This window comes from Notolepis coatsorum (genome assembly GCF_963971535.1).
Source record: "Notolepis coatsorum genome assembly, chromosome: 3".
NCBI classification, from domain to species: Eukaryota; Metazoa; Chordata; class Actinopteri; order Aulopiformes; family Paralepididae; genus Notolepis; species Notolepis coatsorum.
In genome coordinates, this window is record NC_140167.1 from 31060147 (window position 1) to 31194434 (window position 134288).

Sequence of the window (134288 nt, forward strand, 5' to 3'; positions counted from 1 at the left end):
CTCCAGGTTGCAATTCACATGGCTATATACCACATAACATAATGTATATACAGTATATAAATAATATTTACACGAGGACATGAAATGTACAGTAGCATACAATCAAACAGCAGGTAACATTGTATTCCCAAAAGGGATATTATAGCATTTTGGAGTGAAATTCTATTCCCATCATTATTTGACAATTTGAGAGTCAAATAATGATGGGATCTTTGCTACCTGCCTGTCTACCCTTATATCAACTAGAGGAGAGGGGTAATAGTAATAGACACTTTCAACTTTTTGCCGGACCCGGAGGGTTGGCCACAATACTGAATGTCCCTAACTGACTGACTGCACATGGTTAAAACATGCATGTGTGAGAGTCGTGTCCGGGTTCGGCTCATCTAGTCTTGCCTAGAATTGTTTTTTAAGGTTGATTGTAGAATTGATCGTCACTTGCCTCAGTCAAACGTTCTATTGTTATTGTACAAAAGGCCCTGTTTTGCCTTCATGGAACAATGACATCATGAAGCATATTTCTTTCCCAAGGAAACAGTTTGAGTTTCACAGCTCGGATTCCACTGTCCTTATCCAAATGGGTAATAAGGACGTTGGCCCACCTCCAGCTACTGCACTGAGTGAGCCGGTTGCAACCCTAGTCCCGACCAGGACAACGGCCTCCATCAGTTTCTGGAACTGCCTGCTGCTAGGCAACACAACATGGAGACAGCGGAGATATCGGATTCCAGCGCGTGCTAGTATTTTTGACTTATTGATGAGCAACAAACTCAGCGCCATTGTGATTCTACCAAATGCTGCCAAATCATGAGGCACAGTTGTTTACCCAATAGAGAGGCAAGTCATCCTACAGCAAATCAAGCAGCCTCAAGATCCCACCACCCTGTCGCGGGAACCCCAATCAATGGGGAAAGAGGAACAAATGTCTGCCTGTTTTGGTTGATTCAAAATATTGTCCCCGTCCTTCCAACGACCACATTATACATGTATAACTGATAGGGCCTACAGACCCTGCACCTTTGATTACACTGTTTACTTTATTTACTCATATTCTGATATTCAGGGTTAATTATATTGTTTACACTGTTTTCTTTACACTTTATTAGAATTGCATTGCCTATATTTATGTATTTCTACTATTACCATGCCCATACCTGTACATCCCTCCCCCTCCCCCATGCTGCTATGACTCCCGAATTTCCCCAAGGGGATTGATAAAAGATAAAAATTAAAAGCTTATCTTATCTTGTGTTATTATCTAGGAGAAAACTGGGCTGGCACTGACCCATTATAAGGACACATTCACAAACTGAAACTCTTATCACAAGACAGCAGAGTTTTGGCGTGGGGGGAATGTGGAATGCAGCTTTCAGCTGAAGGGCCCTCCAGGGGAGTCCAGAGGGCTTGTATTCGGTTCAGCGATGAGAGCTATAGTGTCCTTCACCTTTTAGCCCCGCCCCCACCTGCCCTGCACCCCTCCCCTCCCCTCCCTTCCTCACACCCCTCTTTTATTTATCCCTCAGTAATCCCCTGACCCGCACCCCCGCCTGCCCCACAGACCCCCACCCCCACCCGCATCTCGGCTCGGGTTTCTCCTCACGTTTCAGGTGGAGGAGAGGAGAAGAAGAGGAGGTGTGTGTGGGGGGGGGGTTGGAAGGAGGGGAAACTCTCCGGTGGTCACGCACCAGCGTTCGACTAAAGGAGCACCCTTCTCTCTCATCCCCTGCCGCCCGCCCCCCCTCCCCCTCGGAGTCTACTCACTCCAGGGTCATTAAGGTTTCATGTCCCCGAGGAAGAGGAGCCGCGGTACCGTAGCTACGTCACGACTCCGCAGCGTGATGGAGGAAGAGGCGGAGAGAAAGATAATGACTTTAGCATCTTGTTACCTCATGACCCTGGCTGTATACATCAGAGCGGTGCATCCAGGTACTTGTCTTGGAAAACACAGATACTTTTCCTATAGATTGCTATTGTATTTGGCCTGTATACAAACTGTCAGCAGGACACTTTCTTGTTTGATTATTTTCAGCCATGCCCCTTCAGTCTACCCTATGGTATTTCCCCATTCAGCTGCAGGATATTTCCCCAATTCCATACCGGGACATTTAATACTACACTTATGAATCTCCAGGTGACTCAGTGATGTAGTCTAGCTTTTTGCTGAGGGTACACTGTGATTATTGGGGCAGCAGTATTGGGGGCGTGACCTATTGGTGACCTAAAGCTAAGAGGTTATGACTATTCTTGGGACTTGAGAGTTTTCGGCATGACAAGACAAACGTCTTTCTCTGGTCTGCAGCCCCTTAACAATTGTGTGTATTGAGCTGTACTGTATTGTACCCATTCTGCAATCTGTTAAATAAAGTTTTCATTCATTCATTCATTCACACTTATATCTGTTTACTTTGTCCTAAAGTTGTCCTAAAGTCGTAGTTTGTGAACAAACGCTGCCTAACCCCTGTTTACTCCCCGAGTAACACAGAGAGAGAGAGAGAGAGAGAGAGAGAGAGAGAGAGAGAGAGAGAGAGAGAGAGAGAGAGAGAGGAGAGAGAGAGAGAGAGAGAGAGAGAGAGAGAGAGAGAGAGAGAGAGAGAGAGAGAGAGAGAGAGAGAGAGAGAGAGAGAGAGAGAGAGAGAGAGAGAGAGAGAAGAGTGAGAGTCTGTGGTGTAGGAGGGCAGAAACCTTGAGTTGAGTCTGGCTCTGAAACAGATAAGACAGGACAATGGACCTATTGTCATGTGATCAGGGGGGGGATGTGGTTTCCCACACAGATCAAGAGTGGGGGGTCAGTGCTGGACTGGACAATTGCGTGTGTGTGTGTGTGTGTGTGTGTGTGTGTGTGTGTGTGTGTGTGTGTGTGTGTGTGTGTATGTGTGTGTGTGTGTGTGTGTGTATGAGGTACCAACAGGTGAATTCTTCAAGTCACATATTATGGGAACCTGATGGTAGCCAGTGAAGGAGAACTAGGGGTCACTGCCTTTTCAATTATTCACTCACTCCTTGTCAATTATTTAAGTGTTTTTATTCGTCTGCTGCTCACACACCAGCCCTGTGTTTAGGGTTGGAAACACATTTCAGTGAGCTAGTCATTATGTGCCCTGTGAAAGATGTCAAAGGGTTTGGTTACAACATGGTAATACCAGTAGGCCTAAATCTACTTTTTGATAAGATTCACTGCCTGAAATTCATCAATCAATGTTTATTTCAGATGGCGGCTGGGTGGCGCAGCGGACTAATCGCTTGTCACCAACACAAAAGACACTGGTATCGAATCCGGCTGTCAGTGTTGCCTCCGGCTTGGCCGGCCGTCATACTGGCTCAATTGGCAGAGTCAGCGGCAGGGAAGCCGGTGGGGTGGTATTCTGGTCGTTGTAAACAGTGACTCCTACAGGTCGGTCAGGGCGCCTGCACAGCAAAGAAAGGATATGGTGAAGGTAGTGTGACCTCCCACGTGTTACACTTCACCAACGAGAGTCCGCGCTGGCAGGTGAAAAGATGCTGCTGGCTGTCACCTATGTGACGGAGGAAGCATCTGATAGACTTCAGGACTCCCTAGACCGACCAGTGGGGGGCACATATGAGCAACGACCAGGAAGGGGAGGGGAGAATTGGCATAACGACTAAATTGGGATGGGAGAAAATCTGAGAAAAACAGGAGGAGAAAAAGTGGATAAAAAAAAGATGATCCCAGTCTTTTTTGTGAAGGTCTTAAACGGATAGTTTGGATTTCTTTTGCACATAAAGTGGTAGAATAACCTGAGTCCCATAGTTGAAGTTCCGGAGTGTTCTGAGCGAGCCGGGTCCTTTAGGAACTTTTGGGGAAATTAGCTTATTTGCCATCTACCCTGGAGTTAGAAAAGCAGATACATACCCTTTTCTTCTCTGTGCATGCATTAGGCTTAGGGAACAGCCGCACTGTTAGCCTAGCTTAGCGTAATTCACTGGAAGTAGGTGTACCAGTGTAGCCTAGTTCCCAACAGTCACGAAATACAATGTTTTTCAAAAAACAATAGGGATTTTGAGGTGATGAAATCACTGCGCCCAGGCAGCAGTGGTTGGGCAAAACATTTTCAGAGTATATATTTGCTTAGAAAACGAAAATGTAAAAAGAAATTATTAAAAATCTCAATGTGGTAAATAGGGGAGAGTGGGGTGAGGAGTGCCAATTTTTACTTAAAGTGCCTTTAAAGCAAGGGGATTACAGTAATGCCCCCAACTAAAATATGTACACTACATATAGTGTAGTATGTTGTGCATCCCTGGGGACAATCACTTTGGATATTAAATAAACTGTTTCAGAAACATAGCTTTAGAAAAAAATTTGGTTTTGTGGCACAACTTACCCCCGGTGCGGGGTAAATTGTGACATTAGAGAGAATACACGGGGGTAAATTGTGCCATTGATAATTTTACGTAAAACGGATCATTTTAATCTCAAAGCGGTAAAAGCATCCGGCAGATCTTCATCTCCTTTCCAACCTGTTGCACCTCTTTCACTGCTCTTTCCAACTTCTCAAGAGGAGTTGAAACCCTGTCTGTCTTCCGTTTGTATATCTGCGTGGCATGATGGATTTTGGTCTAAAATTAAGAATATCACATAGTTTTAGTGATCAAATGTAAGAATACAATGTACAATAAAATACAATAAAGTAATATATATAGTTAATAATTATAAGTTGGGGCAACTTAACAAACAGAACACCTGGCACAACTTAACCCAAGCCCTTTGGCACAAATCACCCCAAGCCTACCATTTTGAAAAAAATGCATCCCCCAGCTGTTTTGAGCTAGCATCATGCTAACTGTATAGACTCATGGTGTAGCTTACTAAAGCACTAAAACATGTGTGAACTGTTTTCAAAGTTGTCTATAATTGTTAAAACACAGCAATAAAAAAACCTTGATCATACAAATTTTACTTAAAAAAAAGTTTTTTGAACTTAAATGTGCTTACCTCTCAAGCCAGGTGTCTCCCTTCTCTGCAGGTTGAGCGAAATGGATGCCTCTTCAAAAATATGTTGTCACATGACCAACTTCTTCTATGGTTTTCTAGATAACAGGGGTGGCATGACTTGCCCCTTGGCACTACTTACCACTCTCCCCTACACAGGTCACAACATGTTTACAGGAAAGTTTTGGAATTGTATTTGGAGTGTATTTTGTGACTGTTGGGAACTAGGCTACACTGGCACACCGCCACACCTACTTCCAGTGAATGACACTAAAAAGCTAGGCTAACGGTGCGGCTGTTCCCTAAGCCTAATGCATGCACAGAAAAGAAAAGGGTATGTACCTGCTTGTCTAACTCCAGGGTAGATGGAAAATAAGCTAATTTCCCAAAAGGTTGGCGTGTTCCTTTAAGGTAATATAGCTTAACGGGGAACTATCTTACTATTTCTTTCACTATTTGGGCAATTTTACACAATTCCTGTGAGTCTATGGAACACATCTGTACGTTTTTCTTTAAAAAAAATTCATTGTTTTGTATTTCTAATTAAGTACTCTAGAGCAGCATTTTCTGTACTTCCAGATTCCAAGCTGTTTTTGGCTGGGCTCTGCCCATACTCGCAATGCGCTTTGAGTGACAGTCACCCACAGTCTGCACTGGCAGATAACTTTGGGGGGAGAGAGATAGAGGGACTAATTAATTTCGCCACGGGGGCATAATCCCACGGGACAATGCATTGGTAACTTGTTTCAAATGACAATATATACCCCCGTGAATATTATTGCACGGATCGGAATACGCGCGGGAGTGTGCGCTATGATATTTTGCAACAGGTTGACATGACACGACTCGAGTGCTGATACGAGAGAGAGCGAGAGAGAGAACGAGCGAGAGACAGATAGAGAGAAAGATAGAGAGGGAAAGAGAGAGGAGAGATCGCTCTGAGAGCGGGCCAGCGCACGCGTGTTTCCCCCCACACACACGCAATCGTGAGTGTGTGTAAAATGCTCCGAGACGAGTCACACCGTATGAGAGCCTCTCTCTTCCTCTCTCTCTCTATCTGTCTGTCTGTCTGTCTCTCTCTCTCATTTTCTCTTTTTGAGGAAGTGTCAGTGACAGGGAAACCGCTTTCGCATTATTTCCACTCGCTCCGTTGTTGAGTGAATTGTTCATTGTGGGCGGTGTCTACAACCACAGAGGGGGCTGAGATATGCAGATCAGCAGCACCTACTTACGTCAGGGAGCGAGTCAATTCTGAATGGCTTGGTTCAGTGGGGGAGGTTCTTGTCTGAGCTGAACTGAAGAAACGGGAGTAGCTAGAGATTTCACATCTAGTCAGTGTTGGTACAACCCCACATTGCTAGAAAACAATGCAAACCACAGGAAAAGGCCATTTATAAGATATTGTTATTAAGGTGAGATTGCATCGTTTATGAGGTTTATATTAGGACTTTACTGACAGGTCTGAACCACAATTCAAATTACATTTAGGTGAAAGAGCTCACCCGTATGTGCCCCACATGGAAGCAGCCTCCAATTTTACATCCTTGTGACATAACAGATTTATGAGCTCTCTCTGGTAGCTTTAGGAGAGAGAGTGCTGCACGTGTTCATGGATATTAACTAAACCATCCTGAAGGAAATAGCATATCTGATTCATTAAAATGGGTGTCATTCCACTCAAAATAACAAATAACCGGCAGCATTCAATCATCTGTTTCACCTTCATGCCTTTGGGGTATTTGTTGTTTGTGATTGAGGGTAAAACCAGATTACTTTTCACTAAGTCCAGCTCAGAGTTTTTTTTTGTCTCAAAGTTGGGAGAAGAGATGGTTTGAATGGTCAGCTTAATCCACAGCGTACTCCTTAGAGGAGAGAGGCTCACTGTTGCTTCAGCCAATGGCCAGAGGGAGTATCCCCTTCAGATACTCAGATACAACGTGTTTTCCTCAGACAATTTTGAAAGTTCATATTCATTTTTAATAGGAAATGCTTGCAGTTTGCTGCTCTGCAAGTTTTTATTGCTCAAGCAATAAGCAAAGGGCAGTCTGGGTATTAACTATCTGATGACCTTTCGCTATGCTGGTGGCCTTCCTCTTTTGGTGCACTTTGGGTTGGTTTTATGCACAGTCTAATGCTCAAATAAACACCTGTGGGTTTTATGTGAGATTCCTTGCTTCTTGTTTGGACGCCACAGGCCAGGAATGTTGGCTATGGAAAGTCACAGATGCTTCCGGTTTTGAGCGATTACAGGAAAACAGGGGTTTGGTACCCATGGAAAAGGGTGACATCGGAAATGAGATGGTTGAAATGTTTTCTGGAGTGATCCTTTTTCTTTATACTATATCATAGTGTACACAGTCTCCTAACCAAAGAAAAAATAACTCATCATACATGATCACAATGTCACAATGACAGACGACCATGACTACTAGGAATGGCATATCCCAAACATTCTTGAAGTCCAGTTGTAAAGACTGTCCAGTTTAAATCATTAACAAACTCTTGTTCATTTGATTGTATTGCTATTGTTTGGGGAGGTCTTATCTCTTCAAGCCTTATACCCACTTACCTTTGTGACAATGCCATTCCAGGAGACTCCAGGAACCTGGTGCAAAGCATTTAGAGAAGGATGCAAATGAAATCAAATTACATTAGATTAGATTAGATTAGATTGAGATGTATTGTCATTATACAGCACAAGTACAGTACAATGAAAATAGGTTTGGCATCCAACCAGAGTGAGAATGTAACAGTAAAGTGCAATAGTAATATACAATGTACAGGTGGTTACAGTTTTTCACGATTGCTAAACACATTTTATGAAACTGCCCTCCCTTTTCACAAAACTCTAAACACAAAACGCTTTTATCAAGCTATATATACACAAAACCTAACATTCTCTTTTCAAAACCAAACTATCACACCAAAACAGTTGCCCATATTATGCTCAAAAGCAAACTTTGACACCAAAATCCCTCTCGAGTCCTGCAACAATTTAAACAGTACTAAGCATAATTACACACAATAACTAATTGAAAACACAATGTTCAGAGTGTGAGAATGTTCTTTTTACAGTTTCACAACTGCCAGGACACATTTTTAGAAACCTTCTCATCTGTTCTCAAAATATATGTATTGGGCATTTATAGATTTGTGTGTTTCATAGGAATAGTATGTAAATTAGGAAAATTAAGAAAATACAGTTACAGTAAGCACTATAAAAATGCAGCAGGTGAGTTCACCTGTCTTCAACCAAAATGGAAGGAGAGTGAAGTACACAAAGAATGTGCAAATATACAATACACTGGACACAAGACCATGATGCAGACTGATGAAAAAAAAAAAATTCTCCATATACCCAAATCAGTCAACATTTCAACATGGAGAATCACAACAAAACATATCCCAGTTTCCCATAAATTCTCTGGCCAGACCCAGCTAGGCAAACAGATAAGGTCTAGTCTTTTCTGTACTATATTTTCATTTCTTAAATGAGTCTGTGATTGTAACCACTGTAATTGTAACCTGTACTGGATGCTGTATGTTTGTCTGATATTTGCTGAGCTTTTACAGTGAATGCACACTACTGTAGTAGCATGCAAACTGGTACATGTTTGGTTGTGATTCTCCATGTTGACATGTTGATTGATTTGGGTAGGGGCCTATATGGAGATAATTATTTTCATCAGTCTGCAGCATTGGTCTTGTGTAGTGTTTGGTGAATTTATTGTATATTGGCACATTCTCTGTGTACTACACTTACAGTACTCTAATCACTGAGAAGTATAATTGCTAAAAGTGTTTTAGGTTACAGTAAATGCTAAAATGTGTAAACACTACAGAGGATCCATTACACACAACAATACACATAGAAATGTAAAACACAATGTGATGTTTTTCTTTACACTAATTACGTAACTCCACTATCCTTATCAACTTGAACTTTTCCCCAAGTACTATAGTGTGTACCTCTTTCACCACTGATGGATTTTTGTGACACGCACGCACGCACACACACACACACAGTATTCCGGATCCTATCTGTAGCTCATATATCCTGGTTAAAGGACTTTTTCTTTTTTTAAGCCAGGCCCCATTTTAAGGACAAGGCTACTTACTGTACATTGTATTAAGAATTGTAGTTTCATATGTCTTGTGCCATCGAAGTTGCCCAGTGAAACTAACCTGTGAAACTCAAAATTATATATATATTAAAAAAAGATATTTATGATTTGCAACCACTTCCTCAATAGAACATTATGATGAACACACATCTATCTTGTGATTACACTGTGAGCTTCCTGTTTTGGAAAAGGGCATGTATCATGGTTTTTGAAGGTTAAAATACCGGTGAGATTGTACTGGAGCCTGGTGAGAGGATGCAGCACCAGTGCTAAGTTACTCAATTGGTTAAATGATGGCTTGTAGTCAACAACATCATGCCCGACAATGTTTAAATTGGGCCTGAGTTACGTAATAAAAAAAGAGGTGAACCTGTCCTTTAAGGTCATAGACGGGATAAGGTGTTTACATGCATCTGCATACCCTGATATCACGAACATAAACATATATAGAGTATGATAGAGTTGTGCCCTTCCTGATGACTTGTCGTACAGAACTTGTAAGTCGCTTTGGATAAAAGCGTCAGTTAAATGACTAAATGTAAATGTAATGTAAATGTACTGAGAGACTGAGTGGCACTAACACAAACTGTAAAACCCCACTGTGAACAGGAAAACAGATTTGCTTGCCACAGTATCCTGTTATAACCACGTTTTATCTTTATCTCCGGCACAGTATTTTTATTTTTTTTTATCTCGATTTGGAAATCCCTTGTTTTGCTATGCAGGATCAGCTAATCCATCTGACTTTTTGTTGTTGTTGCTTTACATCACCCTGATCCAGATACAAATCTTTCAGGATTAACAAATCCGGAATACACTGTGCTCTCAATGGGACTGCATATCCCAATGTAGGCTACTAGTTATGTAAAGAAACTATTTGGAGAGACAGAAAACATGTGTACATCCCCTTCCTAACCCAGTTGTACAATAAAGACCAAGCATGACTTTGTCAGTATTCCAATGTACAGCCCCACCCAACCTCCTCCAATGTACAGTTTCCATGTCAAATGTATGTCAGTATTCCAATGTACAGTGTCCCCCCCCCCTACCCAACCCCCCCCCCCCCCCCCCTCCAATGTACAGCCCCACCCCACCCCACCTACCCAACCTCCCCCAATGCACAGTTTCTATGTCAAATGTATATACTCTTCTTCTGGATTTTTTTAGTATCACAAACAGTACTGTATTTGAAAATCTGGTATGTCATAAATGTATAGATGTAGCAGTATTGTCTATCTGTATGTCATGTGTGTCATATGATGAATTGAAAATGGGGGACCCTGATGGAAACAAGACGAAAGTCTTTCTCAGGTCTGCATCCTCTTAACAATTGTATGTATTGAGCTGTACTGTACCCATTCTGCAATCTGTTAATAAACTTTTCAATCAATCAATCAATCAATTCCATTTTCACATTTATTTTTAAGCAGTCAGACCCCTCATCTGACCCACAACAATTAAATAAAAACAAAGAAATGTACATTATTCACAAATTCATGATTCACAAAATTCTAACGTGTTTTAATTTAAATCATAAAAAGGCTAAATACCCAATAGTTAATCAAATAAAGACAATTCTAAAACAACGGTATGTGGACAGTGTTGTGTGGACAGAATACGTTTCTGTTGAAGACATGGTGTCTCTCAGAGCCTGTTGAAGACATGGTGTCTCTCAGAGTCTGTTGAAGACATGGTGTCTCTCAGAGTGTGTTGAAGACATGGTGTCTCTCAGAGCGTGTTGAAGACATGGTGTCTCTCAGAGCGTGTTGAAGACATGGTGTCTCTCAGAGTGTGTTGAAGACATGGTGTCTCTCAGAGCCTGTTGAAGACATGGTGTCTCTCAGAGTGTGTTGAAGACATGGTGTCTCTCAGAGTGTGTTGAAGAAGACATGGTGTCTCTCAGAGTGTTGAAGACATGGTGTCTCTCAGAGTGTGTTGAAGACATGGTGTCTCTCAGAGTGTGTTGAAGACATGGTGTCTCTCAGTCTGTTGAAGACATGGTGTCTCTCAGAGTGTGTTGAAGACATGGTGTCTCTCAGAGTGTGTTGAAGACATGGTGTCTCTCAGAGCGTGTTGAAGACATGGTGTCTCTCAGAGTGTGTTGAAGACATGGTGTCTCTCAGAGTCTGTTGAAGACATGGTGTCTCTCAGAGTGTGTTGAAGACATGGTGTCTCTCAGAGTGTGTTGAAGACATGGTGTCTCTCAGAGTGTGTTGAAGACATGGTGTCTCTCAGAGTGTGTTGAAGACATGGTGTCTCTCAGAGTCTGTTGAAGACATGGTGTCTCTCAGAGTGTGTTGAAGACATGGTGTCTCTCAGAGTGTGTTGAAGACATGGTGTCTCTCAGAGTGTGTTGAAGACATGGTGTCTCTCAGAGTGTTGAAGACATGGTGTCTCTCAGAGTGTGTTGAAGACATGGTGTCTCTCAGAGTGTTGAAGACATGGTGTCTCTTAGAGTGTGTTGAAGACATGGTGTCTCTCAGAGTGTGTTGAAGACATGGTGTCTCTCAGAGTGTTGAAGACATGGTGTCTCTCACAGTGTGTTGAAGACATGGTGTCCTCTCGGAGCGACTGGACGACGTGCAATAAGAGATACAGTTGTTAGAAACTACTTTTGACAGGTTCATCTCTGATGATTGTAATTAATATAAATGGTACATTATTTATATGGAGCTTTAATCCAAAGCGCTTTACAATTTTGTTCCTCACATTCACCTATTCACACGGCAGAGGCAACCATGCGATGTGCCATCCTGCTCATCAGGAGCAATTAGGGGTTAAGTGTCTTGCTCAAGGACACATCGACATGCTGCCCAGGAGGAGTGGGAATTGAACCGGGAACCTTCCGACTACAAGACGACTGCTCTACCTCCTGAGCCACTGTCCTTATAAAACGTTTTGACTACAGCTACAGGTAACTCATACGGAAGGTTTGATCCAGATCAAAACCAAGACTGGATTACGTGATCGAATCCGATTTCAGATTTTATTCTTTTTCTTTTGAACAATCCATTTTCAAGATTTGATGCAATCTGATAGCTTATCCGAGTGATCGTAAAACAGGATGTGATGCACCAACACAAAACTCATATATAAAACAAAATATTACTGTTGTAATTGGTGCTGAAATATATTCAAAAGCCAGTGTCTGTTTTCTAGTTTTGGAAAATAAGACCTAACAATCTCATTAAATAAGTTTTACTCAATTTGAAGAGGAACAGGCATTTGTTTAGGGTTGTGAACTCATTCATGATAAGAGTATCTTCATGATAAGGATTATTCTGTATCATTGAATTCAAAAGTGAAGATAAAGCAAACCTGCTTATCCAATGTGATTTGCAGTGTTTTGTAAAATATTGTAAAGGAACACGTCAACATTATATTAGCCTATTTCCTCCTTGTGCGTTCAGAATGCTATCCAGCTGCAAGCTAGCCAGTTTAGAACAAACAAAATGGAAACTAATGTTGGCCAGAAACTCTCCTGGAGTTTTAAGATAGGCTATTGGTCCGTATCTGCTTCCATTAATTTGTGCTAAGCTAGACTAGCTTTCTACTGAATGCAGACAAAATGTGTATTTATCTTCTTGTCTGACTCTGGAGAAGACGGTAAGCAAATGTCCCATAATGTTGGCGTTTCTGAACCACAGCACTATGTTGCCATGTACAGCACCTGTTCCTATAGTTACCCTGGTTCTGTCCAAGACAGTTTTTACCTTCATCTTAACTCTTCATCCAAACACAGATAGCTGACCCTCTTGTATCAAAAGGAATTTCTAATAAAACTGACATTTTACACAATTCCTCACCCTAATGGAACATTTAGGATAGGTACTTGTATTGTGAATGGTTTCAATGTTCAAGGTGTATAGGATGAAGATCCTTTAGAATCCGGTTTCCACTGAGTCAGATTGAAGAGGAAATGGTTTCCTTTTGAGTTTGTCGAGTAAGGTTTCCCAGACAACTGAAGACCAAAGGTTTAATTGCTTGCATCAAAAAGTGAATTCCCTATTCTCCACTCATGCAATGGGGTTTACTCAATTCCTTGACACCCTCCACTAATCAAACATGTATTGTGAATGTTTTTTGGAGTTTGAATTAATAATGTTTCCCAGACAACGGAAGTACAGTAATCTTAGTAAATTAACTGGAACCTGTGGTTATGGCCTGAAATACAGTAGCTAATGTTCTATGCATCATGAACTGTAGAGCTCCATGGAACAATGATATTTAACAAACATTTCACACATTACTTTACACTGATTTTAAAAGGCAATACATACAACTAGACAAGTACAAAATATCTCAGGACAGTAACCAGCTAATGTGATTGTGCAGGTAAAGAGTACCAAAGAATTAAATTAGTTTACCCATTTATTGTACAACTTGCAGTTATGACATGTACATTCAAACACCTTTATTACAATTGTATATATATATAAAAAAAAGAAACGTCCAAAAGCTTATTAATAACCCAATTTACAAAATCACACAAATGCAAAAGTTACCGGTTTTTATACAATCAATGGCCTACTTCAAAAGCCGACACCAAGCATCAGTGTCCGTGAGTGATTAAAAAGCGCATTGTGAGCGGGAACGTGCGCCAAATTAAACCAAAAATCGTCACAAAACGCCTCAACCAACATATTCCGTTGACTTCTTGGGCAACAACAGGCAATATTTACACTTCACTAGACCCCCCGGGCCGGCAGAGCGCACGGAGCGTCCTTGTGGCCACTGGCCAATGGAAACGGGAAAGCACTACTCCGGTACACTTAAGAGTTCACGGTAGCGCACGCTCCGCAAAAGCAAATCCCTGAGGTTCAACAAACGTACACCTCTCCGCATGATTAAATTCCCGAATTTGGCCCTAACGCCCCCCCTCCTCCCCAGGGTTAGTGCGCACACGAACGCATTTCGAGATTCGATGACCCTTTTCAATATTGGCTTGTCCATCCAGCCGCCGGTGTTGAACAGTCTTGGCGGGCAGCTCCGTCCAAGTGCGCACGGCGAGCCATCCGTCCGGTCATTAGAACCGACCGTAGAGGAGCGCGCCCGCTAGTGCGACGGGGGCGAGTAGCGAGAGCGCGTTGGACTGGACACAGGCGCTCCCCGATGGAGCCGTGCTGTTGCCCCCGGCGACGGTGGTCATCATGGTGCCGTTTGTCATCATGGGGGTCGGGGCTTCGGTGGTGGCGTTAGAAGTCGTGTTCTGCGCCTGGACCTGAAAAACAGAAATGTTATTGCTACAGTAAAAGCCACACAACGCTATTATTTCAATGGAAACCTTGCGCGTAACGGCGCGCTGGATGTTTAAAGAGTTCGGTTTAAATAACGCTTGTTAGAATATAAAATAAAATAAAACGTAGATTTTCAAGAACATATTCAGGTAACCAACGAATATTACATGAACAGTACTGATCCACAGTACTACTGGTCCTTTTTTATCCGTTAATTATTTCCATCCGTGATACCAACTTTCCTCCAACTTATCAAATACTAGAGACTCCAAAGAGATCAAATAAAATAAGCAAAAACGCACCTGTGAGGACAAATGCAGAGCGAGTAGTAGAACCCCAATGCAAGCTGTAACCATTTTTGTCATTTTGGCGTCTGTTTGTTACTTCTGAACCCTTAGCAAACTGTGTAGCTCTTGCGACGTGTCTGTCTTCTGCAGGTGATGTAAAATTTGAGGATGACGACGATGATGCAGGGCCGTTTTATATCACAGAGTGACGTCAGGGGCTGGTGACCACCTGTGGCGTCATTGAAAATCGTATGGAAATCTACCACATCCCGTTTGGCGTGTTTACGGGAAGAGTCCATATCAACGTTCTATTATTATAATTTGTATGAAGATATTTTTTTTAGGGCATTTCTGCTTTACTGGATAGGACTGTGACGTGAGTGACAGGAAACGGGGTGGAGTGAAGGGGGGAGACATACAACAAATTGATTGATTGATTGAAAACTTTATTAACAGATTGCTGAATGGGTACAGTACAGTACAGCTCAATACATACAATTGTTAAGGGGATGCAGACCAGAGAAAGACTTTCGTCTTGTTTACATCAGGGTCCCCGATTTTCAATTCATCATAACATATATGACATACACGACATACATGATGTGGCATAATTGCAAAACATGTTTAGTCCCTTGTTTGAGCCGAATCTGGGTTTAACATGATTTGTGGAGCTCCCTCTGGTGTTGTGATCGTGGTATTCACTGACCTTTGGGAAGTATTTTGACATGTACATGGGTACCTTGGTCGTGTAGTGTATCTTGTAGACCAGGCCCATTGCAAGTTGCTGTACTCTGTCGTCTACTCTAAGCCATCCTAGGTTGTCAAAGTGGGCAGGGGTGAGGTGGGTTCTAGGAGTAAGGTCAAGCAGTAGTCTGACCAGTTTGTTTTGAGATGTTTGTAATTTTGTTTTTAGCGCCTTTGAGGTGCTTTGGTACCATGAGGTGCAAGCATAGTCGTAGTACCCCTGAAAGCAACCCAGGACAAAGGTCCTAAGACGATTCAAAGTAAACCCAGGACATTGCGAATAATATATATATAATATAATATGGTATGCGCCCTATCATGAGCCACCATTATTATTATTAATTTTTATCGACCTTGATCTCTCGAGTTGTGACGTGAGGCTGACGTTTTAAAAGAAATGGCAGAGCTCATGGAAGTTTGTTTAGCCGTGGAATTATTTTAAAATTACTCATTCTTAGTAAATTAATAATATTAATATTCCCATATTTATTTTCCTCTGTTACTATGACTTTGTATTTAGTTAGCCAAATTGTTAGCCTCTGTGGCTTCAATGCGCATTTGCCTAGCAATGGTGTCTTCAGACTTCAACCACACATAATATTGTACTTGACATCATGTCCACTGCATGAGTTATCTAAATATTCTTTTCTCAACAGAGGTATAACAGTTGTGATTGGAGGACCAATAAAAGGGGGCAGGGATTACAATAGGTCAATTAGGTCAAATACATGTTTGACATTTCCTCAAAGTCCAACATTTTAAAACGTGCTTCTATGAGTCACATATCTTTTGCTTGAAACAACAAACCCTATTAGTCTAGATGGAAACATACTGTAGGTCCACCTGCATAGGGTGGATTTTTTTTCACCACCTGTTTTTTCTTAATCCTTGAAGTGTCTATTTTATTTATCCTGAACCAAAACCTGAAAAAGAAGAAAAAGAAAACAGCATAACTTTTGAAGTTAACAACATATAGAGACAAATTAAAACATTTTCCTAAACAAGTTTGACCCAAGGAATTCAGCACAATTGTTATTTTTAAGATTCAAACACATCTCGATAAAATTTCAGGACAGAAAAAGCAAAGAACACTGAAATAAACGTATATCACATCTCTATTGTCCCTTTTTACTAAAATGTAGAGATCGATTTAGGTTAATATTGGAAATAATATTGTAATAAAGATTGTCTCCATGCTGTTATACCCTAAATATTGTAGATTTTGTGTAAACATGGCCAAAAGTGGAAGACGAATGTGAAAAGACTAATTTGTCCAGACAAAAATGAACACATTTTCCTATGAAATATGGTTTGTTAAGGTTCAAACAAAGTACTATTCCAGTACATCTTCTCTGTTGGCACAACATTCAAACCTAAACTACTAATCATCATCATGATCATCATCGCCAAAGAGATCGTCAAAGTCTATCTCTCCAATCTCCATCTCTTCCTCCTCCTCATCCGCGTTACGTTTTGCATAATCTGCCTCCTTATTAAGAGCTTCTTGCTCTTCTGGCTCCGCTTTCTGGGCCAGTACCACAACAAGAGAAGGAGGGAGGATGGGTCCAACTGTCCAGACAGGCTCTAACACCCCCTCATCCATCATCTTCTCCCAGCCCATATCCTGATCATATAGGTTTGGGCCTCTCAAATATTGGCTGGTCTGCTCTTTTGTAGCAGGCAACTCTGAAGTTGACTCGCTGTACATGTGGGATGAGACAGACCTTGGGAGGAGGCAGGCATTCAAGGTCTACTTTGGATCTGGATATGCCCATCAACCTCCAAGAACTCATGCATTACCCCCTCTCGCCTCATGCACTTGGCTCTCCCAATGGCTTTTTTGCCAAACAATGATGATCCTCCTCTACCAGCATGACCAACCTCTCCATATACTGATGATCCTCCTCTACCATGTCAGCATGCCCAACCTCTATATACTGATGATCCTCCTCTACCATGTCAGCATGACCAACCTCTCTATATACTGATGATCCTCCTCACCATGACCAACCTCTCTATACTGATGATCCTCCTCTACCAGCATGACCAACCTCTATATATACTGATGATCCTCCTCTACCATGTCAGCATGCCCAACCTCTATATACTGATGATCCTCCTCTACCATGTCAGCATGACCAACCTCTCTATATACTGATGATCCTCCTCTACCAGCATGACCAACCTCTCTATACTGATGATCCTCCTCTACCAGCATGACCAACCTCTATATACTGATGATCCTCCTCTACCATGTCAGCATAACCAACCTCTATATACTGATGATCCTCCTCTACCAGCATGACCTACCTCTATATCATACCTGTCAACCCTCTCGTTTTCCCCGGGATTCTCCCGTATTTCAACCTTCTCTCCTGCCGTCCTCCCGTTAAAATATTTTCCCGTATTTCCCCAGTTTTTTTTATTTATACAAAATGGCTGCAATTCCCCTCCGTGACGACAGGTGGCAGCAGTGTAGATTAGAATGTTAGCACAGGAAGTCAGACCGGAAGACGGTTGCCGAAATACGTGTTCTTTTTTTTCCTAGACGCATTTCTCGGAGATGCTCTCTGATTGGCCGACGCCTGTTTCTACACTGGTTAAGCTTAGGGACTCTTTCGAAGTTGGTTAAGGTTTAATAGAGTTTGTCTTAGAGCGTGGTGATAGAACGCCAGGTAGTTTGCAGGCTGTTCGACGCGGAAATGGGCAGACACAGCTATTGGGCGCACATGTCACATGCCCAGAAACGTGCTTGGCCAATAAGAGCGCAAAACGGGAACGACAAGCCAGGACAAGGACAAGCCAGTTGCCTAAAGCATAGATATGCTCCTATAACTCTCCTCACGCTTTCCTTTCCACAGAAAAAACGGTAGGCAAGGCACCTTGGTTGAGACATCCATCGGCAGAGAGCCCCACCAGTTCCACAGAGATGTGAGAAAAAAATAAAGTTGAAAAAAATTTAAAAAGTTATCAACCATCTCTGCCAAAATACTGTCGGGCAAAGTAGGGTTGTTCCCGGAGAGCTCACTCTCGGCCGTGGTTTCTCAGTGTATAATGTATGGTGCTCTCCCTCAACATGCGAGTAGGGTGAGACACCATTCTTTAGTCCAAATAATACCCTACTTTATACTATATTATTGTCATTCGTTTAATGTAAAGTCAGTCTTACATTGGCACTGCTTTAACGTTGCATTTACCCATAATCCATTGCTGTATTAGACCCATGTGCCAGTATAACTTTTGTAAAATAATGAGGCGCAAATGTAAAGTTAATCAATACACAATGAAACAATATCTTTATCTATATCACATGTCAAAACTACTTTAATAAAACAAGATTTCCATTTTTCATTTCTACTCATTCATCCAAAACAAGACAGCAATTCTACTTCTGCATGCACCGGGAGAATTGAGTTCATAGCACAGATTTGGAGTTGATAGAATGGACATTGCTGTTCTTAGGAAATGTTGCACACAGGCACGTTGTACCTACACAATCATACGTGTAAAACCGACAAGATTGCAGCAGAGTAGATTTTCGAGTGATGACAGACTGTCACAGACTGATTGAATGACAGGTGAAACAACTAATTGTATTCACCTCCCGTCTCCCGCCCTTCCCACGCGCCACGAACCACTGAGCTACTGTGATACAGTGCTTGCGCAGTCAGTCGATTTTAGCTAGTAGTCAGACTTTGCTAGCACAGAATGTCTCACTCGCAGAAAAGAAAAATATCAGATTTATTTTCGAAACGACCCGCCGGTCCCAGTGACAGTCCCACTAAATCTGATAAACGTCAGAGAGAGACAGAGACGACAGGTTCAGCCTCAGCATCAGGCAGTGGCGGACTGGGACACAAATTCAGCCCGGGACATTCAGACACACCAGCCCACACACCGGCCCACGCACCGGCCCCGAAACCGGGCCCACACAACGGGCGTTATGAAACACTTGTCCAGTATTAAACAACCCAAGGCTGTGGCTAAGGAGTCAACATCAGGGAGACCAAATCTACACACCGCCCCTAGATGTGCACTCATGCACAGTGCACACACACACACACACAGACACACACATACATATACCGTTACTTCCCGTCATTGGCATATGTTTTTTTTTTTACTAACATCTTAGTGCCTCATTAGCCTAGGGATTAAGGATACATGAAGTATTAACTACACCATAATAATATTGAGGTTTTGATCCATAGAAAGTAGGGATGTCCGATATTATCGGCCTACCGATATTATCGGCCGATATCGGCATTAAAATGTGATATCGAAAAATATCGGTATTGGTTTTTAAAAAATAATATTTTATTTACATTTCTATAACCTTTATTTACCCAGGCAAGCAAGTAAGAACCAATTCTGATTTTATTTATTGTCAAAAGTATGCATAATGTTGTGTTAATTCCACAACAAGAGATATGTAATGTTAATTACCTGAAAGTATTCCATTTCTTGGGGCGGGAAACCCTGCATATATCGGTATCGGTTGATATCGGTATCGGAAATTAAGAGTTGGACAATATCGGTATATCGGTATCGGTAAAAAAGCCAATATCGAGCATCCCTAATAGAAAGGTCTGTGCTACACAATTTCAGTTAGATTGGATTTATTGTCCTTTAATTTGGCACTCATGACATTAGTTGCTTGCCGTTTAATCAACATTGAAAGACCCCCCACTTCCTCCCAGACACCCATTCCAAGAGCCTGTTTTCTCTCTCTCTCTCTCTCTCTCTCTCTCTCTCTCTCTCTCTCTCTCTCTCTCTCTCTCTCTCTCTCTCTCTCGCTCTCGCTCTCTCTGTGTATGTGTCTCTCTGTGTGTGTGTCTCTCTCTCTCTGTTTCTCCCTCTCTCTGTGTGTCTCTCTCTGTGTCTCTCTCTCTGTGTGTCTCTCTCTGTGTCTCTCTCTCTGTGTCTCTCTCTGTGTCTCTCTCTCTCTGTCTCTCTCTCTGTCTGTCTGTCTGGACTGGGCTCTCTCTCCCCTCAGGGTCAGCTGTGCTGGACTGGGCGCTCTCTCTCCCCTCAGGGTCAGCTGTGCTGGACTGGGCGCTCTCTCTCCCCTCAGGGTCAGCTGTGCTGGACTGGGCGCTCTCTCTTTCCTCAGAGTCAACTGCATAAGAAGAACATCAGCAATCAATAATAATGGCTTGAATTCATACAGCGTTTTTCAGCCTTTTGAAAACACCCAAAGTAGTAGTAGTAGTAGTAGTAGTAGTAGTAGTAGTAGTAGTAGTTTATTCAGTCATCATCTCACACAATACAATATACCCCATCATTTAACAATATTTGATTTTACAGTGACTGAAAAGGTACAGACTGAAGCATAATGCTTATATATGCCTGTCCTATATTATTAACAAAAACTAAAAAAAAATGGCGGCTACGTGGCGTAGTGGGCAAGGCGCTCGCCACAAATACTGGAGACGCTGGGCTCGCCTGTTCGAGCCCAGCGCTCCACATTGCTTTCAGTTTAGCTGGTCGTTCATACTAATACACATTGGCCGTATTAGGGGGTGGGAAACTGATGGGTGGGGATCGGGCGTTGTGGACAGCGACTCCTACAGGTCGGTTGGTGCGCCTGCGCAGTAGAATCAGGAAGTGTCGGGGGCAGCGTGAGCCTCCCACGCGTTACTCCTCGCCACTGAGAGATCGAGCTGCGCAGGTGAAAAGATGCGACTGCTGTTACCTCAAGTACCGGAGGGGACTTGTGCTATGTATGACTTAGTCCACATTGCAGCCGGCTTGTGGGAGGCAAGAAACAGCGTTCGTGACAGGGGAGGGTTGAATTGGATGATACGAAATTGGGATGGGAGAAAATGTAGAAAATGGGAGAAAAAGTGGATAAAAAAAAACAAATTAAAAAAATTAAGACTCCAAAACAGTATTCTAAAAGAAAATAGCAAAAGAAAACAGTATTATTCACCCTTGTAGTTTTCAAAAATAGCTTTACAAACCTTTTTCTTAAAAACCAAAAGCGAATTACTCATTCTTAACTGTATATCAGCATTGTTCCACAAAGCGCTTCACAGAAACCATCAAGCATTCACACTCACACAGTCATACGCTACTGGTGGTCGTGAGCAGCATCAGCAAACACAGCTGCCCTGTGGCAGACTGACGGAATCATGTCTGCTAATCAGCGCCAACCACCATCAACAACCTTCATAAATACATTCAACATTAATGGAATAGGCTAACTACCAACTTAGCTGTAGCAGTTAGCTGTTATATGCAATCACATTTGTTTAACTACGAGTAGCACATTTAGTATAGTATTGCAGTTTATCATAACAGAATATAGCAAAGCATTACAGTATAGTAATATAGTAGTATATATATATATATTCTTTCATTTATTTGCATTTATTTTAAATTTGTTGGACCTTATGGTGTTCTTGTTCTGTTCTTGACTTATTGTTATGTTTCTTCTTGACTTGTTTAAAGAAGACATGTACGGCCCATGGGGACATTAACGTGTGTTGTCGGGCCTTACAAATAAATTTGATTTGATTTATATATATTATAGAATAATAATATATTAAAATAACAGTATATAAAATAATATTGTATATTACTGTATACCAATATAATATAGTCTAGTTACTTTAGTATAATATAGTATAATTTAGTTATAGTATAATAAAATAAAAATAATACAATTATATAGAATAATACATGATATAATAGAACAGTGTACTATAAATATATAGATACATGTGTGTGTGTCTGTGTGTATAAATGAATGAACCTCAGTAAATATGTAATTTAACTGATATACACAACATTTATTTATTTATGTTAATTTAATTGTGTTTATGTTTTAATTTCTGCAAAATAAGTATGTACATTTTGTTTGGTTTGGTAAACATTGCGCTATGAACAGTCTATCAGTGTACTGTATGTGTGTAGGGGCAGGTACAATATTGAGCCTTCTTCTTCCTGTTCCTTTCGGCCATGGAGTTTAGTGGATCATATTAAGTCAATATGTACTGAAGACACTGTTGGACTGTAACAATTCCATGTACAAATAAATAAAAATTAAATGAAATGAAAATGAAAATTGATTGATGGAGTAATATGGGGTTCTTAACCTGATAAATCAAAAGGATTTATCTTAAAATAACGTATATTTTTACATCTATGCAAATGCATATTGTGGTGGAATTTTAGCAAAAAATTACCCAGTTGGAACTGTGAACGAATGCTTACTTGAATCAAGGATAGAAGCTGATAAGCTAAATGTATTATCTGTGTACAGAGTCTCACTTCAGTTTACAAGGTGTAGCTGAAAAGAGTTTAAATGCAGAGACAGGATACCGCATACCGGGGGTGGGGGGCAAAAATGCAAACCTGCCATTTCTAACTGGAAACAAGCTTCCTGTGTTGCCCTGGCAACGGGCAGTTTTATCATTATATTTGACGTAGCAGGATGTGTAGGGGACTGGAAGTAACACCTGTGTATCTCCTTGCATCTTTACGAAGAAATATAGAGCAGAAAAACGTAGGCAATTTCCACAGAAGTGCATTGTAGACATTTTCTGAGCAGGGTTAAAGAGCAAATACAATTTTTTCCTATCACAATATGTAATATTTGTAACTTGAAGTAATAGAATAGAAGTAATGAATACAGAAACAGTTATTTAACAATATGTAAAGGAGTAGTTGCATTTATTTTACATTACATTATATTTACATTTATACTTTGGCCCTTTGAGGGCTACCATGCTGATGTGGCCCTCTGTGAAATATAGTTTGACACCCCTGCCCTAACCCTATCAAAACAGCAGTCAAAGTGTATATTTTCAGCACTGTTTGTTTACCAATGGATTTTAAAATCTTCACGCGATGTACCGGTAAACGGACGTTTTAGACGTGAGGACAGGAAGCCGCCATGAAATCACTGTAGTTGTATTAACGTATTAAATCATTTGAACAAAATAAAAAGCAGCAGCACTATTGCATAACTGAGTCATGTGTGCTATGGGGGGGGGGGGGGGGGGGGGCGGCAGTATCGGATGGGTATCGCGGTATCGTGCCATCCCTGGAACTGATACAACTGTGTTGTAGTTGTTTATTGTTGGATTGTTTCATCCATGCAACTATGTTGGTGGTTATAGTCAACGGGGTAGTAGTTGACCTAGTTGTTAGCTTAAGCTAGTTAGCTGTGGTTATTTACAAACATGTAGATGAGACTAATCATATACAGATCGAGAACATGGCTAACAGTTGGGAATTCTAAGGTACATCTTATTTAAGCATGTAAAATGGCAACTAATCAATTCAATCAATTAGATTACCAATATTATATCAACATGAAAATTTGGAAGGGAACATAATAGTATTTTATTTTAGTATTTACTATTATAATATTAGTAGCCGATTAATTTGCAGCCCGTCCTAGGTTCTGATTGGCTCTCTAGGTTAGCACTTTAGCTTCTGATGCTGTGGTGGGCACTAGTCCTAACATTGCTAACTAAACTTTTAGTCAGAGAAAAAACGTCACGACGAGTCACAACTATTTACGTCCACGTGCTGTAAGGAATCAGGAATACGGAAAGCACATTGTCTTGTAATAGAATGACTGAAATCACTGCAAGAGCTAGTATAGGCTAGCTAGCCCTCATGAACCGGCAGACACCAACAGTAGAATATGCACTAGGCTACTGCATGCACCTGTCATGTTACTGTTGGTTCCTTCCACTTGAACTTCATCATCATTAGCAGCAGCAGCGGGTAAACATGTCTGTAATTTTAGAACATTGTTCTGCGTCTTTTACTAGCAATTTTAGTTTTTTAATTCTAGCTTTTTCAGCTCCACCCTTTCTTTTTTTGCATTCTCCATTTCTGCGCTTCTAGGCCTACTCGCGGTTGGGAGGAAACGTGAATCTCATTCACTGATGTCTCATGTCTCATTCAAGACTGGCTAACAAAAGCATGTCTTTCACTTAACACCAAGAAAACAGTGTGTATGATGTTCACAAAGTCACCAGTAGAGGTCACTCACTCTAATGTGTTTCTGGGAGAGGCGGAGCTGGACATTGTACATTAATTCAAGTATCTTGGGGTCACATTGGACTCTACATTGACCTTCAAAAAGTCATGTGAAGAAAGTGACAAACACAGTCAAGTTTAACATCGAAAACTTCAGGCAGATCAGGCCCTGCCTGCCAGTTAATGCTGCAAGGATGTTTCTGCATTCAATGATTTTATCACACATCGAGTAGGCCTATTGTTTTATCAACTGGTCTCTTTTATATGTCACTACTCTTACACCAATATAATTACTCTACAAAAAAGCCATAAAAGTATTTGATAGGAAACCAATTTCATTTCATCACTGTAATGTTTTAGAAAAACATAACATGCTAAGTTTCGAGAATTTCCAAGTTTTCAAATATACTTGCTTCATGTACAAGGTTCTGCATGGACTTGCCCCTCCCCCATTGAATGAGTTCATCCAACAGAAAGCAGACACTGGCATTACCACCAGGGCCATCAGTAGAGGGGACTGTAAGGTGCCTTTTCGGTATACTACCATTGCAAAAACTGTGTTCTCTGTTAAAAGTGGTAACTACTGGAATAGCCTACCAGTTGTGATTAGAGAGTGACCTACATACTCCATGTTCAAGACCCATCTTAAACTGCATCTTAAGGCAAACCAGAACTGTGATCATTTTTAATCTGATTTAGTTTATGCAACTTGTTTATTGTTTTATTGCCGGCCCACACACTGGCCCACACACCGGCCCACATAATGGCCCACACACCGGCCCACACACTGGCCCACACACTACACCGGCCCACACACTACACCGGCCCACATTAGTGGCCCACACACTGGCCCACACACTGGCCCACACACTGGCCCACATACTGGCCCACACACCGGCCCACACACTGGCCCACATACTGGCCCACACACCGGCCCACACACCGGCCCACATACTGGCACACACACCGGCCCACACACTGGCCCACATTAGTGGCCCACACACCGACTCACACACTGGCCCACACACCGGCCCACACACTGGCCCACATTAGTGGCCCACACACCGACTCACACACTGGCCCACACACTGGCCCACACACCGGCCCACATTAGTGGCCCACACACTGGCCCACACACTGGTCAAAAAAAAAAAAAATTTTTTTTTTTTTTTTTTTTTTTTTTTTGGACCAGCCCACTTTGGTCCCGGCCCATCGGGATTCGTCCCGAACGTCCCGATGGCCAGTCCGCCACTGGCATCAGGTATTGAAGAGTTAACTGAGTCTGTTCACCTATACCCCCCCTCGGGCGCCAGGGGCTTCCACTGAGGGGTGATGCAAATAGGGATGGGGTGTTATGGCAGCTCATGATGGAAAGAGTGCGCACCGAGTCTGATCCCGAGTTGAAGAATTGGCTCCAAAAGAGAGACAACTGGATGTCCAACAACATCCAAAACGAAATCTTACAGCTGTTTGCCCATGATATTCAGCGACAAATTAGAGGCAAAGCATCCAAAAGCCCATTCTTTGGCTTGAGCGCTGACGGAACCACTGATGTCACTCACTGGAAAAGAACAATTCTCGTGTAATATACCCTACAGTTCGCCGATGACAACTTGGAAGCTCAGAACTTCTTTTGGGGTTTTTACAATGCCCGGCCCAGACACAACAGCCGAGACGCTGTTTTTGTGTATAAGACTTTTACGCCTCGACCTGCCCATGGAGAGGCTGATAGGATACTGTTTTGACGGGGCCAGCACCATGTCTGGGGGGTACAGGCTAGACCAGGGGTTCTCAAACTTTTCAGGCCGCGACCCAAAAAAAACGGTGTCAGAGAGCCGCGACCCCCACTATTATAGGAGGTAAAAAAAATAAAATAATAATATTAATTTTTTTTTATTAATTTATTTTATAAATGGAAATGTATGGTTGAAACATGCAAACGTTCAAACGCACACACACTAATAAGCATTGGAGGCTTTTAACCAGGGCCGGACTGGGGAAATCATTCAGGCCAGGAAATATAGTGCAAAATATAGCCCCAGTCAGGCCACTTTTTAAGCAGGGGGTCTGGGGGTCCCCCACCAGGATTTTTTTTGTTACAAAGACTTCATTTCCTGCATTCTGGTGCAGGAATCTTTTTATTTGTACCCTTTAAATGCCAGTGTTTGTGATGGCATCACAAATTATTGTTAAAAAACAGGCTAGCATATGTATGATTAGCAACAACACAGAATTTTATGGATTTTCAGTTTTTTTGTAATTGATAAATACAATATTTTATTCAACTTCAGCCCTGATCATAACACCACATATTCATTTTATAATTCTAACCCTTTAAATGCCAGTGTGTGTGATGGCATATATTTGCAATATATCAAATGCAAAGTAGATTTTTCTGGGGGGGATTATTACAGGCTAGCATGTGTCAATGATTAGCAGTTTTTTGTAAGGGTCCCGCCTCCACCAATCACATGCGGCTCCCTTTGTGTGTGAGAGCAAGAGAGAGAGAGATAGTTCTCCAACTTGTGTGAGTTGCAGTGATCTCCTGGTTGTTCCCCACCTAGGTTATCTAACTATTGCGCTGGTGCAACTAGAAACACTGGCCTGGCCTGCTTCTAAGTTCAGTGGCCTGACTGCAAAAAAAAATTAATCATCTGGCGACCCCCCCCGCGGCGGCTCAAAGGCCGCACCCCCTACCGATTTAAAGTTCCAACGTGCCTGGTTGCACATGGTGGAATTAACATTTCTAACATTAACATTTAGTGTATGTTTAAAGTTGATACATACATGGTAGAATTTCACTTTATATTACAGCAGTATCCGTTTTTAACATTACAATTAGTGTCTGACTATAGACACATGTTAAAAGTCAGTCAACTTTGTCATTTTCCAATTTGTGCAAGACATACAGAAAAATTCAATTACGTGCCCCCCTTCCCACGGTGTATATAGAAAGAGACAATAAACACAAAAGTAACATAGGACACATGTATACAACACACAGGACTATGTACAATATAAACAGTACCTACAATTAAATTAATGAATGAATTAAATAAGAGGTAAAAGAGAACTTAGTGTAAATATTCCTTAATTTGTGTCAACGTTATAAAAATCCTATTGTATTCAACAAATTAATTATGATACACCACAATGTGCCCTTTCTATCTATTCTAAATCTATGGCCTTGCGATTCCACGGCTGCGCAGTGCCGACAAGAGTAGGCGTTCCATCTCCTCTACAGAAACACTGACACTTCCATTTATTTAATGCAGGGATGTACACAGCATTTCACTTTCAACCAGGTATCTGATTAATTTAATGTAGCAATTAGTAGTTCACCCAGTCCTTGGGTACATACAGGTTTTGACCAGCAGATGGCAGCGACGAGGCAGCTCAGCAGAGAGCAGCTGTCAACAATATAAATATATACATACGAGGGGGAGGAGACTACATTGGGAGGGGGAGGGGGGCGGGGCGAAATCTCCCGTTTTTTCAAATCCCAATGTTGACAGCTATGCTCTATATACTGATGATCCTCCTCTACCATGTCAGCATGACCAACCTCTCCATATACTGATGATCCTCCTCTACCAGCATGACCAACCTCTATACTGATGATCCTCCTCTACCATGTCAGCATGACCAACCTCTATATACTGATGATCCTCCTCTACCAGCATGCAACAACCATCAAATGCACACAGCACACATATCCACACGCACACACTCACTTTAAACAAACAACACACTGCAGCACCCACTCTCCACACTTTAGAACACCTAAACACACTTTATATTTATTGGTAAAGGATTTGCACTACAACCTGTGTACACCTTACTGTAAACTGTACCTAAATTGTACCTCATCCCATTTCTGCTTTGCACTATATAGTATTGTATATTAGTACATTGCATAGTATATTCTATATTGTATGGTAACTCAGTTACTTCTATTCTGCATCGAACATTGTACATATGTATATACTGAACACTGTGACTTCTATTTTTACTTCTATTTTTACATGCTATACTATTTTATTTCATACTATCTTGTCTAGCACAGTCTCTGGAGCGTAACAGTAAGAAGCATTTTGTATAAAAGTATTCTGTACTTCTGTATGACAACTATTAAAGAAACTTGAACTTGAACTTGAACCTCTCTATATACTGATGATCCCCCTCTACCATGTCAGCATGACCAACCTCTATATACTGATGATCCTCCTCTACCATGTCAGCATGACCAACCTCTATATACTGATGATCCTCCTCTACCATGTCAGCATGACCAACCTCTATATACTGATGATCCTCCTCTACCATGTCAGCATGACCAACCTCTATATACTGATGATCCTCCTCTACCATGTCAGCATGACCAACCTCTCTATACTGATGATCCTCCTCTACCATGTCAGCATGACCAACCTCTATATACTGATGATCCTCCTCTACCATGTCAGCATGACCAACCTCTCTATATACTGATGATCCTCATCTACCATGTCAGCATGACCAACCTCTATATACTGATGATCCTCATCTACCATGTCAGCATGACCAACCTCTATATACTGATGATCCTCCTCTACCATGTCAGCATGACCAACCTCTCTATATACTGATGATCCTCCTCTACCATGTCAGCATGACCATCCTCTCTATACTGATGATCCTCCTCTACCATGTCAGCATGACCAACCTCTATATACTGATGATCCTCCTCTACCATGTCAGCATGACCAACCTCTATATACTGATGATCCTCCTCTACCATGTCAGCATGACCAACCTCTCTATACTGATGATCCTCCTCTACCATGTCAGCATGACCAACCTCTCTATACTGATGATCCTCCTCTACCATGTCAGCATGACCAACCTCTATATACTGATGATCCTCCTCTACCATGTCAGCATGACCAACCTCTATATACTGATGATCCTCACCATGTCAGCATGACCAACCTCTCTATATACTGATGATCCTCCTCTACCATGTCAGCATGACCAACCTCTATATACTGATGATCCTCCTCTACCATGTCAGCATGACCAACCTCTATATACTGATGATCCTCCTCTACCATGTCAGCATGACCAACCTCTCCAGGTGGACGCGGGCAAATACTGCGGCATGGTCATGCTGGACCTACAAAAGGCCTTCGACACTGTCAATCACTCCATTCTGATTGACAAGCTAAAAGCAATTGGTTTTGATAGTCTATCAGTGAGCTGGATGCAATCGTATACCTTGAGGGGAGAGAACAGATGGTGGAGGTAAACGGTACCCTATCCCCCCCCCCTCACAGTGAGCTGTGGTGTTCCACAAGGAAGCATACTAAGACCTATAGGGCTGGGCGATATGGCAAAAAATCATATCGCGATAACGATATGATAATGTTATCATATCACTCGATATCGATAATTATCATGAGGCACCCCCCTCAAACTGAACAGTGACATCTCCTTAGCAAATGACCTCAATACCTTCTATGCGAGGTTTGATGCTGGTAATAACAACACCAGCCCACAAGCCACGGCAATGGGGGGGGGGGGGGGGGGGGGTCTGCTGCTGATGGAGACTCAGTGTTCAGGGTAACAGAGCATGAGGTGAGGCGGACCTTTAAAAAAGTGAATATCAGGAAGGCAGCAGGACCGGACGGCATCCCCGGCCGCGTCCTAAAAGTCTGTGCCGACCAACTGGCCCCGGTATTCACTGACATATTTAACCTGTCCTTAGAACAGGCTGTCATCCCCACCTGCCTGAAGAAGTCCACTATTATCCCTGTACCCAAAAAATCCAAGCCTGCTTGCCTCAACGACTACCGCCCTGTAGCTCTCACCTCCATAGCCATGAAGTGCTTTGAGAAGCTAGTAAAGGGCTACATCTGCTCCTCCCTCCCCATCAACATGGACCCCCTGCAATTTGCATACCGCCCCAACAGGTCCACGGAGGACGCCATAGCCCATGTGCTGCACACAGCAGCATCACACCTGGACAAGAGGAAGGGGAACTATGTGAGAATGCTATTCATCGACTACAGCTCGGCATTCAATACCATAGTCCCCTCCAAACTCATAGCCAAGCTCAGAGACCTGGGCTTGAACTATGACCTCTGCCAGTGGGTCTTGGACTTCCTGACGGGCAGACCCCAGGTGGTGAGAGCAGGCAACTGCACCCCCTCATCCATCACCCTCAACATAGGGGCCCCCCAGGGCTGTGTTCTGAGTCCCCTCCTCTACTCCCTGTACACACACGACTGTGTGGCTCAGCGGAGTAGCAACACAATCATCAAATTTGCCGACGACACAGTGGTGGTGGGCCTGATCTCTGCCAACGACGAGAGGGCCTACCTGGAAGAGGTCAAGGTCCTGGCGGGATGGTGCCAGGAAAACAGCCTCTCCCTGAACGTCAGCAAAACAAAGGAGATGATTGTGGACTTCAGGAGGTCGGGGGTCAAGGACTACAGCCCCCTCAGCATCGACGGGGCACCGGTTGAGAGAGTCAACAGCTTTAAGTACCTCGGAGCCTACATATCCGAGGACTTGACATGGACCACACACATTGACAGTGTTGTGAAGAAGGCACGACAACGCCTCTACTTCCTCAGGCGCCTAAGGAAGTTCCAAGTCAGTCAGAAGATCCTTAAGAACTTCTACTCATGTACAATAGAGAGCATCCTGACTGGCAACATCACCTCCTGGTTTGGGAATAGCACTGCACAAGACCGAAGCAGACTACAAAGAGTGACACGTTCAGCCGAACGCACAATCGGAGGGGGGCTCCCCACCCTCCAGAACATTTACAACAAGCGGTGCAGGGGGAAGGCTAAGAGAATTATTAAGGACTCGAGCCACCCGAACAACTGCCTCTTTGAACTGCTGCGGTCAGGCAAGCGATACCGGAGTCTCAAGGCGAGCACAGAAAGACTCAGAAGAAGCTTCTATCCCCAGGCCATCAGGCTGCTTAACGAACAATGAACACTACACAACAACAACCATCAAACGCACATAGCACACACATCCACACGCACACACTCACTTTAAACAAACACACTGTAGCACCCACTCCCCACACTTTATAGCACACACTCACTTTAAACAAACACACTGTAGCACCCACTCCCCACACTTTATATTTATTGATGAAGGATTGCACTACAACTCGTACACCTTACTGTAAATTGTACCTAAATTGTACCTCATCCCATTTCTGCATTTCTGCTTTGCACTATATAATATTGTACATAGTACACTGCATAGTATTGTATATTATATGGTAACTCAGTTACGTCTATTCTGCATCGAACATTGTACATATGTCTATACTGAACACTGTGACCTCATTTTCTACTTCTAATTTACATGCTATACTATGTTATTTGATACTATCTTGTCTAGCACAGTCTCTGGAGCGTAACAGTAAGAAGCATTTTGTATGAAAGTATTCTGTACTTCTGTATGACAACTATTAAAGAAACTTGAAACTTGAAACTTATCGAAATTGTTATAAGTAAAAAATTATTATTATTATACTTTTTTTTAAACAACAGATGTATGTTTATTTTGCAGCAATTCTTTGTTGTTTCCGCCAGTGTTACATCCCCTCACACTCCAGTTCTCAGGCTGCAGCTGGTTTAAAAGCGAAAGTAAACCGGCTTCTCTGCTGGCTGTGGCTCCAGGGGAACTTGAACAGTTCTGGCTCTGCTAGTTTCTTTTCTATCTTTTGGTGCTTTTTTGGTGGACAAACCAAATGTGCACCGTGACTCGTGACTGGAGTCTAGCTCTGCTAGCACACATAGCCTACTATGTACAGACGGTTTCAAACTGTATTTTAAATTAGAAAGCAAACAAAATAAATGGACAAGAGAAAAAGAAATCTCAATTTGGTCAGTATTGTCATTTGGACAAGCAAAGCCATTACTTTAAGTTGCAGGCAAGAAATACAAGTCTGGCCACTGTCTCTGGTTTTAAAACTGCCCTGTTGCAGGTCACAAAAAAAATTAAAAATTTTAAAATCGATATTTTTTCCCCCGAGAATTGTTTTTTTCCAATATCGATTATTAAAATATATCGCGATATTTATCGTTATCGTTATATCGCCCAGCCCTACTAGGACCGCTACTGTTCCTAATTTATGCAAATGACATGTCGTCAGCTTGTGACTGCAACTTGTTCTTGTTTGCGGACGACTCAGCCCTGCTGGTTACAGGTTGAAAAAAGTTACAGGTTGAAAAAACCCTCAGCTCAGAACTCGGCAGAATCTGCACCTGGCTCGCTGATAACAAACTATCATTACACCTGGGTAAAACAGAGTCCATTCTCTTCGGATCAAATAACAAACTCAGCAAGACCGACGGCTTCTCAGTTACAGTGGGTGACAATTATTGTCACAAGGAAAGACGAAATTACATACCTAGGTTCCATCCTAGAGGCAAATCTTTCCTGTGACAAAATGGCATCCAATGTAATAAAAAAAGTCAACCAACAAACTAGATTCTTGTACCGGATCTCCTCTCTGGTAAACAAGAATACCCTGAAGACTCTGGCAGGAGCACTCATTCAAGGGTACTACGACTATGCTTGCACCTCATGGTACCAAAGTACCTCAAAGGCGCTAAAAACAAGATTACAAACATCACAAAACAAACTGGTCAGACTACTACTTGACCTTACTCCTAGAACCCACCTCACCCCTGCCCACTTTGACTACCTAGGATGGCTTAGAGTAGAAGACAGAGTACAGAAACTTGCAATGGGCCCGGTCTACAAGATACACTACACTACTAAGATACCCATGTACATGTCAAAATACTTCCCAAAGGTCAGTGAATACCACAACCACAACACCAGAGGGAGCTCCACAAATCATGTTAAACCCAGATTCGGCTCAAACAAGGGACTAAACACGTTTAGCAATTATGCCACATCAATGTGGAACGCCCTACCCAAAGCTGTAAAGGAATGTGAATCACTACCCACTTTCAAAACCACTCCCAAAGAACACCTACGGGAGACTGCAATTCAAAACTGGCCCCTGTAAATGTCCTAACCCAACCCCCTCCAATGTACAGTAAATGACCTAACCCAAGAATACACAAGACCCTCCTCTTGGAACCAAGTATGGTTTCGTCGATATTCCAATGTACAGTTTTGCTTGTACAGTTGTACAGTCCCCCCCCCCACCCACCCACCTCCAATGTACAGCTTCAAATCACTGCAAGATCGCGCAATAATGAGGTCGTGTTTTGAATATTTATGTTGTGTTGATGGAATCACGTTAATATAGAGAGATGAAAACAATACGTTATTTCGATTGATATGAATTGGATAATGCTAGCAGGCTGCAGGCTGTTAGAGGCAGAACTAGCGTAACGTGCTGTTTGGGCGTAGAGAGAGCGTATGTCAGTGGCCAATCAGATCGCAGAACCCGAACGCGGAACTGCAAGTTTGTTGGTAAAAGACTACACGAGGCCCGTTCAGCCGAACGCACAATTGGAGGTGGGCTTCCCACTCTCCAAGACATTTACAACAAGCGTTGCAGGAGTAAGGCTAAGAGAATAATCAAAGACTCTAGTCACCCTAACAACTGCCTCTTTGAACTGCTGCGGTCAGGCAAGCGATACCGGAGTCTCATGGCCAGTACAGAGAGACTCAGAAGGAGCTTCTATCTCCAGGCCATCAGGATGCTCAATGACAATAACACTATGTAACAAACCATCAAATACACTCACAGCACACACATCGACATGTACACACTTTACTCGTAAAACACGTACACATACCGTAATTCCTCTAATAGTAACCGGGTCTCAAATATAAGCCGGGTCTCTATTAATGGCCGGGTGCGCTCTTGAGCTAAGCAATTATAAGCCGGCCTCCTAATACAAGCCGGGTTACTAATATACTGAGCTGCATACTGAGCTAGTTACTTGATTTCACTTTGAAAACGTTGAAATGACCAGTGACCACCTGTAATTGCACTGTTTACTATTTCATACAGTACTTGGTTTCAATAAATGAACCCAGTACATTTTACTGGGTTCAAACTGACACAAAATGTTGATTTATTCATTATGATCCGTTTGAAAATTTTAAATATAGGCCTCCCTCTTATACAGGCCTCCTCCTAATACAAGCCTGGTACCCGCTACAGTTGAAACAAATACAAGCCGGGGTTACTATTAGAGGAATTACGGTACTCACTTTAAATAAACAACTCACTGTAGCACCCACTTTACCCACTTTAGACACTTTAACACACTTTATATTGATTGGTAAAGAGATTTTCACTACAACTCATACCTCATTGCACCTTACCCTAAATTGTACCTCATCCCATTTCTGCATTGTACTGTATATATTGTATTGTAACTCAGTTACAAATTTTTTCTATTGTATATGTATATTGAACACTTTTGTTTGCACTTGTTACATACTTTTGACTTTCTATTTTATACTTTATCTATTTTCTATCTAGCACACTCTCAGGAGCAAAACAGAAAAAAGCATTTCATATTCTGTATTTTTGTATGACAACTAATAAAGAAACTTGAAACTTGAACTTGAGATGGAGATCGAAGAGATAGACTTTGACAATTGTTTTAGTGATGATGATGATTAGTAGTTTAGGGCACAAAATACAAATAGAAAAAAATACTTGAATGTTGTGTCAACAAAGAAGGTCCATGATATCCAGTGCATATGAAAACATAGTTTGAACCTTAACAATAAATAAATCATTGATCAAAATCGCATGGGAAATGTGTTAATTTGTCTCTATAGAATTGTTTATGCAAAACTATAATATTTAGGGCATAACAGCATGGAGACAATCTTTATTACAATATTATTTCCTATATTACCGGTAACCTAAATCGATCTCATCCAATACACTTCATTTTAGTAAAAAGGGAAAATAGAGATGTGATCAGCGTTTTTAGATTTGTATGTCCTGAAATTGAATCAAGATGTGTTTTAAATAATCTTAGGTGCGGCTGGGTAGCGCAGTGGAGAATGCACTCGCCTACCACCGCAGAGACTCTGGGGTTGAATCCAAAAAAATATATAAATAAATAAAAATATGTATTTTAATCTTAAAAATAACAATTGTACTGAATTCCTTGGGTCAAACTTGTTTGGGAAAATCAAAATGTTTTAATTTGTCTCTATATGTTACTTCAAAAGTGATGCTGTTTTCGTTTTCTTATTTTTCAGGTTTTGGTTCAGGATAGGTGTAATAAAGGGTTAAAAATAAACCCCATGGGACATCAAAGCACCTCAAAGGCGCTAAAAACAAAATTACAAACATCTCAAAACAAACTGGTCAGACTACTGCTTGACCTTACTCCTAGAACCCACCTCACCCCTGCCAACTTTGACAACCTAGGATGGCTTAGAGTAGACGACAGAGTACAGCAACTTGCAATGGGCCTGGTCTACAAGATACACTACACGACCAAGGTACCCATGTACATGTCAAAATACTTCCCAAAGGTCAGTGAATACCACGATCACAACACCAGAGGGAGCTCCACAAATCATGTTAAACCCAGATTCGGCTCAAACAAGGGACTAAACACGTTTAGCAATTATGCCACATCAATGTGGAACGCCCTACCCAAAGCTGTAAAGGAATGTGAATCACTACCCACTTTCAAAAACACTCTCAAAAAACACCTACAGGAGACTGCAATTCTAAACTGGCCCCTGTAAATGTCCTAACACAACCCCCCCCCCCAATGTACAGTAAATGACCAAGTATGGTCTTGTCAATATTCCAATGTACAGTTTTGCTTGTTCAGTTGTACAGTGTGTCCCCCCCCCACTCCTCCTACCCACCCCCCCCCCCCCCCCCCAACCTCCTCCAATGTACAGTTTCTATGTCAAATGTATATACTCTCTTTTCTGGACTCTTTTCGTATCACAAACAGTAGGCTACTATATTTGCAAATCTGGTATGTCATAAATGTTTTTTGATCCACTTTTTCTCCCATTTTTCTATATTTTCTCCCATCCCAATTTCGTATCATCCAATTCAACCCTCCCCTGTCACGAACGCTGTTTCTTGCCTCCCACAAGCCGGCTGCAATGTGGACTAAGTCATACATAGCACAAGTCCCCTCCGGTACTTGAGGTAACAGCAGTCGCATCTTTTCACCTGCGCAGCTCGATCTCTCAGTGTCGAGGAGTAACGCGTGGGAGGCTCACGCTGCCCCCGACACTTCCTGATTCTACTGCGCAGGCGCACCAACCGACTTGTAGGAGTCGCTTGTTCACAACGTTCGATCCCCACCCTTCAGTTTTCCCTCCCCGTAATACGGCCAATGTGTATTACTGCGGACGACCAGCTAAACTGAAAACAATGTGGAGAGCTGGATTCGAACACGCGAATGCTAGCGTCTCCACACTGGTGGCGAGTGCCTTGCCCACTACACCACCTAGCCGCCCTGGTATGTCATAAATGTATAGATGTAGCAGTACTGTCTATCTGTATGTCATGTATGTCATATATGTTATGATGAATTGAAAATGGGGCACCCTGATGTAAACAAGACGAAAGTCTTTCTCTGGTCTGCATCCCCTTAACAATTGTATGTATTGAGCTGTACTGTACTGTACCCATTCTGCAATCTGTTAATACAATTTTCAATCAATCAATCAATCAACATTATTCCAACCTGTTGGCAGAATCTTAAAATATACACTTCTAGGATTAAGAAACTATATTATCTATAGCCTGTTTCTTTAGACGCAGGTTTTAGTTTAATTGTAGCCCACTGTAAAAATCAAGAGCGGTATTATGATTTCAGTCCATGAGTATTATAGCGACCTCCAGTGGCACTTGAATGCCAGCACCAGCAAGGACGATAATCGGTTGTCCCTCCGCCCCCTCCGTATCTATCCTGTGTGCTCTCTCCCAATGCTTCCGGAAGAAACAGTGCATCAAGAGGTCGCTAATTAACAACATAGCACCAAAGATAACTGCATCGCTACAACAAAACCCATAGAACTGTCCGTTTTGGGCGTTTCGCTTCCCCATGCTGCTGTGCCGGATTGCGGCCGTGAGCCAGAGCGTAGCGAGATGGGGGTCAAGTGCCCGGCGGGTAGGCGTCCTCCTCCACCCCGCTCTCTCCTTCAGCTCCAGCCGCTGTCATAATGTCAGTTCCAGCGAGGGCACTGCGCCGTCTGCAGAAGCCGGGCCGTCTCAGGGACAGTACCGTGACAGCGTACTGCTTCCCCGCACCGAGTTCCCCATGAAGCTAACGGGCCAGCATCTGGTGGACCGGGAGCTCCAGATCCAGAAGGTAACATAAACAGTCTAACTTGTGTGCGTGGTACTCGGGGCCCAGTAGCTCCGAATCGGGACACAATAGGGTGACTGTCATACCTGTTAGAAAATGTGCAGTGTGTGTGTCTGTTTTCCAAATCCTGTTGGGAGACAACCATGGTCACCAATAGTTGGGGGGAAAAGTTTTCTTTTGGGATTCTGTTTTTAGGTTGTTACATTAGGCACGCATGCTATATTGGTGAATTTTGTGTGTGTTCCAGTATCTTGTGCATAGGTGGCCTTAAAGTTCATGGGGCCCGTTTCAACACTAAATTTGGGGCCCTCATCTTATTTTAACAACCCTCTCCAGCATGAACATTTACATGAGAATGTAGTGGGCCATATACATTACCATGACTTGGTTTATGTCAGGAACAAGGTTTCTTCTATAAGGTGAAAGACTTAAGTCAGTGAACATCTTTCTGTGTTGGTGTTGTGCCAGGGTGCGGCGCGCTTACTTTGTCAATCCAGGGCCCTGCTAGTGGGCTGGGGCCCGTTTAGATTGATTGAAAATTGTATTAACAGATTGCAGAATGGGTACAATACAGTACGGCTCAATACACACAATTGTTAACACTTTCTGTGCCATTAACGTATATATAGGGCGACAGTGGCTCGGGAGGTAGAGCAGTCATCTGGCAATCCAGAGGTTCCCGGTTCGATTCCCGCTCCTCCCAGGCAGCGTGTCGATGTGTCCTTGAGCAAGACACTTAACCCCTAATTGCTCCTGATGAGCAGGTTGGCACCTTGCATGGTTGCCTCCGCCGTCGGTGTGAGTGAATGGGTAAAATGTGAGTAACTAATTGTAAAGCGCTTTGGATAAAAGCGCTATATAAAAAAGCAGCCATTTACCATTTATATATACGTGTTTGCGTGCCAACCGTTGAGTGCCAATCACGTATATATACGTTATTTGGTCCGTTTTCCTCCCCCCCCCGATTTTAATATCCTATACACTGCAGTCTTACGGACCTCGTGTATCATTGGAACTCATTCTGAGACCCAGAGACTGCAATACCAGCCGAATCCTGCTAGGTGGCAGTATCGCCTACCCTTTGAAACCTTATTTCACACTGTGTGTTACATTGTATATGGTCCGGGCGGAGAATTTAGACCAAGCCAAGTGAATCGCTTCATCCGAGCACTTTGGAACGCGTTCAGCACACTTCATGCATATTTTGTGCCGTTTCATGTCAGGGACCCGATGGACATCAATACTGGAAATCGCGATCAGACAATTGGAATATTCTTTTTGGGATACCTCCTAGTAAAGGTAAGGACTATATGACATCCATCCTACTTTGATCCAACAATGATTTCACAATTCACATCGATCGCAACGATCATAATGTAACGTACTCCAAAACGTATGCCGTTGCTGACAATCAGAGCATCAAAAAACGACCCCACCCACCCCCCTTTGATGCATTCATGATGAAACATAATACCTATTATATACCTTTGATTTTGAAATAGTAACGTGTTCAGACAAGCAACGCGAACGGCTTTAGCAAAATTCACATAGCGCTCCATAACTCAGCTTTTCAGGAATTAGCCCGGATCACTCTGAAACGATACAATATTCACCACGGGATAACACGCAAACGTATACATGAAAAAATTGACTCGTTTTTTACATGTTGGATGAGAGATGGTGCCTGTCAAATGAGCCATAGTATTGTCTCCATAGCTATAATATATATATAGATATAGCTCTGCAAACATTGTGACGCACAGTGAAAATAGGCAATGGAAAGCTGGCGCATTGACTACAGGGATGAGGGTAATAGCTGGCGCTGAATGAGTTAAGGGGATGCAGACCAGAGAGACTTTTGTCTTGTTTACATCAGGGTCCCCCATTTTCAATTGGGGAATATTATATTGTTCACTCATCCTACCATATTTGAGTTACTGTGTGGAAGTTCGGGGTAACACGTATGAAAGCAACATAAAGCCATTATTTATATTACAGAAGAGAGCAGTAAGAATAGTTCACAAAGTAGATTCAAGAGAACATACCAATGAATTATTTATTAAATCCAGACTATTGAAACTTAAAGAGTTAGCTGAAATACAGACTTTATTAGTTTTGTTTAGAGCAAAATGCAGAGTATTACCAGCAAATATACAGAGGTTGTTCGTTCCCTGTCCAGATGACAGCAGAAGGAAATTCTATTTTAAGCACCAATTTGCACGAACCACCTTAAAACAAAGGTTATAGGTTACTTATAGGTATCAAACTATGGAACTATTTGCAGAATGATAAAGAGTTCTACTAATATATTTCACTTCAAAAGGTTGTACAAGGAAAAGATAAATAGACAGTATAGCACAGTTTAGTATAATATTGCAGTTTAGTATAACAGGATAACATGGCATAGAATTGCAGTGTAGGCCAGTATGAGTATAGTAATATAGTATATAGCAGCGTAACATAGAATAATAATATATTACAATATTGTATAATACTGTATACCAATATGGTGTAGTATAAATAGTATGATTTAGTTATATTATAATTAAATACAAATTATAAAATTCTATAGTATATAGAAGTATAATATAGAATAATACATTATATAAATGTATAGATACGTGTGTGTGTGTATAAATGAATCAACCTAAATATGTAGTTTGACTGATAGATGCACAGGGTGGGTTTATTTATGTTGATTTAATTTGGTTGTGTTGATGTTTCCATTTTTGCGGGATGGGTATATATTCGTGGTTTTACGCAATAAGTCTATTGGAGTGTTGTATGTGTGTAGGGGCAGGTATAATAATTTTTCTTCCTGTTCCTTTCGGCCATGGAATTTGGTGAATTATATTAATATGTACTGTTGGACTGTGGTAATTCCATGTACGAATAAATAAATGATGATGATGATGAATTCATCATAACATTTATGACATACACGACATACAGTACTGTTACATCCAGACATTTATGACATGATACAAGATATACAAATATACAGTACTGTTTCTTTACAGACAGTTTCTAAAAGAGAATATATACATTTGAGGGGGAAGAAACTGTATAATTGGAGGGGGTTGGGTGGTGGGGGGGGGGGGGGGGGGTTGCACATTTACTGGGGCCAGTTTCGAATTGCAGCCTCCCGTAGGTGCTCTTTGAGAGTGGTTTTGAAGGTGGGTAGGGAATGGGATTCACATGATTTTACGGCTGTGGTAGGGCATTCCACATTGTTGTGGCATAATTGCGAAACGTGTTTAGTCCCTTGTTTGAGCCGAATCTGGGTGAAACACACGTGAAACATAGCTAAGGCCGCCAATGAACTTGTAAGAAGTGTGGGTGTGCTCATATGATTAGAAGGATAATGAAATGGTGAATTCTTCAATGTACAGCCAGCTCCATGTCTGTCTTGCAGTATTACTACCCTGCTTCTATTTGAATGTGTGCATGTAGGAGTGTGGCTTTGCAGAGCTGTACTCCTGGCAGAGAGAGAGGAAGGCCAAGAAGGAGTTCTGCCTCCACGATGGACCCCCGTACGCCAACGGAGACCCTCACGTGGGACACGCCCTCAACAAGGTCAATGCACACTCATCACCTTGCAAGTTACTCTCACAATAACAACAGGGTTCCTACGCAGGTCTTCAAAGACTTAACAGGGTACAAGCTTTTGCACTCAAATGAGGTTTATATTCTAGCATTGCTAGAAGGTCTGAACCAGAATTAAAACGGCCAACACCAACTTTATGCGGAAATGAGACTCGGACAAGAAGATAATAGATAACAATTTCCTCTCGGTAAAAAGCTACCCAGCTGCAAGCTAGCCTAGCTTAGCACAAATTAATGGAAGCGGATCAGCTAGCCTAGTTGTTGGCTAAAGACTCCTCTCCCGGAGTTTTATGCCAGGCTAGCCGATCCATATCCACTTCCATTAATTTGTGCTAGGCTAGCTTGCAGCAGGATAGCTTTCTACTGAACACACAGAGTTGGTATCTATCTTCTCGCTTGACTGAGAAGACTGTAAGCTTGCACATTTCCCATATAGTTGGTGTGTTCCTTTTTAAGTCCTGATACACAAATGACAACATTATGTGTCACCGTAGACCCACTATTATTCCACCATACTAACTGTAGTGTGATATTTGCTGTTGGGCAGCTGTAGAGTGATATGGCTTAAGGCCCTCCCATAGTCGAGCAGACTGTACACAGAGCAACTCCGCGGGAGTCAAAGCAGACCTACAGCAGAGTGCAAAGTGCGAAGCTCCTATTTTCTGACGCGCGGACGTCCGCTGAGATCAAAAGCTCAAAGAGTCCGCGCGGACCTCCGCGGAGTCTGCTCTGTGTACAGTCTGCTCGACTATGGGAGGGCCTTTAGCCTTAGCAGCAGCAGCTATCAGCACACACAGAATTCTGAAATGGAAAATATGTACAAACCTCACCAATTAGTTGCAAAGTAATGGAAGTCACTGACCGTTAAAAGGGAAGGTCTCGCAATCCCCTCTCCATTCACATTGACAACCAGTTACCCCCTGGTTGTAAAGTTAGTCCCTACCAATATGACATTTGCTGTGTCTACTGGTTTGATTAGCACAAACACCTGCAGTTTGATACGACCCCATATACGAAAATGAACTCTAGTAAAACTATAGCATTCCTGTTTTATTGCATACAACAATTACTATAGAAAACTTATAGTGAATGACCAGAGGAATAACCGTGTGTTGTGTTTCTATGGTAAAACCACTTTAATTAAGCGATTCACCATAAATTCCTATAATATCCCTAGTATTCTCATGAGTTAAAAAAAAAAAAATGTATTAACCCTTTCACTACCACACTACAAAGGGTTAATGCTTTCACTACCACACTACAGAAGGTTAACCTTTCACTACCACACTACAGAGGGTTAACCTTTCACTACCACACTACCGACGGTTTGCGAAAATGTCTGTGATTTGAATACTATGAGTTCCACTACAGAAATACTAACGTGAATTACTACAGTATTTATGTAAATCTCTATAGTGTGAATGAAAATAGCTTTCTACTATAGATTATTTTTGTATGGGTGCTGTGGCTGCTACCCTTACTACTGCTACAATGACCATCACATTGGACCATTCCTTTAGTTTCTCAGTAATCTGTGACGTCACTCTACTGTGTTATTGTTTGGCTCGAGACAGATCTTGAAGGACATCCGTAACCGCTTTGAGACGCTGCGGGGGAGGCAGGTGCACTACGTGCCGGGCTGGGACTGCCATGGACTGCCCATCGAGCTGAAGGCTCTGGGGGAACTAGGCACCAGCGGCCTCAGCCCCCTGCAGATCAGGCAGAAAGGTGAGCCTGACACTAGCGTTCGGTGCTATTGAACGGTGGCAAAAAGATACGCCCGGCAGCGTGGCTACATGGGTAGAGCGCCGGATTCATGATGGGAAGATCACCGGTTCGAGCCCCGGTAAACGCCGTTGTGGGAAAGTGGTGGTGGTGTTGTCGTCCAGCAGGGAGCACTCTGTCCTCTGGACTCGGCAGTGCCATTGTCCCTGTTACGGTGATGGGGACACTGTACAGTTGCAAGTGCCGTCCTTCGGATGAGACTTTAAACCGAGGTCCTGAATTTGAATTTGGTCGTTAAAGAACCGACGGTGCCTATCGTAGTAGTAGGGGGTTCCCCTAATGTTCCTGGCCAAATTACCAGGTCTCTGACATCAAGGCCACCTAATCATCCCTTCGCCTTAATTGGCTGATATCAATCCCTGTCTCCTGAGCCTTTCAGTCATTGTGTAGTGTGATGTGTGTCACTGTATGGCAGCCATTGAGCCTGCGTAGCCCAAGGTTGGGTGCAACACGGTGGTGGTGAAGGAGGCCATTTCCACCCTACATTGTAAAGCGCTTTGAGTGTCTAGAAAAGTGATATATAAATGCAATGATCATTCATTCAAAATATTGGATTAAATTTGTCACAACTGGATCTCATGTATTTGATGAGTTTATTGACCATATTCAGATGGAGGCCATTTTGCTCTTATGTCATGCTATGTCATTATCCAATATGCTATGTCATATTGGATTAAATTTGTCACAACTGGATCTCATGTATTTGATGAGTTTATTGACCATATTCAGACGGAGGCCATTTTGCTCATGTCATGCTCAGGTTGGGATTCCTTTCATCCCAACCTGAGCATGACACAAGAGCAAAATGGCCACTGTGTGAATATGGTCAATGGTAGCGTTTGAAGGTCATAGATGAGGCTTGTGATTAAAATACTGCTGGTTCAAATCCCTGGACTGGCTAAGGATGTTGCTCCCCCTACCCTCAGAAATTACCCTTGAGCAAGGCAGTTAACCCCCAGACCAGGCGGAGCTGCTCAGTGGTTAATAGTAGAAGTCTGTGTGGTTGTACTGGGCAGCTCCCCGGCTTGACTGGCTTGTGTGTAAGTCAGGCGATGCTTGGTTATATCCAGACAAGCAGGTGGAATGTACAGTAGTTGATTTATTTTTAAATCTCTGCTTTTAACTGCAGTCAAATGACGGAAATAAGCGTTTTACTCTTTCTCATGTTATCCTTTGGATCCTTGTTGTGTGTTTTTAATCCATCAATAAAATCAATCAATCAATCAAATGAGGTGGAAAAAACGTAGTGATGATTTGAGATATAAATTACGGTGTTGAATAGTAATAATGACTATTGCTGCATTAGGGTTTTCAGTATTATTGTATTGTGATAATAACATATGGGGAGCTCCCTGGTCATTTCCACCCCATCTTTCCTAACGGTCTGCCTCCCCCCCCCCCCCCGTCCAGCGCGGGAGTTTGCAGAAGGGGCGATAGCCCGTCAGAAGGCTGCCTTCCAGCGCTGGGGCGTGATGGCTGACTGGGACAGTTGCTACTACACCTTCGATGGGGCCTACGAGGCTGCGCAGCTCAAGGTCTTCCAGGAGATGCACAGCAAGGTGAGAGACATGGCCACACTGTGTCTAGTTGTGTTTGTAACTGACGCTAACCTAGCTGGCGCTCACTTTGTGCCCTATATCCAAGCCATCCAGTTCATCAGTAATTAGCCATGACAACCTAAAGGCTTTCTCTCCAGGGGGTTTATTTCTGAGGAATTGGCACTAGTTTCCTGTATTGTAAGGATTTGTTAGCAATGCTAGCGCAAGTAAATGGGAACACTTTTCTCTCAGTATTGCGTTTGAGCTGTTCCATTTACTTCCATTAATGCTAGTAATTGTAAGAATAATGCAAATATTCTACAAGGACTTGTATGTGATTTTCAGGGAAATGGTTTCATGCCTCATAGACTTGCAGTAGTTTTGCTAATACATGCTAATAGGTCTGTGGTGTTTTAATTTCTCATCCTATGGTGTTTATAAATCTGAACCTTCCATTTTAAAGTGTAATATTATGCCAAAAACAACAGAATTAGCTCTGAGGGGGGAAAACGTTTCACATGGCCTTTATTTGACGTTCTTATCAAGTGTTCTAATGGGTTTTATAATGCTTTCTACCGACACTGATGAGAATAGTTAAATAAAGTTACCTACCCTTTTTTTGCCTTTTTTACGAGAACAGACAAAAAGAACAATGGTATAGTCCTGCCACATGAAACCAACATGGAGGGTCTAAAGTTCCAACTATAGAATAGTACACCATGACTTGTTTCTCCTGGGGGTCTGATGTATGCTCCTCTTCTTCTTCTTCAGGGGCTGATCTACCAAGACTATAAACCGGTCTTCTGGTCTCCCTCCTCCAGGTAGTCAGCAACTCTCAGTTACTACACAGTTAGAGTCCACACAGGATCCTGGATGCTAGTGTGGTGGAACCCAACTCATCAATTATGTCGTAGACGGATCTTCATGGTCAATATGGGTTTGATAGTGAAAACACATACAAAGTACATGTAGGGTAATTGAACTTGGGCTAAGATAGAATTTGATTTGAAAATGTTGTTCCCATTCCTCTTGCTTTCCTCTACATTCTCTCTCTTCCTCTCTTTCTTCCCCTCTCTCTCTTCCTCCCTCTCTTCTCTCTCTCCCCCTCTCTTTCTTTCTCCCCCCCTATCTCTTCCCTCTATTCTCTCTCTCCATCTCTTTCTTTCTCCCCTCTCTCTCTTTCTCCCTCTTTCTTTCTCCCCCCTCTCTTCCTCCCTCTATTCTCTCCATCTTTCTTTCTCTTCCTCCCTCTATTCTCCATCTTTCTTTACCCCTTCTCTTTCTTTCTTTCTTTCTCTCTCTGTTTATTTCTCTCTCCCTCCCCCTCTTTCTATCTCTCTCTCCAGAACGGCTCTGGCCGAGGCAGAGTTAGAATACAACCCTCAGCACGTCAGCAGAGCAATCTATGCTACATTCCCCTTGACTACACTACCACCTAAACTGGCCTTAGGAGCAGGTAATACACACGCACACGCGCACGCACACACATACACACACACACACACACACACACACACACACACACACACAGTTCAATTTGATTACATTTTAAAAGTGTACTACTGTAGGTTTACTAATGTAACAGGACGGTTTCTGTGAGCTATAGTTCAATATATGCAAAATCCTACACCAAGGTACTTGTTCACAGCATCATGTTTATAAATTAATTTTAATAGATGAACACACATTAATTACAATTAGCTCTGATGTCTGAATAATTTGACACCTAACTGCAATTTGATTTTCACATTCATATTGATGAATCACATTGACAACTATTGACGTGAAAACTGTATTGTGTGTGTGTGTGTCAGCAGATGTGGGTAGTATCTCTGTGTTGGTGTGGACCACCCAGCCTTGGACCATCCCTGCCAACCAGGCTGTCTGTTTTATGCCCAACGCCCAGTAAGTAACACTGCCTCTACAAGCCGGCATCTCCTTGACACATACATACCGTACCTGCAGGTAAGATATTCCATTTCCTGCCAACAAGGAGTTCCTAGTGAGATAATGGACTTTCTTTAGCTTTCTTGCTTGGCAGCTTTGTCTAAAACCTATGGCAGTATGTGTGGACATCGGTTCTTTTCCGCTTTTAACCAGAAAGTCTATGATGTATTTTACTTGATGTTCTAAATAATGATGACAACAAAATGTCAAAAAAATAAATACTAGTGCTGTCAATAGATTACAATTTTTTAACTAATTAATCTCACAATTTTCTGTAATTAATCTAGATTAAAAATAGCATTTTCTACTTAAGACCGAAGCTTGTAACAGATATTTACTTGAGTAAAATCAACACAAAGAAAGTATATTTAGATTCAAAGACTATTTTAATAGCTTTCTTTTAATACAGTTTCTCTCCTGTGAAATACAAATGTTCAACAAAACCATCAACATTGACTAAGCTAGACCTCTTTCTTATATCCGCGGCGCTAAGATTGAAGATTTTTCACTCCATAGATGAATCTAGATTAATTTATTTTAATGCTTTAAATAATTTAAATTAATCTCAAGTTAAAGCATTAATTTTGACAGCCCTAATAAATACATATTGAATTAACTTTGTTATGGTCCAGCGGTATGTTTATAACTCTTGGTCATCTGGAAGCTTGAAATGCCTTTATAACCGTCATATTCCCGATCATTTTGTGCATATGAACAAGACATGAAAAAAAAAAACGATTTCATCATATTCTTATATCAAAATCTTATCCTGTTATCTTCCTGTAAAATACATAGGCTCGCAGAAACTAATTTCAACCAATAATATCATAATCTTTTCGCTCTGAAGAATTCAGCGCTGACCCTGAGGTTTTCAACTGTCAAATCACATCCTCCCCCTGTTCCGTTCCGCCTGCCTGTCCTGTTTCAATACAATACGTCACAATAAGTCACATACGTCACAATACGGGAGCTAGGTAACTCTAGAAATGCTGTTTCAGCTCGACTTTAAAACTGCTGATGAAACTGAACAGCGACTGCCAGGGCATTAATTAATTCTTAAAATGAGCACATTAGCAGTTTGGCACAAGCCCCAGTCTCTTTTAACACTGGGTAGTGGGTACCTAAAGCACTTTAAACTTATAGTGTCCCTATTTCCCGGTTTGCCTCGCCACATCACACTATAGTCATCGTCTGTTTAATCTATTGTCAGTTTTTTATAATTGTGAAGTTTGTGTAGTTTAGTAATGAATGTGTACTGTTGTCTGTTCTTGTGATCATGAAGTTTGTGTACATATTAGTGCTGTCAAGCGATAATTTTTTTTTATCTAATTAATTACAGGATTTGTAATGAATTAATCGCATTTTAATCGCATAACCATTTTAGGCCTGATATTCTATATTCTATAATCATATTTCAAATAGCATGTGTCCGGATGGCAGAATTCAGTACTGTATCTACAAAACCTTCTGTTTAATCATCTTCCCTTTATTCATTTGCTTAGATTTTTCAGGTCTGTTATTCAAAGATAATTTATTTTTTATTTTGATTTAATTGATATTTTCATTTGGTTCATTACAATTTACTCACTTACTGTGTAACAGACACAGTATTTCTGACACTGGGAATACATTCCCTGAGATCCATAGATGTCCCTAGAATCAGATACCAAGAACATGCAAATGGACAATTTTTTTAAAGTCTGTAAATGTTTATTCTACATTCTTATGTAATGTAAGAGATAAAAAAATATATAATAATAATAAAAAGATTTAATATTTATTTTTTATTTTGCATACATTTTCATAACGCGATAATTTGCTGTGTAATTAATTAATCTAATTAACGCGATAAACTGACAGCCCTAGTACATATGTAATTGTCTGATCTGTTAACATCAACCTGCAAAGGGACTACAGATAGAAATTAGCCTCTGGCTATAATCTGGCATATTTACATGAAAATGTTCATTAATATGTACTGTCCCTATTTTGAACAAGTAAATGGAAAATTTTAAAGAATAATATTTTATTTTATTTTTTTATTTTATTTGTCATTGTCCAGGTACTCTGTGTTGAAAAGGAAAGATAACTCTGAGTTTCTCCTAATGGCCACAGAGAGAACTGCCAGCCTGGCAGTAGTATTGGGAACAGAATTGGAGAGTATAGCTACTTTTACAGGTACTGTGGACACACACACACACACACACACACACACACACACACACACACACACAGAGGAGGTAGAGCAGTTGTCTGGTAATCCGGAGGTTCCTGGTTCGATTCCCACTCCTCCCAGCGTGTCGAAGTGTCCTTGAGCAAGACACTTAACCCCTAACTGCTCCCAATGAGCAGGTTGGCACCTTGCATGGTTGCCTCCGCCGTCGGTGTGAATGTGAGAGTGAATGGGTAAAATGTGAGGAAAAAATTGTAAATCTCTTTGGATAAAAGCGCTATATAAATTTACCATTTACACACACTCACTCACTCGCATACACTCACATACACTCACTCGCATGCACGCAAGTTGCTTTTAAACCCTTTTCTCTCTTGTGTTTCTCTCCCCAAGGTTCACAACTTGAGGGTGGGGTTTGCAAACATCCCACGATCCCTGACAAGGAAGTCCCCTTATTGCCAGCCAATCACGTGACCATGGCTAAAGGGACAGGATTGGTCCACACAGCGCCAGCCCACGGCATGGACGATTACAGTGTGGCTTCACATTTTAAGTTGTCTGTGGTACGTCTCGAAGAAGGCTTATTTAGCATCTTGGAAAAGAACCTCGTACAGATATCGCAGAATGAATCATAGCATGATGACTATACATTTTTTACATTTCACGATGCATCTTCAAGGGACACGCTGGGCCCTGAGGTCATATACTGTCGGTGCTGGAAGAAGTACACAGTTCCTTTACTTAAGTAAAAGTGGAAATACCCAGATAAATGAGTACGCTGGTAAAAGTCCTCCATTCAAATTCTACTTAAGTAAAAGTAGAGAAGTATTTGCTATTGAATGTACTTAAGTATCTAAAGTAAAAGTATGCATTCTACATGACGTTTGTGTATTCCAGTGCTTGGGAGGATTCAATCCTCGATCCATTGACCTCTAAAGGTTATGTTAAAGTGGTATGTGGTCCAGTTATGCTGTTCTGATTATGTCCTCTTGATGTAATCTTCATACATTTCTGCCATGTTTTCTATTCAAAATATTTTTCTTCAAAGCAACTGATGGGTTCAGATAAATGTAGTGGAGTAAAAAAGTACAATATTTCCTTTGAAATGTAGTGGAGTAAAAGTAAAAGTAAAATACTCAAGTAAAGTACAAGTAGCTCGAAATTGTATTTAAGTACAGTACTTAAAGTACAAAATACTTAGTTTCTTTCCACCCCTGTGTACTGTATATAATCTATAATATTATGTTCAACACAGTGTCAGCTGTCCAAACAAACACAAGGCACAATAGGACGTTTCTCTCGACACTGAGGTTATGCTGTACTTAAATGATGAGTGATGAAATGCTAATTGCAAAATTATTCTCAGCATTTCAGAACAATAGAATACATCATTTAGATTTAAGAATATCATTTACACTGAGACAATGTAAGAAATAATCAGTTATATTGGCACCCCAGACTTCAGTGAGGATTAAAACCTATTAATAATTGTAATAACAAGTAACTGCAAGTCTAACGGAAGCCTTATTGACCAGTAACTTTGCCAAGTGCTAATTACTTTGACCAGAATTGTAATTCTTGAAGACATTCTTATTCTTTTTCATTCTGAAGCTGAGAAAGTTAATGAACAACATTCGTGTGTGTGTGTGTCTCTCTCTCTCTCTCTCTCTCTCTCTCTCTCTCTCTCTCTCCCTCTCCCTCTCCCTCTCCCTCTCCCCCCCCCCCCCCCCAGGACTGTATGGTGGATGAGGAGGGCAGGTTCACTGAGCTAGCTGGCCCTGAGCTACAGAACCTGTCTGTAATGGGAGAAGGAACCGATAAAGGTATAGAAATATGAACAGTGAAGTATAATTTCATTGATCCTATTCAGGTGTCTGATGGGTAGGAGGTAGATTTTGTGAAGCTTAGACTATCACTACTTATTGCCACATCGTATAATGTGTAGGTTCATAAACTTTGACGGAGGTATGTATTAACAAGATGGCGCCGCTATGTCCGGCCGCCTGTCTGTGCGCTCCGTCGAGACTGTGCATACTTTTGTTAATATTTATAGTTTTCATGCTATATTATGTTATTATGTTATTTGATACTATCTTGTCTAGCACAGTCTCTGGAGCGTAACAGTAAGAAGCATTTTGTATGAAAGTATTCTGTACTTCTGTATGACAACTATTAAAGAACTTGAACTAAAGAACTTGAACTATTATTTTAATGTTACAACAAATAGAGGTAGATGTTTTAAGTTAATCTTTGAGAAAACGTGTTCCATGGTAACTACTACAATACCCATAAGCCTTGCCAATCTTTGACCAATCACAAGAGCTCAGCTACTCTGACGTCTATGACGCTATCACGCCATTCACCCCATCTTTGTTTTCACTGATCGCATGGAGATTCACGTCCAACACACGAAAACTTGAAAAACAATCTGAGTCAGGTAAACATGAGTATATAATTCCAATAGGGTATACCGTCTGCTGTTTTGGCTGCCTTTCAGCTAGGCAGCGTTCGCTCGAGACTGGGCTTGGAATGTAGTTCATTGTGCATTTCCGATGCATTTAGTATTACATTTAATTTTCAGTCCGCTATGAAATGAAAGTGACCTCCTGACTCCTGTCCGTCATGCAGCGTGTTGAGTGCAAAGACCTACGTGAGAAGTTGAGAGGAAGACAGATTTTTCTTTTCTTTTTTCTTTTATGTCTGGCTTTAGTTTCACATCCATGTTTGAGCCCCAGTTTTACCTCGACCAGGACGTTATGCACGGGGAATTGGCATAACGGGTATATTGGGTGGAAAATGGGGGAAAAAGGCAAACTACTATGAACAGCACTTCTCCTGGGCGGCATGGTGGTACAGTGGTTAGCACTGCTGCCTCACAGCAAGAAGGTCCTGGGTTCGAACCCCAGCACGGGGCCTTTCTGTGTGGAGTTTGCATGTTTTCCCCATGTTTGCGTGGGCTTCCTCCAGGTACTCTGGTTTCCTCCCACACCATAAAGACATGCATAGTAGGCAGGGACTGCAGATGAAAACTAGCTCATTAGCTAATTCTGGCCCATTTACATTGATGTGGAAACTGAAAATGTTGATTAATGTGCACTGTCCCTGGGTAAAAAATAAATAAAGAACTAACTAACTTAACTCCCGTCTGTCCCCGGCAGTGATCTCCATGCTGAAGGCGTGCGGCGCCCTGCTGAAGGAGGAGGAGTTTGTCCACAGCTACCCGTACGACTGGAGGAGCAAACAGCCCGTGATCATCAGGCCCAGCAAGCAGTGGTTCATCAACACCGCCTCGCTCAAAGACAAGGCCAAGGTACAGACATCTGACCATGGTGGGAAGAAAGCATGTAGTCTAGATATCCTGAACCCCCAACACAGAGATGTTTGTTTGACCATCTACATTTGATGTGTATGTTCAGTGAGAGTTTCACTTGTAGATGGAAAATCTTGCTTTTTTGGAATTTTCTTAACCCATCATAACTCAAAAAATACAGATGTGTTTGACTCTTTATAAACATTGCACATGTGTGTTTACGGGTGTGTCTCTGCTGCAATAGGTAGCCAGGCAGTGTGGCAGAGGTAATGTATCCGCTACCCATAAAGATGTCCTCAAAAGAGTCCTACGAAGGTGTGATATATGATCCGCAGCTTCAAATAAAAGTATTTAAAATGTCTTGTGTGCTTCTGTGTATCCAGGAGGTGCTGCAGAAGGTGCGCGTGCTGCCAGAGTCTGCGCGGGGAGGCCTGCTGGCCATGTTGGACAGAAGGACCTACTGGTGCATCTCCAGGCAGCGCAGCTGGGGCGTCCCCATACCCGTCTTCTACCACAAAGACACGGGGGAACCTCTCGTCAACAAGTAAGGGCTAGGACTGCACCGGGGAGGCACCCATGCTTCAAGTAGTCGTTTTACCCTACCTCAGCCTAGAACCAATGCTCTAAAGAAAACTGCAATGTATAGAGCGGGAGCCATAACATATTGGAATAGGATCCCATTACATATCATACGGGCGGAAAACAAGGACAGTTTCAAAAATAAACTTGAAGGAGCCATAATCCGGAAGGAAATCAATATATGTCATGCATGAGTGTAGCTGCAGCCATGTTATCCAAACGTCTTGTTTCCTTTTTTTTCTTTTTTTAAAGGTATGGTGAAATGGATTCATCTATGACCTTTTATTTTATATTGATTATGTATGTGATATATGACTGACTTACACTGAATGTTTCATATTTGTATGTGTATATCTGTGAGGACCCCAGGAAGAATAGTCAACATGTTGATGATGACTAATGGGGATCCTCATAAACATAAACCCATAAGAGCTGGGTTAAACCAGGAACGCCACCCGAATGAATAATTCCAATGTTATTCCTGTGGTCTGTTTGTGAACATGAGCGACTCTCTAAAGAAACCAGAGTGAGAGTCGAACCTGTGATGTCATCAGATATTAAGTCTGGAGCTGCTCCACTGACAGTGAATGAGACTGAATTTTTATACTTTTTTTTAATACTTAATTAAATTAGCTTTTATCTTTAGTAGTGTTCTCAGTTCTGAAACAGGATAGACTGAAGCATGCATGTGTAGAAAAAGAAAAACAGGGGGCACCCTCGTGGCGCATACCATAGTGCCTCGCGCACATACGCGGCCGACCCGGGTTTGATCCCAGCTCCTGTCGTTATTTGTCGCATGTCTCCCCCACCTCTCCTCCTGTTCGCCCTCTCCTCTGTCGGTCCTACGTGACCAATAAAGCTGTAAAAATGCAAAAAAAATTAAAAAAACATTCACCAATGTGGTCATATTAAGACACACACACACACACGCGCACACACGCTGTGATGTCCCCTCTCTCTGTCTGCAGACATACAGTGTCTCATGTGTCCAAGCTGTTTAAAGAGAAGGGCAGTGACTGTTGGTGGGAGCTGCCCATGGAGACTCTACTGCCACCAGAGGTGCTCAAGGCAGTAAGTGTGTGTGTGATTGTGTTCCTGAGAGGGGGAGGTTCTGTCACGGTTGAGGTGTAGGTTTGTGCATGTTTGTTTTCCAATCAAGTTATGGCTAATATAAATATTAGGGGGGTGGGATCGATACAGCATAGTATTGTAATGTTTTACGTGGCGATATTGTACAATTGACAATCCCATTTTGCTGCAATAAAAATGAAGTGAGGTGAACAGACTGAAAACGTTATCTTATTAGATGAACCCCCGACCCTAGCAGTGTTAGTGCTATGCTCTACCCATTGAGCTACACCCTGAATGGAACCCCCAACCCTGGCAGTGTTTGTGCCATGTTCTACCTATTGAGCTACACAGGGAATGGAACCCCCGACCCTGGCAGTGTTTGTGCCATGATCTGTCCGGAAGCAAAGTGACAACCTGAGGTTGTATGTGTCTCATCAGAGCAAGGTGGACGCAGTGACTGACTATGTTCGTGGAGAAGACGTTCTGGACATCTGGTTTGACAGTGGAGCCTCATGGGCCGCGGTGCTGGAAGGTATATCTCTCTGTCATGCTGTCTTTGCTGTATTGTCAAAATATCACAATATTCTTTCTTTTCTGCTGACATGTCATTATGATATTTGTTGCCTTTTTGTAATATATATATATATATATATATATATATATATATATATATATATATATATATATATATATATATATATATATATATTGTGTATATGTATATATACTTTTTTACCTGTTTCATATCGTTCTATTGTGAACAGGACATGTGGTAATATGGCGATGGGACCAAACTCCGCTAGAAATGTGTCAGAAATGCGGAAGATCTAGTCAGATTTCTGACCTGTTACACATGGTTTTGGTAACACTTTTTAATATTGGGTCCCATTATTTTACACCGATCTCCTATCTTAACCTGGTATCAGCTTAATATAATTGCATGCCCACTTGTATGATATGGGAAAGTGGGTACAAATGGTTGTTCTTTCAAAATGCGTGTGTCTGATGGTGTTGTTATTTACAGAGTTGGAGGAGGGAGGCACAGAGGAGTCTGAATCGCCTCTCAGCTGGCTCCCCTCTCCCCTACGCAAAAGCCTGGTCACAGGTTACTGAACCACCTACCTACCTACCCCAGGAACCTTCATCCCCTACCCTAATTTTCTCTCTCTGCCTCCCTCTCTGTCTCTACTAGGGATGGGAATAAATGAATGAGTTGTCTGGGTGATGTACAGTAGGGCTGTCAATTGTCAACAACGATACCAATTGGTTGAATTGACATGTTATTACCACATCAAAGCAGGCATAACATGCTTACAACCATTGTGTGTGTCATATTTGCCTGTATGTGTGGTACCAATAGGAAACTATCATTAGGCATCAGGCTCTGCTTTGTACCCACATTTATTGGCTTGTATTACAGGCACATTTCCCCCAAATCACAAAGAAGGTACAAGAACTAGTAATTTTCAGTTCACCTCATATCAATAATGTATATTCTTTTTTATTTACATTCGACTGGCAATTGAAATGTATACATTTCTTTCAATTTCAAATGAAATTTGAATATTGACATTCATTCTGACAATATTAGTCAACAATAGAAGTACAAGTCAGTTCATCTAAGCTGAACTTACATGCAGAGTTGCCAGAATGAAGCACTACATATCCACAACTCCTTTCTTTACTAATAACTTCGCAAATAGCATAATGTATATCTAACTTACCAAGGGGGAACATTAAGTTATCAGTTATTTTAAGTCTTACAGTCTAACATTTTAGTTTTTTCTCCTACACAATAAGAGAACTGTCGGTTACATTTTTTTTTTTTTTTGTTATTTTATTAATTTATTATTTATTTTTGTTAGTTACTAGTTTTCTTTGTATTCAGCTAGGCAAAACTTAAGCCGTTAGATATGCCATGGTGAAATTCCCATCCCTATCTCCCTCTCCCTCTTATCCACCTCTCCTCTGCATGTAGGATTCTGAATGAGCACCTTGTTTCAGGGGAGAAGCACCGTTGGCCGTTAGCTTTTGTTTTCCTCAGGACTTGACACACATTCTGCACTCCTCTTCTTCCTTTCCGTTATCTCCTGTGGCGGTTGGCCAGGCTGGAAAACCTGTCGCACACGCCTGTGTCTGTTGAACTACTAGCTGTCTACAAAGCCTCTAACTTCTCTCTTCTTGGAATATGTCTGGGGGCTGGGTTTCCCAAAGGCACCTTAGCGTCAAAGCTTCATTCCGGATTTCTTTAAATAATATATATATATATATATATTCAATTCTACTCACAGATTTCTGATTGTAGTCAAGACAAACTTAACAAACCTTTTTACACTTTCAAAAATCTATTTCATGGTCTACCACACAGAGACCTCAGTTAACAGAAAGTGAAAGCAATGTTGTCAGTCCTATACAAACTTGTGTCGACAGAACAGAGATGATCTTATGGCAAGGACTTGGCGTTTGGGAAACCTGACTCTACTGTATTCTGCATCTAATGCAGGTGTAAACCTGGAACGGCTGCTGCTGTCGCTTCATGGAGGATTTGTTTTGGTCAATGCATCGTTGCAAACTTTGGAGAATGGCAGAGCTTCACTTTATGAAACTTTATGGCTAGAGTTTACCAAGTCAGAAATGTTTAGATAGTGTTTAGTACATTGTCAATCACAGAAAAGTATACTAAATTAACTTTCAAATAGTCATAATTTCAAACGTTCTGGCAGTCTGTCTTGTCCAGTGTGGCAAACTCCACCTGTCTGGTACGCCAAGCAAGTTAGAACAAATGCTAACAATAATTTGTTAATACTATTTAACTCCGGTCTGTTAGCTTCAAGACTAAGAATCTGTTGGTCAGTGTATACTGTACATTATTCTGTGGCAGCATCCTAACTAACATTGGCTGTGGTCTCTCTTCGTCTCTCTTCAGACCTTTCCGTTCTCTGTGGACAAAGTCAACTCCCCCTCCCACACTACTGGGCTTCCCCGATTCTAACACACTTTTTATTTTCTTGTCGATGTCTTTTAGGTTTAGGTTAAGACCAATAACTGAATATCTCTTTCTGCCTTTCCCTTCTCTCTCTCTCTCTGCCTTCTCTCTCACTCTCTCTGCCTTCTTTCTCACCAGAGTCGGAACCCCAGGCCGATGTGTACATGGAGGGGAAGGATCAGATAGGTGGTTGGTTCCAGTCCTCTCTGCTCACCAGTGTGGCTGTTAGGAACAAAGCCCCCTACAAGTCAGTCTGACGACAACACAACCAATACCTCTACCATTACTCACTACTGACTCCGAGACCTGAAGTGCCAATACCATTCAGAACCTTTACACAAATTATAGACTTATTATAGTCTATTTGTTTTGGCCTTAGATTGTCGGTCTTGTAAGTAGGGGTGTCACGATTAATTGACTGAATCGCATAAATCGATTACGAAAAATTATTGATTTAAAAAATGACTGCATTGAAACATTTCATTGGTGGCAGTTAAATATTCCAAATTCTCTAGTCTGACGGAAATACTAAAGAAGAATACAAATAATTGAATTTAGAACATTGTTCAGAAACGAGTCTCTGCATGAATAACGCTTAGTCGCTTAGAAAATGAAAACAAAGTCTTTGGTCCAATACATTCAAATGTAAACACCAGCAGAGGGTGTGGCGGTCAACAGGGAGGTCAACTCCTATTCTTCTCCATATATCATTCACCTGTGTCAACATACTCTAAATACAATGTCTCTTTATGTATGAAAATGTCAAAAGCAACTGGCTTTATGTTGATTTCTGACATGTTATGTTGGTGTCAGGTTTTTATGTTTGAGAAATTGTCATATCAATACCTTATTTTAGCCTGGTGTTAGCCTGGGGTACATCCCTGATATAGTGTGTGTGTGTGTGTGTGTGTGTGTGTGTGTGTGTGTTGTGTGTAGGGCTTTGGTGGTCCATGGCTTTGCAGTCAGTGAGAAGGGAGAGAAGATGTCCAAGTCTCTGGGAAACGTAGTGGACCCTGATACGGTCATCAATGGAGGCAAGGTGGGTATCACATAGAGTCATGGAGTTCACAGAATTTGGAATTTCTATTTTCCAGGCCAGGAAAAGTGATTGACGATTCCTACATACATCCCAAATAGCTTTTTGTTATTTCTACCCCCCCTCAAACAGATCTAGTTACCCTTTGAAGGAATAATAACCCAATAACCTCATTTCCGTCCTACGTGATAGTTGTAGCGAGTCAACCCCTCACCCTTCTTCACACATCTTTCATTTCTCTGTCTTTCACATAAGTGGAAACAAACAGCGGCACTCTATTAAAATATAGAAGATTCAAGACTTTTGGCTCTTTAGACATTTTTATTGTAGGCTATATCAGGCTAACTTGTTTCCGCATACAGTAGTGCCTTCATCATTTTTATGATGCTCTGATGACATGTGTAATATGTAACAGTCTAGATTTGATTTGGTGTGCAATATGCTTTTTGTAGAGTTACAAACCCGGTTTAGGGTAAGGGGTGTAGGGGTAGGGGATGTGTCTATACTTCCCACAAGCAAGTTGTCCTTCCGCGTTCCCGTTTTGCGCTCTGATTGGCCACACACGTTTCTGGTCATGTGACATGTGCGCCCAATCACATGATGAGCAGTGTATTAGCCCATTTCCGCGTTGAACAGCCTGCAAACGACCTAACTGGTTAAGCTTAGGCGACTCTTTCGCAGTTGGTTAAGGTTAGAGTTTGGAATCGGGGCTGGCGTTCTATCGCCATGCTCTAAGACAAACTCTAACCTTAACCAACTTCGAAAGAGCGCCTAAGCTTAACCGTCCAAAGAATTTGCCGTCACACGATTGGGCCCACATGTCACATGACCAGAAACGTCAGTGGCCAATCAGATCGCGCAAAAGGACAACTTTCTTGCGTAAAGTATTCACGCGTAGGGCGTAGGATACAAACCCAGTTTAGGGTAAGGGGTTGGTTACAATGTGAGCTCCAGGTATTGACAATGCAGATGCTACATACCCTACCACATGGCCCCCAATGGCCACCACAATCCAATGTGTAGATAGACCAGGGTCATCAAGTGGGCACCTCCCTTCACTGGTGTTTGGTCAAGTTAGGCCCACGGCACCTCTAGAACGCTCTACAGGTAGTTCCAGTTAGTAGAGAAGCATATTGCACGTTGCTGTTGTTGAGCAATTCAACCAAGTACTTCAACCAGTCAACCAGCCATTCCTCTCCCCTCAGGACCCCAGTTCTCCAGCCTACGGGGCAGACGTGCTGCGTTGGTGGGTAGCAGAGTCCAACGTCTTCTCTGAGATCCAGATCGGCCCCACAGTGCTCAACTCGGCCAGAGACAGCATCAACAAGGTAGGTTACTACAATACAGGCAGCCCTGGCTGGGATTCCTAGCCCAGTGATACATTAGCATGGGAGGAAACCATTTTGCCTCTACAACGAGGGGGAGCCAGAAGTTCAGATGACGGGCCAAGGGCGTTCCATTTCATTGTGTGAAATGTAACATGGTGTTTGTTGATGTACCATGCATATGAATAATCATTCAACTGTGTCACCTTAGATCAAATATTATCCCCCAGAACCCACTGTGGTAGTCCTTCTCTACCTCCTGGTTTTGAATAGATGTAATCCTTCCCGGGTCAAATATAACACGTGCTGGTGTAGCGAGATGAGAACCACAGGGTACTACACTACCCATTAGAAACTAAGCTGTTACTCTTTTTGGTTGGACAATTGAAAAGGTGCTTGATAAGTTGTGCTTGAGTAAGTCAATCACAGTTCTAAAGTATACTAAATTAACCTTAGACAAGTAAGAACCTTCCGGTTCTCATTGCAATTGTCCTGTGTGACAAACTCCACCCATCTGGCACATGAGCTGACTAAAACAAACACTAAAACTGATTTCCAATTACTATTGAATGTCAAATATGACCCCAGGTCTGATACATTTCTGTATTTAACCTGGATACTCTCCTCCTCCTCTCTGTCTCTCTTTCTGTCTCTCCTCTCTCAGCTGAGGAACACTCTAAAGTTCCTGCTGGGTAACCTGCAGGGGTTCGACCCCCGCACCCAGGCTGTGGACGCCAAGGAGATGCACTACATCGACCAGTACATGCTTCACCTGCTCCGTGACTACGGCATGAAGGTGTGTGTTGGGGTTTGTAACACTGCCCCCTTTTCATAGAACCCTGGTTATGTGAACCCCCCCCCCCCCCCAGCGATGGAGGTAGAGTCGCCTGGGTGACTGAATTGCAGGGGTTGGAAAGTTACCAAGTAATTTTACTCATAGACTTGAGTCTACTTAAAGGGGCACTTCACCAAAAAAAACAATGCTGATTTATTTTGTACATAATCTCACACACATCCAAACATTTACATGTTTAGAGAAAACTGTTTATGCGCAAAATAAATCAGCACTGTTTTTTTGGTGGCCCTTAACTACAGTTTTGAGGTAGCTGTAATTTCCTTGTGTATTTAACATTTTGAACTTTAGCACTTTTTATGCCATACAATTTCAAAGGAAACAACTCCCTTTGACTGTTAAATCTACATTTATCTGAATCCTGTTGTTTTTCAGGAATGGAGAAGAATGGAATATCTTTTGATGAAAATGAAAATGTTTGGTTTCTTGTATTGGTATTGGCTGTAGAGTAGGGACATGAGGCAACATCATGGCTATGGAGCCAGAGCACCAAACATCTCACTGTCCAAATACTTTTGGAGCTCATTAGACAGATGTGTATGTGTTTGCTAGGTTACTGATGCATACAGTGAGTTTGATGCGTGCCGGGCCATCCGCGTCCTCCAGGCATTTATCACACGAGACCTCTCCAACTTCTACTTCAGCATCATTAAAGACAGGTACTGCACAGTAACCACGGTTACCACACTCGCAGTACAGTAGCTGTCTGTAAAGCGGCATTACTGCACAGTAACCACGGAAGACTCTGGCAGGAGCACTCATTCAAGGGTACTACGACTATGCGTGCACCTCATGGTACCAAAGCACCTCAAAGGCGCTAAAAACAAGATTACAAACATCTCAAAACAAACTAGTCAGACTACTGCTTGACCTGACTCCTAGAACCCACCTCACCCCTGCCCACTTTGACAACCTAGGATGGCTTAGAGTAGACAACAGAGTACAGCAACTTGCAATGGGCCTGGTCTACAAGATACACTACACGACCAAGGTACCCATGTACATGTCAAAATACTTCCCAAAGGTCAGTGAATACCACGTTCACAACACCAGAGGGAGCTCCACAAATCATGTTAAACCCAGATTCGACTCAAACAAGGGACTAAACACGTTTCGCAATTATGCCACATCAATGAGAAACGCCCTACCCAAAGCTGTAAAGGAATGTGAATCACTACCCACTTTCAAAAGCACTCTCAAAGAACACCTACGGGAGACTGCAATTTGAAACTGGCCCCTACAAATGTCCTAACCCAGTTGTACAGTAAATGACCAAGTATGGCTTTGTCAGTATTCCAATGTACAGTGTCCCCCACCCACCCCCTACCCCCCCCCCCCCCCACCTCCAATGTACAGTACCCCCCCCCACCAACCCCACCCCACCTACCTACCCTCCTCCAATGTACAGTTTCTACGTCAAATGTATATACACTCTTTTTCTGGACACTTTTTGTATCACAAACAGTACTGTATTTGCAAATCTGGTATGTCATAAATGTATAGATGTAGCAGTACTGTCTATCTGTATGTCGTGTGTGTCATATATGTTATGATGAATTGAAAATGGGGGACCCTGATGTAAACAAGACGAAAGTCTTTCTCTGGTCTGCATCCCCTTAACAATTGTATGTATTGAGCTGTACTGTACCCATTCTGCAATCTGTTAATAAACCTTTCAATCAATCAAACAGTACAGTGGTGTTCTGTAAAGCAGCATTACTGCACAGTAACCATGGTTACCACACTCAGTACAGTGGCTGTCTGTAAAGCAGCATTACTGCTCAGTAACTATGGTTACCACACTCACAGTACCTACCTCCATCTATCTCGCTCTCTCCCTCCATCCCATTAGATTATACTGTGACCCTGAGGACTCATTGGGCCGGCGGTCGTGCCAGACAGCTCTGGAGGAGATTCTAGATGGATTGACACGCTCCATAGCTCCTATCCTGCCCCACCTGGCGGAGGAGGTGTACCTCCACGCTCCCGGCCATGATGGTACGACTGTGTTACGTTACTTCAAGGGGGCTCTGAAACCTTCTCATGTCAAAGACCCCCCAGTAGATCCAGAATGAATGAATAAATGAAGGTGTGTGAAACAGTTTAGAGCCTTGTGTGTGAGATTATGTGCAAAATAAATCTGCTTTGTTTTTCTGTGAAGTTCCCCTTTAACTTTAAGTAAATTAAACCACTGCTATAGTGTGTATTTCTGTTCATGTATCTAACTGTCTGTCTATTACAGCGGGGGAGACCCTGTTCCAGAGTGGCTGGATCAAGAGTAGCTCGGTGTGGCGCAGGCCAGGATTGGAGGAGGCGGTGGAGGGGGCGTGTGCCATCAGGGACACCTTCCTGTCGTCGATCCCAGGGAAACATGCAGCGCAGTATGACCTCACTGTCGCCATCGAACCAGGCCTGTTGTTTGAGCTCATGGAGGTGAGTAGAGAAACTCACTATTTTGGAAAATTTAAACCTGCACTATGCAACTATACAGCCTCAAATAATTGGCTGCCCCCTCCCCTCTCTGGACTCCATCTACACCTCACGTCACCCGCTCTGGTAAAATAGTCAACGATCCCTCCCACCCAGCACACCACTTATTCCAGCGCATGCCCTCAGGTCGCTACAGGTCAATTTCAACCAGACACACATGCTTCACAAACGGCTTTTTCCCCACAGCAGTCCGAACACTAAACACCCTGGCCTGCCCCCCTTGCACAGACGGGCAAGCATCCGAACTGAAGTGAACATGAACTGAACTGACACTAACTGACACTTGTTATATGTGACTGTCCTGTATGTACAGTATTTATGTATTTATTGTGGGGATTGGGAGGTGGGAGGGGGGCGTTTGATGTTCCATGTTGATGTCGATGTCCCAGTGCCTAAATAACATGCTGTACCGCAAACGATTACCACCAACCATAGTTGTGTGGCATTAAAGTATCTTGTATCTTGTATTTCATGAATTAAAAGTGCTTCTTTAGATGCACATGAAACACAGTGAAATTGCCCATAATAAGCCGCCCTGGTACGACCAGCTGCCTAAAAATCTATTAAAGGCTACGATGCAATATTTTTTAATGTTGGCGTGAACGACACAAATGTAAGTGTTCAAAGTTACCTTGCATGAAGAAATTACTTTTTTGTTGTTGCTGTTTTCTCTTATGCTTCATGTGTAAACAAGGTGCAGTTACCTCCGGTGCCAATCTCCCATAGTGCAGCTTTAAGCTACCATTTCATGTGACATTTTAGAGTATAATCCTTTTGTATTAATGACATTTTCCTAAATATATAGTATAACGTTTCTCCCCCCCCCCCCCCCAGTCGCTCCAGGATGAGCCCACCTCCACCTGCTCCCAGCTGACAGAACTGATGATGGCAGCACGGACCACCCTGACCAGCACCCTGCCCAGAGACCTGCCCCCCGACACCCTGATACAGAGAGGCAGCTTCCTCATCAACCTGGAGGGTAAGGACAACACTACGGCTGAGCTGGTGTCGGATCAGAATCATGTCCAACAAGTTCCCTGCTCAAGAATTGATAGAAATCATTTATTTTCAAATGGATGGCCATGCATTTCCAAGTTGTAAATGGATCTTATGGGTCTTTGGGTGCAATTTAACTTGAAAATGTTTGAATATATATATCTTCACTTTAGCAGGTTGAGGAATTGTGGAGAATTATTTACGGTATTTTCAATATGCTTTTTTTTTATATTGTGCAATGTATTTTGAATGGGTTCCATGGGTATTTGGGTAATTTTAATTAATGAATTATGGCTCATGTAAACTAACAAACGACGTTTGTTTATTGACTACTATAAAATGCTATGGCAGCATCATCAGTCTGGAGGGTATAGAGCTAATACCAAGCTAAAACAGTGATGTGCTAATAGTGAGGCAGCTACCTGATCAACCTGGAGGGGAAACGGTGGTGCTCGTGTCATGCCAGCATATTGCTGTAGAGATGGAAACACAAATGTTTCATTCATTTTGATTTTGTCTCCAAGCAAACATCCTGATAACGGGTATCTGTACTCAACATGTGTAAGTTATTATATAGCAGGGGGTTGAAATTAAATGATAGCCAATGAACAGTGTTAATGGAAATCCAATGTATGAGTAGAAATGCATTAATAACTATAATAATATGAATAGAACCCAACTAGAGCAAATGGCTTCATGCTCTCCACACAAAGGGGAACTATTATAGACCATAGCAGCTACTATCTACAGTACCGGTATGTGTTTATTGAGCGAACCATGCATTATCTTTTATTTGAGCTGTATCTTATATGACCATATATGCAATTATATTATAGGCCATTGCTATCGCTGATGGGTATACCGTAATCAATATTGTTTAAATGTCTGTCAGGTGGTGTTATCCGCGAGGACAGTGCCTACAGCATCGCGGTGATCCCCACCTCTGCTGCTCGCTGCCCGAGGTGCCGCCGCCACACCGCACAGTCGGCAGACTGCCTGTGCCCGCGCTGCCAGTCCCTCCTCTCAGGAGCACAGTGATACGCCAGTCAGCCGTCACGACTGGTGACTCGGAGAGTCTGTTTTTCTCTCACTCCAGCCTGAAGTTGCTCTTGAGTGCCGAGTAGCAGTAAGCTTTCCTGCAACTAATTAGAACCTTGACCGTATGCGTATGTGTGTGTGTGTGTTTTGGGGGTTACTCGAGATCAGCATCTAGAGAAGTGTTTTGTCAAACTCACAGACCGGTGCATGTCCCTGGGCTGGATAAGAAGTGACACACAGAGGCTATTTTCTAGCATTGCACTTAATATTGAAAGGTGTTAATTTCATTTTGAGTGATGGCTCAAGGTGACAATACAATGACTTGCTGGTTGAAACAAAAAGACAAACACTTCTCTGGTCTGCGAGTTAAGTTAAGAAACGCTGATCTAGGAGCAAATTCCCCCTATTCCCATTTCCCCAGCTGTAGCCAACTAACACAACCCGCTTCTTTTAGCAAAGCGTTGTAGAGAGCCTTGCACAGAATGTTTGTGTAGTTCTTTTTTCAGCTGCCGGTAACATATAGCAACCATTGTTTTGTACATGGCAAGGCAGTGCACAATAACGGTTGCTATGAGAAATATTTCAACAAGAACACAATCATTTGGTCTTATTACTGGATCTTGTAAACAAGTCACAGCAAAACAGTAATGTCAGGCTTTTCCAGTATTTTATCTACTCTACCACTGCACAGAAAGTAGGCATTTTCTTTTGAAAGTGGTTACCAATGGGTACAGGCAGCCATCCTGGAAGAAAGAACGACAGACATTCCGTGCAAGGCCTCTATTGTTACAGGAGTTACACATCGTCACCACTCACCATCAACATGAACTCTGTGGCCAAAGGTCCAGCGAGAAATGGGTGTGGTTTTTGGTTCCAGATTTCTTTTTAGAGGCCTATCCTACTGATTACTAACTCTTAACACATTGAGTGCCACGGACGCTTTTTGTCGTTAGTTCATGCCGACCTTTGAGTGCCCCCGACGCTATATAGTGTTTGTTTGTCTTTTTTTTTTATTGGCGATTTGAATTCATATTTCATCAATCGAGCCTCGGGTTAGTGCTGCAGTCTCTCTGAGCTCAATTGGGAAGATACCGCTCCCTATCGTCTCTCCCTGTGGTACTGCACCCCATTACTTTACACTGATGCAGGGGGAGTGGTCAGTTTGCTCATTTTACTTTTCCGTCAAGCCAACTGAAGAGACCAAGTGATCGCCGGCCATCAGAACAGCGTGGATTATGTATTTACAGTACCAACACTGTAATCAATAAGCGTGATCGATATTTGGAATGGCGATCAGGAATTGGAATAATCTTTTTGGATAACATCTGATCTCCGGTAAGGAATTTATTTTACCAGTCGTAGGATAATCAGAGCTGTTTTCAGAGATATAAGCTTTTGCCCTATGCGTGTGTGTGCGCGGTGATCGCTGAGGAAATGAGAATATATTTTTCAGCCCGCCTCTATAGCGTGCATAAGTACACATATACTATAGATAATCTAGCGTTTATTTGAAAACTATTCATAAATTGGCCGAAGAAATTACAACGTGTTTGTGTATTCCAGAATATTCCAGTAAATGCCGTTTATCACGGAATCTATATATTTTCCTTGAAAACAAGGGCTTTTCAAAAGGCTATAAAACTAAAATGAACCGATAAAAAAAACAATCTGTTTCGACAATGTTGACTGCAAACAAGTCATTGATAAACGACAGGCAGATTACACACATAGCCATAATTTAAGAGAGATTATGCGTTCACAACGCTATCATTGAAGTGGGTGCTGGCATTCAACGGGGTTTCCAATGTTAATGGCTGGCACTCAAACTGTTAAATTCATTCATTAAGTTTGCATACCAGTGTTTTTGTTGGCATTCATTAGCAATGCTAGTACAAGTCGATGGGTTATTAAACCTGCACTATGGAACTTTTTCATATATGCTTCTTTAGCAAGCTAAATCACTGGGCTTAACAAGAGAAAACTTAACAGCGATACATGAAAAACCATGACATTGCCCATACAAGCTCTTCTGGTAGGGCATGACAAGTGCCTCGAAATCCGCACAAAGGCATTTAGAGCATAAATGTAAAACAATGCCCCAAGTTACCTTGCTTGAAGAAAAGTATCCATCACGGCCACAGGGGGCTAATCTTACATAGTGTAGCTTTAAACCATTTCTTTCTACATCCCATTCAAGCCATTCCATTTACTTGCCGTTCTAGCAATAGAGAAAGTAAAAGAACTGTTTGACAGTACTTGTGTTCACAAGAGGGGGCTGGTTTAGTGATCAGTAGGATAGAATATTCTAAAATCTTTCCCTTTAATTTGTTTTTATTTATTCCATTTAGAAGATATCTTTCATGTATGGGCTTAATTTTTTATTTTTTTTACACTCATAAATCCAAAGAATGGCGAGCGTGAAGTAAAACATATTCCCAGATATGACAACAGATTGACTGGGGAGTATGCACTGTGTACTGTATTGAGAATAGTGACGCATTGGGTGGTGGTACTACTCTGAATACTTAATATTTATTTTCTATTGTAAGTTAGCACAATTAGTGTCACTGTGTGACACCGATGGAGGAATTAAGAGATAATGCTGCATACATTTGAGAAATGTTTCAATGGCTGTCCTTCTGTTTACTTGTACATGCAGATCTGACCTTTGTATAATAAATGCTTTTTCTTGTACATTGTGTCCTATCAAATAAAGGATCTATATATGGAGGAAATATCTTTGACAAATCGAAGGCTTTTTTACAGGAAGTGGGACCTTTTCCCCATCAACCAGCCACAATGCCCAGCCTAGTGGAGACATAATTTCACCAGACCACTTAAATTTCTTTGCAGTGAAAGTAGGTTTTTAAAATAGCAAATCAGCAGAACACAGGTTGGTTTCTTTCCAAAGTGGCCTGTGGAATAGACAAGACTTACCAGCAACATTTGGTGGATGGCTGGTGTCAACACCATAAGACAATTGCTTTTAAAATACAACTTAAGTGAATATGTGTTAAGTTCACCTTCAATTCACAAAGTAGATATTCAGAAAAACTTGAAACTTAACCCTTTCACTACCACACTACAGGTTAACCTTTCACTACCACTACAGAGTGGTAGTGAAAGTTATGTAGTGTGGTTGTGAAAGGGTTAACCCTTTGTCGTGTGGCAGTGAAAGGATTAACCTGTATTGTTGCAGTGAAAGCAGTGTTTCCCATTAATGACCAATTTGTCTCGCCACAGTTTTATAATGAACCGAAAATATTTTTTTTTATAAAAAAGAAATATATATATATTTTTAAATATAAAGTTTGCTAATAGGGATGTACAGTATCAGTAGTATTGGCAGTGGTAGTAATAGTAATAGTCGTAATAGTAATCCAATATATATATATATATATATTTTTTTTTTTAAATAAACCAGTTCAACACAGGTAACCACTTTTGCTTCATTTCTTTGATGGCTCAAATGTATGCTCTAGTCCAGTGGTTCCCAAACCTCTTCTCGAGGCACCCCAGCCGTTCCAAGTATTTGTTAAATTCCACCACCAGCGCACCTGATTCAACTAATAAAGGGCTTGCTACGTTGAATCAGGTGTGCTGGTGGTGGAATTTAACAAATACATGGAACGGCTGGGGTGCTTCAAGGAGAGGATTGGGAAGCACTGCAGTCGTCGATTTTGTGTTTTGAGCACAAAGGTCATCATAGGTCTAGCCTCTTTATTTTGTTCTCAAAGTGCACCAGATTGATGCATTTAACTTTAAAATGTACCAAAAATCAGGGGGAGCATGCCCCCGGACCCCCCTAGAGGGGCCGAGGTTCACCCACTACAGTCTCACAAAATCCTGTGGGAAACACTGGAAAGGGTTAACATATTAACACAGAATTGTGAATAAACTCCACCCAGTTGGAATTGAAAGTGAATTGACTCCAGCCCATTGCCACCGCCATAGACGCATACTCCAAGCTGTTGAGAAGCATAACACCTCTTTATTCTGCATCATATAACCCCAGTAGGGGCTGTCGGGGCTTCCAACTACAGAACTGGGAGGTCTACAGGCACAGCTAGTACGATACTGTCTGCGTGTATAAATAATGTAAAATAATAAAGGTCCATCTTTCTGTATAATACATCACTCTAGTTCAAGAGAGGGGGGAGGAGGGAGGAATGCTGAACTATGGTATGGCACAACAGGTAAAGAACATTGAAATGACATGACACTGTTTTAAAAAGGGGAATTTCACTGTTTTGAGCTCTCAAAATAAGGGAAGTGCCACGCGATGACATCATTGCACTGCCTGCGATGTTTGAAAGAGATTTTAGGTGTAACTATGTTTAACTTACCTCTACATTGTGTTTTTTTCCCTTTCATTAATTCTGTATATTTTAATAGGTACATGAACACGACCGTAGAGTATTTCTTTCAACCATCTCAAACAGTGCGATTTGATGCTGATGTATGATTGCATTCTTCATTTTTGTGGAATTCCCATGTGAATTAATGGATGGGACCACCAGGGAAACTGCTAGTTGCTGAACTGAACAAAGTAAAAAGCAAAGAAAACAAAGTACAGTAAAGAGAAGCATGCGCTGTTCTAACATCCACCATCTTCACAAGCACATACTGTACTGTACCCTCCTGACAATACTCTTGACAGTACTTCAATAACGCAAACACTAGTGTTCCAATATATCTTATACAATTGAGCACAAAAAATATATAATGGATTGAATAAAACCTTTTTTTGGGAGCCCATCATATCCATTCTATATTGTATCTTTCATTTACAATTAAGACTACGGTTACATTTTTCAAGTTGTAAGCTGAGCCATTAAAAGGTTCTCCCTGTCCTGTCCCACTCCTGTCCATGTTAGCAGTTTGTAGGGTTAAAGGGACACCTTAGGGTTATTTTTCACCACTATCGTTGTGAAAGATGAACCAGGCCTTAGGGTTATTTTTCACCACTATCCATGTGAAAGATGAACCAGGCCTTAGGGTTATTTTTCACCACTATCGTTGTGAAAGATGAACCAGGCCTTAGGGTTATTTTTCACCACTATCGTTGTGAAAGATGAACCAGGCCTTAGGGTTATTTTTCACCACTATCCACGTGAAAGATGAACCAGGCCTTAGGGTTATTTTTCACCACTATCCGTGTGAAAGATGAACCAGGCCTTAGGGTTATTTTTCACCACTATCGTTGTGAAAAATGAACCAGGCCTTAGGGTTATTTTTCACCACTATCCGTGTGAAAGATGAACCAGGCCTTTGATGGTTATTTTTCACCACTATATTTGTGAAAGATGAACCAGGCCATAGGGTTATTTTTCACCACTATCTTTGTGAAAGATGAACCTAGGCTGTGAGTCCACCGGAGGCATCTTTTCAGTGCTGGCTTCTTTTTCCGGTTCATGTCGATGGAAACACTATCACACGTTACCGACAGCACTGGGGATGTTCTTAGCGCTCAAGAGAAAACATTTCACCTTTCACTTCTCTCATGAAGTGAGAAACCGGTGCCCAGTGGACATGGGGCCTTACATTTGGATGAGAGTAGCTACATTTCTGGATTCCACAACCCGGTATGTTGAAGTGACATTGCCGAACAAGGCCTGAAATCAATGTTAAGGGGACAACTTCCTGCTGTCAGTATAGAGCCCTTTAAAAGCCCTGATATCTCTCGGTTCCTATAAGTCCATCTTTGTCTGTCCTTTCTTCTTCTCTCTCATACCCCTTCATCGCTCCCTCTCTATTGTCCTTCAGTATCCCTCCCACTCTTTCTCCTCCCTGCCTCCCTCCCGGGGTTAGTCCTCTGCGGTGAGGGCCTCTACGGTCTCCAGGAGGTGCAGGGCCAGGCTGTACTGGGCGTGGTTCTCCGGCAGCATGTCGATCAGATGGCTGACCAGACGGCTGCTCTGGACGAGGGGCATCGATGGGCACCGCAGCTCGCTGGGGTCCTGGGGGAGACCACACAAAACAAATTAAATTAAGAGGTTGATTTCAAAGACATAACATTTTATACATTAGACTACGCTAGAAAATGACTACGCCATTAAAGTAAAACTCCCAACAGTAAGTTATCAGCCAGCGCAGGGCCTTTGCTTATAAATAGTAACATTATAGCATTATATATCGTTTCTATTATTGAAATATTGAGCACTGATCCTATAGTATGGTTACAATTAGGGATGTCCCGATCACATTTTTTTGCTCCCGATCCGATCCCGATTATGTGATTTTGAGTATCTACCGATACCGATCTTTCCCGATCCGATCCAAAAAAAATATAATAATAATAATAATTCTCCCATCCCAATTTCTCACATTACATTCACCCTGAATGTTGACGTTATCCAGGTGAAAAGTTAACTTCATTCAGTGAGGCATTGCAACCGGAGTAATCTAAAAACTCTGCCTCCAACCTGCTGCTTCATGAGAGCAATGGCGCCATCGTCTGTAAAAATCAGGTAACTGCAAGTTCTGCAACTAGTGGATGTCCCTCATCCTTGACATAAATCATTTGATGTATACGGTAATTAAATCAAAGGAAATTAGTTTGTTTTGGCAAAATTCTTCTGCTCTGTGTGACAATAAATAAATGATAATATGCAATTTAAAACCAAAACTAAGGCCTCAGTATGAGTTTAAGACGTGAACATGGTCATGTTTGTTGAATAAAAAAAAAAGTAAAAGAAAAAAATCCCGATTTTTATATATATTTTTTTCGATCCCGATCTTCTGAAAATCACGTGATCGGCCCCCAATCCCGATCACGTGATCGGATCGGGACATCCCTAGTTACAATATACCACCTAAAATGGATATACAGTGTTTTGGAATTAAACTCTTCAAATTGACACCCAGCATAGAACACAATACAGTTGTTTACAATGCATTTCTCTAGCATCCTCAACAGGAGTGCGCTAAACGCTCACATAGAAGCGGCTAAGAAACGTGTCTAATTAGTTCCACAAGGCACTAATCTTGGCCCAATTCTAACCATCTTCTCAAATTCAAGGTGGATCACAACTGCTTTTCCTCTGCATTTGGGTAATAGATAGATTACCATGGCTTTGAGCCAGGTGCACAGTGTAGGGGGAAGGCGTGCCAGCAGCTCCATGGCGACCTGGGTTTGACTCTGGCTGTGTAGCAGGGTGTAGCTCAGCCTCTGGCCTGTCAGCACCAGCAGCTGGGAGCCCAACACGTCCTTGTCTTCCACCTCCATCATCACCTAGGAGGGGACATAGAGCAAAGGGGGATTAAGAGAAGTATTTGCAGTATTCCATCAGACCTGGTGAAATAGTATTAAGTGTTTGTTTAAACTTGCTTGGAGTAACAGATGTTACTCGGCACAATACAGTGAGCGTTGAGACTATCTGAAAGGTCAATTTAAATCGGCTTTTCTATGAAGTTCCTTTGAACGCTCACTAAGTATTTGTCACTGGGAACTGCTCTAGATGCCATGGTCCTGTCATGATCATGGTGTCCCTGGTGTTTAGCTGCCTACCTCTTCAGCCCTGGGGTCCAGGCCCTGGTTGTAGAGCTCACAGACCAAGTGGCGCCGCAGGATGTCGGGGTTGACCTGCAGCAGGGAGCCCAGCTCCAGGCACATGGAGGGCCACCAGTCGGCCCTGGGGCCGCTGGTGGGGAGAGTGGCAGAGCCGGGGGCCGAGCTGGGGCCCTCGTCTAAAGCCTTGACCCAGTCGGTCAGCACACGCAGGAGGAACTGGGAGCAGGGGAAGGGAGAGAGATTAGAAAATATATTGTAGGGCAATTTACTGTACACAACAGTCTTTTATACACATATACACTCCTATACTGTATGTTTTTCTATATACATATAAACCTAGATAAACATATAAACTCCTATATGTCTTTCTATATACATACAGTATAACCTAGATAAACACATATACACTCCTATGCCTTTCTACATACTGTATAACTAGATAAACATACACTCCTATATGTCTTTCTATATGCATATAACCTAGATAAATACATATAAACTCCTATGTCTTTCTATATACATATAACCTAGATAAACACATACTGTATAAACTCCTATACAGGTGTCTTTCTATATTCATATAACCTAGATAAACACATATACACTCCTATATGCATTTCATCCGAGAGGAGAGGTGAGAGTGGATATTTTGATTCTGATTCTTTAGGCCAAGATTTGAAAAACAAATCAAAACAAAAAAATTGTTTTTACCATGGTTTGATTCAATTAATAATATATGCAATTAATAAAATAATAGTTCACAGCATTATGATCATAGAACAATTGAATACATAAACACACATTCATTTCATTTATTTGACATCAATCTTTTTTTACACCTCCTAATACAAACATCTGGGGACAAGGTAAGTATGAGAGCCGAACCTCCTGTCGTAGAGCCACCAGGCTGGGGTCCATGTCTCCACTAGGCATCAGCTGGATGGAGGTCAGCTCCCTGAAGAAGGCATTCTTCCCCTGGGAGGAGAAAATACAGTCAGCACATTGCTATAGACCAGGGCTGGAAGGTGTACTGAATATGAAGGTATACCGTCACGGATCAACAATATATATATTACAACTACCGGTATTTACATACTGTATATTTTTAAGTGAATCAAAAAATGTCCTTGCAGCAGTATTGAAAAAAGGAATTACATTTATTTAATGATATAGCACCATGACAAATGTAATACATGACAACGAAAAAAATATTAGTCATATCACATTATAATTTGTACTGGAAAACCATCAAAATATCGTGATATATTTTGGCCCCATCGCTCAGCTATGATATAGGCTACTACGGTTATACACTTGTTTTCTTTTATAGTTTATATTATTCATTATTATTCATATTTGTATTGAGTTTGCAGAGGTCAACAAATTCACAATTAAATTATGCACAGGAGACAGGGATCAGCTAAGCTAGGCTACCTTGCAGCCGCATCACTTTCTACTGAACACAGAGAGGAAATTGGTATCTATCTTCTGACTCTGGAGAAGACGGCAAGCACGTTTCCCACAATGTTGGCGTGTTCCTTTAACCAATGTGATACTGTAGGAGGGTAATACCATTTCCAAAGAAATGTGATGCACTTCCTCACAGCAATCAAAGCAAGGGCATGAAAGATCTATGAAACTTATTCCAAGGGTGCCAAGAAGACACAATAGAAGAGATTTTGGGGTAAGAATGTCTAAACACAAAAGATGAGGGAACACTTTTTTTAATCTATTCTTGAATACAGTAAGTATAATGTACCCTGTCGCTAGCATGAATCCATATCTCATGAAGGCCCAATTCCTAGGTATTATGGACAAGTGCAATAGACATGTTGGCTAGGGAGTATCAGCGATGGAAGATCTGTCCAGATTAGCATCCAAAATACAATTGACCCCCCCCTCCTTCCCAAAAGACGGGAATCTTGAATTGTGTCAACATTAATGTGAAATTGTTAATACATTTGGGTATCATCATGATTAGTCTGTCTGTCTGAATCAGTCTGTCTGTCTGTCTGCCCCCCCCCCCCCCCCTTCCTCACCTTGCTGTCGAACAGGCTGAGTGGTTTGATCTTGAGGCCGAAGGTCATGGCGGTGTGCAGCAGTGAGGCCAGCAGACAGTGGTGCTGGACCAGTGGGTAGTGGACCCCCTTCTGCTCCAGGGCCAGCTGCGCTATGGAGGCCGGCCCCTCCGCCCCGCACCACACCTCCTCCACGCCCTGCTCCGGCAAGGGCACCTCCTCCACCGCAGAGTCGGCCTGTGACGGGACGAGGGGGAAGGTGGAGTGAGGATAGGGGGGGGGGGTAAAAAGATTTAATACAGGCCTTACAGCTCTTATCGGGGGGAATATGCAATATTCTTGATGTGTATGTTCTGGTGTATATGGAACTGTGTGTGAGTCAACTATAGTTTGATTGTACATGTATACCGATACATTGTGTGTATACATTATGGAGAGGCTGTGTGCACGTCACTGGTGTCTCTCGAATGCCCAAGACAAATGTCTCCTAAAGGAGACAATGAAGGCTAATCTAATCTAAAGATGTTGCAGCTTTGCAAAGTGGGCTAGGGGTCAGAGGTCATGGATAGCTCCAATTTAGTCAATACAGATACTAGTTTTGACGATTCCACCTTAAAACATGTTTGTTTTTTCAATTCCCTTTTTAATTTCATGACAGAGTAACATTAATGATTAAATGATTACAAATGAGTACATTATGTCATTAATTAGCTTTTCTCAATAGAATAGGTCGATACTGAATTGATTTCGTCAATAAAACCTTTTTCCATAAACGGAAAGAAAATCTAAGATCCTCTTGTTCTGAGCCGACATTTTACATATTTCAAATGCTGTAAAATATATACCGATTATTGATATTGATACCCAAGATCAGAACAGCAATATCCAGCTCCAGCCAGGAGGTGCCCATTCAGGTCATCATAACCCCATTTCACGGTATTGCGCAGAAGTGCAGAAAAAAGCGTGTGCAAAATGTAGGTCATTAGTCATGCTGATCAAATGACATGCTTAAAATCCATCTGCCCGAATAATACGGCAATACTAATAACACAGCAGTACTAATAAGTAATAACACGGCTGTACTAATAACGCGCCAGTACCAATCACACAAGTACTAATAACACAGCAGTATTAATAACACAGCTGTATTAATAACACATCTGTATTAATAACACGGCAGTACTAATAACTTGGCTGTATTAATAACACAGCAGTACTAATAACTTGGCTGTATTAATAACGCGGCTGTACTAATACACGGCTGTATTAATAACAGCGCTGTACTAATGACACGTCATAAGGCTAGATCCACAAAGAATGGATTGCAGGGTGCTAATTGCACCCTTACTTACAATTAATTATGAATTGAAAATGGGGGACCCTGATGTAAACAAGACGAAAGTCTTTCTCTGGTCTGCATCCCCTTAACAATATTGTGTGTATTGAGCCGTACTGTATTGTACCCATTCTGCAATCTGTTAATACAATTTTCATTCATTCAATCAATCACCTGCGCAGAGAGTATGTAAGGGTGTAATTAGCACAGTGCAATCCATTATTTGTGGATCTAGGCCTCAGTGTTCATGATTTGTGCAGGATTCCAAAGAAAATCATGCCACCTCAAAAACTGAAAGAGAAGCACATGTCCAACTGGAGATTCAACGCAGGATTTGCTCTCATTCTAGAACACAGGTGATGTTCTGAAATGTCTTCCCTTGTGCTCCAACCATGGTGAGTGTAGGTGGACATGCACTCGTCGCCGCGGAGCCTTGCTTATGTCAGTGCTTTTGGTTGGTCATTCTCCATGCTCGTCCCTGCTGCATCTACTCACGTGATAACTGACAAAAGATAAAGGGCATTGATTAGGAACCAGTAGGCCAGTCACCTCCATGAGGATCTCCAGCAGCTGAACACAGGAGCCCAGGAACGACGTAATGGCGTTGTCCCCCATCCCCACGTCCTGACAGACACACACACGCATGCGCGCACACGCACACACACACACACAGTCAATACCCGGAGATTCAGTTTACATGTATTTATCATATATTCAGGTTCATACATATGTGACCCGGCACAGTCTAACCCGTCTTGTTAACACATTGAGTGCCACGCCCCTTCCGGGAAGTGACCACTTCCGTGCCGCCCATTAAACCCATGTAAACGTAGTTGTAGTTTGTAGAACTAAACCTATATTTTATAGTATCGCTATGGGTCTAATAACGCCGTCGAGTCTCATTGAGCTACTTCTGGTCAACGTGCAAAAAACAGATTATTTTTTCATCCGTACATTTCCGTTTGATACCGTTTTGAATATGAACATAGTCCGGCCGCTTCTGAGCAATTCCAGGGAAAAGACACGAAAACAGTGTTTTTGTGTAATTCAATAAACACGTTGTCATTTTTCGCCTGATTATCGGATCTTCCTGAAATCAACGCTAGATCATCACTATTATCCTTTGTGGTGCACACATGCAATGTGGTTTAGACCGGCTGGTAAATTACAGAGGTTACTCAGCCTCTCTGACGTGTAAAATAATTGGGAGCCATATGAGCATATTAGAGTATTATATCAGGGCTATACAGTGAGAGCATTTCACTCGCATTTGCCTCTAAAAATGTATTTGTGCGAACCGGAAAAATCATTTAGGAGTGCGAGTAATAGTCTTTCGTAGTGGGCGTGTCAACTGCGCAATTGTCATTTCATAATAGACGCAGAGCAGCGTGGACCAGCTCTGTAACAACTGTAAGTACTCAGTTAGCAGATAACATTACAGTAGTTATTGTTTTTTAGTGCGACTTGGGTATAACTGGCGAGGATGCAAAGCATGTTAGACAATTGGAACTGCTGCTCGCGGAGTTTCTGTTGCACATAGAAGCAGCGACTCGAGTCACGCTGCTTCTATGTGCAACGGAAACTCCGCGAGCAGCAGTTCCAATTGTCTAACACGCTTTGCATCCTCGCCAGTTATACCCACGTCGCGCTAAAAAACAATAACTACTGTAATGTTATCTGCTAACTTGAGTACTCCAACTAAGCTAACCTGCTAACGCTAACGACTGCTAACGCTAATCACTGGGGACGCTCAGAGGCATAGTGAGGGAAGGGAGGGCTGAGAATCTGTCTCTCTCCGTCTATCTCTCTGTGTGTGTGTGTGTGTGTGTGTGTGTGTGTGTGTGTGTGTGTGTGTGTGTGTGTGTGTGTGTGTGTGGCTCTCTCCCTCTCCCTCTCTCCATCTCTCTCCTGAACCTATTTCATTCAAAAGGAAGATATTGATGGACAGTAGCTATAGTATATAGCTCAGTAGCTGTAACAGAATAATTGTATTAATGACTATTGATTAACTATTATTCAATAGCGTTTTTTGAATTAAATAATTGTATAAAGAATTTCCATGTTCTGTCATCTAACAATATATTCCATTACCTTTCCTATCTGTATCAAAGTCAAAATGTTGGTATTGTGACAACAGTACAACATACAAAAGTAGCTTGACAACCGATATCCTTTGTGTCTAGTAGGCATGGGCCAATGTATGATTTTGGTGATATGTGCTATTGCACAGATGTTGACCCTTAGCACACGCACACACAGTATAATATGCATGTAATAAATAGTTTGTTAATAAACTCTGTTACTTGAAAAATGTTCACTGTGCTCCTAAATTTCTTTGTGTGCTCCTAATTTTTATTTTATTTAGGAGCACATGTGCTCCCTGGGGAAAAGGTTAGCGTAGAGCCCTGTATATAGTAATAATAATAACACATGGCGATATACTAAAAAGCTATTTCTAATTTTTGGCTGGTAAAAAATCTGCCTGGCTGGTCGTTTTTTTAATCCAAAAAGTTAATTTTGTTCCCTGGTTGCGTCTGAGGGGAGTGGCTACTCGCACAGAAATGAGAGGAGAGGAGACGCACCAAAATCCATTCCCAGACAACGGGCCCAGTACTTTGTTGGCGGTGTGAAAATATGCAGAGAAACATTAATATCTTTGGAACAGTTTGTGTTCAATTGTATCTGATGATCTTCTCTCCGTCAAAATTGAAAGTGTATTTTCCCTTAAGAACCTGTACTTTCATATAATGTAAAAAAAAAAATATTGAAGCATGCTTAACACATTGACCGCCAGCAGCAGGGGGCGCTGATCCCCCTTCAGCGCCAGGTCTTTATTCAATGGATATAGTTTTAGAATGCCAAACTTGCAAGTCCTGAAACTATATTTTATATTATAGCTATGGATCTAATAACGCCGTCGACTGTCAGTGAGTTGCTTCTGGTCAACATGCAAAAAACAGATTGATTTTTCATCCGTACATTTCCGTTTTATACCGTTTTGAATATGAGTATAGTTTGAGTGATTGAGTAATTCCAGGAAAAGACGAGAAAAGGGCATTTTAGTGTAATCCAGTTATCACGTTGTAATTTTTCGGCTGATTATCTAATCATCCTGAAATCAAGGCTAGATTATCATTATTATGATAATAATACTGTAAACGGTAAACAACCACACACGGTCCACACAGATAGCTTTGATCGCGGGAGAAAGAAATATCAGATCAACGCAAGATTTTATATATAGTATTCTTACCTTGTCTCTGATGTAATGCAAAAAAAATAATCCAATTATCTGATCGCCATTCCAGTTATCCACAGCGATCCTGTCCCCGACATTACCGAGCGTTACACATGAACGGGCGGGCGGGGTTAGTGTTCCATGCCATCGTTGTAAACCCCGCCCCCACGGCTCAGATCGGCTCAGAAAAAACACCAGACCGTTTCCAATTGAGTGCAATAGCTCCGCAAGGCAGTAGAGGGCGTTGTTGACCGTCTGCCAGCTCAGACACATTCACCAGGGTCTGCAGAGGCTGCAGCCATGAATTATGAATAGATATAGCGAATAAAATAAATAACGAGTTTTTGGCGATATTCGATTGGCGGGCAATAACAAGTTAACTCGTTCTTGGCAATTAATGTGTTAACAAGACCCTATTATCTGTGCCTGGTCACATATTGTCTGGTTTAAAAATTTCAAACATCTCCATATCTCAGTTTTTAAACATTGCAGATGTATACCGTACTTTTCGGACTATAAGCCGCGGCTTTTCCCCCCATTTTTCGACCCTGCGGCTTATATAACGGTGCGGCTTATATGTGACTTGACGTGACCAAACCCGAAAATGTAAAAATCTAAATATTGCTTTTTTGACGGCATTGAAATGTTATTTATCTGTTCCCTTATTTGCTAAACTTAATACAACTTGTAAATGGGTTAATTCTTGTTATTTGTCCGACAGTATTGTGTCCCAATGCTAATTACATATGGTAATTAAACATTAAAACACCTGCGGCTTATAGTCCAGTGCGGCTTATATATGTACACATCATTCAATTTAGCTGCTGCGGCTTATAGTCAGGTGCGGCTTATAGTGCGAAAAGTACGGTAACTCATTGTTTATCACCTTTAACTATAATAATCAATATGACTAAGATCACATTCCTCGCATGGACCAAACCAGTAGTAGCATGTGTTTGATCACAGACCATCTTTTACAAAGATAATTACCCGTCGACACAGCCGATCTTTAGGAGCCTTCCCCACCTGTAAGAGACGTTTTGAAACCCCGTGAAATACTTTGAACACCAAGACAGTCACATGTACAAGAACGGCGCATGCATGCATGGATGCCATGTTACCTTCTCCATGAGGAAAGCTGCCGCTGAGAAGCGTTTAACCATGAAAGTGCTCCACATCATTGAACAGATACCTGGCGGAGGAAACGCATGGTCAGCACTTTGTATTTACATACAGCAAGGCTTTCCTTTACTAGGCCTTCTCTAAACAATGAAGCCACTGCCGTTCACACTGCAAGCCTTAGTGCTCAATTCTCATTGATTGCCCAGATCAGATTTATTTTCTATTTATTTTTATAAATGTGGCCAATATCAGATTCCAGTGTGAACTGGTCACGCTCCAGAACTGACCCGCATGCGCAAATGAACAATAATAGAAGATAGACGTAGAGAATTGCGGAAAATGTCAATGTAATGTAATGTAAGTCACACACACAACGACTGAGGTCGCATTGCAAAAGATCAGACCTGTATCTGATTTAGGACATCATTATGAAAGTGGCCCAAAATGTAAAAGATCAGATTCCATGTGATTTGTGCCGTTCACACTGTTGTGGGGAAAAAAAACTGATCTAAGTCACATATGAGAAAATAAATCAGATTTGGGCCATTTTTGTCTGCAGTCTGAATGTAGCCTTACTTTACAGTAAAAGTAATTAGAGTCGCTCACCTAGTTGGATGTGAGGACTGGAGACCAGCCTCAAATGTTCTACTGCCCCACAGAGATATCTACCCTCCTAGGAAGACAGAGAGGGAACAGAGAGAGAGAAAATGAATACCAGAGAGAAAATAAGTATGAGAAATTAATGAATTGTTTTTGTTTGTGTGTGTACAGTTATGTGTGTGTGTGTGTGTGTGTGTGTGTGTGTGTGTGTGTGTGTGTGTGTGTGTGTGTGTGTGTGTGTGTGTGTGTGTGTGTGTGTGTGTGTGTGTGTGTGTGTGTGTGTACCTCAGGGTCTTTGTTCCACTGCACTACATACTCCCAGCAGCAGTGAGCTAGCAGCAGGTCGGGAGAGAGGGAGTCTGGGAAGCGCTGGCACACTGACACCAACAACTCTGGAAGAAAACACCTTCATTTAGTTTAAGTGTAGTTCCTCCTTTTTTATTAAAGCAGTTGCTCACTTTATGAATTGAAATATTTCACTCCACGTGGTTATTTCAATGACCCGTTTGTCAGATTTGACAGAGATTGAACTCTTTGGACCTTTTGGATGGATACCCTCCTTTTAGCCAATCACGACAAGGATGTGTTCCTCAATTTGTTCTGGGAGTGGGAATGATGTAGTTGCTGCGTTTGCACAATCACGTTAGGTTCTGTTGTTTCTTTGTTCACACAATCACGTTAGGTTCTGTCGTTTCTGTGTTCACACAATCACGTTAGGTTCTGTCGTTTCTGTGTTCACACAATCACGTTAGGTTCTGTCGTTTCTGCGTTCACACAATCACGTTAGGTTCTGTCGTTTCTGCGTTCACACAATCACGTTAGGTTCTGTCGTTTCTGCGTTCACACAATCACGTTAGGTTCTGTCGTTTCTGCGTTCACACAATCACGTTAGGTTCTGTTGTTTCTGCGTTCAGCCAATCACTTCACATCGCAGAGGTTCGCCATCTCCCCCAAAACCCCTCCCTGCTGAACAGACCCCCAACCGACCAGTAGGAGTCGCTATTGCAACGACCAGGACTCGTACCCCACCGGCTTCCCACCCGTGGACACTGACAACTCTGTTTGTAGGGACGACTGACCAAGCCAGAGGTACCGCTGCTGGAAATTGAACCCGGGTCTCTGCGGTGGTAAGCGAGTGTTTAGACCACATCAACCAGCCACTCCATGAATATTCTGTTAATATATGTTTACAGGGATGTTGTGATCGGGATGTTAAAAGTATAAACGGTGTATCCCATAAAGGCCCTTAACTGGGATATAAGCTAGTATCATCAATACATTGAATGTACATATTAACTACTGTTTGACAGCACTGACCTGCTGTCCTGCTAGACTCTGCGTCTCTCTCGTCCTCTCCTGCCTGCTGCTCGGAGCTCTCCCTCTCCCCCCCCTCCCTCTCTCCCTCCTCCCCCTCTCCTCTCCTCTGAAGGATCTCCTTCAGCCTCTCGGGGGCCAAGCCCTGCCTAAACACCCACTTAGCCACACTGTCAGCTACTCCACCTGGGAGAGAGAGAGAGAGAGAGATGCAAACATTAAAGAATAAAATACATACAAAAATGCAAGCTCAAAACCATTTATCATTTGCATTTACAATAAATGTGACAATCTAGACAACTTTTGAATCATTTAAAAAAAAAACACTCAGTACATTTACCTCTATGCTCATTTCAGATTTATTGCCTATATCTTCGGTTTAAAAAAAAATATATATATATTTTTGTTCCAGTTATTTGATAGACAGGAAAGACGTACAGTACAATCTTCCTGCAATATTTTTAGTTACTAGTCGACCTCTCTCTGTCTATTAACCGTCCTGCAACCCAACTGATGGCTGATAGTCCTAATCCTCCCCCTACCTCTGCCTCCCTCCAATAGCGTCTTGACAGAGCACTGCGGGTGGGCGCCCCCTGCTGTGCCCTGGGGAGGGGCCACCCACAGCAGGGTCTGCAGGGCCAGCACGTCCTCAAGCTGACGCACACACACCGCCCATTGCTCCAGGTCCAGAGACACTGCCTCCCACTCTGCCTGGAACTACACACACACACACACACAGACACAGAAAGAGAGAAAGAGACACAAGCCAGAAGAGTTGGTGTTCGGTTACACAGGCGTATTTAAAAACTTTTAAACATCTCATCACCTTTACCCTTCCTACTAACCAAATGTCCCCACAACTGTCATTGTGAGGACATTGGCCAGACCCCCATAAAGGAGCTATTTTAGGGTTAGGGGTTATGGTTTTGGTCAGGGTTAGGTTAAGGTTATGACTAGATTAAGGTTTGGCTAGGACTTGAGGAAGCAACATCATCGTTGGTAACTAAGGAATAGGACTAGGGTTCCAAAAATCTGAACTATCCCTTTATGGTCAGGGTAAGGACTAAGGAGGGAATGAATGTATGTCTATGGAATGTCCCCACAACGCATGAAAACGTAGCTCTGTGTGTGTCTGTGTATGTGTGTCTTTATGTCTGTGTGTTTGTATGTGTGTGTATGTGTATGTGTGTGTCTTTATGTCTGTGTGTTTGTATGTGTGTGTGTGTGTCTTTATGTCTGTGTGTTTGTATGTGTGTGTGTGTGTGTGTTACCTTGCTGTCGGCCAGGTTAGTGATGCTGGTCTTAGCTGCGCGGTGAGCCACCATGGAGGCCAGCAGGGCGGCAGCAGCGCTGTGGGACTGGACACAGGCAGCGCGCACTTGTTGCCACCAGGGGGAGACACACTGGGAGTCCCAGGAGTCCTCCACCGCACCTGGGCCACAGAACAACAACATGAACATGTGTCTTTTCTTTTGTGTTATTTGTGGTTGAATTCCACTTCCTGTAGTGGTAAATACTGAGAGGAAATAAATATTATTATATATCAATATAAAGGAGATTATAGTTGTTTTGAGTCCCAAGTCCATCATCATCTTATCCATTCAAATTGGACTAGGTGCGCACAGACATACACACACACCTTTCATGTTGCTGAGGGCGACCAGCAGTGCGTGTAGGCGTCTGACCGTGTCTTCTGGTTTCTTCAGAACCTCCTTCTCTCTGTGGAGCCACACACTCAGCAACAGAGCCTGACACACACACACACACACACACACACACACACACACACACACACACACACACACACACACACACACACACACACACACACACACACACACACACACACACACACACACACACACACACACACACACACACACACACACACACACACACACACACACACACACACACACACACACACACACACACACACACACGTTACAATGACATGATAACTTTACATTCCCCTGTCTCAAGAGAGGAAACAGACAATGGGTGGGGGACCGACTGCTTTATTTATTAATTACTGACTGAAAGAAAGAATGAGATAAAGAGAGGGCAGACAGAGAAACAGAGAGTTCCTAGAGAGAGTTCCAGAGAGTCTCACCAGTAGTTGCTGAGGGCTAATGCCAGCCTGCTGCAGTGTGTCACATACTCTCTGGAGTGGACTCTGTCCTGAAAGACAACTCCAGAACAGGAAGCTCCCTGCACAGAGAACAACAACACTCAGACAAATCACATCTTAAAATCGTAACCTTGCACAACAGCTGGCTTCAAGGGATCACGAGATCACGTGAGAATACATCTACAACCACGGTTGTTCGGACCAATCAGCGTCCTCTGAGGAACTACTGGCAGCTATGGATGTGGCTTAAGTGACGACAGTATCTGTTTAAAGTGCCAGCCCTATTCTAAACAGTTTCAAAGGATGACTTCCCAGATGGTTCTGTGTAACACACGAGAAGGTCAGGTTATTAAAAAAAAAAATCTCAAAATACAAGTGAGGAAATCGATGGGGTGGAGGATCATTTCATTTTAGGGTATTCATTTTAGGTGTATTCATATCCAATATAGTCTAACTGTGATATTGTATTGTGGATTTATTTTATTTTTACGTCTAAATGTAAAATAAATCGTGAACATCGAGTATATGTTGTCATATACTCGATGCTGATTGATCGAGATATAATACAAATGGGATATGGTGTTTAGATGCGCCAAGTAGGGCTGGGCGATATATCGAGTATACTCAATGTATCGCGGCTTGTTCTACATGAGATGTAGTAAATTACTATATCGTGAACATCGAGTATATGTTGTCACGTCGCGGCTTGAGATGAGACTAAATGTCTACAATTTTGCTGTCTAAATCAATGCTAAAAAGCTAAACGCTTTTTCTCACAAAATGACTTCTGAAATGTTTTGAGAATAAAAAACTACAAATCAATATGATAAACGTCAACTGGATTATCTGACATGTTATTTTCTGTGCCTAGGCAGATATCATGATATATATCGATATCGAAAGAAGGGCTTCTGCATATCGTGATATACGTTTTTCTCTCCATATCGCCATCATTTCACTTGTTTCAATTAACTGATTGATCGAGATATAATACAAATGGGATATGGTGTTTAGATGCGCCAAGTAGGGCTGGGCGATATATCGAGTATACTCAATGTATCGCGGCTTGTTCTACATGAGATGTAGTAAATTACTATATCGTGAACATCGAGTATATGTTGTCATATACTCGATGCTGATTGATCGAGATATAATACAAATGGGATATGGTGTTTAGATGCGCCAAGTAGGGCTGGGCGATATATCGAGTATACTCAATGTATCGCGGCTTGTTCTACATGAGATGTAGTAAATTACTATATCGTGAACATCGAGTATATGTTGTCACGTCGCGGCTTGAGATGAGACTTGCTTTAGCGCAGAGCTTTCCTCTCATTTCATTATAGACACAGACTAGCGCGGACCTTTAATGACATGCAATTTAATTGACGCAAGCAATGGGCTAACGTTAGCTGCTAACTAAGTTATCCCACATAACTAGGCTAAGCTAACTAGCGTTAGCTGCTAACCCTGGAAACGCTCAAAGCAGACTCCACGACACTAGTTCCATTCGTGAGGAAAGGGGGTGGGGTAATATTGATGAGGCTTGACAACAGAAGTTCAAACATAACTTCATATTTATTGGTTATTCATTTCTTCATATCGGGCATCCAGTTCGCATCACCGTGTGTTCAACTTCCTGTGTTGACATTCGAGTGTGACATCATCACCTACGGCAGCTTATACGCTCTAAACTCAAACCTACAAAACCCGGCTCGCTATCTCGCTCTCTCTCTACATTCGATGATTTAAAGTAGCCAAACGTTACAGTATAAATACTAACTGGATAGTTGATGATATAAACATTTAATTGCATTATCTGAAATATTCTAAAATCATTAAGTCTGCTATAAGCCATTATCCCTTTGTGTGTGATTATTATTTTCTCACAGTGTGTATATATATATGTGTGTGTGTGTTTGGCTAAAGTGGATAGAAAACACAGTACTGTGCAAAAGTCTTAGGCACCCAAGAGTTTTTATATAAATAGTCTTAGATGTAAATAAAAAAAATTTATTAGTGTGTCAGTAGACTACTCTTAGTACATTTTCATAAAATTATTTTTTAAAGCATCTTCATGGTTTAATAATGCAAACATATGTTGCAGGGACTTATTATAATCATCATATTGGCGTGACTGTATATATCGTGTATCGTGATATGGCCAAAAAATATCGCGATATCATTTAGAGGCCATATCGCCCAGCCCTAGCGCCAAGACAGCATATTGAGTATCCTGAATATAGAATGTGAGTGTGTGCGTGCATTTGTGTGTATGTATATGTATGTGTGTGTGTGTATGTATGTATGTGCAGTGTGTGTGTGTGTGTGTGTGTATGTATTTGTGTGCTTGTGTGGTTACCTAGCTGGTTCCACTCTGCGTCAGCCCCACGGACCACCAGCACGTCCCCGTCCTCATTGCACTCCAGCTGGGAGAGGAAGGCGCGGGGGAGCAGGGGCTTGCTGGGGGCGTCCTGGGCGAAGGAGACACTGGCGCGGGTGGAGATGAGCTGAGCGTAGCGCTGCAGGGTGGGGCCCACGCGACATAACTCCTCCTCGATACCTGCTAGAGAGTCCGACTGATGGTGGTGGTGGTGGAGGGGTGTGTGTGTGTGTGTGTGTGTGTGTGGGGGGGGGGGGGGGGGGGGGGGGGTAGTATAGAAAAGACGATGGGAAAAACAATATAATAAAGAGGAAAATCAGAAACCACCATTTAATAAAAAGACCATATCGGTGATAAATGTTAAAGAAATTGACCAGACCAGAAAGGTACTACGGAATGCAGTGGAGTTCATTATTGATGTAAACAAGGAAGTACACATGCACACGGAGAGAGACACATGTTTTCTAAGGTGCTACCTCCTTGGAGAGAGAGATACTCACAGCTTCAGAGTCTGTGTGTGTTTGTGTGTCAGAGGTAAGCTGCTGGATGTCTGTGTAGAGCTGCAGCAGTTTGAGCTGAGAGGAGCACAACTGTAGCAACGCCTCGTCCACCGCCTCCGGGTCTACGATGGCACACGCACACATACACACACACACACACAGATACACATACATTACATTGTGACATTATATTATACTGTATGTAGAGATGCACCACTTCTTCACTGCCAACACTGATTCGGAGTCCTAACCTTTAGCAGGTACTGATCCAATCCATTACAGACTAAGACCAGTAGTTTAAGGCCATTGGACAAAAATTTATGAGATCGAAATACATTTGTCTCCATTAGAGAAATACAATGTCCTATGTGTCGTAATGGGTATGTGTCGTAAATGTAAAAGTAGATTTCTGCCATGCTACACGACAATCCTGGTCTCACATTTGAGTATTTGGGACATTCTCTGATACCAATACCGTTTTAGCCTGATATCTGCCCGATATCCATTATGTTGGCGAATCCCTAATTCCCTAGTTATGACATTTTCAGAACTTCTGAAGACTTATAAACAATGGCAAGCATTTAAAAGGAACATTGCGACGATTTCTAACCTTAATCCTATCCTTCTGTTGAGAGGAACACTCCTCAACAGTCTAAGTGTCTAAAGTGGGTGCCTCATGTTTATGGTACTATCTGGGGTTAATTAAGGGTGTGTTCTTAATTTAATAACTGACATTATGGGTTTGTGGGTCTAGTCAGGCCTCACTATCGTTTTAAAGCTGAACTCCATTAGGCTCAGAGACTGAGTGCCGTTGCCTTAAGTTACAGGATTCTCACACAAACACAAGCAAGTTGATACTCTTACCTAGTTCCTTCAGACTGGCATATAAGGCGCGAGTGATGTTGGTCAGGCATGACACTGGAGCGTTCTTATTGGACAGCAGAGACTCCAATGCCTAAAGGTAAACAAAACAATTTTTTTTTTTTTTTAAATTTGAATAATAAACCATGCTCAACAGCTCAAGAGGTAGGTTTAGGTTAGGGGGTTGATTCCCACTGGGGTCAGTGTCCATACTAACAATGCATGTCCTTGTGGTACCGTGAGGTGCTTTGGATAAAAGCCTCCACTAAATGAAATACATGAATATGTTAGTTTCCTGGGTATTCTAACCAGGTGTAGTAACCAGTGAGTGTGTCTTTACCTGTTTCTTAATGGCAGGGTGTTTGATGTCCAGAAGCACACTCTTAGCTTCACTTTCCAAGATATCTGAGGAGGGAGGAGTTTAACATCAGAGCAGTAAAGGTAGATAACCCCACCTCCGCCTATCCTCCTCTCCAGCTGTGTTCATACTCCAGAGGGAGAAATAACGTGGTATTTCAGCATGTTGTTTTTGGCATTGTCAGAATGTTCAGAATTTCAATATTCAAATATAATTTGAATAAAAGAAAAATTATAATAAAATGTAAAAAAGATTAGAATACCAAACTGCCAGTTGAATGTAAATACAATTTTACAAAAAACATTATTGTGACATCTTGAGGATTTCACCCTACGAGTACAAATAGATGAACCTCACATGGTTGTGTAACAAAAGGTAACTGGTATTAGACTTTCTGCACGTCCCTCTTGAGCAGGTTTGAAAAGTAACACATTTACATATCATGGAATTACAATCATCAAAAAAAGTGGTAACTATAATCCAAAATTGCCGGCATTGCAGTACCCCCCTGGGGCCGCTAGGGGTTAAGTGCCTTGCTCAAAAGGTACTGATAAACACCATAGATATAAAAAAAAAAACATCCGCCACCTTACAGCTTGAGCACCCTCCTCGTCAGTGTCTGGGATCAAACCGGAGACATTTCGGTTATTGGTCGGCCTCGGTACCACTTGGACACCCTTCCAACCCCACATTAGGAACAATGAATAAGTCTCAAGTCTCACTCACCTGGCGGCACCTCTCTGCTCCTCAGGATGGTGGCGAGTCTCTTCAGCAGGTGCATGTCTTTGGCTCTCTCACTCTTCTTGTCACTGGAAGGAATGAGGACACAGAAGAACACATGCAGACACCTTCAGCACCATGGACAGAGCCCTTTCTCATCAGACAGTCTAAGCCTAGGAAAGTATCGGGGTGCATTCCAAAAAACTAAAACATCCCTTTCTCTGTGAACTGGAAATTGAAAAATGGCTGCCGTCTTTAAGTCCGTTCCAACTCCGTAGGAGACCTGGGAGCCTGAGGGTGTCCTCGCTCGTCTCCTCCAGCGGAGGTTGTTTGTGGAAGATCTCTGATGTAGGCTGTTAAGACGTATAAATCTCTTCCCACAAACATCACTTCAAAATGGCCTGTTGAGTGAACAAGGATGTTTAGTTTTTTCTTCTAACGCGTTAGTTTTCCCTCCGCCTCTTCCTCATTTCCCTGTGATGTTTCACTGAGGAATCGAGGATGAGACGCAAGGAAGGGAGACGAGCACGGGTCTATAAACCTTTGGAACGCACCCCTGGAAGGGTTTCACTTCTGCGTGCGTGCATACCAACCTGAGGGCCAGGTGGAAGGGTACAGTGATGATCCTCAGGGCTCCAGTGATGGGGTCCAGAAGACACAGCTGCTGCGTGTGGAGCTGCCAGCCCTGACTGGTCACACTGTTCACCCCCATCAGACGGTAGCCTGCATACAGCAACCTGGACAAACAAACACACGCACACACACACATGCACACGCGCCACACATCAGTTTCTGCTAAAAGGCAGCTGATTTGGTAGCATGGCCTTTTCTTGGAACTTTTCAAATGAATTAGTTATTGTATCTCAGTGAAAATACAGTAGAAGAGACGGCTCCTTGTTTTTTTTTTGTTGATCTTTTTCCCCCTCCTTTTTCCTCCGATTTTCTCCCATCCCAATGTTTAGTCGTTATGCCAATTCCCAATCCCCTTCCTGGTCGCTGCGCACTTACCCCCCACAGTCGGTCTGGGAGAGTGGAGGCTATCACGTGCTTCCTCCGACACACGTCTAGCCAATCAACCGCTTCTTTTCACCTGGCAGCGCGGACTCTCACTGAGAGGGTGTAACGTGTGGAAGGATCACACTACCCCCCTTAGATCCTATCCGCGCTGAGCAGGCGCCCCGACCGAACTGTAGGAGTCACTGTTTACAACGACCCGGACCCACCCCGCCAGCTTTCCCACCCTCTAATACTGCCAATTGTATTAGTGTGAACGGCCAGCCAAGCTGGTGACACGCCGGGAGCTGGATTCGAACAGGCGAATCCAGCGCCTCCGGCGTTGGTGACAAACGCAATCTCCGCTACGCCACCTGACCGCCTAGAGAGACGGCTCCTTGTAAATAACCAAGGCGTTATCAGAATATCAAGAGCTTGGCCCACAGGAGGGGGTGATCTCATACTGAGTCTGCTAAAACGGTAACACTGTAGAACCCAGATGTGTGTGTGTGTGTGTGTTTGTACCTGCAGTGTTTGCCCACAGTGAAGGCTCCTACTCGGGGCCCCTGCTGGGTGCCCCACACCTCCAGGATTCCCCTGCGGGGGGCATAGATGACCAGGAACTGGGCGTGGCGTCGGGGGAGGGTCGCCGATGGGGAGGACTCCCGGTCGCCACGTCCCTCAGACACCTGCACCCAGCCCAGCTGGGCGTCACGGTAACCTGGAGAGAAATACAGTTACAGTCCTGCTTCATCAGACAATATACAGGGCTGACAGGAGAGACATGAAGCACTCTGCAAGTATGCACTATGGTACAGTAGTATTTAGATCACAGCACCTGGATGTAAAGTGACCTGGAAGGGGGTGTCACTCACAGCTCAAAAACTGTAATTTATAATAATTTTCACCCAAAAGCTTGTTCATGAACCAATCAATTACCTTAACTCTGAACATAAAGATCCCCTCCAGATGTATTTCAAACCCTTAACACATTTAGGGCCATTCACGTGTTAACACGTTTCTGAGGCCCGACCGTTGAGAGTACGTGTTAACACGCAAGTGAAGCGGTTGTCCCGATCGGATTGAGAAGAATCAAGTACTCCCGATACGTGTTTTGTGATGGATTACGTTGGCGACACGATGGACATAATTACTTGGAATGGCGATCAGATAATTGGAATATTCTTTTTGGGGCACATCCTAGTCAAGGTAAGGGCTATATGATATCAATCTTGCGTTGATCTGAGCATGCCTTCATTGCGATCCGAAAGTGTTACTGTAACATTACCCCCCCCACCCTTTCATGCATTCATAATGGAACATCATGGTCTGCATTTAGTATAATACACGTCGCATGCTATTACCAGCCTCCCAGGAGTTACCCGAGACCGCTCTAAAACCATACTTATATTCACCACGGTATAAAACGGGAACGTATGGATGGAAATTTTTTTTCTTTTTTGCATCTTGACCGGAAGAAACTTTGTGTCAAACTACCATAGTATTGTATCCATAGCTATAATATAGAATATAGTTATAGCTCTACAAACAAGATGAAGGACTCCATTAGTTTAATGCTGGCACTGAATAGATGGGCCATCTCTACACCTTTACCCTCATTAAGAATGCAAGGATCTATGAATATGCAATTTGGCAACATGCACCCGTTTCTAGACAGCATGTACAGCGAAGCTCTCCATCTCCAGGGGAAAAGTTTCTTTGGTTGACAAGTTCTGCACAAATAACAATACAGTATGTATCGACAAAGTCATGCCCCCAAGAGGAGTCGACCATAACAAAAAAAAAATTCAAAACCAAGGTCCTTTCGGCGATGGGATCTAGACACTGGAATCAATTATGAGCCTAAGTCCTCTGACTAGGATCTCTTATCCAGATCAGATACAACAGAAAAACAAATCGTTAGCCTCATACGATAATTGCCGAAGTAATTTCTTGAACAAATTGAGATTTCTGCCTAACTGTAATCTCCTCACACTGCTGCATCGCCATGGCTTAGTGCCTATGTCCTCAGCCAATCAGAAAGATTGTTACGTTGAAAAATCCCCATCTGCCTAACCCACTCGTGTGACTTGTGCATTTTAACGTTACATACACAGATGGCGATCGCATGACTTAGGCAAGTATAACAACTGCCTTAGTGTATGACATGTATGTATGTACGAGGAAGAAATGCCTAAGTCATGACATATTTTGTTTAAAAGTCACCTTATTTTGTTACGCAATGGTTGTTGTGTTTTTGCAAACTTGTTGATACACCTTGTGGAACATATTTTCAAAATATAAATAAAAAACTCGTAGACATTTGCTGGAAAATTAGCTTTTTCTTCTATTCCAAAAATCTTGAAAAATTACTTAGGCAATTATCGTATGAGGCTAACAAAATGTAATATAGTATAGTATCTCCCCTAACCCTTCCACATGCGGATGGCGATGCCTCGAGACACGTCCAGCAGGGTAACTCGGCCGAAGTCGTCCGTGGCTCCTGCCAGGGTGTTGCAGGGGGACAGACAGATGGTCTCGCCATGGCGACGAGAGTCTGGAAGACCAAACCTTGGGGAGAGGAGGATAGGGTTAATGAAAAGGAGAAAACAAAAAAAATCTAGAGTGACAGCTCCACTTGACCAGTATTATTCAGTGATAATAATAAGTAGGGCTGGGAAAATGTATCAAAAACATCAATATTGAATGATTACAGCAGTTTAATTTTTATTCGATTAGATTCTTAAAATGCCAAGGTTTCTGGCGAGTTTCTGCTGAAGCACCTTGGAAACCCAGTTCACTCTTTTGACAACAATGACAGGTGCTGGTCTCCTCTGGTTGAGGGGTTGTGATTGGTTACCTGACGGCCAGGGGTGTAGCCGCCTCCACCTTAGGCTTCTGTTTATGAGACGGTTCTTCCTCGCTCTTATTCTTCCACCCTAACCAACCGCTGAGAGAGAGAGCGAGAGAGAGAAAGAGAGAGAGAGAGAGCGAGAGCGAGAGAGAGAGCGATCAAAACATTATTCACCAATTACAATGAATAATCACAGAAACAGTTACAGGAATGTGTCTTGGTGACAATGGTGCAAACATGTATCAACAACATAGAGAGTTCCACAGTATGACAGACACACATACAGACACATATATAGTATGTTTACGACTGAAGAAGGAATATAAGATACACAGACAGACAGACAACTACCTAGCTCGACATACAGACAGACAGACAGATCAATAGGTCGATGGACAGACAGAGATAAGACCTAAGTCAAAGAATGAAAGAGAGAGAGAAGAAGACGGAAAGAGATATGGGGGGTTTAAGTAATAAAGCAGAGACAGCCAGTGAGCAGACAGAGATATAGAGCAGGAGAGTGTGTGTGTGTGTGTGTGTGTGTGTGTGTGTGTGTGTGTGTGTGTGTGTGTGTGTGTGTGTGTGTGTGTGTGTGTGTGTGTGTGTGTGTGTGTGTGTGTGAGAAAGACAGAGACAGAGAGAACGAGCGAGAGTGATGATGGAGGAAGACATTAAAAACAGATTGATATGGTTGATCTGGCAGACTATATTTCACTGTATCGATTTAGCTGTGGTGTGGCTGCTGCTGGTACAGTGGTATTGTATTGTATTGTCCATTCAGGAGAAAACAGCCCCCCAGAGACCACTTTGGTGTGATTGAGGAGGAAAGGCAGTGCTGTCTGGGTGGGAAAGACACACACACGCGCGTGCACGCACACACACATGCACACGCACGCACACACACACTGGGGTACATTTAGGCTGGTAGCAATTTCATCTGCTCATTCCAGAGCAGGTCTGGGCAAAGTACATTTGGCCCTGAGCAACCTTAGTTTTGGCCCCACAAAGAGTGAGTTATATAAAATATTCAGTTTGGTCTGTTTAAGTATTTTAACGAGCTGTATTTAAGGAGTGATTTTCTTTTTAAAACATGCTTATTTATTACAAAGCATATTATCAAACAGAAAGGAGTATACTAAAAAGAATGTTGGCCCATCATCTATACTACATTTGGCCCTTGGTATGCCACATAGAGTATCAAACGTTTTAGGCACCTCTGAGCTAGAGCTACATGTGAGAAAAGACCCCGTTTTGAGTGATCAAAGTCAAGGGCATCATCTCCACTTTAAAGGAAGAAGTGCAACACAAGGACGGAGACACTTATCTCTACACAACCTGTCACTATGACGTAATGTTCCCTACTGGCCTGATGAAAGTCCCATACGGAGGACCCCTATCTGATTTTGGGCTGATACCAGCATACCAGGGGAATCTGCTGGTGCATCTACGCACAGGCAAAAACTCACACACATGCCTGCATACTAGAGCATATAACAGTTGCAGGATACATTTAATAAAAGTCAAGAGGATCTATTAAAAATGTGTCACATGCACACAGGCACACGCACACACCTGGCAGCACTGAACAAGGCTGATGTGAGTTTGCTGGCCACAGCCAGAGCTACGTGGGAGAGGAGAGGTTGGGAGCTGCCCTGGAGAGATGGAGAAAACAGTGTTTACTTGTAGAAGACTGTATTTACCCACAACAATAGAACCAGGACAGGACACTGTACTAACCAAACTGTTCGGAAACTGACCCTTTACCACTGAGAGTAAAACAGTAACCCAGATGTTTATGGTAGCTAGCTGACTAAAAACAAGTTGACGCAAGAAGTTGCACATAGTATGAATCAATCATCGATCTTTCAAAAATCAATCCATCATGCGAGCCAACTAAGAATTTAATAGTGAATTAAGTAGGGGTGGGGGGGGAAATCGATACGTAGTAGTATCGCGATAATTTGCGTGGCGATACTGTATCGATACAGGGACGCCAAGTATAGATATTTAATTATTCATAATTTTTTTTTTTTTTTTTATAAGGAAGTTCAAGTTTCAAGTTTCTTTATTAGTTGTCATACAGAAGTACAGAATACTTTTATACAAAATGCTTCTTTCTATTACGCTCAAGAGACTGTGCTAGACAAAAATAGATAAGTATAAAATAAAATAAGTATAGCAAGTAAAAATAGAAGTCACATACGTGGACACAAGTGTTCAGTATGTACATATGTACAATGTTCAATGCAGAGTAGAAGTAACTGAGTTACCATACAATATACTAATATACAATATACTATATAGTGCAAAGCAGAAATGGGATGAGGTACAATTTACAGTAAGGTGTAATGAGGTATGGGTTGTAGTGCAAATTCTTTACCAATAAATATAAAGTGTGTTTAGGTGTTCTAAAGTGTGTAAAGTGGGTGCTGCAGTGAGTTGTTTGTTTAAAGTGAGTGTGTGCGTGTGGATGTGTGTGCTGTGAGTGCATTTGATGGTTGTTACATAGTGTTATTGTTCATTTCAATACCTGTAATAGTACAGTAGTCCACACACACACACATGTGCATTCAGTTAAGTTGGAATATGACTGTAATACAAACAGTTCAGTTTGTCAGGTACATGCAACACAGATTACAGTGTTTACATCTGTCTGCTTGAGAAAATACCATGTTCTGCAATAAAAATGATTGAAGTGAGATGAACAGACTGAACTTTATTTTATTAGATAAAACATGTTGACAAAGTTTTACTTTGCAGTTGAAAAAAGGTAATAAATTAAATTTGATCCAAAAAAAAAAAAAAAATCGCAATACTCAGCGTATCGCAATATATTTAGTATCGCGATACTATCGTATCGTGATGCAAGTATCGCAATAGTATCGTATCGTGAGGTCTCTGGCGAATCCCACCCCTAGAATTAAGTTACATTTTCTACCAGTGCTGAGCCCCCCCAGCACCCCCCCCCCCCCCCCCCCCCCTCCAACCCAACACACCCACACAGGCGTCCCCCCCTACCTCTACGGCGTAGTAGAAGCCGGTGTAGGGCCCGCCCCCTACGGTGATGTATTGGCTCATGGCCGGGGGCTGCCCTTGACATTGGCATGGAACCCCCCCAGGACAGACGCGTTCTTCATCTGGTCAAACACACACAGAGTCATGATACCTGGCGAGGAGAAAGAGAGAAAGAGAGAGAGAGAGAGAGAGAGAGAGAGAGAGAGAGAGAGAGAGAGAGAGAGAGAGAGAGAGAGAGAGAGAGAGAGAGACAGAGAGACAGAGAGACAGAGAGACAGAGAGACAGAGAGACAGAGAGACATAGAGACAGAGAGACAGAGAGACAGAGAGAGAGAGAGAGAGAGAGAGAGAGAGAGAGAGAGAGAGAGGGAAACATTATAGAGAAATAATCAAGTAAGATGCGAGGTGCATTGTTGATGTTTTTCTACTGGTTAAAACAGTGACCACTTTGACAACAACATTGATTGACATACAGACAAATCAGTGTTGAATTCAGAAGTGTGGTGCATTGTTGATGTTTTTCTATTGGTTAAAATCGGGACAATTTGGTAGCGAATGTTGAAAACCGTAATATGTTAGCGTTTTACAGACAAAGCATAAAACCTGGACAGTCGCAGACAAAACCGGGACGTCTGGTCACAGTGTTTTAGGGAAGCCTAGCTTGCTTGCTGTATGTTAGCCGCCTAAACGCTTGTTGAGTAGTCTCTTTCAAACCTATGACAGCTCTTTAATACAAGGCAAGCACATATATACAACCTAGCTGATGGCATATAGATACAAGATAACTGATGGTACATAGATACAAGCTAGCTGATGGCACATAGATACAAGCTAGCTGATGGCACATACATACAAGCTAGCTGATGGCACATAGCACAGTGCTAAGCTCTGAAATGTTGCATTAAATCTAGAGCTGTTACTAACGATTATTTTAACAATAAATTGATCCATTTAAACAATACATTTTCATCCCCCAAAATAAGACAATTGAATATTTTCATTTAAATATGTTTGAATTTGTATTTTAGAGCATAATTTGAACAATATTAGCACTTCTGAACAGTGTTGGGACTAACGCGTTACAAAGTAACGCGTTACAGAAACGAAGTTACTTTTTGCCGCAACTAGTACTCAAACGCATTACTTTTGAAATTCAGTAACGCTACTTACGTTACTGAATGGTTCGTCACTGCGTTATTTGCGTTATATACGGCGTAGATTGATAGCGAGCGGTAGTGATTATTATTATTATTATTATCCTCATCCCCACCCGCGTAGAATGATACGAGGCGAGTCTGGCCACTGGCCAATCAGAAGTGCGCAAGAAATGCGGCTACGGAAAGAAATAGACCCTCTCTATTGTAAACAAAACAAACGCTCGCTATGAATCTACATACAAAGAATGCAGTAACAAACTAACAAACCATTTAGCAACTACTTGGAGAGATAATTAATATACAACATGGAAACGAGATAAAGAACATGTTTGAGGCGCTGCTGGAGTCAACTGGACTAACGTAACGTTACTACATCTCAACCACCGCAGACTTTGGTGAGTGAAACTCAAGTTGATCAACGGATTTTGACTGTACGAAATCTGCCAGGGAATCTCATATAATACTAACCAAACAATATAAATATAGTCCTTTCATGCACAATTGATATCCTAACTATTCTAACGTTGCAATGCTTTGATTGATATCTTAAACAACGTTGCAACTTGCAAGATGGTGAATGAATGAATGAATGAAAACTTTATTTAACAGATTGCAGAATGGGTACAATACAGTACGGCTCAATACATACAATTGTTAAGGGGATGCAGACCAGAGAAAGACGTTTGTCTTGTTTCCATCAGGGTCCCCCATTTTCAATTCATATAGACATTTATGACATACACAACATACATGACATTTATGGCATAGGGACATATAGGTATTTAGTACTGATACATTTGTGACATAAACGGTATTCAAATATACAGTACTGTTACCGCTAGCTTTGGGTAGGGCGTTCCACATTGTTGTGGCATAATTGCGAAACGTGTTTAGTCCCTTGTTTGAGCCGAATCTGGGTTTTACATGATTTGTTGAGCTTCCTCTGGTGTAGTGGTTGTGGTATTCACTGACCTTTGGGAAGTATTTTGACATGTACATGGGTACCCCGGTCGTATAGTGTATCTTGTAGACCAGGCCCATTGCAAGTTGCTGTACTCTGTCGTCTACTCTAAGCCATCCTAGGTTGTCAAAGTGGGCAGGGGTGAGGTGGGTTCTGGGGTTCAGGTCAAGTAGTAGTCTGACCAGTTTGTTTTGTGATGTTTGTAATTTTGTTTTAAGCGCCTTTGAGGTGCTTTGGTACCATGAGGTGCAAGCATAGTCGTAGTACCCTTGAATTATAATGGTTATAATGAAACGCTCCGGCGACATCAAGGCTGTTCCTTCAACCGGCGCACTTCTTATTATGACTCGGGACAACATTTGTTTGTGTCAGATTTGTGTTTGTATCTAGACCACATTGCTTAGCAGAGTTCGGTGATGTGAATGGAAACTGTCAAGTTGATCAACCGATTTTGAGTACTATAGGGCATGGGACTCTGGAGCAATCTTTTTTTTTTATCTTTTTTTTAAATAACTAAATAGTTACTTTTCACAGTAACTCATTACTTTTGGGTGTAAGTAACTAGTACAGTAACGAAGTTACTTTGAAATGAAGTAACTAGTAAAGTAACTGAGTTACTATTTTTCAGTAACTAGCACAACACTGCTTCTGAATGAAATTATTCTTCTTCTTTTGTATTTCTGTCAGACTAGACGCATTGGAACATTTAACTGCCACCATTGAAATGTTTTGAAGCATTGATGCTATCATTTTTGATCGATTATCTTTTCTAATTGATTTATTCGATTCAGTCGATTAATCGTGACCCCCCCCCCCCTAACTCAATCTGTAATGTTATGTCAACTAAAATAGGAATAGCCACTCACTTTAATGTGAGCACCAGGTTGTATAGGGTACCCTATAGACTAGTCACACGCTGGAGGCCGTTGGGGCTGCACCACAGAGCGTAAAGAATCCTGGTTATCAATGCGTGAAAAAGCCATCAATACTAAGCCTAGTAACAGGACATTGTTTTCCCAACAGAGAAAGAGAACCTGACATAGTGTGGGTGTTTCTCCCCCCCCCCTTCTCTCTCTCTCTCTCTCTCTCTTCCTCCTTCCATCCCTTTGTCTAGGTCTCTCACCCACACTGCTGTGATCTACAATGGTCTCCATGTCCTGCAGACCCCACTTCTTATAGGCCAGCGGAGGAGGCTGGATTACATCACTTCCTGCTGCTGCCGCTGGATGGGGAGAGGAGGAGGGAGAGAGGAGAAGGGAGGGGAGAGGAAGGAGAGGACAGGAGATGAGAGGAAAGAGAGGACGGGAGGAGAAGAGAGGGAAGGAGGGAGGAGAGGAGCGGAGAAGAGAAGAGGAAAGGATAGGAAAGGAGGAGGGAGGGAGGGAGGAAGGGAGGGAGGGAGGGAGGGAGGGAGGGAGAGCAGAGGAGAAGAGAGCAGAGGAGAATAGATTATCATTAGAGGGAAGGAGGGGGGCAGCAAATGGTTAGATGAGAAGTCAATTCAGGAAACACCAAATTAAGGACAATACCACTGTTTTTGACACATATTAATTGGACATTATTATTAATCAGTAGCCTTGTTTGAAGCTGTGTCAAAACAGTGCCACTGTCTTTACATTGCAGTCTCACACCACACACCCACACCCACAAAGCACCACTAGAAGCAAAACAAGAACTAGAAGCTTAGCTCCTAACCCCTAGACACAACTCAGCTCTAGTGTGTGTGTGTGTGTGTGTGTGTGTGTGTGTGTGTGTGTGTGTGTGTGTGTGTGTGTGTGTGTTCCTCTCTGTACCTGAGTCCCTTGTGGCAATCTCTGTCCACCCAGCCAGCGAGTGAGAAAGATGTGCTCATTAACTCATGGTAACAACTCAAACTACTATTCTTTTTTACACAAAACACACTACAACTACATTCACCCTAGCCCCTAACCATACCCTTACCATTACAACTACATTCACCCTAGTCCCTTACCTTAACCCTTACCATTACAACTACATTCACCCTAGTCCCTTACCTTAACCCTTACAACTACATTCACCCTAGTCCCTTACCTTAACCCTTACCATTACAACTACATTCACCCTAGTCCCTTACCTTAACCCTTACCATTACAACTACATTCACCCTAGCCCCTAACCATACCATTACAACTACATTCACCCTAGTCTCTTACCGTAACCCTTACCATTACAACTACATTCACCCTAGTCCCTTACCTTAACCGTTACCATTACAACTACATTCACCCTAGTCCTAGTCCCTTACAACAACTACATTCACCCTAGTCCCTTACCTTAAACCGTACAACTACATTCACCCTAGTCCCTAACCATACCCTTACCATTACATTCACCCTAGTCCCTTACCCCTTTCCATTATCATAACATTAAATCTAACCTTAAGGGGCATTTCACCCATTTCTAAGCTGAGTCCAACCATTCTGTCGGGTGGAGCACATGTAATAATGAGCCATAAAACATACCAACGTGTTCTGTGTCTCGAGAGGAAATTACCCCTTTTAAAATGAGGACAGGCCTAGATGTCCTCACCTCTCAAACTCATCCTTACAAGTATAATAATATAAGTACACACACAGAGTGATGGCAGGTACCTCGTGCCACCTGGTTGCGGCAGGCGCGCAGAGACTGAAACAAACTGAAGCCATCGATGGTGACCAGAGCAGCAGGGTACAGGATGCTCAACTCCTCATGCTGAGGAGGAGGAGAGAAGGAGGAGAGGAGATGAATAAACAACTGTCCTCCATAATGGATGTATTGTTGCATTTTGGAATTGAACCCCTTCATTGTAGTCCTGTTACCAAGCGAAAGAACATTTTCCAAACACTGGAATCCGATATAAATAGCCACACGGAACATATTGAACATGCTTGATTTGTGTCTTTTTTTCCCCACAGATAAGAAGACAAATGACAAATCTCTCTCAGAAAAATGGAGATTACATCTCAATAATCTTTTACCAATGACCCCTAAGTCACTAGAGTTCGAAAGAGTAAAAGTAATGGAAGCAGTTATCAGCCGGTTATGAGATGGAAGAAGGTGAAGGTGTGTGTGTGTGTGTGTGTGTGTGTGTGTGTGTGTGTGTGTATGTGTGTATGTGTATGTGTATGTGTGTGTGTGTGTGTGTGTGTGTGTGTGTGTGTGTGTGTGTGTGTGTGTGCGTGTGTGTGTGTGTGTGTGTTACCTGCTCAGTCACTCCGGGGTGACGTGGGACTTCGTAAGTGCGACACTTCAGCCTCAACACAGGGTCTTCGTTCAGCAGCTGAGCCAGGAGCAGAACTCCGCTCTGAAAAAACATGACAGGTTTCCGTGAGTTTCACGTTTGGCTGTCAACCCCTTCTCTTAATCAATTTGAAGCATTCTCAAAACAACAATATTCTGCTGTCTGGTGACAAGGCTGCGCTTTTCCTGACGTTGAATTTACTGATGATTTACAGACCTTTAAACATTCCAACATTTTGGGAAATATACTTATTTGCCATCTTCCCCAGACAGGGACGTGCACAGGACTTTAGAGGGGCAGGTGCTCAAAGGCTGAAAAGGGCACTATACCTGTGTCTTTTAACCGAGCGCGCATAGCGCGCCCCCTTTTTATGCTTTTTGGGGGGTTTGGTGATCAAATATTGAATATTGAACAATAATAATCAGTGCAGGAGCTCACTTATCCTTGAAAGACACTTTTATCACTGACTTAAAAGGCCCATACATCTCCATAAATGTTCAGGGGGGAGGGAATAAGTGCTTACCCTACAGACCCCAAGAAGTGCTGTATATTCTGTATTGTTTAATATAAATGCCTTTTTTATTCCAATCCCGATTTGTATTTGAGATTCCCAAATCCCATTGGACTCGACTTCTTCGTGTCCCTCAGTGAGTGTAATACCAGCAACTGTATGCGCCACAGCGGTTTCTATCATCATCATCATCACCACCCACGCTATGCATAAAATATATAGGTCCGTGGAGAGGCACGCTGAGGAGGCCGTGCAAACTGCAATGGAATATGGGGCATCTCTCTCTCTTTACCTAATATTTTGATTCTATCCTGACATTTTTCAGTTGGAAGGGCAGTCTATATGCGTAACGGTAACGGAAATCTATTTAAATCTATTTAAATTTTTTAAAAGGGCACTTTTTTTATGAGGCTCAAAAAGGCAGGTGCTCAAGCACCCCTTGGGCTCTATGTGTGCACGCGCCTGTCCCCAGAGTCCGGCAAGAAGATTGATATCATCTGTGTGTGTCCAGAGTCTACGTAATGTGGATGAGATTGTGCTGTACGTTGCTGTTGTACCTCAGTGTAGAAGCGCACATAGCCCGAAGAGAAGCCCACTACAATGCACGTCCAGTCAGGCCGGCCTGTTGAACTCCTGCACACGCACACACACACACACAGTGTTAACACTTGCTCATGCCATGGGAGTATACACACAATGCGAATATTCACAAACACACAAAGTAACTTACCTCTTCTGGCTCGCCAGGGGTATACAGATAACACTGCTCACACACTCCCTGAAGAAAAATCAAACACACACACAGAGCAGGAAGAGTTAGTTCTACTGCGAGTTCACATCTCAAGCTCAGTGGGATTTCTCAAAGACACCATCCATACTCATTCAGACTACTGATTATAATACTGTTACAGGAACAGTGCAGAGTACTGATTATAATACTGTTACAGGGACAGTGCAGAGTACTGATTATAATACTGTTATAGGAACAGTGCAGAGTACTGATTATAATACTGTTACAGGAACAGTGCAGAGTACTGATTATAATACTGTTACAGGAACAGTGCAGAGTACTGATTATAATACTGTTACAGGAACAGTGCAGAGTACTGATTATAATACTGTTACAGGGACAGTGCAGAGTACTGATTATAATACTGTTACAGGAACAGTGCAGACTACTGATTATAATACTGTTACAGGAACAGTGCAGAGTACTGATTATAATACTGTTACAGGGACAGTGCAGAGTACTGATTATAATACTGTTACAGGAACAGTGCAGAGTACTGATTATAATACTGTTACAGGTACAGTGCAGACTACTGATTATAATACTGTTACAGGGACAGTGCAGAGTACTGATTATAATACTGTTACAGGGACAGTGCAGAGTACTGATTATAATACTGTTACAGGGACAGTGCAGAGTAGATTATAATACTGTTATAGGGACAGCGCAGAGTACTGATTATAATACTGTTACAGGAACAGTGCAGAGTACTGATTATAATACTGTTATAGGGACAGTGCAGAGTACTGATTATAATACTGTTACAGGAACAGTGCAGAGTACTGATTATAATACTGTTAGTTACAGGGACAGTGCAGAGTACTGATTATAATACTGTTACAGGGACAGTGCAGAGTACTGATTATAATACTGTTACAGGAACAGTGCGGAGTACTGATTATAATACTGTTACAGGGACAGTGCAGAGTACTGATTATAATACTGTTACAGGGACAGTGCAGAGTACTGATTATAATACTGTTACAGGAACAGTGCAGAGTACTGATTATAATACTCTTTACAGGGACAGTGCAGAGTACTGATTATAATACTGTTACAGGAACAGTGCAGAGTACTGATTATAATACTGTTACAGGAACAGTGCAGAGTACTGATTATAATACTGTTACAGGAACAGTGCAGAGTACTGATTATAATACTGTTATAGGAACAGTGCAGAGTACTGATTATAATACTGTTATAGGAACAGTGCAGACTACTGATTATAATACTGTTACAGGGACAGTGCAGAGTACTGATTATAATACTGTTACAGGAACAGTGCAGAGTACTGATTATAATACTGTTACAGGAACAGTGCAGAGTACTGATTATACTACTGTTACAGGGACAGTGCAGAGTACTGATTATAATACTGTTACAGGGACAGTGCAGAGTACTGATTATAATACTGTTACAGGTGCAGAGTACTGATTATAATACTGTTATAGGGACAGCGCAGAGTACTGATTATAATACTGTTACAGGGACAGTGCAGAGTACTGATTATAATACTGTTACAGGAACAGTGCAGAGTACTGATTATAATACTGTTATAGGAACAGTGCAGAGTACTGATTATAATACTGTTACAGGGACAGTGCAGAGTACTGATTATAATACTGTTACAGGAACAGTGCAGAGTACCGATTATAATACTGTTACAGGAACAGTGCAGAGTACTGATTATAATACTGTTACAGGAACAGTGCAGAGTACTGATTATAATACTGTTACAGGGACAGTGCAGAGTACTGATTATAATACTGTTACAGGGACAGTGCAGAGTACTGATTATAATACTGTTACAGGGACAGTGCAGAGTACTGATTATAATACTGTTACAGGAACAGTGCAGAGTACTGATTATAATACTGTTACAGGAACAGTGCAGAGTACTGATTATAATACTGTTACAGGGACAGTGCAGAGTACTGATTATAATACTGTTACAGGAACAGTGCAGAGTACTGATTATAATACTGTTACAGGAACAGTGCAGAGTACTGATTATAATACTGTTACAGGGACAGTGCAGAGTACTGATTATAATACTGTTACAGGGACAGTGCAGAGTACTGATTATAATACTGTTACAGGGACAGTGCAGAGTACTGATTATAATACTGTTACAGGAACAGTGCAGAGTACTGATTATAATACTGTTACAGGAACAGTGCAGAGTACTGATTATAATACTGTTACAGGAACAGTGCCGAGTACTGATTATAATACTGTTACAGGGACAGTGCAGTTAGCCAACGGGTTCAATCAAACCGCTTTTTGAAGAAGAAGAAATATCTCTCACCCCTCTTCCGTGCTCAGGGTGCCACTCCAGGACACAGCCAGGGTCATCTCCTCTCTGCCGCTGTCGTGCGTCCGCCATTTGGCTGTAATATATATAGAAACAAGTGACAAATTAAAGGAAAAAACTAAATAACTGTCTGTACGAGCTGACTGAGGCTCACTGAGATCTACTCTGTGTGCACTGTGGAGTCCATTTCAGCTAGCCTCAGTCAGCTTGTACAGTCAGGAGTGTGACCCCATTGACTTTGCATTGGTTTGTGGCTAACTATCTGGAGCTAGTATGAGGAGCAGCATGGATTGTGTTGAGTACTGTAAGAAATGGGGGCTAGCGGTGCAGAAATCAGAACTATCCCTTTAAATGTTCTGCTTGCGATATCTCAAAAAGTGTTTTTGTGGTGAACTGAAAGGACAGATCAGAAATAGGCTTAAAATAATAATAATAAAAATAACAATAATAAACAACTTTTGATGTGATGTTGTCTGCGGTATGCCAGTTTTCCCAGTGATTGGACAAGCATGTGACATGCTTCACACTTCCTGCAGCAAATTCACTGCAAATTCACCTCATAGCAGGACAAAAAGGTATGACCAGCTGAGCGAGAGAAAAAACCTGTCTTCTCCTTCCAACCACTGACGTCTTTTGGAAGTAGAAATTCAGCCTAGGGTGGGATGAGGAAGAAAGGGTCCTGTTGTGTTTCACTCTCACCGACCACGTGTTATCTTCTCCTGTGAGGTCTTGGAAGTAGGAAACGTGATTAAACAATCCTGCTCCTGTCACTGGGGAAATTACCATAGTGTGTGAGTGGATGCATCAGAGACTTTACCACAAATACTAAAATCTGCTACCATTGTGTGCATGTAAACAACTCCTTTTCTATCTCAATCGTTTTTGTCCAGTGACTCCAAACTAATCTAGTTGTTCAGAAAAAGTGACAGATCACATTGGTACTTTTGTTATCGACTAGGGGTGTAACGGTACACAAAAACTACGGTACGGTACGTACCTCGGTTTTGAAGTCAAGGTTCGGTACGGGTTTTCGGTACAGTGGGGGAAAGTTTGGCTTTCCATGTTCCATTCAGGGGTGATGTAGTGTGCAGTAACTAATTGTACTTGTAGGGCTGTCAACGAATATTCTATATTGAAATTAATAATCGACTTGTAAAACATTTTAAATAATAACAATTATATTCGATTGCGGAAAAAACAGACCCCGGTGGGCGGTCGTTAGTGGTTAACATACCGTTGTATTCGTTCGGTACGGTACACACTGAAACGGTTCGGTATGGATACGTGTACCTTTACACCCCTAGTATCGACCAATACTTAAACGTTTATGGAAAAGTGATATTGGTGCATCCCTAGCATGCGTGTGTGTGTGTGTGTGTGTGTGTGTGTGTGTGTGTGTTGAGACCTGAAAGGAAGACGGCCTTGTGTTCTCTGGCCACCACCAGCAGGTCTGAGCAGGGCGACAGGGACACCACACAGTCCTGCAGCCAGGGGGTGCTCTGCCCCCCACTGTCCTCCTCCCCCTGATCGCAACAACAGAAGAAAAGACCACTTGAGACACATACTATATTATATTATATGTAAAACACACTCTGTAAGAATTCTCCATTTACAAACCACAATCTATTTGACCATAATAAACTTTGGGTATATTCTCACTTGTCATTGAGAAAGTAAAAATAAGCTCTTTTTTTGGGCTCTTTCATAATTCAAAACATAGGTCAGGTCTGTTTTCTGTTTACAAACATTAGAAATTTAAACAAAACATTTACAGCCTCAAAAGTCATGCAAGTCTCAGGTTCAGCCGACAACACGCCGTCAGACAATACGTCTTCATGTACACATTGTACGTACAGTAGTCTAAACATTATGCCTTGAAGGTGTTTATAGGTTTTAATCATCCAGGCGGACAAGAGGGAAAGAGAGGAGAGACGAGAGGAAGAAAAGCGAAGGATGTGACGAATGACAACAATGGAAACACAGACCGTCGTGGCCGCAGGGGCTTCATCTCCCTTGGCGTTTGGGTTCTCCCATGCAGACTCCCAGTCCGAGGTGTCCCAGGACAGCTCGTTCTCCGCTGGGGAAGAGAGGAGAGCCGTTTGAAATGGGGGAGCAGGCCGGCCTGGTGGTTAGAGAGGGACCGTCCCGTAACGGGAAGGATCGTCGGTTCGATCGCCACGACAGCTGATGTTTCCAACCCCTTTCGAGAGTGTCTTTTGAGCAAGGCACTGAACGAACTCCTACCTTCTCCAGAGGTGCCGCAAATTGTCATATCATGTGCTCACGACCCTTCTGCTCATAATAATATGTATGTGTAATTAATATCATATGCATGTGTGGGTCTAAGACGGATATGTGAAGAGATAAACCCATAAATACACTGTATGTACAATGATTAGGGTCGGGTACCATTCACATTTGTACCGGTACCTGTGAATCGATACCCAACAGTACCTTTTTCTGTACTTTTGTCTCTAAAAATGTAATCTACCTACCTCAGTTGTAAAAGAAAATGTGTCCAAACTTTATAATTTATTATCATTATTATTTATTTAGAACAATTTGTTAATATATATATACTATTGCAGGTAATAATATATATATATATTTATTTTTTTATTACCGAAATGTGGCACCGGTGGATCTCACGTGAATCGGTACTCGGTAGTACCGACGTGGTTCGGTCGATACCCTTAAAAGTACCGGATTCGGTACCCATCCCTAACAATGATAATTCCTAGTATTCCATGGCATAAACAACTGGTGATTGTAAGCAAATAACAGGGGATGTTCGTTATGACAACCAGTGAATAGGCTACTAAGAATTGAGTGCTCTGAAGTTCTTAAAATCCAACACACAACAAAGGTTTTTTGTGCAACACACATCAATGTGTGTCAAGGAGACATCTTCACCAGTCTGAGTCTGAAAGAAGATGTGTTCACAGTTGCCTTTGCCTTTTGCCAAGAGGGACATTTCAAAGCACAATACCAGTAGAATGGCATCAATAGCAAACTGACCTGTAATATAACTATAACCCTCCAGCAACCACCACTAATAACCTTTAATATAACTATAACCCTCCAGCAACCACCACTAAGAACCTTTAATATAACTATAACCCTCCAGCAACCACCACTAAGAACCTGTAATATAATTTTATAACCCTCCAGCAACCACCAATAAGAACCTGTAATATAACTATAACCCTCCAGCAACCACCACTAAGAACCTTTAATATAACTATAACCCTCCAGCAACCACCACTAAGAACCTGTAATATAATTATAACCCTCCAGCAACCACCAATAAGAACCTGTAATATAACTATAATAACCCTCCAGCAACCACCACTAAGAACCTGTAATATAACTATAACCCTCCAGCAACCACCACTAAGAACCTGTAATATAACTATAATAACCCTCCAGCAACCACCACTAAGAACCTGTAATATAACTATATAACCCTCCAGAAACCACCACTAAGAACCTGTAATATAACTATAACCCTCCAGCAACCACCACTACTAAAAACATGTAGGAAAAGAGCAGAGACCTGCAAAACTGCTCCATAAGGAAAGAGAGAAAGAGGAGAGGAGAGGAGATGAGGAGAGGGGTGACAAATGTTGTGCTCAAGGGAGAGAAAGGCTAAAAATATCCCTGAGTGGGAGGCAAAGAAAAGTCACAGAACTTCATGGACATCCAGAAAGGTCCTGTTGTCAAGGTCCTGTTGTCATGGTCGTCTACAGTGCTAATCAGCAGGACTAATCAATAAACTGATTATTTATCGATGGTGCAATATAAAAGCCTATATATGGCAAAGGCTGTAATATTAGCAGTTTCAGAATGTACTTTGATATTAAATACACTCAAAAACGAGGAGCGACACATAGGCTACTGGTCATCTGTATTAAAGGAACACTCCAACATTTTGGAAGATGACATTTATTTGCCATCTTCCCCAGAGTCAGACGAGAAGATCGATATCAATTTCATCTCTGTGTGCGTCAGCTTTGGAGTTGTTGGAAGTTATATTTCTTCACTTTTGATAGAGCTATGCTAGCTGCTCCCAGTGGTCCTTTAAGTCATTTAATGTGTGCATGTGACGATAAAACCCTCCAGCTAAAAGACTGATGCGTTGACAGGTCCGACTCCTAATGATTCATGAAATGCAGACCAGGCCTACATGCAAGAACCGCCAGGGGAGGGGTCTCTGTAGGTGTGTGTATTCGTTGTGGAGCGCTGTGCAGTAAGTGTGTGTCTCTATGTACGTCTCTCTCTTTCTCTCTCTCTCTCTCTGATATAAATATAATCCCCTCCATGCATCTGCCCTGCCTCCATTAATTCATGCAATAAGATAGACATGACTAGGGCTGGGCGATAAGGGAGGGGGTGGTTCAGAAGGAATTTTTATCTATATCACTTTATCTGCTTAGTTATGGATAAGCGGAGCGCACGTTAGATAATCCAATTAATGTTCATCATATTGGACTGCATGCATGGTAATGGGGAGTCAAATATTTCAGGAATATTGTTGTGGGAAATCTGACTTACTATTTGACCTTTTGGTACAATACTGTGAAACTTACATTAAAAGCCAGGTATAGACGCCTGTATAGATGCCTGGCTAAGTGGCTATACATTTTGACACAAAGGCTGGTTTCAATTCGAAGCTGAAACTAATCTAATGGTCTGTCTAATTGTTTATCTGGTCATCAGTCACATTTGCTGATTGATTATGGGCACAGAGAAAAAAGTATGACCTGAAATTCCAGAGCAGACAAAAAAGCCTCAGATCACAGGAGCTGATGAGTGTGTGTGGGCTGGTAGCTGTCCAGCACTTAACTGGACAGGCAACTGAAAACAAAGTCTAAATCTCTCTAACGTTACATTGACTAGCACTGTCTCTCGGAGTGACATCAAATTAATGATTCATAATTGATATGTTGTTCGATAGCCTCATTTTAGTAATAAAGTCATATTGGTTTAAATAAACAATTTGATAGTATTTCCCATCTTTGCTGAGCAGGAGTTATGTGCGAAAGGAATTACAGGCCTGTCCCATATAGACGCATGTCCCAAATATAAGCCGGTTGAGTTCAGTGATTGAAGCAAATAAAAGACTGGGCTATTAATTGAAGTTTTACAGTATAAAAAAATGTATGATACAATCACAGTTAGACTAGACGATATTTAATATCAATATAGTGCCCAGCACAACATGACCATTTTCTTTTTGATCAGGGTTAGGTTGAATATTATAGCTAGTGTTAAACAAAGATGACCTCTGATTAACCATTGAAATATGGTCTTTAATTAACAATAGCTAGAGTTCGCTGCAATATTTGGTAGCTGTCTGACATTACATCCTGAATGCTTGAATGCAGGAGGTCAGAGTTCCGTGGTCATTACAGTACATTGCAAACTTCCCAGTTCCCAGATGTCATGAATGCAACTCTAGCTCCATGTTTCCGCTACATTCATGCAGCAGCAGTGGGCAATCACCAAAATGTGAAACCAATACAACATTTCATCCAATACCTTTAATCCAATCATTACCCCCACATACACTAGCTACTATCAGTCCAATGTTTGGAATTAACACTTGTGTAACTGAGGGGTACAATTCCCTGACTGTATTGTTAGATATGATACTTACTACCACTACCTCTTGTACTTTAGACTCTGGCCACCCAGTACTAGGTATAAATAATTATGATAAACACTCCCACCTGATGAAACGGATCCAACACAAATGTACCAAGTCGAAAGTCTGCGTTTAATAATAATACATAGCAAAAGGTATGTACAACGATCACTTAATTACATTTATGATTTGAAATAGTATGCACTTTTATGGCAAATGAGTATTCGTAGGTAGATCAATATCGAATGTCCAATCTCTGATTGCGCAGGAAGCAAATATACAACCTGGAATATTTAGGGAACAATAGCGATGATACTTGAATGATTATATAGCTGGATACACTAGGGGAAGGTTCCGACTGCTTGTAGGACAGCTGGAGGGGGGGGGGTAGAGTCTGGCTGTATCCCGTCTGGCCGAGGGTATCCTGGGAGAGCCCACAGTCGTGCGACCCGGTGCCCAGCGATCCTCGATCCACAGATGAAAGCAGTTGGACTCTCTGTGGCCGGCGTCCTCCGGTCCACGATGGAGAGACGTGAGGCGACCTCGTCGTGTAGAGCGTCTTCTCACCTGTCGTCCTCTCCGGGGGGGGTATTTCCAACACACCGCAGTGTTGGCCTTTATCCATAGAATAATCAAAGTACTCAAAGCATAATCCAAGCCGGGGAAGGCTAGCCGTCGTCGGTAGAATAATCCAATATACAGGTCCACTCGCTCTTTGGCCTGGAGCTCCTCGGGTGCAGCTTCATGTGGGGTCAACCACCCTGGATAAGCGTCCAGCTGATGCCCGAAACGATGGGGGTGCTGATTACTATAGAACTCTTACCGCACGAGGCACTACATATGAATAGACTATTATTAGCTTAATAGAATACGTCCAACTCGACGATATAGTGCCAAATATGACTATTCAAATATTAATATACACGATGTCTCAATGCCGATACTGGGCCGAATTGGCCTTACTGCCCACACGTGGTTCGCGGGGAGGCTTTTGCGTCTGTCACTCTGTTGGAGGGTAAGGAACTGGACTAAAAGAAAGCTCTACTTTAATAGCGCAGTATATATACGCACTATGAACAAATAGTACCGTTAGTGGTGCGGTAGACATATTCCTACGCGGAACTAGGACTTGTCCATACATGTTGAGCGGTACGATTGAACCTGGTCTGAGGGGTATGGCGACCTGGCACCAAGGTCTCGTCCAATGGTAGAATGGAGACTATTATGGGATGTTCAGTAGACTAGAAGGGATATTCAATGCATATTGTACAAGGAATATACAAGGGATATCAGGGGATATACAAATACAATTAAATATATATATATAAATAAATATATATATTCGGTTTAATCTGATCCTTCAGAACAACTTGGGTATATCATTACAAGACATCCCAAAACAGAACAGTGTTTCTGTTTGTGCTGCAACCTGTGTTAGAAACTAAACCTGGACCACAACCAGGGATGATGTACTGAACCGATACAACTTTGTCACTGCCGATACTGAATACGAGTATTAAACTTCCAGTATTGCCCGATACCAAGTATCAATCCCATCCATCACTTTAACTTTCTTTTCTTTTTTGTCTTTTTACTCTTAGCTCCCATATTCCCATTTAGTCGTTATGCCAATCGCCCTCCTGTTGGTCTGGGGAGGGTGTAGAACTACCACACGCCTCCTCCGATACATGTGGAATCGCCAGCCACTTATTTTCACCTAACCGAGAGTGTAACAAGTGCGGAGGGTTCCCACCCGCGGACACTGCCAATGTGTTCATATAGGGACGACTGACTAAGCCAGAGGTACCGCTGCCGGAAATTTTACCTGAGTCTCTGCGGTTATTCAATTGTGGACATTTATTCATTCCCACTTATTAGACACTATTTTTTATGGTAAAATTTGCATAAAAAGCAAAATACAGAATTCTGAAATATTAAAACGGAAAAAACTGAATTTGTGAAAAAATAAAATGGAATTTGGAAAATAATAAAACGGATTTCATATGGCTCTACATTCAACCATGTTTTACCATGTTAACCAGTGGCACTGATAGTGTTAAAAATTCAGCAAATGTTGCTTTGATTTCTAACATGTTACACGTTTCAGCTTGGTATCGAATTTTAGTATTGGGGAAATTCTCTGATACCGATATATTCTATTTTAGTCTGGTATCGACACGGGTATCGGGTTTTTCATGCACCCCTAACTAACCACAACAGAGATGGACTGACACCAAAATGACCCTAAACTACAGCTACAGGTGATGACAGAGGAAACACACAGGTTCACATGGGTCCCTCTTGCACAGCACTCAAAAGGGTATTAGGAGATCGTTAGCCGCTCCAATGTACAGTAAATGTCCTAAGCCAATAATACACGAGACACTCTTCTTGGGACCAAGTAAGGTTGTCGATAATCCAATGTACAGTTCCACCCCCCCCCCCCCCCCCCCCACCCAACCACCTCCAATGTAGTTTACCCCCCCCCCTCCACCCCACCTACCCAACCTCCTCCAATGTAGTTTCTTTGTCAAATGTATATACTCTCTTTTTTAGACTATTTTTGTATCACAAACAATACTGTATTTGTAAATCTGGTATGTCATAAATGTATAGATGTAGCAGTATTGTCCATCTGTATGTCATATATGTTACATGATGAATTGAAAATGGGGGACCCATGAACACCTATGGGAGACTGTTCCGAAAATGGCCCCTACAAATGTCCTAACCCAGTTGTACAGTAAATGACCAAGTATGGCTTTGTCAGTATTCCAATGTACAGTATGCCCCCCCCCCCCCACCTCCAATTTACAGCCCCCCCCCCATCACCCACCCACCCAACCCCACCTACCCAACCTCCTCCAATGTACAGTTTCTACGTCAAATGTATATACACTCTTTTTCTGGACACTTTTTGTATCACAAACAGTACTGTATTTGCAAATCTGGTATGTCATAAATGTATAGATGTAGCAGTACTGTCTATCTGTATGTCGTGTGTCATAATTGTTATGATGAATTGAAAATGGGGGACCCTGATGTAAACAAGACAAAAGTCTTTCTCTGGTCTGCATCCCCTTAACAATTGTATGTATTGAACTGTACTGTACCCATTCTGCATCTGTTAATACATTTTGCAATCAATCAATCAAACCCTGATGTAAACAAGACGAAAGTCTTTCTCTGGTCTGCATCCCCTTAACAATTGTGTGTATTGAGCTGTACCCATTCTGCAATCTGTTAATACAATTTTCAATCAATCAATCAATCAAGCCCTGGCACCCTGAGTTCATCATCATGCGATCTCACCAACCTTTACTACCAGCCAACTCTAACCACATGTCACAGCAAGTTAGTAAACAACCCCAGCAACACTGTCCTGCACGTCACTTTCCAATCTTGCAGTAGTTCGCTAGGCCTTACTTGTCTTGATTCTTTCCTCACCAATTAAACTTTGTTTATCACTACTTGAAATGCTGCTGTTCCACACTCATGTACCATCTGACAATGCTATTTGTTTAGTTGTTTTGTATGTATCGTCTTCATTGTGTGTCTCTTGTGACGTTGACGTTTTCTATTTCTATTAATCGGCGAAACACTAGTTGACATGGCAGTTAAAATGTTATCTCCACTTAGCAAGTTCTGTGTTTCGTGTTGTTGGCTAGCTAGCTGTGTTAGAATAGATAGAACATTATGTCAATAATGATGATGGGTTATATCATTAGCTTAGCTAATGCTACCTGCTTGATTCTTCTCCTCCGGTGGGTCGTTTTTCTTGTCCTGGTACAAGAACTCCCTGACTGTTCTGAGTTCCTGGACCCGACAGAACTCTGACAGACAGCAGGACATCTCGACCCCGTCCCGTCCCGATCCAGGTGGGCAGACAGGGACTGAACTCAGTTAGCCTGCTAGCTAGCAGACAGCAGCAGTCCAACGGGCAACAACAACAACAACGTTGGAGTTTTTATGATACGAAGTAGGTTTGCAAGCCCTGCTATTGTGTCAATTCCTATGACAGCAGCCCCCTCGCTAGGTCAGTATTTCTGACTTTCCCCCCAAAATGTCCCTTAGAAAGATATCAACTACTTAGGTGTCTTTATTTTTATTTGTTCCCTAAAATGTGCAGTTCCTTCCCACCCGAGTCGAGATGTTTTGATGATGGTGACACATCGTTCGCGTCATAACATTGAAGTACTTCCGGGCTGCGTGTATATTTTACGCGTTATTTTTTCCTAGCCGCATTTCTCGGAGACGCTCTCTGATTGGCCACTGACTGACGCTCTCTGATTGGCCACTGACATGTTTGCCCAATCGCGTGACGAGCTGTGTCTTTGCCCATTTCCGCGTCGAACAGCCTATATATCTATATATCATATATGTTCTATATATAGATATCTATGGCTCTATCGCCATGCTCTAAGACAAACTCTAACCTTAACCAACTTCGAAAGAGTGCCTAAGCTTAACCGTCGAAAGAACTTGCCGTCACGCTCTAAGACAAACTCTAACCTTAACCAACTTCGAAAGAGTGCCTAAGCTTAACCAGTGTAGAAACAGGCGTCGGCCAATCAGAGAGCGTCTCCGAGAAATGCGGCTAGGGAAAGAAATAACGCATATTTTCCCTAACGCACTTTCACTTCCGCGTTCGGGTTCCGCGATCTGATTGGCCACTGACGTTTCTCTCAGCGCCCATCGCTTCCGGGCTAGATCCTTCCAAATAAAAGCTGATAAAAGTGCATTCCACAAATATTGATTGATTGATTGATTGATTGATTGATTGATTGATTGATTGATTGATTGATTGATTGATTGATTGATTGATTGATTGGAAACTGTATTAACAGATTGCAGAATGGGTACAATACAGTACAGCTCAATACTAACAACTGCGGATGAAGACCAGAGAAATACTTTCGTCTTGTTTACATATCATTATAACACAAGTGCATTATGTAATTTTTACACATCATACTCTTATGATAATAACAACTTGTATATAAGTTGATCATTTTCTATTGTTTGCTTATATATATATATTGTAGTATAGAGGTAAAGCCCGCAATCCTTACGTTTCTGAAATTGTGTTAATGTGGGTTTTCCAGCAGATGGCGGTAGATAACAGGCTGGTTGCCTATTTCAATCACCTAGAATAACTCTGTCCTGGGTCTGAAGAACGCTATCTGTGATTGATTGATTGATTGAAAAGTTTATTAACAGATTGCAGAATGGGTACAGTACAGTACAGCTCAATACATACAATTGTTAAGGGGATGCAGACCAGAGAAAGACTTTCGTCTTGTTTACATCAGGGTCCCCCATTTTCAATTCATCATAACATATATGACATACATGACATACAGATAGACAGTACTGCTACATCTATACATTTATGACATATCAGATTTGCAAATACAGTACTGTTTGTGATACAAAAGTGTCCAGAAAAGGAGTGTATATACATTTGGCGTAGAAACTGTACATTGGAGGAGGTTGGTTGGGTGGGGTGGGGTTGGGTGGGTTGGGTGAGGGCTGTACATTGGAGGTGGGGGGGGGGTTGTGTAGGGGACACACACACATTTTACACTGTACATTGGAATATTGACAAAGCCATACTTGGTCATTTACTGTACAACTAGGTTAGGACATTTGTAGGGGCCAGTTTCGAATTGCAGTCTCACGTAGGTGTTTTTTGAGAGTGTTTTTGAAAGTGGGTAGTGATTCACATTCCTTTACAGCTTTAGGCAGGGCGTTCCACATTGATGTGGCATAATTGCGAAACGTGTTTAGTCCCTTGTTTGAGCCGAATCTGGGTTTTACATGATTTGTGGAGCTCCCTCTGGTGTTGTGATCGTGGTATTCACTGACCTTTGGGAAGTATTTTGACATGTACATGGGTACCTTGGTCGCGTAGTGTATCTTGTAGATTGATTGAAAACTTTATTAACAGATTGCAGAATGGGTACAATACAGTACAGCTCAATACACACAATTGTTAAGGGGATGCAGACCAGAGAAAGACTTTCGTCTGGTTTTCATCAGGGTCCCCCATTTTCAATTCATCAGGACATATATGACACACACGACATACAGATACAGTACTGCTACATCTATACATTTATGACATACCAGATTTGCAAATACAGTACTGTTTGTGATACAAAAAGATATACATTTGATGTAAAAACTGTACATTGGGGGAGGTTGGGTAGGTGGGGTGGGTGGGGGGGGGGGCTGTACATTGGAGGTGGTTCGGTGGGTGGGGTGGGGGGGGGGGGTTGGGCAGGAGGGGTGGGGGTGAACACTGTACAACTGTACAAGCAAAACTGTACATTGGAATATTGACAACCATACTTGGTCATTTACTGTACATTGGAGGGGGTTGGGTTAGGACATTTACATGGGCCAGTTTCGAATTGCAGTCTCCCGTAGGTGTTCTTTGAGAGTGTTTTTGAAAGTGGGTAGTGATTCACATTCCTTTACAGCTTTGGGTAGGGCGGTCCACATTGATGTGGCATAATTGCGAAACGTGTTTAGTCCCTTGTTTGAGCCGAATCTGGGTTTAACATGATTTGTGGAGCTCCCTCTGGTGTTGTGATTGTGGTATTCACTGACCTTTGGGAAGTATTTTGACATGTACATGGGTACCTTGGTCGTGTAGTGTATCTTGTAGACCAGGCCCATTGCAAGTTGCTGTACTCTGTCGTCTACTCTAAGCCATCCTAGGTTGTCAAAGTGGGCAGGGGTGAGGTGGGTTCTAGGAGTAAGGTCAAGCAGTAGTCTGACCAGTTTGTTTTGAGATGTTTGTAATTTTGTTTTTAGCGCCTTTGAGGTGTGACCATTTTGAAGTGTATTGTTATAGAGTCTAGTCCAGCTAGTGAACGCTGCTCTGTAATGTTTACTCCTATCCCCACCCCACTCAATACATCAAGACTCAAGTGAGTGCTGATTACTGCATGAAGGATGGTATAATATCAAGTCATATACAGCTCTATATCAAATTATTATTATGTATCTATTCTTCATAGCTGTGGTTCTAGACATTTTAATGTCAACTATTTAGCATTCATGGGTCGGACCCTTTAGTTGACTGGTCAGCACTGTCGCCTGGTGTCTCGACGACCCGGGTTTGATTCCCGGCTGCCTAATGAATTCGCTACAATGGTAATATAACCAAGTGGATTTGATCCTGGGACCTATGATCCACAGGCGGCTGCACTAACCAGCTGAGCTAAAGGGTCAGACCCTTTTGCGGGTGCTGGTTGACTGCGACTCATCCTTAGTTCACAGCAAGTATGATTAATGATTGACAGCGCATTTAAGGAGGTCAAGGTATTTAGATTGGGATCAATTTGAGGTCAGGTTTGTTAGAGGATGACATGTGTGTCACATGGTCCTGCAAGCTTGAGTTTGCATTTGTGTCAGTAAATCTTACAACCTTACGTAAGGTTACATCCTTATCCTTATAATCGGGGTGTCTGGGTAGTGTAGAGGTCTAAGAACTTGCCTAACACCACAGGGACCCAGGGTTCAAATCCCAGGGTCAGCAGTACTTCCGCCTTGGTCAGATGTCCCTACGAGGCTACAAACACAGTGTTTGCGTATGGGAAGCCGTGGGGTATAAGTCCTGGTCGTTGCAATCATAGATATAACTAGATGGTGCAAGCCGGAGTCTCCAGCGTAGTTTACTGGTGGCAATCTTGTCACAGGCAGCACGCCCGCGTGATTTCGAAACCTAGCCGCATTTCTGGCAAGACGCTCTCTGATTGGCCGACGCCTGTTTCTACACTGGTTAAGCTTAGGCACTCTTTCGAAGTTGGTTAAGGTTAGAGTTTGTCTTAGAGCGTGACAGCAAGTTCTTTCGACGGTTAAGCTTAGGCACTCTTTCGAAGTTGGTTAACGTTAGAGTTTGTCTTAGAGCATGGCGATAGAACGCCAGGTAGTTTGCAGGCTGTTTGACGTGGAAATGGGCAAAGACACAGCTCGTCACGCGATTGGGCAAACGCGTCAGTGGCCAATCAGAGAGCATCAGTCAGTGCCAATCAGAGAGCGTCTGCCAGAAATGCGGCTAGGTTTCGAAATCACGCAGCACGCCCACTCATAACATGAATGTCTATGGTTCATGTACTATTGAAATAACCATAGCTTGCTCAATTCTCAACCGATTTACAAACGGTTTGGTTTATTACAAACGTTATTAACATTGCTATGATTCAGGATGCTTGACCATGTTGAAATTATTTTCATATGAAAGTCCATTAATTAATAAGTATGCAGTATGATAACTACATCTCTGACATTTATAACAAACCAAACCGTTTGAAAATAGGTTGCAAATTGAGCAAGCTATGGTTATTGTAGTACATGCACTATAGACATTCATGTTATGAGTGGGCGTGCTGCCTGTGGCAAGATGGCCGCCATGTGGCAACGTCGGTCTTCATTGACCAGCAGCGCGGGTGAGTCATCTAGCCTTTATGTCTATGGTTGCAATAGTGACTCCTACTGGTCGGTCTGGGCACCTGTTCAGCAGAGAAGGGATCTGGGGGAGATAGTGTGAACCTCTGTGTGCGTTACACTCTCCCAGTGAAACTCTTCACTGTCAAGTGAAAAGAAGCGGCTGGCGACTCCACATGTATCGGAGGAGGCATGTGGTAGTTCTACACCCTCCCCAGACCGACAGTAGGGCAGCACAATGACCTGGGGGGAATTGGCAGAATGACAAAAAAAGGTAGAAAGACAAAATAAAAAGTTACATAATGATTGTGTGTAGGGTAGATATTTTTTTAATCAAATTTATTTTTATTTTCCTTTTTTCATAACAAACAATACAATAATACATAAGACACCACAAGACAATACTTCAATAATATTAACTACAATAACGATAACAAAAATAATAATAAATGGTGGTCTTAACCTTCTCGGCCGCTGCGACCCACAGCTCAATGCTGGCCTGTCCCACTCCAATTACCCGTGCAGTAGAGATTTCCATATAAATGACATCCAGCAGTGTCAGAGACCAATTAATCATTTTGAATTTCTCAGGTTCCTTACACCTCATGGCTATCAGCTTCTTGGCTGCAGTAACGCCCGCCAGAATGATTGTTTTTTTGTTGTATGGATGCTGGTAGTAATGATATATCGTTTAGAAGTAGTGTTGTGTAAGTGGAATTGTTAGGTTACATATATTGAAAGTTTAGTTGCTATGGATTTTCAAAAACTAGCTACTGGTGGGCAATCCCAAAACATGGGCATATAAGTGCCAGTGGCCCTCAGAGAGCACAAAGTGCACAGAGAGTCGGTCACTAGTCCCATAGCAAACAGTGTGAGATACGTTCTATGAATATAATTTAAATGTATTTGCTGATGATTAAGGTTGCGGGAGGCTATAATGTAACATTTGTCCAAATATCATCCCAGTTAAACTCAGAGTCTAGTTCTGGGATGTCCCCTCGCCAGACTGTATCCAATGATACGTTTTTATATGTGGATTTGATTAAGAGTGTATACAAATCTGAGACAAACCCTCTTGAGGTTGTCCTGTCTCTGATAAGCTTGACAAAAGGGTGTGGGTGTAATGTTTGAGCCCACGGCATCCCATGAGCCTTGAGCGACAACCTTAGTTGCAAGTAGAGGAAGAATGATTTGCCGGGGAGATCATAAAACTCTCGTAGGTCCTGAAACGCTCGAAGGCCGTTTTTGTGTAGGGTAGATTTTTGTAGCCAGAATCCAATTGGTGTGAATGAATGAATGAATGAAAACGTTATTTAACAGATTGCAGAATGGGTACAATACAGTGTTTGGTCTGTAAATTAGGTAAATGTCACATGCTCTTCCCGGGGGTGTCTATTCACTGTCTTTTACCCCACAGAAAGTATCACATAGGTAGGGTTGGGCTCTTGTAAGGTCAAAGATCAAGGTGACCAATGTCCTTCCTCCGTGCACACCATTCCCACGCCGCGTCAGACCAGCTGCTTGTGGTCATTGTTTTACTCCAGTCCGCTCCACTCACAATATCCTTCCCCATCAGTTCCTACACGCTCTCTCTTAAGAGCGTCTGGCGCGTCGCCAGTACATGTCCCTCGGCTTCACTAACAATTCCCCATACCACCTTTTAAATGCTTTATTTGAATCCGCCGCGTACATAAATAGGACTCAAATATTTCTGAGGTTCAACATGGTTTTCCTGGACACTCAAGGATACAGACAACATCTTCTCTGCCGCACGGCCTCTGCTATTACAGCAGAAAGCTGAACACAATCTTATAATAATAATAATAACCTTATTTGTATAGCACCTTTCATGCCAGAATTGCAGCTCAAAGTGCTTCACAGCTGTAAAAAAGACAGGCATAAAATGAGCACAAAATTGGCAGATCAATGCATAAAGTGCAGACATATATAACAAGCATAAAATAGGTAGCAGCAAATCACAGTTACTCTGCCTTTTTCTTACAATTTCCTCACATCTTTAATCCAATAACTGTGGAAGTGTACGGACATGGCCATGGTTGCCAAATATCAGGACACACACACACACACACGCACGCACGCACGCACGCACGCACGCACGCACACACACACACACACACACACACACACACACACACACACACACACACACACACACACACACACACACACACACACACACACACACACACACACACACACACACACACACACACACACACACACACACACACACACACACAGACCCCAGGTGGTGAGAGCAGGCAACTGCACCTCCTCATCCATCACCCTCAACATAGGGGCCCCCCAGGGCTGTGTTCTGAGTCCCCTCCTCTACTCCCTGTACACACACGACTGTGTGGCTCAGCGGAGTAGCAATACAATCATCAAATTTGCTGACGACACAGTGGTGGTGGGCCTGATCTCTGCCAACGACGAGAGGGCCTACCTGGAAGAGGTCAAGGTCCTGGCGGGATGGTGCCAGGAAAACAGCCTCTCCCTGAACGTCAGCAAAACAAAGGAGATGATTGTGGACTTCAGGAGGTCGGGGGTCAAGGACTACAGCCCCCTCAGCATCGACGGGGCACCGGTTGAGAGAGTCAACAGCTTTAAGTATCTCGGAGCCTACATATCCGAGGACTTGACATGGACCACACACATTGACAGTGTTGTGAAGAAGGCACGACAACGCCTCTACTTCCTCAGGCGCCTAAGGAAGTTCCAAGTCAGTCAGAAGATCCTTAAGAACTTCTACTCATGTACAATAGAGAGCATCCTGACTGGCAACATCACCTCCTGGTTTGGGAATAGCACTGCACAAGACCGAAGCAGACTACAAAGAGTGACACGTTCAGCCGAACGCACAATTGGAGGGGGGCTCCCCACCCTCCAGAACATTTACAACAAGCGTTGCAGGGGCAAGGCTAAGAGAATCATTAAAGACTCCAGTCACCCGAACAACTGCCTCTTTGAACTGCTGCGGTCAGGCAAGCGATACCGGAGTCTCAAGGCGAGCACAGAAAGACTCAGAAGAAGCTTCTATCCCCAGGCCATCAGGCTGCTAAACGAACAATGAACACTACACAACAACAACCATCAAACGCACATAGCACACACATCCACACGCACACACTCACTTTAAACAAACACACTGTAGCACCCACCCCACACACTTTATAGCACATATAGTACTGTACATTAGTACATTGCATAGTATTGTATATTATATGGTAACTCAGTTACGTCTATTCTGCATCGAACATTGTACATATGTCTATACTGAACACTGTGACCTTTTTCTACTTTTCTACTTCTAAATTACATGCTATACTATGTTATTTGATACTATCTTGTCTAGCACAGTCTCTGGAGCGTAACAGTAAGATGCATTTTGTATGAAAGTATTCTGTACTTCTGTATGACAACTATTAAAGAAACTCTAGAAACACACACACACACACACACACACACACACACACACACACACAGTACACCCACCCACCCACACACTCCCCCCTGGTGGGTGTCTGAAAGTTTCCGCTCCGGAAGGCCGTACACAGAGACTCAGGAAACAATCGGGTGTCAGACAGGACCTTGGGCCTGCCAGGCCAAAGGCTTCACCTCCTCAGCCGTCACAGATTGAGCTGTTGTGTTGTGTCGAGTGTTTCACAGCGCTCCATCTGGTTCCCTGTCTTCCTCTGTTGACCAGGGAAGTGAGCTGGCATCGTCCTGTCCCGAGGCGGACATGTTAGAGGGCGTCGGCATTGGTATGTCTGAGATGGTTTATTATTATGCACTTTGCTGTCGGCCGAGCGGAGTTATCGTCCCTTGACACTTGGACGACAATGAGGTTTGTTTTTGCTGTTGGTTTTTCAGTGTCAGATGTTCTATTTTGATCCCCGTGTGACGACGTGAGCGAGAGATGATGCGCACAGTCCCACGTGATGTGTCCTTGAAGCTTGTGTGGCAGAATTAATCCCAAAAACTTAAAGAAAGTAAACTGTGTGTGGATTGTCTTACAATACTGTATATTATTGGTAGGACAACTGGATTATAGGATGTTTATCAGTTTATGACATAAAAAAAGGCATTTGTTCCATGCAGGCCATGTATGCTTTATGATGTCTTCTCATGATGCTCTGTGAAAAATGTCTGAACATCAAAATAATGCAACAAATTGCAACAGACATGCTGACACTGCCCGGCCTGTTCACCACATATCAAGGTTCTGCCCGGCCTGTTCACCACATATCAAGGTTCTGCCCGGCCTGTTCACCACATATCAAGGTTCTGCCCGGCCTGTTCACCACATATCAAGGTTCTGCCCGGCCTGGTCACCACATATCAAGGTTCTGCAGCCTGATAAGTCAAAAACATGAAAGGCCCAATCAAAGTTTTAATGAAATTCTTAAAATGTTCTTACCAAGGCAATGTGGGGTATATTCACATCAATTATTTAAGAGTTTGATTCATAGGAATGTATAGAAATACAACGCAACACACATATACAAGGTCATTATGTGCACATCTGTTTGCCCTCCTCCCCTCTGAGTCTTGCAAAACAATTGGCCCCAACATTTCTTTGTGAAAATTACTCAGAAACCTTTATCATCAATGTAGATAAATACACTATAAACTCTCTTAATGACCAATATCTCTAGTTTCATGAGTGTAAAGGTTCATTTTATACAGTGAGGCCAAATACCGTTTTCTTTGTCACCACATTGAAAGGTCTAACATGACTACAATGACTACTGACATCATTACACATAAATACAATTGCACTCATTGGACTCAAGAGTCTCAGTATGCATCTTACTCAGTATGCAGAAATAGGCCAAATATATAAAAAAAATATTATAATAATAATTGAATTGTATGCGATTAGCATAAATCTGACATGGTTGTAAAGGTGGGACCTCTGTGGTTCCAGTAAGCCAACACTTTATTCAGATACCTTGGTGTGAAGTGACTCTGTTGTAAATGGCTGTACTGATTTTCTTTCCAATCAAATGGAGCAATTGGAGCAAATGATCCATCATTTCCTGATCCTATGGATTTCTCGATGTCTACAGTTTCAGTTGATGCCTCTATCTCACTCACGCTTCAGCATTGAGCAACAGCCTCTGGAAGACACTAGAGAAGACAGTCATCCTGGTTGCATCACCTGTGTTACAGCTACAGGTTTACAGGGTTAAGATTTGGAGCAGAATGTCTCTCTCTCTGTAAGTTAGCGTAGACTGACTGGTCCCCCTAGATGCCTCGGGTTTCTAGTTTCAGATGATATCTATGTATTCACTTTATCACTTTATCATGGGTAAAACAGAGTCCATTCTCTTCGGTTCAAAAAACAAACTCAGCAAGACCGACGGCTTCTCAGTTACAGGGGGTGACAATATTGTCACAAGGAAAGATGAAATTACATACCTGGGTTCCATCCTAAAGGCAAATCTTTCCTGTGACAAAATGGCATGCAATGTAATCAAGAAAGTCAACCAACGAACTAGATTCTTGTACCGCATCTCATCTCTGGTAAGAATACCCTGAAGACTCTGGCAGGAGCACTCATTCAAGGGTACTAAGACTATTTTGCACCTCATGGTACCAAAGCACCTCAAAGGCACTAAAAACAAAATTACAAACATCACAAAACAAACTGGTCAGATACTGCTTGACCTTACTACTAGAACCCACCTCACCCCTGCCCACTTTGACAACCTATGATGGCTTAGAGTAGACGACAGATTACAGCAACTTGCAATGGGCCTGGTCTACAAGATACACTACACCAGTGGTTCTCAACCTTTTTACACCAAATACCACCTGAGAACGTAGTTGGCTCTCCAAGTACCACCATATGGCAGACGTTAAAATACAGTCTATTCAGCTATGCACAGTTCACGCAGGAGGCAAACGTATTCCTAATAACATTATTTATTGTTAACTTTTGTCAGACACAGCCACAATGTACAAAGGGGTAGCACTAGAACTAGCAAACTCTTCCACACAATTCTCATACAATGCAAGAGGCATTGAGAAGTGAGAACATAATAACTAACATTCTCACATAGCAAGTGAGAAAATTAAGAACAACTGTATTTCAGCAAAACACACACTTTTTCATGTAATCCTTGACCGCGAGGATTCCGGTTACAACATCTGTACCACATGACATAATTTTGACCCAGAAATCAAGAGAGTCAGTGAAAATGTAACTTTTGAACGGCAAGGTAAGATATATTTCAGTTTGTCTATAAAAGACGCTTTACTTTTTAATCTCTCTCTCTTGTGTTCTCAATAGTGACTCAGTATTAGCAGAGTTTATAGGAAAAGGGACGTTTTGTCTGGGCTCTGCTGAGAAGTCAAATAGAAAGTGTGGGGGTGACTAGAGAAGATGGGGAAGTTGGTGAGTTGTGACTACTTAGTAGAAAAGACTCACGCACATCCAACGTATAGTTATGGGTGCTTGACTCGAATAGATATGTAAGGTTGTGGAAAAGAAGTCAGCACACCGTCTGCCGTGTTCCCAAGTTTAATTTACTTTAACACAACGTTTCGGCCTGTGGCCTTTTTCAAGTGTTCAAGTTGTGACTACTCCCATTTTCAGAATTTGAGGGTTCATTGGAATCTGATGATTCAGAATTCAATGAGGCAGAGAATGCTCTGATTCAGACTGACATCACATCTATATTCTGTATATGCTGTTCCAACTCTTTGTTGAGGCTTTATTGAATTAAATATTTGAATGCAATGTTTTTATCGCTGGACCATTTCATCCAATAGAAAAAAACATGTTATCTTCACTAGAATTGAAAATAAAGTTGAAATCTGTGCTAGTAGTGATGGACCCAGTAGTGGGGGCAGTAAGGAAGAAGATACAAATATACACATTATTATACACAATTTGAAAAGTAATGTCATGATCTACCAGAATAAATGATCAAATATAGTTTAAAAAGTCAAATGAAGGTGTCTTTTATAAACGTTTTCATTCTACTGGATGAAGCTCAACTTCATCATGGCTGCCTTTGCCAGTTCTCTCTCTCTCTCTCTCTCTCTCTCTCTCTCCTCTCTCTCTCTCTCTCTCTCTCTCTCTCTTTCTCTCTCTCTCACACACAGCAAGCAATTGTACTTTATTCTCTCTCTCTCTCTCTCTCTCTCTCTCTCTCTCTCTCTCTCTCTCTCTCTCTCTCTCTCTCTCTCTCTCTCTCTCTCTCTCTCTCTCTCTCTCTCTCTCTCTCTCTCACACACACACACACACACACACACACACACACACACACACACACACACACACACACACACACACACACACACACACACACACACACACACACACACACACACACACACACACACACACACACACACACACACACACACACACACACACACATACATAACACCACAGCATGTTATTGTCCATTGACAACTCACAAGGGCCGGACTGGGGAAATAATTCAGACTGGGAAATATAGTGTGAAATATAGCCCCAGTCAGGCCACCTTTTAAGCAGGTGGTCTGGGGGTCCACCATCAGGACCTTTTTTTTGTTACAAAGACTTAATTTCCTGCATTCTGGTGCAGGAATTTTCTTTATTTTACCCTTTAAATGCCAGTGTTTGTGATGGGCATCACAAATTATTGTAAAAAATAAAACACAAAAAGGTAAATATCTTCAATATATCAAATGCAAAGTGGATTTTTCTGGGGGGGATTATTACAGAATAGCATAATGTCAATGATTAGCAACAACACTGATTTCGATGGATTTCTAGTTTTTTGTAATGTCAGATTGAAAAAAATACTCACTCTTACCATTAGGGAACTAAATTGTCCTCTTCAAAATCTTTTATTAAACTTCAGCCCATGATCATAACCACCACATATTCAATACATTTTCGAATTGTAACCCTTTAAATGCCAGTTTGTGTGATGGCATCACAAATTATTAAAAAAAACACACAAAAAGTGTAGCGATATATAAAATGCAAAGTACATTTTTCTGGGTGGGATTATTACAGACTACGTAGCATGTGTCAATGATTAGCAACAACACTGATTTTGATGGATTTCTTGTTTTTTGTAATGTCAGATTTAACAACAACTCTTTTCAGAAAAGTGGGAGTATTTCATTTTGTATCTGACATTACAAAAAACCTAAAAATAAAAATGGTTATGATCAGGGCTGAAGTCAGTAGCGGCTCCTACTATCGCAGCCTGGTGGGTCGCAGCCGGGGGTTCACGTTAGGTCGAGTTTAAAATGTAATGCTCTGAGATGCTCTGAGATGCTCTGGAGCAATCTCTCTCTCTGTCTCTCGGATCAATCCAATAAAATAATTAACACATGTATATCATTTTAAACAACTCACCATTCATTCATTATGCATCAGCAGCAGCTAAATTAATGTTATAGTTCACAACACAGCAGCGCGTTTTGCATCGCTAGCCTATTATCGTCTCAGCAAGCACAGTCAATAATTTCCGTAGCCGCATTTCTCGGAGACAGCTGTGTAGCGAGAGCAAGAGAGAGAGAGCGAGAGAGACTTACTGTTTAGTTGAAATGTCCAGGGCAGGAGGGCTTGATAAAGTGTATAATCCACTGTTGATGTATATCCAGACCACTGTCCACTGTCCAGACTGCATCCGCCATATAGCTTGTTAGCCAAGTGTTACTGTAGCTGTTAGTGTTAGCACCACACAACACAAGCACAAGTACTTGATTTCTTTGCCCATTTCCGCGTCTAACAGCTTGCAAACTACCTGGCGTTCTATCGCCCTGCTCTAAGACAAACTCTAACCTTAACCAACTTTGAAAGAGTGCCTAAGCTTAACCGTCTAAAGAACTTGCCGTCACGCTCTAAGACAAATAGCTGCATATCACAACAACACACAACTATCTACCACCAACCTAGAAATCTAGAATTGGAACATAGAAAGTGGCGTCGGCCAATCAGAGAGCGTCTCCGCGAAATGCGGCTACGGAAATTCTTGACGCTGCTATGGATGTTTGCCTAGACCGCTTCAAATCGCGCCCGGTTTCCAACATAATACATCATATTTCAACGCACTGATTGGCTGCGACGGATACAGCGATGACGCACTCAGAGCGTTATTGCGTCTAGCCCGGGCGAGAAATACGACTAGGAGCCGCTAGGAGAAATGCGGCTATGCTCAGTGAGTCACTTCCTGTTCAGGAAAACGATATTTATTTTTTTATATATTAACGTTATATTGTGCATTGGAAACACAAACATACTTAAAATGAGTAAATATTATTCATTTTAAACATGTTTATATTATTTATAGGGCTATAAAACAAAAAACAAAAAAATAAAATGTCTTGTTCTTCTCTATTTTAACCAGGGTTCACCAGGGGGGTCGGCGCCCTAGCGCCCCTAGTGGCGAGCCGCCACTGGCTGAAGTTGAATAAAAGATTTATGACTGTTTAGACTGCATTAGGCTTTGTGTCCACCGGGGACGTTTTTTTCAAGACGGACCGCTTTGAAAAAAAGAAAAAAAAGCTCAGAGCGTTTTCCTGAGTCTCGCGACTGTCGCGGCTCCGCCACTTGCTCGATGTTGATTGGTCGGTCGAAAAAAGTTACCTTGATGAGCGGCGCTCCTCTCCAAAAGTTGAACTAGTTTCTTTAGGCGCTGGAAGCGCTCCGCCCAAAAACGGCAGCCGCCGAGAGCGCTAAAACGCGAGGCGCGGCGCTGAAAAAAGGAGCGCGCCTGTCGCGTCTGTAGCATAGAAATGAATGACAGAAAGGAGCTGACAACTCATAAAACGTCCCCGGTCGACACGGGCCCTTACTCTCTGTCACAGTGATATTCTGGTTGTTCCCACTTAGGTTATCTAACTATCGTGCCGCCGCAACTAGAAACACTGGCCTGGCCTGCTTCTAAGTTCAGTAGCCTGACTGCGGGGAAAAAAAAAATTATAATATATATATATATATATATATTGTTTTTTTTTTTTTTTTTTTAAAGTACCCACCAGTAGGGGGCCCAAGTACCACCGGTGGTACGCGTACCACAGGTTGAGAACCACTGCACTACACCACTAAGGTATCCATTGTTAGATTCTGATCAATCGGCCAGTATCACGTCTTCTTGTGTTATCATCTCTCCATCCACTCCCTCTGCGTTGTGTCATTTTAATGATCCTGACGTCTCCTATACTGGCTGTACAATCCTTATCTCTCCCCGTTAGTGCGATCCGCCACCACAATAATTCTCCACCTTCGTAAGAATTCGACACTTTGACAACGTACTACCTTACAAGGAAAAGCGTTGTTTATTTTCAAAAACAGAAGCCTCAGCTCAGGTGTTAACAGATTGTATTGTCCTTGAAAAGTCTATTCTAATGATCTCTCCTTTAACCCCGCTCGGGGATCCTCGCGGCCTGGTGGGTATTCCAGAAGCCTGTCGTCGTGGTCGTGCCACGTCAGTCCTCCCCTCCTCTCCCCGCGAGGGGAGGGGGAGGGGGAATCGCTTCCAAGTCTCTGATGGTTCCTCTCTCCTCCTCCCCCCCCCCTCTCCGTGATGAGAGGAGGGAGTCTCTTCTGTGTGATCACAGTCCTAGTCAGATTGTAGTCTGCCCTTAGTCACTCTTGGTCTGGCTTACACCCGGAAGGAACTTGCTTTTCTATATTCTCGCCATAGCAACGACAGCCCCGCCCCTCTCCTGGTTGTCATGCGACGCGCTGTCATGACAACCGCGTTTAACCTTTACACACATCAAAACGCAGTTTCTACTGTCAAACCCTCTCCCTCGCTCTGCCTCTGTCTTCTGTGCCCGCCTTATCAGCTTGTTGTGTTCTAGATCGGAATGTCAACATCCCGCTCGGTCAGTGTGCTGCTATTCAGTGACTCCTGCTCGCTCTGAACCACCTCTTCCACCACCCTCTGCTAAGGCAAGCCATGCACATTTCGATCTCTCTGACCCGGCCCCCTTTAGATGCTCTCATCTCCCCCCAATCTATACATCACATACATTGAAAAACACCCAAAAACACCAGTTTCTTTCACCATGTACATGTCAAAATACTTCCCAAAGGTCAGTGAATAACACGATCACAACACCAGAGGGAGCTCCACAAATCATGTTAAACCCAGATTCGGCTCAAACAAGGGACTAAACACGTTTAGCAATTATGCCACAACAATGTGGAACGCCCTACCCACAGCTGTAAAGGAATGTGAATCACTACCCTACCCACCTCTCTAAAAGAGCACCTACGGGAGACTGCAATTCGAAACTGGCCCCTGTAAATTTCCAAACCCAACCCCCTCCAATGTACAGTAAATGTCCTAACCCAACCCCCTCCAATGTACAGTTACCCCTCCCCCCACACCACCCACCCAACCACCTCCAATGTACAGTTCCCCCCCCCCCCCCCCCCCAAAAGTATTTCTCTGGTCTGCAACCCCTTAACAATTGTGTGTATTGAGCTGTACTGTATTGTACCCATTCTGCAATCTGTTTAAATTTTCAATCAATCTATAAATCAATCCTGTATACTGTCCATATGTTACTTTATGTTAATAGTGTACTATATGTTACTTTATGTTTATATTAGATCTAGTTTTTTATATACACCGTGGGAAGGGGCAAACGCAATTTCATTTCTCTGTATGTCTTGCACATTACGAGAGGTGACTTTGACTTTGATAAACTATGAATTCTATATACTATATATATACTCAAGGCTCTGTTGCCTACACTCAATCCATACTTATCTACTACCTACTACTGTCTTACACTGTACTCATAATCATAACTACCGTCATTATACCACTATATCCAATCTATAGTCAATCCATATAATATTGTATGATAGCAATGTAAAATAATACTGTATATACATTTATCTATATCTGTGTGTGTGTATGTATATATATACACAAATGTATTCATATGTCTACCACTGCATATAATAATAGCCTACTGTACATTAGCTTAGCATATATCATTTACTTTGTAGCTTCATCATATATAATCCACATTATTCACATGTTACACTGCATACTGCAATGCACTTTACTGCCACTTTGCACTCTGGTTAAATGTCAAGTTAATTTTGTTGTGCTCTGTACTTGTATTTGAGCAATGACAATACATTTGATCTAATCTAATCATCTAAAGGATTTACTGACATGGGGGTGCTATGTGGGTATTTTGGACATCATAGGGGGAGCCATGCACCACCAAGCTTCCCCCTAGAGCTGCCTATGATTGTTAGTTAAATTTTCTGAGGACAGCCCAGGATAGTACACACTGTACTAAAAGAGAAGGAGTCTGCCCACGTGAGCACTACTACATTAGATGCTTCTCTTTGTTTTTGTTTGAGATGCCATGTGAGAGATTGATGGCTTTGTGTCTGAGCCTTATGCCTTATGGACGTGTGTTGTTGCCAACCAGTACTCAATGCTGCCTCGTCGTAATCTCTTCACAAGAACATTCTGCATCTGGGAAAGCGGAGACTCCGAGGGAAGTACTGTAGTGTGAACACTGGGAGGATGGACCGCTGAATGGTTTCAGGGTTGCCTTGCATAATCTGTCCGGTCCATCGACACTTACGCACACACACATACTGTACACACACACACACACACACACACACACACACACACACACACACACACACACACACACACACACACACACACACACACACACACACACACACACACACACACACACACACACACACACACACACACACACACACACACACAGGAAACACACTCAGACATCACTGTAGTACAGTGACATGGGGCCTCCTTTCTCAAACCTGTGAAAGGAAAAGATTAGAGGTTTGAGTGTGAGAAATGTGACATAACCATGAGGATAGTTTTGTTCTACATATGGGAGCAGATTTTTTCTTTCTCTTCTCATAGCAAATGAAGAGATACAGTAATATGTTAGCTTTGGCCGGTGGCCTTTGCCTGTGATATGCCCTTCAACATGCCGGTGTAACATTGCAGCGACTCATCACACCCAGGCTTCGTTTTTCCACTCCGCTCTATGGAGGTCATAGTGTCTTGTGTATCCTTTGATACAAGACGTTGATTTATCCTCTTGCGGTCCAAAAGTATACATACTGTACAATGAATACACACTTCACACAAGGCCTTATCCATTCCTTCCTATCTTCGCTGTCCGTTCATATGGTGTCGGGCACTGTGCAAAGAGTGCTATATGGTCCTTCTCATTGCCCTGAGTATGGAAATGCTCTACAGTTCAACATGGACATGTGGCCGTAGTGATAGCCCAGGGCAATTTGATATTAAAACACCATTTTGCTAATTAGGGCCTGAAGAATATTTGCTAAATAATGGGCTTGTGCTTGCAGAATTTTGGTGCATGACCCACTTTTTAATTATTGTTCTTATGATGTTCATGATTCAATCTGGTCACTTTTCACAATCAACATTTCCAGAGTTTTGTGATTTGGCAATTATTAAAGGGGCAGTTCACCCAAAATAATAACAATACAAATTTATAAAATAAAAATGTTCTACAGAAATACAACCCCCCCCCGTCAGTGAGTGAGCATACAGTATATCCAGCATTCTACTGCAGGTTCTCGGATCACCCAAACATCCACAAAATTGAAATCATAAGCTACAGGGAGGCCTCTGACCTTATAGACTGTGAATCCATGTGAGAAAAACAACCCAAGCAAACCTCTCCTCCACTCCTAATCTCTCATAATTTATCCTTAAAACCCACCAACCATCCCAAAGATATTACTGCGAACCTTAAGGCTAAAACGTGCAAAAGTCTGAGCTGCTGAGTGAAGACGTGGAGACCTTGTGATCAGCGTTCCCAGCAGGCCTTGTGTTTTCTTTTATTCAAAGAAATAACTGGACAGTGCTAACGCAGAACCGTGACACAGGCTTGGCTCCCGCTGTGACCCGCCCTGATGGACAACATTGGGTCTTTGATATATATATTAACAGAATCCTCCCTGTCATTACTCATCGAGGACAATGATCAAGACCAGCCACTGAGCAGTCCACATTTGTGCTGCCTTGATGACTGCTGACTGCAAGCGGTACCGTCTCTGTGTTTTCAATACATTTCCCATAAGCCTTGTCGCTCTGTTGCCTCCGTGTGCAGACTTCTTGCAGAGTGAATTCTCGGTTTCTTGGTGGTCGAAGTGGCTGCATATTTGTTTTCCGTTGTTGCAAAAAATACCCTGTGTTCTGTGCGGGAAGAAACTATCGCGTAAGAGTGTCTCACCAGATCCTTTGAGACTAGAGTACCGTGTTGAAGCACTGGTGGTCTCAATTTGCTTTATACACGCTCCAGAACTTGGTTAATTATTTGAAAATATGGCACATTGTCACATTAAAGGGAATGGAAGAACAATCGCCATGTGTTTGGATGAAGGGATCAACCTGGGATACCCCCTTCTACGTCACTGGTTGTGAACTGTCAGATGAATAGCGCCCTTTCATCTGGCGTGGCCACGCAAATGGCTAAATGGCGACGGAGATCATGGTATGATTATATTTGATTTTGTGTCTTGCTGTTCGCTCTAAAATCGTTATTTATTTATTTTTTAAAAGGTTGTGTATGAATCACGTCCATTAATCACTGAGCAATGCTACACTACGCTAGATCAAGTAACGGTTTTTATTTATTTTCCTAAAGGCATTTCATTACTAGACAATGCACAGTGGAAGAGTGACAAGATAAGTGGGAAAAATTACCTGGATTAGAGCCTGACATTTGGTCGGGAATGTGGTGGGGAATCCCACGGGTCACGGATCAAGACAGGACAGGGAAGAAATCCACCGGGCAGGATCGGTAAAAATACCAAAAAAAAAAGGGTAATGATTTCTTGATTCTGAATAATCTTTTTTGTTTCCAATTCAAAATCGTTACATTGCATATTAAATAGCCCACCCCCTTAAAAAACAAAAACAGGGACGGGACTAGGAGTAAAGGGACAAGATATAGGGACAAGACGGGACCGGGACGAGACAGGAGTCATCTGGATTAGAACCCACAACCTACAGGTAAGGCAGTACAGTATGCACTTTAGCCTGCCAAGCCACCAGTACACCAATAATCACCAATCTGGTTTAGAATCTCTGATATCAACCTGATCCTGACAATAAAAGCAGAGAGAATTCACACACACTAGACATGGATTTCATGGAGATCAAAAGTCAACATACGATATGGAGCTGCTCCTCTTGCAGCCGCTGAAGCCTCCTAGTTTTATCAACGCATTTTCTATGGTTGAGGAATCCGACTATATATTGCACTTGATAGACCACACCTTTGCAATGATACAAATGTTTTTTGGAAAGATTTTGATTAGAGGGTCAATTAAACAGCAACGTAATATTAACGCACCAAGTTATTTGCCTTCATTGGCCACTAATCAGTATTCATTCAAGTGATGAATCAACTGATAGCTGCACCTCCAGGCTCCATGGCCTGTTGTTATTTGACCGCTAAGCCTGTTAGCACTTAAGTTTGTGTTTTATGTTTTTCTTTATTATTTAAACCATTCAGCTCCTTTCAAACAAAAGACTTAAACATCCTTTTGTTAAAAAGAAATATATATATTATTTTTATATATATATATATATATATATATATATATATATATATATATATATATATATATATATATATATATATATATATATATATATATACACAGTATATATTAACTGTTTATAAATTTAAAAGAGCATTGTACTAGATGAGGAATAACATTTAGTTATTTGCATACAATTTACCTTTTTTTCTTTTGATATATTAATAATTGATTAACCGTTTCAATAATCAATAGATAAATCAACTATCAACTAATCAACAATCA

At 42.2% G+C, this 134288-nt stretch overlaps 2 protein-coding genes across 3 annotated transcripts; one reads left to right on the top strand and one right to left on the bottom strand.

Annotated features, from left to right (window-relative positions):
- The first annotated feature begins 37295 nt into the window (after positions 1 to 37295).
- Positions 37296 to 67080, top strand: iars2 (isoleucyl-tRNA synthetase 2, mitochondrial). Of its 2 annotated transcripts, XM_084309871.1 has the most exons (24): positions 37296 to 37656; positions 41107 to 41229; positions 42834 to 42987; positions 44455 to 44603; positions 45354 to 45403; positions 45929 to 46038; positions 46400 to 46487; positions 48592 to 48707; positions 49096 to 49265; positions 50435 to 50525; positions 51861 to 52012; positions 52396 to 52556; positions 53560 to 53662; positions 54101 to 54194; positions 54687 to 54767; positions 56787 to 56895; positions 57585 to 57687; positions 58890 to 59012; positions 59674 to 59805; positions 60415 to 60521; positions 61715 to 61860; positions 62105 to 62295; positions 63187 to 63331; positions 64241 to 67080. In XM_084309871.1, the coding sequence occupies exons 1-24, from the start codon at positions 37390 to 37392 to the stop codon at positions 64384 to 64386; spliced, it is 3111 nt and encodes a 1036-aa protein (XP_084165997.1). In that variant the 5' UTR covers positions 37296 to 37389; the 3' UTR covers positions 64387 to 67080. The 2 variants fall into 2 exon arrangements, with proteins under 2 accessions (XP_084165997.1, XP_084165998.1); XM_084309872.1 differs by lacking the exon at positions 54687 to 54767.
- Positions 67081 to 68173: 1093 nt separating this feature from the next.
- On the bottom strand, positions 68174 to 114094 carry rab3gap2 (RAB3 GTPase activating protein subunit 2 (non-catalytic)). The gene is given in 36 exon segments (XM_084309711.1): positions 68174 to 70346; positions 71456 to 71620; positions 71897 to 72115; positions 72785 to 72874; positions 73939 to 74154; positions 75803 to 75877; positions 79482 to 79517; positions 79613 to 79683; positions 80220 to 80286; positions 80499 to 80605; positions 81531 to 81713; positions 82070 to 82244; positions 82799 to 82959; positions 83167 to 83275; positions 83641 to 83738; positions 86021 to 86237; positions 86542 to 86663; positions 87406 to 87496; positions 87743 to 87807; positions 88487 to 88569; positions 89074 to 89217; positions 89999 to 90194; positions 91905 to 92044; positions 92334 to 92423; positions 93900 to 93979; positions 95346 to 95416; positions 95419 to 95493; positions 98584 to 98682; positions 100073 to 100172; positions 100663 to 100764; positions 101770 to 101845; positions 101943 to 101990; positions 104311 to 104392; positions 105722 to 105839; positions 106302 to 106393; positions 113707 to 114094. Coding segments are annotated over 36 exon segments (4125 nt in total). The 5' UTR covers positions 113816 to 114094; the 3' UTR covers positions 68174 to 70193.
- Positions 114095 to 134288: the final 20194 nt, after the last annotated feature.

Excerpts from the sequence above, each read along its gene's own strand:
- iars2 (XM_084309871.1), top strand. The coding sequence starts at position 37,390 with ATGCTGCTGTGCCGGATTGCGGCCGTGAGCCAGAGCGTAGCGAGATGG. Across the intron at positions 45,404-45,928 it reads TTCTGGTCTCCCTCCTCCAG|AACGGCTCTGGCCGAGGCAG; the intron begins GTAGTCAGCAAC and ends CTCTCTCTCCAG. Across the intron at positions 56,896-57,584 it reads AGGAACAAAGCCCCCTACAA|GGCTTTGGTGGTCCATGGCT; the intron begins GTCAGTCTGACG and ends TGTTGTGTGTAG.